The sequence below is a fragment of the Bos mutus genome, chromosome 18 (genome assembly GCF_027580195.1).
Source record: "Bos mutus isolate GX-2022 chromosome 18, NWIPB_WYAK_1.1, whole genome shotgun sequence".
NCBI lineage: Eukaryota > Metazoa > Chordata > Mammalia > Artiodactyla > Bovidae > Bos > Bos mutus.
This window is the reverse complement of record NC_091634.1, coordinates 46,064,783-46,208,961: the sequence shown is the minus strand read 5'-3', so window position 1 is coordinate 46,208,961 and position 144,179 is coordinate 46,064,783. Positions and strand designations below refer to the sequence as shown.

General features: G+C 45.3%; 2 protein-coding genes across 2 annotated transcripts; both read right to left on the bottom strand.

The window, feature by feature from the left end:
* Positions 1 to 62,570: 62,570 nt before the first annotated feature.
* On the bottom strand, positions 62,571 to 94,302 carry LOC102278760 (ATP-binding cassette sub-family C member 12). The gene is made up of 17 exons (XM_070386768.1): positions 94,238 to 94,302; positions 93,177 to 93,249; positions 91,297 to 91,500; positions 87,773 to 87,848; positions 87,618 to 87,677; positions 84,679 to 84,768; positions 83,878 to 83,981; positions 81,633 to 81,830; positions 80,767 to 80,993; positions 77,893 to 78,030; positions 74,233 to 74,419; positions 70,196 to 70,285; positions 68,366 to 68,555; positions 67,766 to 67,911; positions 65,366 to 65,479; positions 62,765 to 62,929; positions 62,571 to 62,663 (listed from the first exon to the last, which is right to left on the bottom strand). The coding sequence occupies exons 1-17, from the start codon at positions 94,300 to 94,302 to the stop codon at positions 62,571 to 62,573; spliced, it is 2,220 nt and encodes a 739-aa protein (XP_070242869.1).
* Positions 94,303 to 95,094: 792 nt separating this feature from the next.
* ABCC12 (ATP binding cassette subfamily C member 12) lies at positions 95,095 to 123,464 on the bottom strand. Its single transcript, XM_070386864.1, has 11 exons — positions 123,346 to 123,464; positions 119,797 to 119,952; positions 115,105 to 115,252; positions 114,592 to 114,825; positions 113,114 to 113,287; positions 112,550 to 112,697; positions 107,907 to 108,055; positions 105,183 to 105,290; positions 100,768 to 101,043; positions 96,854 to 96,925; positions 95,095 to 95,223 (listed from the first exon to the last, which is right to left on the bottom strand). Exons 1-11 carry the CDS (start codon positions 123,462 to 123,464, stop codon positions 95,095 to 95,097), a joined length of 1,713 nt encoding a protein of 570 aa, XP_070242965.1.
* Positions 123,465 to 144,179: the final 20,715 nt, after the last annotated feature.

The window sequence follows — 144,179 nt, the reverse complement described above, 5'->3', positions numbered from 1 at the left end:
GTATGACCTTTAGTTCTTCAATAACCCCCTGAGGATGTGCTGTTTTTTCCTGTACAGACCAGAAGCAGAGGCCATGCTAATCAGTACTATCTCTCTAGAGCCTGCATTCTCAATGGGGTGAAGTCACCCCCAGGGGGGTAAAAATTGGCCCCTGGGAGGACAGGGGTAAAAAAAAAAAATCTCTCTCTCTCTTTAGGCTTAAGCAGAGATGTATGTAGTATGTAAACAGACATACAGTGTATGTGTGGTACTAATATTTCATGGATGAGTGGAAGGCAAATAAGGAAAAATGTCTAAAAAGACTTTTGATAAAGGTGATAATGAAACAGGGTTGAGAAATTAGCACACAGGAAGATTTGGGAAGCTAAACTGAGGGAAATCCAATGCCAGCCCACACTCCCTACAGGCTGTCACGACCAGAATGTCCTGACCATCATCCTTTTATACCAGCTAGGTATTAAGGACAGGCAGGAGAAAGCACACCTTCCATAGTGACCTTGGAAGAAATGAGTCCAACACCCAAGAAATCGTTCTGAGCTTGTAAGAAGCAAGACCCCCATGTAAATATATAGGATCGTTGTGATTCCTGCACTGATGGTAAAGTTGAAGTTGCCTGGGAGTCAAGTCCCAAAGCTCCTCTCTGACCTGTGAAAGAACAGTAGAGCAAAGGCTGGGGTCGGGGAAGCTGGCAAGGGCCAAGGAGGAACCAGCAGACCCCTGCCTCAGTCTCCCCAGCTGCTGGGGTGGACGATTTACTGCCCTGACTAGCTCTCAGGTGTATGGAAAAAAACTGACAGGGCTAAATCTTCCTGGAAACATTTCCCAAAGGACTGGAAGCTTTTCTATCCCCATCAGCTAAGCAGATAACCTCTGGGCGTTGAGCTTCTGATTGGAAGAAACAGCACCGGAGGGCTGGCAGGTGGCAATGACCACAGGGCAGTGAAATGGGAGACTCGGAGCCCGTGATGACATCCCCGTGATACATACCACCCCCGCCCACACATCTGCCCCTGGATGTGTGAACAAAGCCACTCAGCAGAAATGAAAATCAACCTGGATACTGATGATATGCAACATTTCAGGATTTGCTCAGCAACTTCACATCCATCAGAGCAAGAAAAAAATCTCTGCCACTGATTACATAATTACAAGAAGTAGGAAAGAGAAGGAGCAGGACCCATTCAACATTTCCCCAGAGGGGCCCCATAGCCCAGAGAACTTCAGACTGTTTTTGGTTGTAACTAAACTTAGGAGGGACTCCTTACCCTGTAAACAGGGATGTGTACATACCTATGTGATAAGTGTAGAGAAATAATAAAAGTCCTTAAAATATGGACAGTGCTCTTTGATGTTCCCATTTGGAACCTGAAGTAGTCTATTTTTACAAGTGCATGATTCACTAAAACGACTTTGTGGGTCACAAGCCAAGATGTGAAGAAAGCTGTGGAAGATGACATGTGACTCTTTAGAACACCGATGCACAGATGTTAAGAACCTGAGCTCCGGAATCAGACTCCCTTGGTTCAAGATCACTGCTATAGAGAATTCAGCCAAGTTACTTACCTTCTCTAATCTTCATTTCCTTCCTGACAAGGTGGGAGTCATGTTTGTCATATCTAAGCCCCACGGGCTGCTCTGAAATTAACTGAAATAGTGCTCATAAGGCACTTAACACCATGCTTGACACGGTGTAGAAAATGACCTCTAAATAGTATCATCATTATTACTGTTGCTGTTGTGGTTGTTACTGGTTTTAAATCAGGCAGAAGGAGGAATGTGCACTGAAGTGTGGTCATTTGGGAGTTCAAGGCTGGATAAAGTAGTGGTGGAAATGAAGCCAAGACACAAAAGAGAATACTGAATAGTAAGAAGAAGGGGAGGGTGGGGAACACAGTGGGGAGAACCCAGGGTGGGTTGGAAGGGGTGCAGTTCCTTCAACAGGCTGCTATGTGTGTTGGGGTGGGGGGTCAGCCTTAGAAGTCTTCACTTACGGATTTTTTTTCTTGCAAAAATCTAGAACTGACTTGTTTTTGGATCACTGTCAGTTGCACCATTAATTCCAGAAGAGAGCATGGTGGCCTAGGTGAACCTGGAGGCTTGTGATGCGCTGATAGAAAATTATACCCTTGGTTTTCTGACTGCCAATCACGGCACAAGGATGATGTTAAATATGTGTCTGAGCACACAGTTTACCCTGCTCCTGACTCACAGGCTGTGTTTACTGAACAGCTGAAATTGCTGGTAAACCTGCAGAAATAGCCCAGTTTGGCTGAAAATCATGGCGTTCAGGCCAGAAGCTATATGCCAACTCCTTGCCCTTGCCCTCACCCCGCAGGACAGCCAGTCCAGGCACTCCCAGAGCCAGGTGGTCAAGGGAGAGGTGTTGGGGGGGTCAGGGGGTGGTGCGGGGGGTGGGCTGTGCACATGAGGAAGGCAGCAAAAATAGATGGCTCTCAGGAGTGATGAACAAGGCCACTGTTTCCCCAAACTGAGCACTGCTTGTCCCTGAGATGCAGCATTAGAAAGGAAGAGATAGTCATGATGATAATCACAGTAATATAAAAATGACTAACATCTGTTAAACATTTGAGCTCTTTAACTGGCACAGTCACATTTACTCTTCATAATAACTGTGTAGCATAGCTGTTACTATTACCCCACTTTACACAAGAGGAGTCTGGACTCAGAGATGTCAGGCAACCAGCTGGCCAGTGTCTGAGTGGGGACTTGGACAGTTTGACTTAAAGCAACATCCTAAGGGAGGCAGCCAGCGGAGTGCATCTTCTGTGGAGGGGGATAGTCTTCCAAACTGGGCTTGGAGCTGTCCCTCCTTTTCCAGGTTCAGATGTGGGGGAGGAGGGGTTGTTGACATCTTCAGACAAGTTGGGGTGTTGAGGAGGAGTGGGAAGAGCAGGAAGAAGAGCTGGAAAGCTTGGCTTGAATATTGTCTTTCCAAGAAGTATAGACTAAAATATGTGCTCTGGAATTGCCTTTTAGCTTTCATGATAGGGACATTGAGACTCAGAAAGGGGAAGTGACTTGCTGAAGGCTACACAACCAGTTAGTGGCAGAGACAAGACGAGGACTTTCAGGCCAGAATGCGGCTTCCATAGTCCCAGTGACCACAGTGGAGGTAATAGCGATGTAATAAACATTTACTGAGTGTCTATTATCCACCAGACACCGTACCAGTTACGTGTATAAACTCGATTATGCCTCACAACAACCTGATGCATGTGTACGTGCTAAGTCACCTCAGTCGTGTCCTACTCTTTGCGACCCTATGGACTGTAGCCCACTACGCTCCTCTGTCCAAGGGACTCTCCAGGCAAGAATACTGGAGTAGGTTGCCATGCCCTCCTCCAGGGGATTTTCTCCACCCAGGGATCGAACCCAGGTCTCTTGCATTGCAGGCAGACTCTTTACTGCTAAGCCACCAGGGAAGCCTCCCAAGCCTGATCATGTCAGTTTTATTATTATCCACATGAGGAAACAGCAGCACAGAGAAGTTAAGCCACTTGCTCAAGATCACACAGCCAGGGAATGCTCTGGGTCCATCAAAGCAGACAAGGGATTTACTGTCCTTCCCTGTTTCCTTTGCTCAGTTTATTTGGCCCAAATTCCTCCCGATTCCAGTTGCCCACAGCTGCCTCCCCACTCCCCTTGCAGAGAACTCCAGGGATCCTTTCTCTCTGATTTCAAGAAGTCTAGGCTGATGGGTATGGGAAGGTGTGGCAGGAAGCCAAGCCGGCAGGACAAGGAGCAGGGCTCCTGCTCTTCCAAACTGAGAGCTTTCTAACAGCTGCAGCCTTGCCGGCTCCTAGGTGGCTGATGGCCGAAAGGAGGGTGTGGGCTGGGCTGTCAGGCTCATGCATTGTAAGTCTAATAGCTTTGCACCGTCCCCTCAGATTCCACTTTGAATCAGGTGTCATCTTAGATGGAAAGGCTTTTGTTTAATTTGGGTTATCTGGGTGGCAGTTGTTTTTTTCAGCTTCACCCTACCCTTTTTATAGCCGTAGATAATCTTTCTTTCCACAGACAGGCCCAGAAATGTAACTGTATTTATGGGTCAGGCTTCGCAGACGATCATCACTCAGAGGATGAAGACAGGGCAGTAACTCACCGCGGCAGCCAAGGCACCTTCACACACTCGGCTCTCTCTTCCCAAGCTGGCTCACGTGGGAGGGGGTTGTGAAGGTGACCCCCCACCACAGTGGAATCGGAGATGAGATCTCAGCCCGGTCAGGGAAGGAGCAGCTGGGAGGCCCAGAGGGGCCTGAGTGAGGTGGTTAATGACCTGCTTCCAGCGCCGTGTGACCTGCGCCAGGTTCTTGGGCCTCCAGCTCTGGAGTCAGACCCTCAAGTTCGAATTCTGACTGATTCACTGACTGGCAATGCGATCTGAGCAAGTTACTCAAACTCCGCAAGCCTTAGTGTCCTCTGCAAAATGCGGATGATAACCACACGCCATGAGATTATTGCGAGGACGTAAGGAATGGAAAGCACTGAACAGTTCCTGGCACACCAGGAGGGTTGGAATATGTTAGGTGTTATTTGAAAGAATGTAGATGAATCTTAAAACATCATGTTGAGTGAGAGAAGCCAGACACAAAAGAGCACATACTGCCTGGTTTCCTTGAGAGGAAGTTCTAAAACAGGCAGGAGAAATCTATGGTAAAAGACATTAAAACAGCAGTTCTCCTTGAGGTGGGAGGTGGGGACAGATGGACCACGAAGAGATGCAAGGGGTCTTCCAAAGGTAATGGAATTGTCCTGTGTCTTAATAGGGGTGTTCATACATTTGTCATCAAAACTCATTGAACTGAAGATCTAACACCTGAAGTTTACTGTATATAAACTATATTCTCATTAAAAATTACAAGTAAAATCATTACCATTAATTATTATTCTACTTGTGTTTAACACTTTGTGTCCTAGGATCACTCTTAATGAGGAGTCCTTCAGTGATGGAGACCAAACTAGATTAAACAAAAAAGGGGAATTTATTGACTCTCTTCCTTGAAAAGTCCAAAAGAGTTTGGCTTCAGGAGCAGCTGTGTTCAACGGCTATGTCATTCACCTCTCCAGTAAATGCAGATGGCATTAGCTGTCCAGCCTGCATTGTGGTGGTCAGAAGATTCAGAGAAGCCCATCCAGTGAAGTAGTTTGACAGTTACAAGCACTGACAGTCAGAGTTCCAAGGAGTCATCAGCACCCAGGTAGAGAGATCCTCGTCTGTCCCCTCAGCCACCTGCAGGTTCACTGTCCAGAGTCCTGAAGGAGGCTCCTTATAAGCCTCAACCCAAGCCTGAACAGGAGATGCTGAATTAACCCCATCGGGAAGTACTTGCACCCTCCCCCACAAGCCCCTGTCCTCTGTCCAGCTGCCGTGGTGTCCTTTAACATCTTTAGGGCAGAATTTAAGCATATTCTTCGATGCACTTCCATGTCAGAGAATCACCCTTATGACGTGGTCATCCACACATACTAAGACCTCCAGAAAGGAGGGCTCGTTGCACCGTATTTGTGATAAAAACACTTCAGAAATACCCGAGTGTTTATTATCAAGGAGATGGATAAATATATTAAGGTACATTTAGATTATGGAATGCTTGGTGGTCTCTAAAAAAAGTGAAGTAGGTCAATAGATCTGCTTCTTGGGGGAAAAAAAAAGAGTACGTTGATGAACAAACCATTTATTCATCTAGCATTCAACGCACATGATTGGCCACCTACCCAGGACTACTTCTGGGAACTGTAAAAAAAAAAAAAAAGAATAAATGGAAATTTCATTTAAATAGAGTTGGGAGACTAAAAAGGGGAGTTCTCACACCCTGTGACCACAGCAGAGCCCAACAGGAAGAAGAAAGACCTTTCTTATTTCCTGTCTAGGATTTGGTCAGTGGAAAGCCATGGACTCTGTTTACTAGAGCCCTCCTGCCTTCCTTTCCCCTCTCTAAAAGCCCTTGCCCTGTAGGGACTTGTGTGCAGCTCACCACAGTTGCAGACCCCAAATTGCAGTTCTCTGTTGATCCTGAATAAACTCATCTTTACTGGAGAAATATCTGGCTGTCTTTTTGTTTTAGGTCAACAGAACAACAAGGAGCAAGATAGACACAGTCCTGGTTCTCATGGGCCTGTTTTTGGTATAGAAACAGTTGGTGTCACATCCTCAGAAAATGCCTGCTAATGGCCACTGTCCCCAGAGTGTGGGATTTGGGGAAGGCCACAGAAGCTGGGGGTGGTGGGGAAGAAGGAGGGTGGTGTTCTCACTTCTTCCGTTGTAGATGTCTATGCTATTTGTTATTTGAATATTTTCACATTGAGTATTTATCACTTTGTAATTTCTGTAAAACCAACAGAGGAAGCAAAATAAATGAACTGCATGTACCCGTGAGCCCACATCATCCACAAAGAGCCAGGCTGGAAGGAGATAGAGCAGGGATAGGGAGAATCCGAATGAGAGAGTGGTCTTCCCCTGTTTCCAGGGGGGCAGCTGAAAGGAAATTGCTTTCAGAGTCAGCAAGTCACTGTGTTTCCTTGCCCCAGTACTCCCGATCCAGAGTCCAGGCCTGGCCTAAGAATGTGGCCCCTTGTGGTCCTACGCGTAGAATGGGCAGACACCAGCCAGGATGCACTGTTCCCTCTTTGGGAGAGGAGGTAGGCTCTGTCCCTGGCTTCACTGGGACTTCATCATCTTCTCCAGGGCCCCCATCCTGTGCCTTCCTGCACAGAACAATCCAGAACCCTGGTATAATCCTGCAGAGTTCAAGTGCTAACTGTACTGCTCCTGAGCAATGTAACCCCGGGCACCTCCCTCCAGCTCTCTCTGACTCAGCTTTCTCATCGCTAAAGGGGAGACGATCATAATGATAATGTTCTGAGGTTCTGATAATGAATGTGCTGAGGGTTTAGTAAGCTGATACGTGTCAAGTCTTAGAATAGTGTCCAGCACACAGCAAGAGTTCAGTGTGTGTTAGCTTTATAGTTGTTGTTATGATTGCCTCTTACCGTGGTGATCTTACTATGCAAGAAGTAGAACAAGTTTTTACTTGGCTGCAGTGGCTTGAGCTATTATTATCATCCAGTAAATCTGCCCTCAGAGTTGAATGTCTCAAACCCAGAAGGCCTTAGAAATATACAACCCAACTTCCCACTTTACAGATAGAACCACTCAGGCCCAGACAGGCCAGATCTCAGGTCCTGAAACTCACTGGGAGTATGGATTCACCCCTCTGCCCCTGTGTTAAAGAGTGTGTAGGCACAAAGGCGAGCTCTGAGGGTGTGCTAACTTGATTTGTACTAAAATTTCCCTGCTTTTCTCCTGTGGGTATGACTGGATGTAAATTTCTTGCTGTCACGTGTACCTTCATCTTGGACCACTGTCGCAGTTAATTTTCTGTGCCAGCTTGGGCGGATCACAGGGAACCCAGATATTTGGCTAAACGTTATTTCTGGATATGTTTGAGTGTTTCCAGATTAGATTGGCATTTGAATTGGTAGAGTCAGTAAAGTAGATGGCCCTCCCCAACGTGGGTGGGTGGCATCCCATCCACGGAGGGCATGAGTAGAACAAAAGGAAGAGGAAAGGAGGATTTTTCCTTCCCTGCCTGACTGCTTGAACTGAGACTTCGGTCTTCTCCTGACTTTAAAATGAGAATTATACCATCAGGTCCCCTGGTTTTCAGCCCTTCCAACTCAATCTGAATTACACCAACAACTTTCCTAGGTTTCTGGTTTATAGACAGCAGGTCATAGGATGGTTCAACCTCATAATTATGTGAGCCATATATAGCCAATCTACATATGTGTGTATATGTAGATATTTATATAACCATGTATTTTTTTTAAACTTTTATTTTGAAATAATTTTAGACATAGAATTGCAATGATAGCATAATGTTTCCATATATATACCTTTCATCCAATCTCCCCCAATTTTAGTGTCTTATATAACCATATACAGTTGTCAAAACTAGGAAATTAATATTGATGTAATCAGTTCAGTTCAGTTCAGTTGCTCAGTCGTGTCCGACTCTTTGCGACCCCATGAATCGCAGCACACCAGGCCTCCCTGTCCATCACCAACTCCCGGAGTTCACTCAGACTCACATCCATCGAGTCAGTGATGCCATCCAGCCATCTCATCCTCTGTCGTCCCCTTCTCCTCCTGCCCCCAATCCCTCCCAGCATCAGAGTCTTTTCCAATGAGTCAACTCTTCGCATGAGGTGGCCAAAGTACTGGAGTTTCAGCTTCAGCATCATTCCTTCCAAAGAACACCCAGGACTGATCTCCTTCAGAATGGACTGGTTGGATCTCCTTGCAGTCCAAGGAACTCTCAAGTCTTCTCCAACACCACAGTTCAAAAGCATCAATTCTTTGGTGCTCAGCCTTCTTCACAGTCCAACTCTCACATCCATACATGACCACAGGAAAAACCATAGCCTTGACTAGATGGACCTTTGTTGGCAAAGTAATGTCTCTGCTTTTCAATATGCTATCTAGGTTGGTCATAACTTTCCTTCCAAGGAGTAAGTGTCTTTTAATTTCATGGCTGCAGTCACCATCTGCTGTTAACTAAACTATAGGCTCTATTTGGATGCCCTTTTTCTGTTCCAGAATCCAATCCAGGCCATCACATAGCATTCAGTCATCATCTGCTTAGTCTTTTCTAATCTGTGACAGTTCCTCAGTCTTTTCTTTTCCTGCATGACCTTGACTTTTGAAGAATACCACAGGCTATTTGAATTTGGCTGAAGATCTCTTGTGATTAGATGAGGCTGTAGATTTGGGGACATATACCACAAAGACGAGGAGTTCTTCTCATCCCATCATGTCAGGGGAGACCAACATGTCTTATTGCTGGTAATGTTAACTTTCATCGGTTGGTGAAATTGGTGTCAATTGTGTTTCTCCCTATAAAGTTACTGTTTTCCCCTTTCCATACTCTGTGAATTAGATGTGACTCACGGAACCCAGCTCACACTCAAGGATACAGGAGATAAGCTCACCCTCCTGGAGCAAAGCCTATCAAAGAGCTTGTATTCAGTTCAGTTCAGTTCAGTCCCTCAGTCGTGTCCAACTCTTTGCGACCCCATGGACTTCAGCACACCAGGCCTCCCTGTCCATCACCAACTCCCGGAGTTTACTCAAACTCATGTCCATTGAGTTGGTGATGCCATCCAACCATCTCATCCTCTGTCGTCCCCTTCTCCTCCCGCCTTCAATCTTTCCCAGCATCAGGGGCTTCGGCTCTTCACATCAGGTAGCCAAAGTATTAGAGTTTCAGCTTCAACATCAGTCCTTCCAATGAATATTCAGGACTGATTTCCTTTAGGATGGACTGGTTGGATCTCCTTGCAGTCCAAGGGATTCTCAAGAGTCTTCTCCAACACCACAGTTCAAAAGCATCAGTTCTTCAGTGCTCAGCTTTATAGTCCAACTCTCACATCCATACATGACCACAGGAAAAACCATAGCCTTGACTAGACGGACCTTTGTTGGCAAAGTAATGTCTCTGCTTTTCAATGTGCTGTCTAGGTTGGTTATAACTTTTCTTTCAATGATCAAGTGTCTTTTAATTTCATGGTTGCAGTCACCATGTGCAGTGAAAGCTTGTATTAATAGGCATATATTAAATCCACCACAGTAATTAATTAATATTTGAAATGAGATACTTTAAGGCAAATATCCTATTTCTTCTTAAATTTTCCCCATGAATTTTAGCATATATTGGTGGATTTTGCCTGCAGCAATGAGTACTGCAGTGCCCTAATAGTGATTTTCTATTCCCCTCACTCCTTCTCCAATTATTAATTGGAATTCTTCTTAAGGGAGAGTCAGCCTTTCCCCTCCATTCATTTATTTATTCAATCATTTTTATACAGGATGGGCTCATGACTATGTATTTTCCTTTTTGGGTTAAAATGCAAGACCATTATTATTTATTTTGTTGCTGAAAGTGTTTTAGTTCGTTCACTGGGAGCTATTTCAGGTTGATGTCTGTGGCTTTTTAATATGATCCCAGCCTTTAGGGGTTTGGTTTTGGTTTGGTTTTGTTGTTTTGTTTTTCTTTCTTCCTGCGAACAGAAATATCTTGACTATTAATCCTACTGTTATTATTATTATTGAGCCATATATTTAAAAAAATTTTTTTTCCTTGCAATGAGAACTTTTTAAGGGTTTACTCTCTGTTTTTTAAAAAACTGTATTTATTTTTGGCTGTGCTGGGTCTTCATTGCTGCACATGGGCTTTTTTTGTGGTGGGCGAGGGCTACTCTTCAGCGCACAGGTTCAGTAGCTGTGGTGCACCAGCTTAGTTGCAGGTGGCACATGGAATCTTCCCAGACCAGGAATTGAACATGTGTCCCCTTCATTGACAGTGAACTCCTATCCACTGTACCACCAGGGAAGTCCTGAGCCATGTATTTTCAAAGCATCAATTAGACATGTTAGTCTTCAGCTCCAAACCTTCTAGTGGTTCCCATTGTACTCAGACTAAACCCAGAGATTTCCCTCAGCACATGCTGCTGCTGCTAAGTCACTTCAGTCGTGTTCGACTCTGTGAGACCCCATAGACGGCAGCCCACCAGGCTCCCCCATCCCTGGGATTCTCCAGGCAAGAATACTGGAGTGGGTTGCCATTTCCTTCTCCAATGCATGAAAGTGAAAAGTGAAAGTGAAGTCGCTCAGTCGTGTCCGACCCTCAGCGACCCCATGGACTGCAGCCTACCAGGCTCCTCCATCCATGGGATTTTCCAGGCAAGAGTACTGGAGTGGGGTGCCATCGCCTTCTCCCTCAGCACATGAGCCCCTGTGTAATCTGACCTCACTTTTCTTGCTCTCGTTTCTTGCTGAACTTAGCTCCCTCTGGGTTTCTTCTTACACCTGTGACATACCTAGTTTGTTATCTGCAAGTCCTTTGCTCCTGGGGCCCCTCTGCCTGGAGTATCCTTGTCACCTTGGCTAGCTCCTTGTCATTCAAGCCGAAGCCCAAGGAGGCCTCCCTGACCATGAGTGAAGTGATAGGAATACCTAGAGGAGTGACTGAAGAAAATTTAATGAAGGCTTATTTTACAGAGGTACGGATGGACTTATGGGAACCAAGAAAGAAAAGTGAAGCATCAGGGATGAGCCAGATGGGGGACATTACTGGTCCCTGGCTTGAAGGGGCAAGAGGAGGAAAGAATGCCAACAGTGCTTGGCAAGAGTTGGGACCACAGGTTCAGGAACTCAACCACTGCCCAACCCATGGTCCGGCTGGGTCAGAGGTGGGTCCTGGAATGAACTGACCTTTGCCTCCCACTCTTTAATCTCCTGTGAGTGTCCTCCATTGGCCAGACCCAACAGGGAGAACAAAGAGAGGACATGTCTGCTACTGTACCCCACAGAGTTCAGCCTCCTGTTATACAGGGCAGGGGAGAGAACGGATCTGCAGGGGACGATGGAGAATACCACCATTCTGACCACCCAACCAGACCATGCCCATCATTTCACCTGGTTCGTTCCCCACCCTTCCGTGTATTTATCGCTATCAGAAATTGTTCCATTTATTTACTGCTTGTTTCCTCTATCCCCACCTCCAACATAATGTGATTTCTGTGGAGAAGAGGCCATCTTGTTCACCACCATATTCACAATCTCTGGCACGTTGTAGGTGTTCCAAAAAGAAAGGAAAGTGAAAGTCACTCAGTCGTGTCCGATTCTTTAGGATCCCATGAACTATACAGTCCATGAAATTCTCCAGGCCAGAATTCTGGAGTGGGTAGTCTTTCCCTTCTCCAGGGGATCTTCCCAACCCAGGGATCAAACTCAGGTCAACCACATTGCGGGTGGATTCTTTACCAGCTGAACCACAAAGGAAGCCCAAGAATACTGGAGTGGGTAGCCTATCCCTTCTCCAGGGGATCTTCCCAACCCAGGAATCAAATCGGGGTCTCCTGCACTGCAGGTGGATTCTTTACCAACTGAGCTATCAGGGAAGCCCATAAATAAATTCCATAAATAGTTGTTCGTAAATAAAAAGTGAACCCATGTTCAAAGGCCAAACCTCACGTTTGGGCCCATGGTACTACCAGCTGGCTCTTCTCCCTTCAGAATGCTTCTGTGGTAGGAATGATCTGTGTTGGAATTCCTCCAACACGTCTGCTCCACCCTCTCCTCACACAGTCCTCATCAGCACACAGAGCTGACTTTTGGTGCAGCATTGACATGCCATCTCTCTCCCCCTTCTTTCTCTGAGTCCCAGCTCCACTTTCCTCCTAACCTCACCATTCCTGTTTGAATGCAAGTGCCCTTCACCTTCCACTGCTAGCCAGTTTCTGTAGGCCTGTGCTGTCCTCTGAAGCAGCCACTAGCCATGTTTACCCAGCACTTGAACCGTGGCAGCCAAACTGAGATGTGCTAAGTGTAAAGCCAGATTCCAAAGAGTTAGCATGAATAAGAGAATGTGGATATCTCAGTTACATGTAAATGATAACATATTGCACATATTGGGTTAGATAAAATACATTATGAAAATTAATTTCACCTAATTTCACTTTTTAAATCTAGCTACTAGGAAATTTGAAATTACATATGCAGCTCACAGGGCTTTCCTGGTGGCTCAGTGGTAAAGAATCTGCCTGCAATGCAGGAGACCAGGGTTCGAGCCCTAGGTTGGGAAGATCCCCTGCAGGAGGGCATGGCAACCCACTCCAGTATTCTTGCCCAGAGAATCTCCATGGACAGAGGAACCTGGTGGGCTACAGTTCATAGGGTCACAAAGAGTCGGACACGACTGAAGTGACTGAGCACGCATGCATGTGGCTCATATTCTATTTCTATTGGACAGAGCTGCCCCAGATGAAATGTTTCCAAGAGGCATCGTTTCATTTGCTGCAGCATTCCTGGCACGGAGCATGGCGTCTTAATAGAGATAATAAATACCTGTTGGGACATAGAAATAAAATTTGTGATTACCAAAGAAGACTCCAGGCAATTGTCCCGATCCAGAGATCAAACCCAAGACTTGTCTGCTGCATTGGCAGATGGACTCTTTACCACTGTGCCACCTGGGAGCCTCAAACAGAGGGACCTATATTCAATATCTTGTAATAACCTATAGTGGAAAAGAATCTGAAAAATAATATATATATACATACATATGATAGATAGAGATAGATAGATAGATAGAGTGCCTGATGAACTATGGATGGAGGTTCATGACATTGTACAGGAGACAGGGATCAAGACCATCCCCATGGAAAAGAAATGCAAAAAAGCAAAATGGCTGTCTGGGGAGGCCTTACAAATAGCTTTGAAAAGAAGAGACGTGAAAAGCAAAGGAGAAAAGGAAAGATATAAGCATCTGAATGCAGAGTTCCAAAGAATAGCAAGAAGAGATAAGAAAGCCTTCCTCGGGGATCAATGCAAAGAAATAGAGGAAAACAACAGAATGGGAAAGACTAGAGATCTCTTCAAGAAAATTAGAGATACCAAGGAAACATTTCATGCAAAGATGGGCTCGATAAAGGACAGAAATGGTATGGACCTAATAGAAGCAGAAGATATTAAGAGGTGGCAAGAATACACAGAAGAACTGTACAAAAAGATCTTCACCACCCAGATAATAACAATGGTGTGATCACTCACCTAGAGCCAGACATCCTGGAATGTGAAGTCAAGTGGGCCTTAGAAAGCATCACTACGAACAAAGCTAGTGGAGGTGATGGAATTCCAGTTGAGCTATTTCAAATCCTGAAAGATGATGCTGTGAAAGTGCTGCACTCAATATGCCAGCAAATTTGGAAAACTCAGCAGTGGCCACAGGACTGGAAAAGGTCAGTTTTCATTCCAATCCCAAAGAAAGGCAATGCCAAAGAATGCTCAAAGTATCGCACAATGGCACTCATCTCACACGCTAGTAAAGTAATGCTCAAAATTCTCCAAGCCAGGCTTCAGAAGTATGTGAACCGTGAACTTCCAGATGTTCAAGCTGGTTTTAGAAAAGGCAGAGGAACCGAGATCAAATTGCCAACAGCCGCTGGACCATGGAAAAAGCAAGAGAGTTCCAGAAAAACATTTATTTCTGCTTTATTGACTATGCCAAAGCCTTTGACTGTGTGGATCACAATAAACTGTGGAAAATTCTGAAAGAGATGGGAATACCAGACCACCTGACCTGCCTCTTGAGAAACCTATATGCAGGTCAGGAAGCAACAGTTAGAACTGGACATGGAACAACAGACTGGTTCCAAATAGGAAAAGGAGTGTGTCAGTCAAGGCTGTATATTGTCACCCTGCGTATTTAACTTCTATGCAGAGTACATCATGAGAAATGCTGGGCTGGAGAAAGCACAAGCTGGAATCAAGATCGCCGGGAGAAATATCAATAACCTCAGATATGTAGATGAAACCACCCTTATGGCAGAAAGTGAAGAGGAACTAAAAAGCCTCTTGATGAAAGTGAAGGAGGAGAGTGAAAAGGCTGGCTTAAAGCTCAACATTCAGAAAACGAAGAACATGGCATCTGGTCCCATCACTTCATGGGAAATAGATGGGGAAATAGTGGAAACAGTGTCAGACTTTATTTTGGGGGGCTCCAAAATCACTGCAGATGGTGACTGCAGCCATGAAATTAAAAGACCCTTAACTCCTTGGAAGGAAAGTTATGACCAACCTAGATAGCATATTAAAAAGTAGAGACAGTACTTTGCCAACAAAGGTCCATCTAGTCAAGGCTATGATTTTTCCAGTGGTCATGTATGGATGTGAGAGTTGGACTGTGAAGAAAGCTGAGCACAAAGAATTGATGCTTTTGAACTGTGGTGTTGGAGAAGACTCTTGAGAGTCCCTTGGACTGCAAGGAGATCCAACCAGTCCATCTTGAAGGAAATCAGTCCTGAATATTCATTGGAAGGACTGATGTTGAAGCTGAAACTCCGATACTTTGGCCACCTGATGCGAAGAGCTGACTCACTGGAAAAGACCCTGATGCTGGGAGGGATTGGGGGCAGGAGGAAAAGGGGACGACAGAGGATGAGATGGCTGGATGGCATCACCGACTCAATGGACGTGAGTTTGTGTGAACTCCGGGAGTTGGTGATGGACAGGGAGGCCTGGTGTGCTGTGATTCATGGGGTCACAAAGAGTCAGACACGACTGAGAGACTGAACTGAACATACATATGATTGTGTGTGTGTGTGTGTGTAACTGAAACTAACTGTACTTCACTATATACCTGAAACTAACACAACATTGTAAATCAACTATATTTCAATTTTAAAGATAGAAAAAAAAAAAAACTTGGATACAGGAACATTCCCCACTAGAAGTCTTCTTCAAAGGGATTATGAACTTTTGGAGGAGGAATCAGGGCCAAATGCCTGGGAGATAGGGAGGGTATCCAAATCTCAAATAGACTGAGAGTGGCATGCATTTGCTGATTGAAGTTTATTGGGGCGAGATTGAAAGCTGACTGCAGCTCCAGTAACCGAACCTGGTAGGGACTGATGTGTGAAACAGGAAGTAAAGTCAAAAGACCAGATTGGAGTATATGAGGTGTTACCTTTCTACTAAGAATGGCCCACTCAGGGATTCCAGGAAACACATGGCTCTTACAGAAAGAGCTCAAGACCCTAGAGACCTGTTTTGCTCTGCAGGAAGGCTGCCACGTGCCAGTTTTGTTGACAGGAAGATACTTGTGGGTGCTGGCTCTGCACATGTTTACCTGACAGACGGGGAAAATATGTAACCTTTTCTGCTGCAGGAGGTTGTAAAAGGAAGAGCTATCGGCCTCTCCCCAGAGGCAGAGCTTGAGCCAGACGTTGTCGTGAACACTTTAGAATTGTTATTTCATAAATCCCTTCAATGCCTCTGTGAGGCAGGTCGTATTACCAGCTCTGCTTTACTGATGAGGAAAATGAAGCTCCAAGAAGTGAAGTAACTTAGCCCAAGTCTCAGAGAGGCAGTGGCAGAGTCAGCAGCAGAATGAAGTTTCTTGCTTCTTTATCCAGTGTACTGTCAGCTGCTCCATACTGCATCCATCCCTAAATTGAAAGAGAGGGAGAGAGAAAGAGAAGGAGAGAGGTAGACAGAGAGTTTGAGGAGTCTGTAATTCATTGGTTTCTTCCTTCAATGATAGAATTTTTCAATGATTAAGTTTTTCCATTTTTCGATTTCTTCAATTTTTCAATTCCTTCCATGATAAGTCTTCAATGATAGAATTTTTCAAAGCAATACAGGTGAGCTTTCTTTCAGAGCACAGCTATGTGACAAGAGCCCAGCTCTAGAATTCTAGAAACAGCCAAAGTTACCTCTTTCTCCATCCAACCACTGGTGTTCTGAATCCTCAAAAACAGTATTTCCCAGTTGCCCATGCCCCTCCTTCCCCTGAGATGCTGTGAATCTCCAAGTTTCCTGTACATACACATACAAGAGGCCTTGGGCAGGCAGGGCCCTTGTATCAGTCAGTTACTGCTGTGTTACAGAATACTCCCAAGTGGACGTGTGTGTGGATCTCTGGCGGCATCTTTGCTTCACAGATCTCAGCTCAGGGCCCAGACCGAAGGGGCAATGACTATTCAAGGAACGTTCTTCTCAAGTCAAGGGCAGAAGCACAAGTGGGTAACAGCAATCCTCTAGCACACTTTGAGCCTCGGTTTATATGCCCATCTGCTAACATCTAATTGGTCAAAGCAAGTCACATGGCCCAGCTCAAAGTCAAGGCAGGGAAATTCACTTCTCCCACGGAGACTGGATGAGATCGGTGGGAGGAAATTTTGTTTGTTTGAGGATAATCCAATCTACTATGTCCCTTCATTGATCTGAGCCATATGACTATTGGTGTCAATGACTATTTGTCCAAGGAATAGAAACACACATCATAGTTCAAAGATAATAGTGGGTGTATTCTTGGTTTGTAAAATAATCCTACAAGAGATTTCTATTACATTCTGGTTCATTATTTCCTAGATTTCAATATTTCACAGGTTAAATCCCATCTCTTAAACTGAACTACATCTGATTTGATGTAATTTGCCAATATATAAATCTCATTTTTCATTACCAAGGTGGTGACATTTCCATTGCAATAACATAGAAATTTACCATAGCATTGGAAGAGAGCACTATTCTCCAATAGTAGTTTTCTCCCTCCATGAATTATTAATGACAAAGACTCCCCTCATAAATCTACTCACTTTTCCATGGCCTTTCCAGACTTTAGAGCTTGCTACTTTTCTAAGAGCTTTCTGTGAAGATTTGCTGTGTGTAAAGGCAAATAGGTTGGGTGTGTTTATTAGCAAGTAATCATAGATATGTGGGTACCAGTTACACTCAGGGCACTGCATAGGAAAGTAAAGAGACTGAGTGGAAAGGAGACAGTGCCTACCCTCAAGGAGCTTAGAATCTGGTTGGGAAGATGATATGCTCCCTGTGCTAACACAGGCCAGCCACGTTAGTACTGCAGTGTATGTGTGGTCCAGGTCAAATCGTCACTGGAAATATCACCTTAAATTCCAGAGTTGAGGCCATGGAATAGCATGTTTTTCCACATGTTCTCAAATCTGACCTTTGTAACTTGAATCTCAGAAGCAAATATGAAACTTAAAAAAATAATTCAGTTTCCTGAAATGATGATTTCAAATCTCTTATCAGCAGTGCTTAGGCTTCTCCAGCATTCCTTTCAGCTAAATTTCTCATCTCATCAAGAATGCTTTTATGAACTGATGGAAAAAAACTAATTTTATTTGATAAAAGAAAAATAGAGACACTAGATGGTAGGCATTCATCTTGCTTTTGGTTCATGTTTTGTTATGCATGTCCATTGCATCTGACACTCTTGTGTTAACAAATCCTTGGATGCATCATGTTGGAGTTAAGACAGTAATTTGCCTGCAAATTTGACCAAAAATTCAGTAATGCTGGAGATCCATCATACAGATATAATTTGTTACTGCTGTGATCATTTTCAGTAAAATGATCCAATTACACTCCACATAACTTATTATTAGTTTCTCTCCCTCAACCAGCTGGAAAAGGGAAAAGAGTGTCATGCCATTAGTAAATGGATAAGGTTTGTTCTGTGCAACTCAAAGTCTGATTTTAGTAGTGAATTTTGAGGATGTTAAGCTCCAAGCCTTGTGATCACTTATTTGCTTAATACATACCTTGCTAGACACTGTGCTGGGTATAAAGAGGAAGAAGAGGAGTAATACAAAAAAGTAAGACAGGAGGGCCCCAGATTCAGGGTTTGCAGTTGCCAGGGTGATGACATAAATGACCCATGTGGGCACAAGGCACTCAGCAAACGGGAGACCACACATCCCTGACTTCTCAGCTCTATCACTTCATGCAAATGTGAAAGGGAGAGGTGTGGCCAGATCATCTACATTTTTAAAAGAAGCCATGAACTCGGGTATTTGGTAAAATGTTCTAATTTGAAAACTGTCTGTTGGCCTATGGCTGCTAATTGGGATGCCCCACTGGAGACAGGACTCCTGTCCTCAAGAACAAGAGGCAGCAGTGGATACAGGTCACTTGCTACAGAGTAGAGTGAGGTTAGTGGTGGGATAGATGTATCCACAAAGTGCTGGCAAAGCAATAAGGAGAGGGAGAGCCTTCCAAGCATGAGGTTCAGCAGGGGTCTTCCCAGTGAGACATCTGTAAAACCTCACATACTTTTTCCTTTGAAGTTCCCGCCCAAGATATGGTAATCATACTAAAACGCACCCAGTTCTCATGTTAAATTTAATATTTTTTTGTCAACATTTATCTTGAAAATACTTGAATTTTGCAGTATTCATATTTTGGAACTCATGCTTTCTTTCTGAGAGGAACCTCCACTGTGGGTCTCAAAGCTTGTCACAGGCTCATGAATGCCCTATGGGTCCTGATGGATAAATCCTCTTGGGGTCAGGAATGATGGCATAGATCTTGAAAGAGGAGAGTGTTCCAGCAGTAGACAGGGAGCTGAAGAGCTTTCTAGAAAGAGGAAAATGGTGGGATAATGTTCAGGAACATTCTGGAAGGGATGAAGTGTTCAGCCTTTGCCAGAGGCAGTATAGAGAGAAGTCTGAAAAGATAAGGAGGAAAAAAAATTTTGGAGACTAGATGTGGATTTCAGTTAATTAGTTAGTTCAGTTGCTCAGTCATGTCCGACTCTTTGTGACCCCATGAATTCCCGGAGTTCACTCAAACTCACATCCATTGAGTCGGTGATGCCATCCAGCCATCTCATCCTCTGTCGTCCCCTTTTTCTCCTGCTCCCAATCCCTCCCAGCATCAGAGTCTTTTCCATAGAGTCAACTCTTCACATGAGGTGGCCAAAGTACTGGAGTTTCAGCTTCAGCATCATTCCTTCCAAAGAACACCCAGGACTGATCTCCTTTACAGTGGATTTTAGACTCCACTTTTTAGGCTGTGAAGGACCACTGATGGTCCTGAGAGAAGTCTGTCCCTTCATTGCCTCAAATTTATAGTATGGAAAACTGGCTTAGGCAGGAAAAAATGATTTGCCTAAAGTCACCAGAATGAGAACCAGAGTTGGGACAAGAATCTGTGTCATTTGGTTCAGATAAGCTTTCTTCTCTGTACCTGGTCACCTCCTGGGGGTATAACTTGGAGATTAAATTGACAAAGTGTGAGACATAACACTGTCTGAATTGAAATTAGTATCCTCTCTGAGACAAGCTAGAAATACTTTTGGTCCTGGGTCGCTGGGATTTGTAACCAGACCATGTTACCTTGCAGTTGATTAGACTGAACCCGGGAGGCACTGAACCTGGATGCACATGGATTCTTCAAGTCAGTCTCTGATTTATTCCTTTTTTTACCTGTTCAAATTAGAGTAAACTAAATGTTGGGACTGATCAGCCACCCTTTTCCTGATCCTCCATTTTTTAAGGCTGCTGTCTACCCTTGGAAAAATAGTGATTTCAAAAATAACCATGAGTTGCCTTAGTCATTTAACCCACCTTCTCCAACCATTTCAACAGAGAGGGCTTCCCAGGTATCATGAACTCATGAAATCTTCATTTGTCTATAAAGAAGATTTAGTGTTGAAACTTTCCACAACAGTCTGTAAATGTCAGTATTACTCATGGTGTTGCGGAGGAAGTGAAAGTGGGCAAAATAGCTGTGAAATCACCCTCAACTATTAAGAACCTATGTTATAACTCAGAGAACTCTACTCAATGGTCTGTGATACCATAAATAGGAAGGAAATCCAACAAAAGAGGGGATATATGTGTATGAATAGCTGATTCACTTTGCTGGACAGCAGAAACTAGCACAACATTGCAAAGCAACTCTACTCCAGTAAAAATTAACAGAAAATAAAGAACCTGTCCCACTCCCTCTCCTGGAGCTGTCTTCAGGGAGCTATCACATCGTTCCCTAAAAATCTCCAAGAAGGGACATGCTGTGCCCTGACTCCACAGCGTCTACCTGGTGTATTATCATTAGACTTGCACAAAGCTGATTCTCTGATCAAAACTGCAACCCCTTCAACATCCTTTTAACTTCTTCCTTTCTCAGTGGTGTTTGAAACACAGAAATTGACACTCAACTTGTTCTTCCCCTTCTTATTCTTCACGTGACATCATTTCTGATGAGACTGGCACCAAGGGCTCTCGGGGGTACAAGCAGTTCACAGGGAGGCTTCCTTGGACTCATGACCCCACGTTCTCACTCTGGGCTGCATTTCAGATAGGCTGTCTTGGAGAAGTTGGTAGCTCACTTCTCCGCTGTCTCTTCATTTCTTTAGGATCCAGCAAACATACTGCCTGCAAAATGAGAGTTCTTCCCTTGTCTGAATCTGTGCTCACAGCTCCTAATTAAATAATAACTTTCACAGCACTCTGCTGCTCTAATCCTGAACAGAATTTTCATTCCCTCTACAACTGAAATCAAAATTACAGGCCTGTCATTTCCTGGATTCTCTCATAAAAGCAAGCATTAAATTATACCTACACTCACCCATTAGTAACTTCTCTTTGTGGTGGGTGTTTAAATGTCTTACAGCGACTCTACTCCCTCTTCAACTTTCCATCCCTCCCAGAAAAGCAATAAATTCCGCCTTGTTCTAGAGTTCCTGTCTAGTTTGTCTTCTAATTTCTTGATGTAACATGAATTTGATTTCATAAAGTTCTTTTTTCCTTCTCTTTGGGAGAGGAAAAGAGAAATGTCTTTCTTATGTAGCTACCATTCTTTAAAGAGTGAGAAGCTGCTTGGAAGAAGAATCATCTTTCAACTTCCAAATTATTCTTGGAGAACTACCGCTTGGGTCCTTTTGAAGACAGATTGGGTTCTTCCCTCTGGGGTTTTTTGCCACTTCATCATACTTCAATGACAACACATGTTCTGGGTGCTTTATGGGGACTGACTGTTTTAATCTTTCCAATCACCCCATGTTCCCATTTTACAGATGAGGAAACTGAGGCGATGAGGTTAATAAACTTTCTCAAGCCCACACAGCTAGCAAGTGTCAGATGAGACTGAATGGAACTCTAGTTCAGAGTTTTTTGAGTGACAAGTGACAGAAGCTTCACTCAAATTAGCTAGGCAAAAGGAGGGCTTGTTTCCTCACAAAACCGGTCCTTGAAAAGAACAGGAAGGGAGTGGCTTTCTGAGACGATGGAGACTGAGAATTTGACTGCTGTCAGGACTCTCTACTTCTGATCTCCAGGTGTTCCTTCAAACTGGCTTCTTTCGCAAGGCTGGAGTCTTTTTTCTTAACTGACACTCTCCTAGTTTCACAATGAAAAGAAGGCTCTTTGCCCAAATCTCCAATTGTTTAAAAAAGAGAGAGAGAGAAGAAGAAACAGGAAGGGATACTGATTGACCAAGTTGGGCCCCAGGCCCATGACCTGGACCAATCACGGTGGCCGTGGCCAGCAGCCCAAGGTACCAGGATCATTCAGGCTGAGTTAGTTGCCTATCCTTGGAGAGGTTATTGCAGAGAGAGAGAGAAAGTAGCTTCTGGTAAATCACATTTTTGTGTTATTTTTTTTATTTTAAATAACAAAAAGTGTTTTTATCTTTTTTTTAAAAGAGTACAGAATAGGAGAAAAACAAAACAATTCCCTGAAAGATGGAGAAAGCAGATTTGCCAGTGGAAAAATTACTGCAAGCTGAACAGCTTCAGGAAAAACAGTTTGTGTTAACCTTTATGTTTCTCTGGGTTTTACTGTTGTTCCTGAAGTGGATGGGACAGATCAGGAGGTCTGGCAACAGTAGCCTTGCAGGTCAACAGTCAGCTGGAGTGGAGGACCAGGTCCTCAGGTGGGAAGGGGACAGTCCACTTTGTCAAAGCTGCCATCAGTTCTGCTTGCTCATTTATGTGGCCTGGCTGGCTCCTGTAGGCATTAGAGTTTGAAGCAAGTGGTTTAATGTATCACCAAATAGTCCATTCAATCATCGGGATGACCAAGGAGAGCATCCGTCTCCTCCATCATCTTTGGCCAACAGCCCATGAAGAAGGTTAATGCTCTGAAGAAGAAAGAGGCAAGGCAAAGGATCTGGCAGTTAAAAACAAGAGTTTTCTTGACAGAATGGCTTATGGCATTTGACAGAATTTTTCAAGGTGCAGAAAAACAAGTTTGACAGCATGGGTTTTAAGTAGAGATTCGTTCATGGCACTTCCAAAGTCAGTCACTGCCAGCCAGTGAGGAGGGGGGAAGATGGGAGGGAGGGGGACTTTATTTCTCTCTCCTTTCTTCTTTCCACCCAGAGCCTCAGTCTGCCCTCTTTAGACGGTTGTGTAAATAGGCAAAACCACTTTCCTCTCATTCCCACTAATTTCCAAGTCACTCTCTGCTTTGGTATTCCCTTTGTGATGATACTTAGAAGCTCCTGGAGAACCATGGACCCCAGGGCATCATATAATACTGAGCTTTTCAAACTGTCGTCTAGGAGATGCTTTGCTGCATAAACCAGGAGATGTTTTCTGGCAAGATGCCTGCCAAAAGCCCTCTAGAGCTTAGAGGAAAGATTTTGTTTGCCCTGATGGGCTGGGACAGAGAGGGCTGATAGTGGAACCAAGATGAAAGTTTCATGCTACGCATTCAGTCTTCATATTTTCCACATCTTGCAGCTGTAACGATGTCGGGAGGGGAGGGCAGGGACCCTGTGGTGGGAAGTGAAAAGAGAGGAAGAAGGTGCTCATTTAGGAAAAGACATGGCATCACTCTGGTCAAGCAGCCTTCCCTGAGTGCCTGTGAGAAGACGCGTCTCTTGCTTCCTTTGATGCGACTATTGGTTCCATTGTATTTGTGGTGGAGCAGACACGCGGCTGCCAGTGACTGTCTGTCCCTTTCTATTGTCCCTTTTGGAATACAACCCATATTTGTGCAGTGGATTCGGTTTTCCTGACTGCTTTGCAGCACCTCTGGGCACTGTTGTCCTCTCTCGTAACTTGTGTAATCACCCTGCCACATTTCTAAATGGTTTTGGTGTTCATTTGTATGTTTTCCTCTCATTTCACAGAGAGAGGAGAAACAGTTTACTGCTCCCTGGTTGCACACCAGAAGTCTCAGCTTCAGCTTTACTATTAGATTTAGAACATCTTGTCCAACCACTCATTTTGCTGATTTTTTTAAGTTAAGAAACACTGTCTTTATCAAATTCAGCTCTTAACCGAAGTAAATGAGAATGTGTTTTAACCACATTTTTTGTTTCAAATTTATAAACTGTGCTCAAGGTCATCTTTACTCTAACAAATGATTATCTTTCACACCACATGAGTCATTTATTCATCCAGCCAGTAATCCATCCACTCATCCAGCCAGCCAGACAACTAGCCATTTTAACAAGCATTTTGTTGAGTGAATACTGTGTTCCATTCACGAACAAGTTCATGAATTTGCACATGAATTTTGCAACTTCCCAGTTGCAAATAATATTTATTCATGTATAAACACCAGATAACAAACATCTTTTTATATTTTAATTCATCCCAGTGATGTTATGGAATCAACTGTATCAAAAAACATAGGTACCATGCAGATATCAGTTTTTTTTTTCAATTTGTTTATGTTTTAATCGGAGGATAATTGCTTTACAATATCGTGTTGGTTTCTGCCATGCATCAGTATGAATTAACCATAGGTATACACCAAACAACTAGTAAGAAGGAACATAGTCCCACCCGTCAAAAAAAGAAAAAATTAAACAACAGATATCAGTTTTTAAAACAAAGACTCACTTTGACTAGGCAGTAATTAAGTTTATAACTGAACTTCCTGGAGAGTTGTTTTTCATTTTTGTTCAGTCACTCAATCATGTCCGACTCTTTGTTACCCCATGAACTGCAGCATGCCAGGCTTCCCTGTCCTTCACCATCTCCTGGAGCTTGCTCAAACTCATGTCCATCAAGTCAGTGATGCCATCCAACCATCTCATCCTCTGTCACCTCATTCTCCTCCTGCCTTCAGTCTTTTCTAGCATTAGGGTCTTTTCCAGTGAGTTGGCTCTTCGCATCAGGTGACCAAAGTATTGGAGCGTCAGCTTCAGCATTAGTCCTTCCAGTGAATATTCAGGGTTGATTTCCTTTAGGATTGACTGGTTTGCTCTCCTTGCAGTCCAAGGAACTCTCAGAAATCTTCTCCAACACCGCAGTTCAAAAGCATCAACTCTTCCTTCGGTGCCCAGCCTTTTTTATGGCCCAACTTTCACATCTGTACATGACTACTGGAAAAACCATAGTTTCAACTGTATGGACCTTTCTGGGCAAAGTGATATCTGCTTTTGAATACACTATCTAGGTTTGTCATAGCTTTTCTTCCAAGGAGCAAGCATCTTTCAGTCACACAGTCACACTCTGCAGTGATTTTGAAGAGTATTACTCCTAAATTCTTAAAAGTAATTTTCAGTTGTGGAAGTAAAGTATGTTCCTATTTCTTAAAAAAAGAAAAAAGAGAGAAAAGGGAGAAAAGGAGAGAATGTTACACATGTCCCTTAGTTCAGGTCTCTTTCCTCCCTATGGCCCACCTTGGTCCCCTCCCTTGTCCCTAAAGGCCACCTTTGTTATGAGATTTGCAGAACTTTTTAGATGCATTTATAGAACTATTATATCATACTGTGTATTTAATATATATTTTATTTCATTATATTTTACATATGTTATATTTATATCAAAATGCACACAAAATAATGCCACATATTTCTCCATGTTTAAATAAAAATGCATATACTCCCTTATTTCTTTATGGCAAATGATTTCAAAGATTTCCCATAGTTTCAGTAGAAATAGACTTCAATCATTTATTTCTTGTTTTGGGGCATAAATCTGGAAGGCCCTAGTTAAACATCAGTGCTTTGCAGGGCAGCAATGTCTGGGCTTGGGTCAGAAGACTGGTGTAAATTTGGAGAAATGTAATTTGCCTAGGTCAGTTGAAAAATTGGTGGCTCAGAGGTTAAAGCATCTGCCTCCAATGTGGGAGACCTGGGTTCGATCCCTGGGTCGGGAAGATCCCCTGGAGAAGGAAATGGTAACCCACTCCAGTATTCTTGCCTGGAGAATCCCATAGACAGAGAAGCCTGGTAGGCCACAGTCCACGGGGTCGCAAAGAGTCAGACACGACTGAGCAACCTCACTTTCAATTGAAAAATGAACCCACCCACTTTTACAGAGGGCACTATGTGATCAACTTCACCTAGGGCATCTCCTCAATAGGTGCTGGGGATTGGAATAGGTGCTGGGGATTGGAAGAGCAGCTTGCAGCGCCCTGTTTTCCCAGGCTAGCCCTCTCCCACCAACCCATGTGCTCTCAGTTTACTCTCCCTGAACTGAGAGCAGAAAAGATGCCACCCAACAAAAATTAACTCGAAGAAGAGAAAGTCTAAAAGCATGGGGCTGTCATGATAATCAAGCCCAAACTGGAGGTGGTAGAAACGCAAAACAGGGCTTTAGGTCTTAAAGGCTAAGCTTGCTGTCATTGACAGGAGTCTTCCAGCTCTTCCTTCACATCATAACTCTGCTGTACATTCACTTTTTGCTTCACTCTGGTAGGACTGATCAAAATAAATTCATTTGCCTTTACCACAAGAGCTCATTCCTCACCCTCTGCCCCAAACTTATCACCAGCTCTGAACATGGATAAAGAAAGCACGGTGTCATGCTTCAACAGCACCATTGCTGTTAACATACAGAGAAATTTCTAAACTGGAAGTCTTCTTAGAATTTCTTTTAAAATATGTATTTATTTATTTAGCTGCCTAGGGTCTTGGCTGTGGCACACGGGCTCTAGAACGTACGGGCTCAGCAGTTGCATCACAAGCTTAGTTGCCCCGGCACGTGGGATCTTAGTTCCCCAACCAGGGATTGAACTTGTATTCCTTACGTTGCAAAGCGGATTCTTTTGTTTGTCTGTTTTTTTAATTGGCAGAAGTCTTTATGCTTAAAAAGCAGGTATCTTAAGTTATAAATCACCAGGATTTATAGACATAGTCAAATAGTCTGGGTATGAAAAATCACATATGTTATCCTAAGAATCCACTTTAAATTATTTATCTCTACAGCGGATTTTCCAATTAACCCAGGGTTCTTTTCCTCAAGATGCTTTTTTTTGAGAGTAATTTTTATACAGGGCTTTTTGTTTTTAACAGTTTGTGTTCATTATAAATAATTTAGGCAATGCCAAATCTATACAGAATGAAGTTAAAGATTTATCCCAAATCTAACCCCTAGAAATAGATACCAGTAAAATAGTGTGAATATTTTTAAATTATAAAAATATTATTCCTAATACCTCTTTCTCTTTTACATATATATGAATTGAAAGCCACATAAATCATGTAAACTATATTTCTGTGAAGTGGATGATACTATACATGCTGTGTTTTAAATTTAATTTTACTTAAACTTAGTAGGAAAAGTGACGTTAACCTAAAAGAATTTATAAATTTGAAGTAAAAATTATAGTACCACTAGAGGTATTAATTCCTTTAAAAAGCCTTCTTAGATTAAGATAATAATAATAATTAAAACGTGAAAATGTCATTTTTAACTTTATATATCAATTTTAAATAATATTTATTTACTCCATTCTGTGGAAGATATGAAAATCAGCATTACCCTCCCTTCTTTTGCTAGTTGTTAACAAAAATTTTTAAGGTTTATGACACTCATAGGCTAGTCTATAATTATGATTCCCAATTTATTTCGTCTTGATTTCTATTGAGGCGACTCTTGCTCGGAATCTGCCCTTTCCCTGGTGCTTCTTTACTATGCTGGTGGGTGTTCTTTTCAAGAGGACTCAATATTGTTTTTCCATGGTTCTTTCCAGTGAAAGTTTGGGTCTGCTACTGTTACAGCCAAATGACACCTCATTGGAGTAGAATAGATTAGAAAACTGCTACATTCAGAGCCTCTGACAGAGATGCCGGCAACTTGGCACTCAGTCTGTTGGGTTTCAGTGGTCCAAACATCATCATGCTTAGAAGAAGAACGAACTGGGGAAAGAGGAGGAGGCCGAGGAAAACGTGCAAGAGCGGCAGGGGCTGGAATGACTAGATTCTGCTTCAGCCCAGATGAGGGGAGGGCACCCTGGTCTTCTGCGGGTGCCAAGGAAGGGGCCCCCCCATCACAGGGTGACTCCCACACTTGTTCCAGCTCTCCCACCAGCTGACATGGAATCCAATGGGAGGGCAGAAGCACCATAAAATCCCAGAGGACTGGATACGAGCCTGCCAGGGAACGAAGGAGGAGTTCTGCCACCTGAGAGCTGAACCCTCTGAGGCAAAAGCAGAGTGAAACTAACTCAATCAGAGCAAAGGCAAATGAAAGGGGAGTGAGACTAGGAGGGAATGAAAAGCTGGTGATCAGGCACAGCTGGCCCATTCACAGCAAGCTGAATACCTCTCAATTACAGGATGAGCTCTGCTCTTCGAGAATGTTCACACTCATTTCCTCATTCACAGCCACCCTGCAAAGTTGACAGAACTCGCCCCATTTTATCGCAAGGATGCCAAGCCTGGAGATGTGGGGCTGGGCCTAGGGCCCCACGTGCTAATACAGGTCAAGGTCCTCATGTGCTGCCTCCAGTATATTCAAAAGACAATAAAAAGCAAAGACTTTGCATTGTAATTTTTTTCATTGCCTTTTGCAAGATGGAGGTTGGGCCAGCTACCTAGTGGACACTCATCAGCTTTGACTACCCACCATAGTCCCTTCCCTGATGGCCCACCACTTTCCTACTGCAGAATCATCTTCAGCCCCTCTCCACTGGTGATGGTCTTGGTGAAAAATAATTCTAGGTGATCACCTTTCGCTACAAAAACTGAGTCAATCCCACCCCAGGATAATGAGAGCACATGTTCTCTCCCCAGACCTTCAGTCTTGAAAAATGCTGAAAAGAAAAGGGTTAATGGTCAGAGGTCAATCATTGTGGCCATGGCAGATGGAGCAGCTCCTGCCTGTTATATCTTTCCATAAATCTCCATTTGTACAAGGAAGCCAAAGTTGCTTGCTGTTGCAGGCAACCCAGAACCCTAACCAATACGAAGTGCTGGCAGGATGAAAAATCTTTCCTAAACTACAGCCCCCTCCTTGGTCACTGGGGCCCTCACGGAACAACCAAGAAAATGGGAAGGGAGCAGAGAGGACTAAGTCCTCACTGGGCCAAGCAGCTACACATAAGCAGGTCCGGAGTTTGGTGGATGGTCAGCAGCATCACTGGGCCATAGTGAGGAGCTCCTGGAGCCTCCACGATGGTGGATTCCTGGCCAACCAGAGGAGTTCCTGTCTCAAGGGGGACTCTGGGACCAAAGGCTGCATTAAGCTGGGGTTGCCTGTACACAGGCTTTGCAAGGAACATCTCAGAAGTGCCTCTCCATCACAAAGCCTTTTCAAAGTGTTATTTCCTCCTACAACTGATTCCCTGCACCAGTAGAATGGCAGGCATCCTATACAAAGGCTTTTCTGGATTCTGACTGCTGTTTGCAGTAGAGATGCTTGAGAGAGCTTGACCAGGAAATGTCAGTGAGTCATCTGGAGTGCTCCACTCTGGATCTGCACTGAGGCAGCATCCACCCCCTTGGCTGCCCCTGAATATACATTTTGCATTTTATAGCAGACCTGTGTTTCCAGAGCACTTACTTGGGGAGTGGATGGGCATAAGACCCTCTGTAAATCATACCCCGGAGCCCACTTCCTTCAGGCTCTTTCTTGCTGCCCTTGGGGTGGAAAATGCTGCTTACTTGGTGCTATGGGACCTCTGCTTCTCCCGTTTCCTCCTCTTGCTGCCCAGGAAAAGCGATGTAGTTGCTCCTTGTGGGAGTCAGTGTTGAATGAAAGAGTGGGTTTAGGCCCAAACAAAAAGCTTTTCTTTTGCTTTATTCATTCTCTCATTCTTAAGAGGGCTGCTGACAAAACAGAGATAAGGAATAACTGATGGGCCTACAGTTATAGCAGCAAATCCTGCTCTCTGGCTTCCCCCATCTGAGTTGCAGAGTGTGGGCTGGAGAGCCACTAGATGGGTGCCGCTCTCCTGGCTCCTCGGTTCTGTCGTTCCTTCTTAGAAAGGAAGCTCCGTGAAGGCTGAGGTGCTGTGCTCTGCATCTCCAGGGCCTAGTAACACGCCTGGAGGGTGGGCTGAAAAGAAGTAGGGTGCCCCAATGGTGCCATGTGGTGGCGGGGAGTCTTTTTCCTTCCAGTCAGAGCCCAGAATAATAATATAGAACACGCAGGGAACTGGTGATGTGTCCCAAAGACCTCACTTTATCTAAAAAAAAAGAAAAATACTTTTAATTAACAGCTTTACTGAGATATAATTCAAATACCACACAGTTCACCCATTTAAACATGTACAATTCAATGGTTTTAATGTATTTACAGAGTTGTGCAACCATCACCACCATCAATTTTAGAATATTTTCATCAAGGCCAAAGAGAAACCCCATATGCCTTGAGTCACTCCACATTCCCCCAAATTCATTTAACTCTAAAACACTTTATTTTTAAAGACTTTTTTAAAGCGATGCGTTAAAGCAATTACTGCCTAAATACAATTCAGTGCCTTTCTTATTAGCACCACTCTTATCTAAACGCATCTATGCCAACGGCCTGATTTTAGACGAAGATGCCCAAAGAAGTGAAAGGATTTACCCCCTCCCCCACAGGACTCCCTGACACTTCTGTCCAGACCACAAAAGTGTAAGTCCCTCTAAACCACTATTTCTTCAGGCTACATTGGAAATACATGATTTTTTAAATATACTTGTATTGTGGTAAGGACATTGAACATGAGATCTACCCTCTTAAATTTTTAAGTTTGGTTAGTGATAGGTACAATGTTCCACACAGATTTCTATAACTTCTTCACCTTGCCTAACTGAAATTTTATGCCTTTCGATTTGTAACTTCCCAGTTCTCTCTTTCACCAGCCCCTGAAAACTGCCATTTCACTCTTTGATTCTATGAATTTGACTGTTTAAATACTTCATGTAAGTTGTATCATGCAGTATTTGACCGAGACTAGTTTATTTCATTCATGTAATGCACTCAAGGTTCATCCATGTCTTTGCATGTTGTAGAACTTCCCTTCTTTCTAAAATTGAGTAATATTCTGTTATGTGTATATGTTATGTTATGTATATGTTATGTGTGTATACTACAGTTTCCTTATCCATTCACCCACTATGCTATGCTATGCTAAGTCGCTTCAGTCGTGTCTGACTCTGTGTGACCCCATAGACGGCAGCCCACCAGGCTTCCCTGTCCCTGGGATTCTCCAGGCAAGAACACTGGAGTTGGTTGCCATTTCCTTCTCCAATGCAGGAAAGTGAAAAGTGAAAGTGAAGTCGCTCAGTCGTGTCCGACTCTTCTCGACCCCATGGACTGCAGCCTACCAGGCTCCTCTGTCCATGGGATTTTCCAGGCAAGAGTACTGGAGTGGGGTGCCATTGCCTTCTCTGATTCACCCACTCATGGAAATTTAAGTTCCTTCCACATCCTGGCTGTTGTGAACAGTGCTGAAATGAACATTACAGTGATAGTACCTCTTCAAGATCCTGATTTCAGTTCTTTTGGGTAAATAAACTTTTTTTGGAAATATTTACACTTTGTATCTGCTTCCACTTGTGGTAAATATACTTCTCTGAGCCTAAATATGGGCCTCCCAGTTGGCACTAGAGGTAAAGAACCTGCCTGCCAATGCAGGAGACATGAGACTTGGATTGGATCCCTGGGTTGGGAAGATCCCCTAGAGGAGGAAACGGCAACCTACTGCAGTATTTTTGCCTGGAGAATCCCAGGGAGAGAGGAGCCTGGCGGGCTACAGTCCATAGGGTCACAAAGAGGCAAACACATCAGAAGTGACTTAGCATGCATGAGCCCAAATACAGAATATTCTATTGAATTAGTAAGATAGAAACTACCAGGTGTCATCTTCATTTCATCTTAACAAGTGGTTAGTCCATGAATACCCCAAATCGAGATTACTGGATCATATGATTTAAAAGGAAAAAAAAAAAATATGGTTTTAGTTGGTGGTTTAGTTGCTAAGTCGTGTCCAACTCTTACAACCCTGTAGACTGTAGCCTTCAGGGCTCCTCTGTCCATGGGATTTTCCAGGCAAGAATACTGGAGTGAATTGCCATTTCCTTCTCCAGAGGATCTTCCCGACCCAGGAATCGAACCCAAGTCTCCTGCATTGCAGGCAAATTCTTTACCAACTGAGCTATGAGGGTCTTGGTTAAGTGCCAATTTTTAAGAGGGATAATTCTTTGGAAAGAATTACTTTGACAACTTGGATGAACCAAAGAAGAATGGGAAAGGGGTCTGAGAGCCATATTGTTTGAATACATTGGGAGTCTGGAGAAGAGAAAGCCATGGGATGAAGACCTGTTATCTTCACATACACATCTTTCCTACTGTGCAAACACTTAGCACAGAGTGGGCTCACCAGAAATATTTGTTGGGTGAGTGATTTAATTGCTTTACTTGGAAAAGAAGGGGATGACGTACTGCATGCCGCTTCAGAAAGCCCGATGATAGCTAATAAGTAAAAAGTTTTGAAGAGCTGTCTGACTTTGGGGGAGGTGGGTGGCATCTGTCAGAGCTGAAGAACCGTGCTTCTCAAATTTCAGCATGCTCCAGAATCACCTGGAGCTCTTTCTAAAATGCAGATCCTGACTCTTTAGGTCTGGGGTGGAGCTGCGATTCTGCATTGTCAACAAGCTTCCAGGTGATGCTGCTAATTGTGGAGCATCCTTTGTGCAGGAAAGATATAGGTGAACTTCCTCAGCGACGTTAATGTTAATCATCACTTTAGATCACTTCCTTCTCTAAGAATCCCTGAGTGCTGAACCTTCTACAAAAAAAGACAAAGTTGAGAAATCTGGTATGGTGTGATTTCCAGACATACAAATGCATCTTTATATTTATGTAAATCCAGAGATCTCTATGCTGGGAACTGTGATCAAAGGATGGAGGAGGTATTTATTTGTCTTTGTGTTTTCACACCAGGAGAAAAGCAGTCCTGGTGGCTATGATTCTAAAATACTCAGCATATGTGTACCACTCTTCACAACGAATCTGCTTGGTTTGATGCATTTAAAACCTGTCAAATGCTTTACAAGCAGAAAATACATAACCCATGCAGAACCCATGAGACAGTTAAGGCCCTTTGCTGTTACTCTCAGCAAAATGGGGTCTCTCATACTCCCACAGCGTCTCCATTGAGTCTGTTTCTCTGGGTTACCAGCTTTGCATCCAGATTTTCACCCTTATGCTGTTCCTCCACTTGGCCCTGGAGAGCCCAGGAAATGGCCCTCCAGGCCCTTGAGCTGAGGACACCGGCCATTCCTAAACTGCTGGCCATTCCTTCCTCAGTAGAGATCACTGAATTGACAGCTTCCCTTTGGAGTGGGGGTAGCAAGTTGAGAGGAAAGGAAGAAGGGGAGGAGGAATCACATCACTGTGCACAAGTTGCATGCCAGACAATGGACCAGGCTTATTCACACATTTTTCCCTAATGCACATTGCACAATGTTTAGAGGGCAGTGAAGGATACAGATAGAACAAGAAGCTTCCTGACTATGCGTTAGTGTCAGGAGTGAGCTAACAGCTATCAGACTGCTCTCCTGTCCCGCCACACAGGTTCCAACTTTGACTATATCCAGAAACCTCCTACTGTCTCTGGGGGCCACAACAGACACCAGAGTGTGCCCAGATCAAGGCTGCCTGACTGCACAATGAGAATCGAACGAGGCTGGCTCCAAATTATTTCCTCCTTGGGCTGTCTGCTCCCAGGGGTGGCTGCAGATAGCAAATGCAGAAGTCCTGCCCAGATTCTACCCTCACCAAAATTACAGATCCTCTGCTGGAGCCTGAAATGCCAATCCATAGAGTGCCAGAGCCCAGACCAAAATGTTGTTGCCCAAACACCTTGCTATCAATGCTGCTGGTTTCAGATCTATTGTCAATAGGGGAGGAATGGGTTTGTCTTTTTTTTTTTTTTTCAAATTGAAAAGGGCTAAATTAATAAGCAACAATAGGTATTCTCTATGGACAATTGCTCACACTGGCAAAAAATGTTCCAGGTAAGAAGGACGATAATAATAAAAACAGCAATGACAATGCCACCATGCTTTTTTAGCACATGGAGGAAATCTCTCTTCAGCAGGGAACCATTTTCAAAACCACAGGAAATAAAGAAAGCAGTGCATGTTACTCTAATTCACTGTTTCTCCCGTCCAGTGTCTATTTCCTGATAAATAAATAGGTGCAGTTTACAGGCTTTTCTTACTTTCCTTGCTCCTGTGAGCTCTGTTTTCAAAAGCCTCTTAACTCTCCCCCATCCCTCCCTCCAAATTTCTAACATGGCTCTTCTGAATAGAGTTTATGTAAATATTGTTAAACTAGAGTAAGGTATCTTGCATGTAGTAGGTGCTTAATAAAGGCTACCCTGGATAACACTGAAGCACCAATAGTTCCTTATCTTGGCCTCAGCCTGATAGGGAACTACAGAATCTGGGGGAAAGATACCTTGCCTCCCTAATCTAGTTTGCCCTCTTCCATGTTTATTACTTGAGGTTTGTCACTGACAGTCCAGCTCTGCTCAGCCCCCTCGGAGAAGCTCTTCCTCCCTAAGCCGTGTGATACAGATGAAGCCTGAAGCCCAGCCCAGCCCATGTCAGCCACAGCAGCCTGCACCTGTCAACACAAGGCCCTGATCAGCCAGAGGAGACCTTCAGATGGGACTGCCCTGGCAGGGCCACGCTGTAAGAAAGGACCCACGTACTCGCTAAATGGGGGCAGAGGGCAATCACCCAGATCCTCGGAAATCACAAGGATATTCACAAGCTGAAATAACCTCGGCTTTGTCTTTCTTCTTTCTCCCTCTGAGTAAACAGCGCTCCGTTCTGTCTACTCCCTGCCCACAGCAGCCCCTAGTGGCGGCCAGCTGGGCCATGCACTCCTGCACAGGATCCCAGGCACCCAGACAGTTCCAAGCACGCCCTCCCTGCTCACCTTCATCCATCTGCTTTTTATTTCTTGCGGGCAGAGGTTAACCTTTTGGTTTTTCAATGCATGCAAATCCACACAAATAAATGTTCACTCACACTGACTCTGTGTAGGGTGGGGGCACCCAGATCAAGAAGCCTTGTGGGTAGAGGGGGTGCAGAGCTGGAGATCAGTGAGGAGGGAGGGTGTCTTAGCAAAACCCAGTGTTCACTGGTACAGCGTGGCCTGGGAAACTGGGGCCTGGCTCTGACTTGATCTTTTTCCAGCAGAATCTGCTGTTGAAGAGTGAGGGCTGGGCGGGGCAGGCCTCACCCAGAGGCTCATAATGTCTGCTTTTATCCTCACACCCCGACAGGCAGCTGCCAGCAGCCGAGGTGAGAAAGGCACAACGGCACCCCTGAGAGAGAGAGAGCCCCTCATTAAGCAACAGAATGCCTTCTCTTTTCCCAGGAAATGACTTCATAAAACCTCAAACTTCTACCTTGGATGACAGTTTAAACAACTTTTCTTAAAGAAAACCTAAACGCAGATGTTTATTCAAACAGCATCCCAGGGGAGTCTTTGGATCCCTAACTCGGGTGATGAATTGATGCAAAGACTACTTTTTCTTACGGGAATTTAAGTAGTCAATCCCTTCACAATCCCCCTTCCTGGAATCAGAGACTGTGGAAATACTAGGCTGCTCCCAGGCCCATTTTGGAGGGGCTGGGAAGGGAAGAGAAATGGATCTGTGGATGCCTACTGGGGGCTGAGGCTCTACTGAATGCTTCCTTCACTAAATTTAGCTCACTTCAGACTCTACACAGAGAGCCCAGCATGAGGAGAGTTCTTCTGGGAGGGAACTGATGCTTGGGGGAATGGAACTGTTGATCCTGCCTTTAATGGACCCTGAAGTTTAAATGGATTCAAATGCAACTGAAACTGAGTTGGTTGATTTTGACATCAATTAGTATACTCCAATGAAGTTAGCAGAAGGGGTCTCTGAATTAAGCTCAAAAAAAAAAAAAAAAAAGATAAGAATAAACAGCCCTTATACTTTCTGCTTGAAATTAAAACAGTGCACAGAGGGCAATTCCCCTAGGGCTTATTTCAAAGTCTCAGAAGATGTTTAACCCATGAGGAAAAGTCTGGAGCTCTGGATCTTGGAGAGAAATATGAGTTAGACAGTAAGTGGATGGCAGATCCTTCCAGCCATGTGTGGTCTTGGACTTGGTATGGCTTGCTTCTCAGTTGTTTGGAGGATGGATGTCAGAGCAGGAAGGCTGGGCATTCAGGGATTAACTTCTAAGCCAAGACCAGGAGAGAAGGAAACCTTCCCAAGGGATCCAGGCAGTTTAAGAACATGAGCCTCCTTCTCGAAAGGCCTGCTCTCAGCTTTCTGTGGGTGACTTGGGGTTATTGAATATTTCTAAGCTCCTCCCAAATCTCAAAATATGACACACACGAACTGTTTCCACCTGTCCATCTACCTTCAGCTGGCTGCCTCGCTAAAGCAGCTTTGGGGAAGGGCACCATGTGGAGAGGGCTTCCCTGGTGGCTCAGCGGTAAAGAATCTGCCTGCAAGGCAGGAGATGTGGGTTCAGTTCCTGGGTTGGCAAGATCCCCTGGAGAAGGAAAAGGCAACCCTCTCCAGTATTCTTGCCTGGGAAATCCCATGGACAGAGGAACCTGGCAGGTTACAGTCCATGGGGTCCCAAAGAGTCAGGCGCGATCTAGCCACGAAACAACAGCAACAGTACCTCATTGCGCACCCTCTCCCCATGCAGACCCAAGAATCTCCTCCAGCCCTTCCTGCAGCTCACCTGCCTCTCTGAGCCACGCTTCTCGTGGAGCTCCTGAGACATCCGCTGTTCTTCCTCATGCTCAGGTCACCCTTGGTGATGCTGTCTTGGCACGCATCATTTTGCTGATGCTATCTGTGGTTTGGTGGTGGGCATCCACTCTTTGTACAAAGCCAATCACCTCTCCCCTTTCATCCATTTATTCATTAAATGCCTACATGTTCATTAAATGCCTACACCGTCTGTCAGGCACTCTTCCAACCCTGAGGATGCAACAGTGAATACAACAGACAAAAGTCCCTGGACCTTAGATTCTCATGCAAGGATTGACCAACTTTTCAGCTCTGTTTTTATAGCTCAAAAGCAGCCATAGGCAATGCATAAGCACATATGGCTGTGTTCTAATAAAACTTTATTTACAAAATGGGTTGCAGGAGGGAGGGATTTGACCTGTGGACTTCAGTTTTAGTGGATTAACAGCATCTCCAATTTTTCTTTGGAAATACACTCTCCTCTTCTTTCATTTCATGTTTGGATAGGTCTGAGTCCACTCCTCAGGGCTAGGGGTGGTCACGTGACCCAGGCTCAGACAAAGTCTTAGCGATTGTCTCAGGAATGGGTCCAAAGCCAGCAAACAGATGAGAAGTAATCTTGGTCCTTTTTCTGTGAGTGAGGAAAAAGATATACTCCTCTTCTGTTGGTATTTCTAAGCAAATAGGGTAAGTCCTCAGGGTCATCTTTGTCACAACACAGGGAGAGCATGCATGAGAATGAAGCGATCTGGAAGGAAGGCAGAAGGAAGAATCCTCATGTGATCTCTGAGCACCCAGGATCAACCACGCAGCCATGAATGAGGCCATTTGGGCCTTCCCTTGCACCTTTGGTTACAGGAGTCAGTAAACATTCCTCCCTTCTCCATTTTTTTCTTAATCCAATTGAATTGGGGTTCTGTCTTTTGGAACCAGAGTCTTGACTGATACAAAACCCAAACCCATTCTTGAACACCCTTTCTCTCTATTCTGCGTACTTTCTCTGGTCAGTCTTATCTACGTCCCTGAGGTTCTGCTGTCACCTTTATGCAGATGACCTTCCTATATTTCAGGCCCTAACTTCACCACTGAATTCATACTATCTACTGCCCACTGAATGTTCCTACTGAGAAATCTTGCAAATATAACGTCTAAAACTCAACTCATTATATAGCCTCACTCCTCCAAACATTTTCTCCTGTTTCATAATACTACTAAAAACAATAGCACCAAATGAGCTATATCACTCTGTGCAAGGCCCTCTAGTAGCCAATATATAATCATTGGTAGTCTTCCCAACTAACATGCAAGGCAGATAGTATAAGCCCTACTATCAGATGAGGTAACTAAATCTCACAGAGTCTAAGCTCATTTGATTAGTAAGTGACTGAGTCACAATTTAACTTCAGGCCCAATCCTTGCTGCCTGCCTTCAACTCTTACTATGTCAGGCTTGATGTCTTCTTGTTTGGTTAAGAGCACCCACCATTCGATCAGTCACACAAGTCAGTAACTCATACCCCTTTGGTCATTAGGGCCCGCTGACTCTTCTAGGCACCTCTCTGTCTTTCTCTCTCTACACAGCCTTTATCTTGGTCCAGGTTTTTATTCCTGAGGAAACACAGTCTTCTAAATACTCCATCTCTCCATTCCACTCCAGTGTACATTTCATTACAGCATAAAGCCAAACCTAAAAGAACAAAAATAACAAGTCTCTACCTCTTGAGACTCCTCTGCTCAGAATAAAAACCAAGCACCTTAGCTTGAAGCCAAGTGCATTTTCTTTTCTTTTTGTTTTCTGTTAATAGCTTCATTGATATAAATTGTATACAAAAAGTTACACACAATCATTGTGTATAATTTTACACATAATCATATACATTTACACACACATATACACATACGCATATACATACACAACTTGGTAAGTTTGGACATAAGCATACACATATGAAACCATCACCACAATCAAGGTAGCAGACATACCTGTCACCTCCAAAAATTTTCTTGCGTCCTTTTGTATGTCTGAAGTAAAAATATTTAATGTGAGGTCTACCCTCTTACCCCGTGGCTCAGTGGTAAAGAATCTGACTGCAAGGCAGGAGATGTGGGCTTGATCCCTGGGTCTTGAAGATCCCCTGGAGGAGGAAATGGCAGCCCACTCCAGTATTCTTGCCTGGGAGATCCCATGGACAGAGCAGCCTGGTGGGCTACAGTCTGTGGGGTCCCAAAGAGTCAGACATGACTGAATACAGCAACAGCAACAAATAACTACCCTCTTAACAAATTTAAAAATTTTTAGCACAGTACAGTAGTGTTAACTATGATCAACTGGTAGAAAGTTTCAGTTAAACACAATGAATAAGTTCTAGAAATCTGTTGTGTAACATAATCAAGGCTGTGGTCTTTCCAGCAGTCATGTACGGACATGAGAGTTGGACCATAAAAGAAGGCAGAGGGCTGAAGAAATGATGCTTTTGAACTTCGGTGCTGGAGAAGGCTCTTGAGAGTCCCTTGGACTGCAAAGAAATAAAACCAGTCCATCCTAAAGGGAATCGATCTTGAATACGTATTGGAAGAACTGATGCTGAAGCTGAAGTGCCGATACTTTGGCCACCTGATGGGAAGAGCCAACTCACTGGCAAAGACTTTGATGCTGGGAAAGATTGAAGGCAGAAGGAGAAGAGAGCAACAGAGGAGGAGATGGTTGGGTGGCATCACCGATTCAATGGACGTGAACTTGGGCAGACTCCAGAAGATGGTGGGAGCCAGGGAGGCCTGGCGTGCCGCAGTCTGTGGGGTCATGAAGAGTCAGACACGACTTGGTGATTGAACAACAACAACACAAGGACATTTCAACCCAGCCCGTGCCCTACCTTTTTAATCTTCTTTCTGACCCACCACTGAATATATTCTTGAGCTAAAGACTACTTTCAGGAAATAACAAGTTCAATCTGCTTTTCTAGAACTATTGAGACCACTTCAACTTGGAATGATACTTCTGTTGTCTAATTCTCCTAAATCCCTTCTCAAGCTCCAATTCTCCTGCAAAGTCCTCCTGAACACTTAAACTTACTCTCATCTCCTGAACTTCATTTTTTCTTTCCTCTCATATGGAAAGTTCTCTCTCTCTCTCTCTACTTTGAAACATCTTTGGAGTCTTGTCTTAGGTCACTTGCTAATACGTACATCATTTTTTAACTACATCTTATTTCCCTAACTAGGCAGTAGGTAGCAAATATTTAGAGTCCAGGATTGTTTTTTTCCTTTAATCTGGACATGATTCCAAACACATTTCTTATTATAATTCTTCTCAATGTTGGCTTTACTTTAGAGTCTCCAACAGAGCTTTGCAAAAAAAATATAAACACCAGGTCCCATGACCAGAGATTTGAATTTAACTGATCTCAGGTTTTATTGTAAAGCTTTCCAGGTGATTCTACTATGCAGACAGGATCGAAGACTAATGGCTCAGCACATCACAGATACTCAGAAAACAGTCAATGGTTATTTGATTGATTGAATTGAGACCAGACGAGAACCCAAATTTAATAATTGATTACCCCACATTTACTTGGTTATCATCACAAGCTGCCTATCCTGCAGACTTAATAAACACTGTCTAAGGATGAGGATGATAATGTCATTGATGATGATAATGATAGTGATGGTGATAAAAACCTCCTGAAACATATTCACTCTTGTGTTTCTAGTCTCATCAGCGGGACAGTTCCCCCGTAAGAAATCAGGTCAGTCCCAGCTTGATCTCTGCAAATTCTTTTCTTCTCTAATAGGTACCTTGTGCCTTCCTGGTCACTCCATACAGGACTCTTTGCAAGACAACATCAGTGGAGCAGACTCACTGGGAATAACCCAGTTCCTTCTCATCTCCAAGGCCACATTTTATAAAAAGCTTAGTTAATTTGTCGTTTTGAGGAACTTTTGGGTACAACTAGTTCTTTTCTTAATAAGGTCTGGTTCCTAGGGAATGGAGAGGGACACAGACTTTTAGTCCAAGACCTAAAATGTGTTTGGAAGAAAAGGCATTTGCATCAGTTGTTGTCACCAGTTGTTCAGAGATGTTTGCTAATGAGGCTAGTGTCAGGGCTCCACCCCCATACAGAGTAACAAACTTTGCTCGTCCTGTTAGCGAAGTCCTCTCCTAACCTCACCCAGCACCTGACAACTGTCCTTGGAGCGTTCATACAGATGGTATGAGGGTGTAGAGGATGGCTCATTACTGCTGGATTGGAGGGAGCATCTTTTTTTTAATTGAAGGATAATTGCTTTACAATGTTGTGTTGGTTTCTGCCATACAACAACACGAATCAGCTGTAAGTATATATATGTCCCCTCCTTCTTGAGCCTCTCTCCCACCCCACCCCCACCCCACCCCTCTAGGTCGTCACCGAGCACAGGGCTGGGCTCCCTGTTTAATACAGCAGTTTCCCACTAGCTAGCTATTTTACACACGGTAGTGTATGTACATCAGGGCTACTCTCCCAACCCATCCAACCCTCTTCCCCTGCTGTGTCCACAGTTACATTCTCTACATCTGCATCTCTATTCCTGCCCTGCAAATAGCTTTGTCAGTACCATTTTTCTAGCTTCCATATATATGCAATGCTATGCTAAGTCACTTCAGTCGTGTCCGACTCTGTGAGACCCCATAGACGGCAGCCACCAGGCTCCCCCGTCCCTGGGATTCTCCAGGCAAGAACACTGGAGTGGGTTGCCATTTCCTTCTCAATGCATGAAAGTGAAAAGTGAAAGTGAAGTCGCTCAGTTGTGTCTGACTCTTAGTGACCCCATGGACTGCAGCCTACCAGGCTCCTCCATCCATGGGATTTTCCAGGCAAAAGTACTGGAGTGGGGTGCCATTGCCTTCTCCGATATATGCAATAATATGCAATATTTGCTTTTCTCTTTCTGACTTACTTCACTCTGTATTACAGGCTCTAGGTTCATAAACCTCAGTTCAACTAACTCACATTCATTCCCCTTTATGGCTGGGTAATATTTCATTGCATATGTGTACCACAACTTCTTTATCCATTCATCTGTCAGCAGACATCTAGGTTTCTTCCATGTCCTGGCTATTGTAAATAGTGCTGCAATGAACATTGGGGTACCTGTGTCATTTTGAATTATCGTTTTTCAGGGTATTTGCACAGCAATGAGGTTGTTGGATCATACGGTAGTTTTACTCTGAGTTTTTTAAGGAACCTCCATACTGTTCTCTATCTGTGAGGCAGCCCTGCAGTTACAGCTAAGCATTCAGGACCTGGGGGCTGCTTTGACTGTTTTATAGCATAATTGATTAAGGACTTTTATCTTTGTGAGAAGTCAAATAAGATTTAAGGGGCAAAAATCAGGCATATGCTTTCTTTTTGTTTAGTCCAATTTCCACTTATAGTCAAAAGAAACCAAAGCAGGTCTGAGCAGATCAGAAACAGGGGGCCTTGGGTAACACTTATTTGGGAGACCATGAGGACAAGAGGTCAGGGGATCAGTGTAGTATGGTGGTCAGGAACATGAACTCTGGAGTCAGCCTTCCTGTGTTCAAACCCCACACTGACCTTTGGCATTTAACTTCACTTCTCTAGGCTTCAATTTCCATATTTGTAAAATAGGACAGTAATAGTAATGGTAACAATCTTGGAATGTTCTAGGTCAGGTAGAGATGAATTGTGAGAACTAGAGCATTGAGGGAGCCTCTGTGACTGTTGTGTGCTAATGATGTTGACCCAGATCCTTGCTTCTTGCAGCCTGGCCTTTGTTCATCATAGTCCTCAATTAGGGGAATCAGCTTCCCACCTCATTGGCCAGTGGAGGTCTTACCAGTCCCCAACCCATAAGATAGACCATTTTAACCAGGATCCAGTCAAAAGTGTAGAAATCACACCAGGTCTTCCAAACAGAATCAGGTTTATTATGGAGAACTGGTGACACCGGTAATGCAAGAGCCAAGAAGCCAAACAAAGGACAGTGAGGTGAGCCAGAAATCAGCATCGGCAAGAAGTCACTATCGTCTGAGGACTGGAAGGACATGAGAAAATACAGCTCTACAGATCCCAGAGGCCAGGCTTCCAGGTAGGTGCTGAAACCATAAGGTGCTGCTAGGATGTACCTGGGACACTGGAGGGAGGGACAGTTTGGTGGAAGCCATGGATGCCTGCCAATGCAGGAGACGTGAGTTCAATCCCTAGGTCAGGAAGATCTCCTGGAGAAGGAAATGGCAACCCACTCTGATATTCTTGCCTGGGAAATCCCATGGACAGAGGAGTCTGGAGGACTATAGTCCATGGGATCACGAAAGAGCCAGACATGATTTTGAGACTGGAAAACAACAAAGCCTTGAAAGAGACAGAGCCACTGCTGTGTATGCTATAAAACAGCATAGTAAACAGAGGGAGACGGGGAAAAAACTGGATTTTCTCCCCATCTCTTTCCATCCAGTGATCAAGGGAGTCTGGGAAATGTAGTTTCTTATGACACCAATTTGGGATACAAAATGCAGGCAATGGTTGAGAGAGATGGGTAGTCGACAGGTGTAGCCTCCTCTCCGAGTTGCTAAGGCACTCATCTCCCCTGGAGCCAGCACTGAATTTTGTCTCTTGAGTGAATTAAAATGCAAAGGGGCATTTCTCACCTGAGAAGCATCAGAGAGTCCTGGAACCACACTCCACCCCCAGAGCAGTTCTGTTGGGATGGAATGTTGTAGACAGCAGGAAGGAAAATGAGGCTGGGATTGAGGGAATTAAGTTTCCTTGTTTTCTTTAAATTTTTTCTGACAAGTGCTTTCGTTCTTTTTATTATTAATTTGAAATTTTTCTTTCATGTTCTCCATACATCTTTGGAAGATTAATTTAAACCAAATCTGTCAGTTCCCAAAGGGCTAATCCATTTCTCTGACTGAACAAAGGACAATTATTATTTTCTTATCAACAGAAAAGCACAGCTGTTTGAGTGAAAACCCCAAGAAGCTCCCTGCCTCCTTGGCAATCTGAAGGCTTGAGACTTGGTTGAGGATCTCAGCACAGAATGTCTTGTGGGATTTTTAACATAGTTGGAAGGGAAGGAAGAAAGAGGATGGCTTTTGCCACACCAGGCAAAGACTTTAGGACCTTGGACACTGCTTTCCCTTCACTGCCCCCACTCCAGTTGTGTGAAAAGGGCAGTTTGCCCTCAACCCAAGGGTAAATGCCTATTGAGGGAGAGGATTCGACTGCAAGCAGAAGTGAGCCTTCCATCTTTGGTACAAAGTTCACAAGCTGGGGTTTCCGGCAGAAATGAAGCCATGGCAGAGACTGCCTAGGGGCACTGACAGACCCAGCTAGTGCTAGGCTACACCAGGATTTGTGCTCAGTCGTGCCTGAGTCTTTGCAACCTCATGGACTGCAGTCTGCCAAGCTCCTCTGTCCACGGAATTTTCCAGGCAGGAATACTGGAGTGGGTAGCCATTTCCTACTCCAGTGGATCTTCCAGACTTAAGGATCAAACCCGCGTCTCTTGCATCTCCTGCATTGGCATCTAGCTAGTGCTAGAGATGCCAAATAAGCAGAGAGACTGGGAAATAGTGCCCTGGCTTTCCCCTCTTCCTGCCCTCCAATCCTGGCTGGCTTGTGTCCATGTTCAGTCGTGCCTGACTCTTCGCAACCCCATAGACTGTGACCCACCAGTCTCCTCTGTCCATGGGATTTCCCAGACAGGAATACTGGAGTGGGTTGTCATTTCCTCCTCCAGGGGATCTTCCCAACGCAGGGATCCAGTCCATGTTCCCTGTGTCTCCTGAATTGGCAGGCAGATTCTTTACCACTGAGCTACCTGGGAAGCCTCCTCCAATTTTGGAGCTAGCATCAAAATGAAGATGTGAAAATGACACAGTCTCAGAGCTAGAATGTCAGCCTTCTGACAAATGTCTCCTCCCTTACACGTCCCGCCCCCGCCCCTCCCCTCTCACAGACCTAGATGCTGTTAGGATCTGCCCGGTGCCAGGAAGCTCGCAGTCCTTGAGTCCCCACCGTGTCTGGCCCGAGTGCACCACTTCTTCCTGCCTCTGAGCCAGATCTGTGCACTGACTCCCAGGGGAAGAAGGACTCAGTCTGCCTCCCTGAAAACCCCTCAGGCTTCCCCCATCTCTCAAGTGTTGCCTCTTCTGGATAGAGAGCCTGTTATTCTTATACCAAAGCACTACTTTCAGCTTTTGGCTTTATGTTTGCCTGCTAACTATCTGAGCCAGGTTTATCCAATATGTGTCACAGTGTAGGAACTGGTATTCCCTGAAGGGAAATAGAAGTCTGTGGTCAAATAAGCTTGAAAATGCTGGATTAATCAACTGTGGCGGTCACTGTTGGTGCCACGTCCCTGACTCTTCAGTGAACGTGGTCCAAGTTTCATGGTCGGAACCTGCATTTCTGTTCCTAAAGACTTTGTTTGACCCTGGGAGTCCACCCTGCTCACCCAAGACAAGCAAGAAGTGCCAAGGCCTGGGCACACCTGCGGCAGCCCTCCAGCCAAAGAGCCATGGAGGTGGTGTGTGCCCACCCAGATCTCCCACCCCGCCCTTTCATGGGGGCAGCAGACCCGTGCTCTCACTGCTGCAAAGCTCCCCAGTAGGACCAAGCTTCAGTCACAGGGTCGCTGGCCCTGAAACTCATCCTTAGCTGTCTCACTTCCCTGCCTTCATTCCCTATCTATTAGGAATCAGGAAACTTCTTTTTTTGAGCACTTTACAAAACAACAACAATAAAAAAAAAAAACTTGTTCTTTCCTCCCCCCTCTTTTTTTTTTTTTTGTGTTGGGTCTTTGTCGTGACGTGGAGGACCTTTGTTGCATCGTGTGGCATCTTCGTTGTGGTGAATGGGTTTCAGTAGTTGCAGCACGCCAGCTCTCTAGTTGTGGCACATGGGCTCCAGAGTGCACAGGCTCAGCAGCTGTGGCTCACAGGCTTAGCTGCCCGCGCCTCCCCCCAGCATGTGGGCTCTTAGTTCCCTGGCCAGAGATGGAACGCATGTACCCTGCATTGGAAGGCAGATTCTGAACACTGGATCACCAGGGAAGTCTCTGGAATCAGAAAACTTTATCTCAGTCAGTGCTCTTGGGAAATGGAGACGAAGACACACCCAAGACGCATGTTAAGTCTGCAACCAAGGCCCAGAGTCCGAGGCCTTCTTAAATATATTTGACTGAGGAACCCTTCTCTCACAGTTTATCTTGAAGAGCGAGGGTTCTAGAGAACAGTCTTTGGGAAGCCCTGTGGTAGCTCCTGGGCAGGATGTGCACTTGTCACAGAGTTGTGTCAAGGGAAGAAGTCAGGGATGGGTTGGATGATCAGTATGTGAGGCAGGAGAGATGTTGGTGAGGGAATATTCAGCCTCCCAGAAGTACCTGGGCTTAGGACTCCTCAGGGACAGAGCCCTCCCAAAGGCCCAGGCTGCCCAGAAGTTCTGATGTGGGTGTTAAACAGGTTCATCTGCTGTTACAGGGCCTGCTTTGAATTCCTGCTCTCCTATATCAAGGACAGGGTGTGGATTAGGCTAATTCCTAGAGGATTCACACTTCACAAACAAAGAATATTTTGCTGCCTGGGAGGGAACAAACCGTCCTGCCATGTTCCTACCTGTAAGGAAACGGTACCAATCTCCTTCCAGCTGTGAGATGGAGAGGCAGAGACACCCCGGACTGGGCAATTATGTCAGGAAACTCAACATTTGAGATGAATGGAAAATAGCTGGGGAGGAATTTTTCCAACTTGGCTTGAGCAGGATTGAGTCCGGGTCTGAGAGGCATTCAAGTGAAGCAGAACCTGCAGTGTTATAAAATAGGATCATTTTATAGTTGGAAAATCTAAGGTGTGCCCTACCAGGAAAGCACAGGCATTTAACAATGTTAGTGGAAGATGCGGAAGGTGGGAGGAGGGAAATCAACCATGAAACGCTGGGTCGAACCTATGTTTGGAGTCCAGAGCATCACCGAGGCACAGGGAGACCCTCCAAGTTTCCGCAAGGACTGGGAAATTTTACTTTGCCCTAGAAGGACATGGGATGTCCTCTCTGGGACACCCCACAGTACTGTCCCAGGAAATCCCTGTGATGATCCACAGCAGACAGGAAACTCTGTCTGAACCTGCACACAGATCCTTAGCCTTCCGCTTGGCAATTGCTTCACGTTTGGCATTTGGTGGTCTGTTATATATGTGATGGGATACAATTTTAGAAGAGAATGTTCCGAATCTTTCCTGATCCCCTACCCACTCCTGAACATTATGGCCGGGCCTGCTTCCCACCCTCCAAGAAGGGCATTGCTTAGCAGACCAGCTCTTCAGAATTGGAAGCACAGAATCTAGAGAAAGGAAAAGGGAGAGAAGCACAAGGGGTCTGGGAGGCAGAGTTGAGAGGGGGAGTTTTCCGCGTGGCTTGGGAAAAATAAGATCAGAGCTGCTGCAGCGCATGAGCAAAATGGATGAGAGAGAAAACAGGAAAGGGTTAAGAATGGCTGAAGATTTTTGTGCCCTCTTTGGTGTCTGAAATATATAAACTAAGCATAGGAGTGCTTACTTTGAAATTACTCTTGATTGTGGAGCCTCTTGAACTCTAAACCCACCTTGGGACAGGCACTGCATAGATGCACATCCAGACCCCGAGACTTTAAACAAATCCACTCACCCACAAAATGTATGGCTAACAATCAATAAAAAGAGGCATCGGGACTTCCAGCCCAGTTCTCAGCAGAGTGTCAGGAAATCTTTTCTTCCAATCCTGTTCCTCACCGTTTACCAGTTTTTTTTCTCGACTTCTGACTTTCCAGTAGTTCTCCCCTTTTTGGCCCGAGCATCCCCCTTGAACTTGAGCACAGAAGTTGACATCCCCGGTGTTGATCCTTGCTGTCCTTAGGAAACAGTTTTTTCTCTTTCTGGTTCTCTCCTGTCCTAAGCCTCCAGCCTGAGCACAGCCCAGCCTTCCTCAAGGCCCTAGACCACCCAGATGCCTGATGTTAACTGGGCTGGCTCTGCACCCCACCACCACTTGTGATCGTGTAGAACATGTCCATTTCCCCTTAAACGGTACCTTCGCATTTATGTCCTGTCTACATGCTGTGCTCCCCACTGCCAGGCCTCCAGCTCTTCCAGAGCAAGGGCTCAACAACTCCCCATCCCAGAACCAGCTTCAGTTCTCAGCCTGGGAGAAACATCAATAGGAACAGAGGTATTTGGAATTTACCATGGTGACACATGAGTTAACAGAAATCCCAGAACACCAGCGAGGCTCCTGGATAAATTAGAAATCATAGGAAACAGGGATGCTATTTTCTGGCCAATAGCCAAGCATTGATGATTTAACAAGAGCAGTTCACAGCGCCTCCATGACTTTCCCACACTGAGTCATGGTCCGTCTTTGCTCATAAAGATCAGACCTCTCCTGGCTCAGCTGATTTCTCCCAGGTGGACTGCATTTTTCCCAGGCCCCTAGAATCCTGCCTTGTGTAGCCCTCTCTGCCCCCTTCCTCCTCCTCATTAAACCTAGAATCTGGAATCTGATAGAACCCAAACTTCTGTAGGTCTGTGATGGAATCTTGAGTTGTTTTTTAATTAGACTGTGTTTTTTTCCTGTTTTTATTTACTTTTTTTTTTTTTTTTTTCGTATCTACTATGGGACAAGCCCTCTGCTGGGCTCTTGGGAATACAGGGACAGTCCTGACATTAAGCAGTCCCAAAGCAATCAGGAAGACAGTCAGGAAATTACAAAATGCTGTTGTGATGGGGCTGGTATATTGCACATGTAGAGGAGGGCTGCCCAACCTCACCTCTACAGGTAGAAGCTAAAATTCCCACTGCTTTTTCTTCATCAGAGGAGGGAGACGGGCACCACTGTGGGAAAGTCACCAACCTACACGGCACAGCCTGAGATCCCGTTGCCCAGCTCCCAGTAACACACAGGAAATTGTGAAGCCTGAAGCCTTAGAAACACTCCTGTTACATCCATCTTTCCTTGGAAAAGCTGCCCAAATCTGACTGGTCCCTGGCCTTCTTCCCCAGTGTGGTTACCAACACCTCCAAGAGAGCTCCATCTTCAGGCAGGTGCCAGGAGCCCATGGAGCAATGATTCTCCGCTGCACCCCTCAACACCCCTGCCTTCCTCTGGTGGAAGCCTGCCCCCAGGGACTCCACTCTGCCCACAGTTGCAAAATGTAATTTTATAGCATCATGCTCTTCACGTTCTTGACTTCCAACTTTTCCTCTGCTCTCACCCTCATCCTCCTTTCTGGTGCCAATCTCTTGAATCCTGCCATGCCTTCATGTTTCCGTTTAATCAGATAGCTCGTCTCTGGGGCTGCTGTCACCAAGGGCTTCCACCAAGGTGCTTTTGGTAATCATTTTCTGTGTCTTCCCACATCCCTGCCCCCCAGCACCTCTGACTGTGCTCTGCATCTTTTTGTTGTTGTTCCTCACTTGGACTCATTCATGAAAGCCATTTTAATTTGTTTTCTGCTTGAGTCTATTAATACAAGGCATTTCCATTCTATTGCCCTCATTAATTTTGTTTGTGCTGCTGACTTCGACCCAGTAGATATACATCAGTCCAGACGTGGTAGCTTTGCAGAAGGGAGAGTGGAAAGGCTCCGCTTAGCGGTTAGAGTTTGCATTGTTTCTGGTGATCTGCATTCTTCACGACCTCTCTAGTGTGGGTGATGGGTTTCTCTTCCCAACTATGAGCTCCTCCCAGCTGCAGCCTCCTTCTGTGTCTTCTCTGTATTAGTGACAGCCCACAGGCTTGCCTGCCTGGCTGGTCAAGCCCTCCACTCCCACCTTCTCCCTGTTCGCTTTCCCAGACATTCACAGTCTGGGCAGAGAAAGACCAGAGTCCTCAAAGCAACCCTGTTGCACACAGGAGCTCTGACCACTGCTCCCCACCCCCAGGATGGTGGTCCCTCCATCATGTACTTGCCTCCCCCTTCAGCTCAGAAAAAATCAGGGAAACCTTAAACTCCCTTGGACAATGAGGATATTTCCAGGGGCGGGGGGAATAAAGTCATCTGGGTTTGAGCTGAAATGCTACCTAGCTCATCAGAGGGGTGGTGGCTAGCACAGACCTTCTGCTCCTCCTAACGTCAGAGGGAGAGAGAAGGGGTTGGAGGGTGAGGGTGAGGATGAGCAGTTCTGAGAGGCTGGGCAGGTGCCATATGCGTTCATGTGTGCCTGTGTGTGTGTGAGACAGAGTTGCAGAGAGACAGAAACATACCCCTCCAGGGAGCATGGTAGAGTAAAAGAGCTGAGAAGATTAAGCCACCAGACCTCAAGTTGCTTTCAGGCAAACTTCTCTTTCTTCTGAGTCTCCATCTCCCCTGCAGTTAGATGAACAGCTGGAACTGTGTGGTTTCCAAAGACAGCAAAAGAGACACAGATGTATATAACAGTCTTTTGGACTCTGTGGGAGAGGGAGAGGGTGGGCTGATTTGGGAGAATGGCATTGAAACATGTATAATATCATATAAGAAACAAATCGCCGGTCCAGGTTCAATGGTACTTTTAAAATGTAGGATCCTTGAGCAAGTAACTTCATTTCCCTAGGCCCTAGTGAAGCATGGATCCCAAGGTTGGGATCACAACATCTCTTATGAGAAGTGTGTAGGGTCATCCCGAAAAAGTTGCAAAACAGGGTTTGGCACATGGCAGGCTCTAAACAAATCTGTTCTTAGTTCTGTGCTTCCAGATGCTTGTGGAACAGTGTAATAGTGCAGGGGACCCCCTGGGATTGGCTTGGAGGAGGAGGCTTTGTGCAGGGCAGGCTTGGGCCTGAAAGAACATCTGGCTCCCCACCTAGCCTTCTTGTGAGGGCCCTTCTCCCCATTCAAGGCACGACACAGTGTGGCTCTTCCAGAATAGGGAAATTTGGGTACTTTGGGGTCAACACCCCATCAACAGCAAAGCCCCAACAGGCACAGTCCTGTCTAAAAGAGATTAGAAACACCCAGGGTACATGGTAACATCTTCCCCATCTCTCAGTTCTTCTTTCTTCTGTATTGGCTTCATTCTCAGGCAGACGCTCTCCCTGGGATATTAAAATTGACATCTGGAAGCAGGAAGTTAAAGAGGTCTGTGGCTCCCTCACCTCCATTCAAGGAGAGTTCCCTGGTTCCCCCTCGAAAAAGTGAAAGTGTTAGTCATTCATTCATGTCCAACTCTCTTCGACCCCACGGATTGTAGCCTGCCAGGCTCCTCTGTCCATGGAATTCTCCAGGCAAGGATACTGGAATGGATTTGCCTTTCCTTTCTTCAGGGGATCTTCCCACCTCAGAGATCAAACCGGGTCTCCTGCATTGCAGGCAGATTCTTTATTGTCTGACCCACCTTAGTTCTAGCTCAAGCCCTGGGTTTGACTCTCACTGGCCTGGGGTCACATGTCCACCCTAGACCTCTCATAACACCACAGAGGTGAGACTCACTGGTTAGCCCACCCTGAGACACAGTTGGTGAGTCAGCATCATCTGAACTGCCTAGGACCTGGCTTAAGAATAAAGTGGGTAGTGGTCCCCCAAGAAGTGCTGAGATCTTGGAAATGATGGGTTTGGGTTTCAGTTGAGCTTTCCTTGATCTTCTGTCTCAGTTAGGCTTTCCCAGAAATAGACCCAGAGATAAGGATTTGTATGAGAGTCATTTATCAAGGAAGACTATACTGGCCTTCCCTGGTGGCTCAGTGATAAAGAACTCAGCTACCAAAGCAGGAGATGTGTGTTCAGTCCCTGGGTTGGGAAGATGCCCTGGAGAAGGAAATGGGTACCCACTCCAGTATTCTTGCCTGGAAAATCCCATGGACTGAGGAGCCTGGTGGGCTACAGTACATGGGGTCGTGAAGAGTCAGACACGACTTGGCGACTCAGCACACACACACACAGTTTATCAAGGAAGTGCCCCCAGGGAACATCTGTAAGGGCAGAGGGAAAGCAGGACAACGAAGAGGAGAGGTCAGATTCTGGCCATGTCCTGGGCAGACTCCCTGATCCCGCATGGGACCCTGCCAGTGTGAGTTTCACTTCCAAAGAGCCCCAGCCTGAGACTAGGGGGCTGGCCTCCTTTAACCTGGAAGACTGTAAACTTCCAGGTTCTTCTGCATTTCCTTTTGTGAACTCAGTGACTCCAGCAGCCCAGGGTAGTCCTCGGGAGAAGAGGAAATGGTAGAGCCCTGGGGAAGCAAGAGCTGGCTGGAGCATCCCCTGACCAGAGGGATCCAGGCAAGTCACCAACAGCGTTTCCTAGAAGGCCAGGGTCCAGGCTCATTTTTCTCCCTTCACACCATGTCCTCCACTTTGTCAGTCCAGATAGTAACATGTTGCCTTCGCTGAGAATGAGGACACTTGGCTCTAAAATCCCTACATCAGAGAACACTGAGGAATTTGATTAGTGTTGAAGCACCATGATGACCACTTCAGTTGCCAAGCCAAGTGTGCTCTCTGCACAGAGCAGTCTCATCATTTCCTAAATGATCCTGCTGTGCAGATCACCTCAGACTGACCCATTGCAGGAGCAAAGAGACATGCAGTGGAAACGGGTGTGCCAGAGGAAACTTGACTTCCCTTCTACCACGTGCCGGGGAGAGAGCTTCCGGTGGGCGGGCAGCCTGCTCGTTGCCGGCTGGTGAATGTGAGCCTTGCATGTCACTGGCAGTTTGTCCTCAGGACACGCCTCCTGCCCTGGGGAGGGGGTGATGTGGTGGAACCAAACCACTCTGTCCCCCATGGCTTGTTGGCTCCACAGCAGTGGGATTGTCCAAGGCCTGCTCTCCTTGGCCAGACTCCCTGGATTGCTAATGAGCTATTTCCAGCAGCTGCCCTAATTGTTCCCACAACAAACTGTTCTCCACCACCAATTATATCCCAGCCGTTGGTGGTCTCCAACTGTGTTTGGAGATACAGACAGTGAAGTACCTGACAATTTTTCAACCAGTCCTCAGCCCTAGTTAGGCAGTCACCTGCCATCATCCGACAAGGTGAATGCTCACCTCGTGTGTTTGAATGACTTTCCCAAACAGGAACACCCTTCCCAATCCCCCGCCTTCATGGACCCTACTTGTCCTGCCGGGCCTGTTAATCATCCTCACCTCTTCTGACATTCACTTAACTCCTCCTTTTTATATAGAAAGTGAAAGGGTTAGTCTCTCAGTCTTTTGCGACTCCTTGAAACCCCACGCACTGTAGCCCACCATGCTTCTGTCCATGGGATATTTTTTCAGGCAAGAATACTGGAGTGGGTTGCCACTTCCTCCTCCAGGGGATCTTGATCCAGGGATCAAACTCACTCCTACATCTCCTGCATTGCAGGTGGATTCTTTACCACTGAGCCCCTGGTACAAATTTCTCATTAAAAGAAATGCAAGGCCAATGTGTGTTACTTGCTCAGTCGTGTCTGACTCTTTGCAACCCCATGGGGTGTAGCCCACCAGGCTCCTCCGTCCGTGGGATTTTGAGTTGCCATTTCCTTCTCCAGGGGATGTTCCTGACCCACAGATTGAACTCGAGTCTCCTGCATTGCAGGCAGATTCTTTACCATCTGAGCCACCAGGGAAGCCTTCACACTTACTAGGTTGGCCTTTAGAAGGAATGAAATTCTGACACATGCCTTGGAGACATTATGCTAAAAGAAATGATCCAGTCACAAAAAGACAAACACTATATAAATCTGCTTACATGAGATGTCCAGAGTAGTGAAATTCATGGAGACAGAAAGTAGAATGGTGATTACCAGGGGCTAGGGTGGAATTGGGGGTATTATTAATGGGTATGGAGTTTCAGTTTGGAAGGATGAAAAAGATCTGAGGCTATGTGGGTGGTGATGGTTGCAGAACAATGTAAGTGTATTTAATGCTACTGAATTGTTCACTTGAAAATGGTTAAAGTGGTAGATTTTACATTATATATACTCTAACATAATAAAAATATTTAATGAAATATAAAACAATTGCCATAAACCAAATTTGCCAGAGGCTCCTGGAGCTGAGGGTAAAGATCAGCTTGGCTGCCTCCATGCTTCGTGCAGAAACCGTGGCAACAACCCGGGTCTGGCCCTTTAATGCCAGTCCCACAGAGGGCAAGCCTTTCAGCGGAAGCTGTGAACATGCACACTGGGAAGTCAGGCAGACCCTCTCTGTGGAAATCAGCATGTATTTGAAGGTTTTAGTGCCCGATTTAGCCTCATCCAGAGGTGACCTTCTACACAAGGCCAAAAGAAAAGTGATTTCTTTGATCGTCCATCTGACCACAAACTGACCTCCTGCGCTTTTCAATTCATTTTAAATCACACGGTTCTGGCCAAAGTGATTCCACCTCTTAGCAAAGAATATTTCACATTTTGACCAGTAATTCTGGGCCAATTTCAGACTTGTTCACTTGAATAGCAAGAATAAAATCTGTGAGTTCTTTCTGGGTCTTTCTGATCTCAGGCAGCAGGGAAGGAAATAGTCATAAGTGGCATGAGTCTAGGGCAGAAGATGAGAATTGGAAAGTCCTCCTTGCTTAGATGTGAACTAGGGTTCATTTGGGCCACATCCAAGGTTAGAGGAAGACTGGTGTGCCTCCAGGGCAGGGACCTGAATTCGCTTTCCTTGGGTCAGACTCAGCGTCTTCCCAGAAAGAAAGACCACATTTTCTTCTGCATCATTTATGATGTTTTTGGCGGCAAGTAACAGCAACTCATCTCTAGCTGGAGAGAATTCAGCCTCTCACATGACAAAGAGGAGGGAATGACTTTAGAGTCAGCAAACCATCTGCTCAGCGTCATAAGCAAAGACTTATTCTCTGTCCATCTCTCCACTTCCTCCACAGGCACGAGATGGCTGCTGCAGCTCCAGACGCCGTGCTCACACCAGGCCATGGGAAAGAATAATTTCCAGAACCCAGCCCCGCCCCAGCTGACTTTTCATTGGCCTGAATTGCATCACACACCAATGCGTAAACCAGGAGTCAGCAAAGTTTTTCTGTAAAAGGCCAAGAGAATAAATATTTCTGGCTTTGAAGACATGTGTTTGGTTGTACTCAGGTCTACCAAAAAGGAGCCATCAGTAATGCATTAACAAATGACAATGGCTCTGTTATGAAAAAAGTTTATTGATAAAAACAGACAGACTGGACTTTCCTGGTGGCCCAGTGGTTAAGCCTTCATGCTTCCACTGTGGGGTGCATGAGTTTGATCCCTAGTCAGGGAAACTAAGATCCTGTATGCCACATGGCAAGGCCGAAAAAAACAAAACCTTAAAACAAAAAACAGGCAAGTTGGATTTGGCCTATGGGCTGTAGTTTACCCATCCATGCTCTAGATCGACCATTCTGAAATATATCATAGGCAATTTGTTGTTATTTTATACTACTACTTGTAAGTGGCTTATTCTATTTTTTGCTGGCATCTAAAAAAGATATTGGAGAAGTTCTAATTCATAATATGGAATGTATGATCATCTAATAGGCATTTTAACAGAACACAGCAAAACTGGGACACCAAATGAAATAAAAATTTCCAAGAATTTCTTACGTTCTAATGAGCATCAAAGTAGACGCTAAGGGAAGACTCAGAATTCAGCTAAACCTTGTTCCGTACTTACTTTGTAGCTTTACAAATGAACATTTGCAAAACATCTAGGGCTCACTATAATCCCCCTGGAAGTCCAAATTCTATTCTCTAGAAGCTATTTTCATATCTCCTTTTTATTCTTCCTGTATTGAAAGTCAAAACTGAAAAGAACTCATTCCAAACCTCCAAATTTTATAGATGAAGGAATGGAGGCTCAAAAAGGACAAGCCACTTTCCCCAGATCACACAGCCACACAGAGCCAAAATTAAGACCCAAAGCCAGGCTGTGGTAGGTTGTAATATCGTTCAAAATATCTGCTGCCCCTCCCAAGAGGTGGAATCTACAAATTCCTGCAAGGAAAAATTTGACATTTGCCTTGGCACACCCCTCCCTGGAGCCAGAGTATATAACCCACCTCCTTGCTGAACTCCGGAGTGGCCAAGTGACTTGTTGTCCATGAAGTGTGGTGAAGTGGGCACGTGGCCCTTCTGATTACTCCTCCAGCCTGGGCTACAGGGTGAAGGAGATAAGCAGCACCGATACAGCTGACCTGTGATAGACACGTCATGTGAATGTGAAATAAACCCCTGAAATGTGAGGCTGTTTGTTACAACAGCTTGACTGAGCCTAATCCTGACCAATACACAGGCTTTACAACTCTGAACACTGGGCTCTTTCTCACCTGGAGAGTCTCAGGTTTCCCGTGGTGCTACTCAGAACTGTTGTTGTTCAGTCACTCAGTCATGTCCAACTCTGTGACCCCCATGGACTGCAGCACCTCAGGCTTCCTTGTCCTTCACTATCTCCCAGAGTTTGCTCAAACTCATGTCCATTGAGTCAGTGATGCCATCCTACCATCTAATCCTCTGTCACCTGCTTCTCCTCCTGTCTTCAATCTTTCCCAGCATCAGGGTCTTTTCAAATGAGTCAGTTCTTCATATCAGGCAGCCAATGTATTGGAGCTTCAGCTTCAGCATCAGTCCTTCCAATGAATATTCAGGGTTGATTTTGTCAAGGATTGACCGGTTTAATATCCTTGCAGTCCAAGGGACTCTCAAGAGTCTTCTCCAACACCACAATTCATAAGCATCAATTCTTTGGCACTCAGCCTTCTTTATGGTTCAACTCTCACATCCATACATGACTACTGGAAAAACCATAGTTTTGACTATACTGAACTTTGTTGGCAAAGTGATGCCTCTGCTTTTTGATATGCTAAGTTCGTCACAGCTTTCCTCCCAAGCAGCAAGCGTCTTTTAATTTCACGGCTGTAGTCACTATCTGCAGTGATTTTGGAGCCCAAGAAAAGAAAGTCTGTCACTGTTTCCATTGTTTCCACGTCTATTTGCCATGAAGATATAGGACCAGGTGCCATAATCTTGGTTTTTTGAAAGCTGAGTTTTAAGTCAACTTTTTCACTCTCCTTTTTCATCTTCATTAAGAAGATCTCTAGTTCCTCTTTGCTTTCTGCCATTACTGTGATACCATCTGCATATCAGAGGTTATTGATATTTCTCCTGGCAATCTTGATTCCAGCTTGAACTTCATCAAGCCAGGCATTTTGCAGATGTACTCTGCATAGAATTTAAACAAACAGGGTGACAATGTACAGCCCTGATGTATTCCTTTCCAAATTTTGAACCAGTCCATTTTTCTATGTCTGGTTCTAACTGTTGCTTCTTGACCTGCACACAGGTTTCTCAAGAGGCAGGTAAGGTGGTCTGGTATTCTGATTTCTTTAATATTTTTCACAATTTGTTGTGATCCATACAGTCATAGGCTTTAGCATAGTCAATGAGGCATAAGTAGAGGTTTTTCTGGAATTCCCTTGTTTTTTCTATGATCCAATGGATGTTGGTAATTTGGTCTCTGATTCCTCTACCTACAAGCTCTAAAATCCAGCTTGTATATCTGTAAGTTCTTGGTTCATGTACTGTTGAAGCCTGTTTTGAAGGATTTTGAGCATTACCTTGCTAGCATTTAGAATGAGTGCAACTGCGTGGTAGTTTGAACATTCTTTGGCATTTCCCTTCTTTGGAACTGGAAAGAAAACTAACCTTTTCTAGTCCTGTGGCCACTGCTGAGTTTTTCAAATTTGCTGCCATATTGAATACAGAACTTTTACAGCATCATCTTTTAGGATTTGACGTAGCTCAGCTGGAATTCCATCATCTCCACTAGCTTTGTTTGTAGTAATGCTTCTTAAGGCCCACTTAACTTGACATTCCAGGATGTCTGGCTCTAAGTGAGTGATCACACCATCGTGGTTATCAAGGCATTAAGACCTTTTTTGTACAGTTCTTCTGTGTATTCTTTCCACCTCTTCTTGATATTTTCTGCTTCTGTTAGGTCCATATCATTTCTGTCCTTTATTGTGCCCATCTTTGCATGAAATGTTCCCTTGATACCTCTAATTTTCTTGAAGGAATCTCTGTTCTTTTCCATTCTATTGTTTTACTCTATTTCTTTGCATTTTTCATTAAGAAGGCTTTCCTATCTCTTCTTGCTTTTCTTTGGAATTCTACATTCAGATAGGTATATCTTTCCTTTTCTTCTCTGACTTTCACTTCTTTTCTTTTCTCAGCTTTTTGTAAGCCTTCCACAGACAACTATTTTGCCTTGTTGCATTTCTTTTTCTTGGGGATGGTTTTGATCACCACTTCCTGTATAATGTTATGAACCTCTGTCCATAGTTCTTCAGACACTCTCGTCTATCAGATGTAACCCCTTGAATCTAATTGTCACTTCCACTGTATAATCATAAGGGATTTGATTTAGGTCTTACCTGAATGGCCTAGTGGTTTTCCCAACTTTCTTCAATTTAAGTCTGAATTTTGCAATAAGGAGTTCATGATCATGATCTGCGCCATAGTGAGCTTCCGGTCCTGTTTTTACTGACTGTATAGAGCTTCTTCTCCATCTTTGGCTGCAAAGAAAATAATCTGATTTCAGTATTGATCATTTGGTGATGTCCATGTGTAGAGTCATCTCTTGTGTTGTTGGAAGAAGGTGTTTGCTATGACCAGTTTCTTCTCTTGGCAAAACTCTGTTAGCCTTTGCCCTGCTTCATTTTGTAGTCCAAGGCCAAACTTGCCTGTTACTCCAGGTGTCTCTTGACTTCCTACTTTTGCAGTCCAGTCCCCTATGATGAAAAGGACATCTTTTGGGGGTGTTAGTTCTAGTAGTCTTGTAGGTCTTCACTGAACTCAACCTCATCTTCTTTGACATTACTGGTTGGGGCATAGACCTGGATTACTGTGATATTGAATGGTTTGACTTGGAAATGAACAGAGATCATTCAGTCGTTTTTGAGATTGCACCCAAGTACTGCATTTCAGACTCTTTTGTTGACTATGAGGGCTACTCCATTTCTCCTAAGGGATTCTTGCCCACAGTAGTAGACATAATGGTCATCTGAATTAAATTCACCCATTCCAGTCCATTTTAGTTCATTGATTCCTAAAATGTCGATGCTCACTCTTGCCATCTCCTGTTTGACCACTTTGAATTACCTTGATTCTTGAATCTAACATTCCAGGTTCCTATGCAATATTGTTCTTTAAGCATCGGGCTTTGCTTTCACCACCAGACACATCCATAACTGAGCATTGTTTCTGCTTTGGCTCAGCCTCTTCATTCCTTATGGAGCTATTTCTCCACTCTTTTCCAGCAGCATATCGAACACCTATTGACCTGGGGGGTTCATCTTTCAGTGTCATATCTTTTTGATTTTTCATTCTGTTCGTGGGGTTCTCAAGGCAAGAATACTGAAGTGGTTTGCCATTCCCTCCTCCAGTGGACCACGTTTTGTCAGGACTCTCCACCATGACCCATCCGTCTTGGGTGGCCCCACACCGTGTGGCTCATAGTTCCATTGAGTTACACAGAACTGTGATCCATGTGATCATTTTGCTTAGTTTTCTGTAACTGTGGTTTTCATTCTCTCTGTCCTCTGATGGATGAGGATAAGAAGCTTGTGTAAGCTTCCTGATGGGAGGGACTGGCTGTGGGGGAAACTGGGTCTTGCTCTGGTAGGCAAGACTATGTTCAGTAAATCTTTAATCCAATTTTCTGCTGATGGGTGGGGCTGTGCTCCCTCTCTATAGTTTGGCCTCAGGTCAGACTATCATAGGGGTAATAGAAACTGCTCCAAAAGGACTTATGCTGAGCCTCCCAGGACCGCTGCTCCCAGTGCCCCTGACCCCACAGCAATCTACCATGGACCCACACATCTGCCAGAGACTCCCAAACACTCACAGGCAAGTCTGGCTCAGTCTCTTGTGAGGTCACTGCTCTTTTCTCATGGATCCTGTGCACTGGATTTTGTTTGTGCCCTTCAAGAGTCTCTGTTTCCCCAGTCCTGTGGAATTTCTATGATCCCACTGAACTTCAATGTCAGATTCCCTGGGGATTCTCAGTCTCTTTGCTGGATCCCCAGGTTGGAAAGTCGGTTGTGGTGCCTAGAACTTTCAAAACAGTGCAAGACCTTCTTTGGTATAATTGTTCTCCAGTTTGTGGGTCACCCGCCTGGCAGCTCTGTGGTGGGGCTAGTGGCAATCTCTTCCAAGAGGATTTATGCCACAGGCTGTGTGTGAGGAGCACACATTCCAGCGTCCCATCTGCCTGGGTTCAGATTTCAGCTGTGTGATGGGCCAGGGGCTCTTTTGCCTCAGCATCCTCATCAGTAACATGAAGATCAGTACCTTCTCTACCGTGATCTGGTGAGGATTCAACAAACTAATCTGTGTTGTAAGGACTATAATCCACCTCACTTGATGGCTCTTTGCTTTGTTGCACTTTGTACATACTGAGTGTTTTACAAACCGAAGGTTTATGCCAACCCTGCATCGAGCAAGTCTATCGGTATCATTTATCCAACAGCATCTCCTCTCTTCTTGTATCTTTGTCACATTTTGGTAATTCTCACGATGTTTCAAATTTTTCATTATTGTTGTATTTCTTATGGTGATCTGTGATCAGTGATCTTTAATGCTAATAAAAGAATAATGATGATGCCAATAAGAAATAACTCACTGAAGGCTCAGATAACAGTTACCATTTTTTAGCAATATTTTTAATTAAGATATGTATGTTGCTTTTTAGACATAATACTCTTGCACGCTTAGTGGACTACAGTATAGTATAGCAAATATAAATTGAATGCACACTGGGAAACCCTCCCCAAATTGTCTGACTCACCTGTTTGCAATATTTGCTTTATTGCTGTGATCTGGAACCAAACACTATCTCTGGGAGGTCTGCCTGTACTGGCTAAACATTGGTTATTATTATTCCACATACTTTCCTCCTGGCGGACATTTCAACAACAGTAGGGGTTGAGAGGTGAGGGCTCTCTGAGACTGTTCCATGTCATTGCATATGCGAACAACAGTCTTCCCATCAGAAGTCAGTCTCTGCTGTGTGCCGTGCTGACAACCATCATTGTCCCTGCTCAGGACAAGGGGAAGGGACAGGAAGGGCTCTTGTGGAGGGATTACATGCAGGGTCCTAGAGTCAGACTGGCTAGGGTTCAAGTCCTGCCTCTGTTTTTCCCTTCTTACACATCTATAGCTCAGTTAGTAACCTGAATGAGCCTCAGTTTCCACCTCTGTAAAATGGGAATAATAAAAGTGTCCATTTCATGGACTGGAGTGAAGACTCAATGAAATTATTCACATAAAAATGCTTCCCACAGTGCCTGGCACATGGCGGGGCTCACTAGGTGTCAGGCAGGTATTCTATTGTAGATGGTACCAGCCAAGGGAAGCGGGGGCAGAAGCAAGTGGCAGGAGGTGATTCATCTTTCAATGCACCTGAACAAGCCGCAGGGATCTTTGTCGCCTTGGCTCCCCTCTGCCCTCCTGAGATCATAGCCTGATTGTCTGGCTAGTGCTAAGTTGGTAGAAAACAAAGCATCCTCCCCACATCACGCAGCTGGCATGGATCCCCATGACCAGCACAAACTGCCTGGTCTGCTTGCCACATGGGGGAGTCACTGGGCATCCATCAAGGTGGAGGCTACACTCAGCGTGAGGCAGCTGGCCAGTGCATGTGGGTTTAATGACCCCAGATCAAGGTCACATACCATGATGGAGGAAGAATCAGATTGGGGCAGTGGAGCATTCTAAGATGCACTGTGCCCTTTCACAGGGGGATCTGAACGGCATGGAGCTGCCCACGAAAGGAGCCCCCTCACTCCTGGACTTTTCAACCACATCCTTTTTGCTGTGTACCCTTTTGCTGTGGCAGAGTTGCTGCCCAGCTACCTTAGCCAGGACCCTGATGCTCACCAGATGGGGAGCTCTACCTGCAGCTGGTTGTACTTACTTCACCTCCTGTCCTGCAGATACCTGCCCAGGCCTGGTCAGAGAGCTGGAGAGTGACTTGGTGAAGACACATCCCGCAAGCCTAGCCTTTGAAATGCTTGCCCATAGCCTGTCTGCCCTAAACCTCAGTCTCTCCAGGTTAAACCCGCAACATGCAAATATACCCAAGGAGTAGGGAGATGCGGGGTACCTGCCAGGATGAACTTCCTCATGGTGTCAAGCACTCCTGTTACTCACTTTTGACCACCATGTGCCAGGCTTGTCTTCCTCATTGTTTGGAAGGGTAGGGTGAAGTACGGGACCAAGATTAAGAAGGGTTTGGGGTGGGGAGTTCATGGGCCATGGCTGCCCCATGCCACATCTAGAGCTCAGCCTGGGGACCGGGAGGAGAGTCCAAGAAACCTCACTGAAACACCGCCAGGGACTTCAGTCCTAAGGAAGAAGAAGCAGACAGACTATGGAAAATACTGCAGAAGAGCCCTTTGGATTTCCTTTTTTTTTTTTTTACCAAATGTTATTGTGAATTAGCAGCACTCACTCCTGAGCCACTGGGACTATGTCTTTACAGCCTCCGTCGTAGCAAACCTTAAGGCTGGAAAGAAAAGCCTTTTATTTGAGAAACGCTGTGGGGGTTTATTACTGAGTCAATGGAGAAAGCAAAAGGAGTCTGTGAGAGGAAATAGTACAAAGAATAGAATATCTTCAGCAAAATAATTGCAAGGCAACATTTCAGGGTAGTTTAATTTCCTACTGCATTTTAATGACCAATATAGAAGATATAAAAATGTCGTTTACAGACAAACTCCAACATTTTGTTTCTCTGGTTGTTCTAATAGATCAAATGGGATGTACAATATGATTTTTTTAAATTTTTTCACCAAACACTGTAATCAATCTTTCAAGCTACAGATCTGTGTAGTTACCTCTTGTCACACACTCAAAATAGATGTGCCTAGGAAGTGGGAAGAAAAGTCTTCTTTTTCCTTCTGATAACCAGGCAGGAAACCTTTACAAAGTACATCCTTAGGCATTCTCCCATTCTGTTCGTAACCTTTTTTGGAAGTTACAATGTTTTCATTCCCAGGCTCTGAGGTGTACTGATGAGAACACAGGAGGGATGATGAGGGATTTAGGAACTGAGGGTCAGTTTTCTAATCCATGAGCTTCTTCTGCCTCTGCTCATCACTGAGAGCCAGACCCAAGCCCTCCAGGAGGCATGTGCTGGGCAAAGCAGGGAAGCAACCTTCACCCTGGCTCTTCCTGTGTTCCAGGCTCTGGGACAGGGCAGGGCAGGGCGGAGTAGGGGGTGGGATGGTGGACCAGATCTAACCCCTGAGATGACAGTTCCTGACCCCATAGGCGCATCTGACTCATCTCACATAGCCTCCTCTTCCTCTAAAATCAGCTGATGGCATCCTTTGGAAGTCTTATATTCGGACTTTGTTTTCTGCGGCTAGTAACATCGAAAAGGCAGAACCTGGCTTCTCAGCAAGGACTTCAGGCTTATCAAACTCGACTACCTGGAAGTCAGAGAAGAAGAGCTGAAATTGTCAGAAAAAAGCTACCCACCATAGAGCCCAAACCACTGAAACCTCTGGAGAGGTGACACAAGTTTCTGTACCTTCCCGTTTTCCATGACCAGGACACGGTCACAGTTGAGGACTGTGTTGAGCCGGTGGGCAATGGTCAACACAGTGCAGTCTTTGAAGGCATCTTTGATGGTGTTCTGAACAAGAGTGTCAGTCTTAGAGTCCATGGAGGCAGTGGCTTCATCCAGGAGAATGATCTGTTGGGGAAGGAATGTTGTGAAAGTCACACCAAGCCAAAGCTGTACCTAGAGGGAAACTTACAGTCTTAGCTCAATTCATTAAAAAACAAAAGAAGAAGGGCTGAAAAATAAGGAGCTACGTATCCATGTCAGAAAGTTAGAAAAAGAGCAAGAGAAAAAAGTCATGTCACACAACCTTTATCTTTCTCAGAGGGAATTGACTTGCTGGAGTAACAAGACTGTACATTCTTTACTTACCTTTTTATAAATGGTTTATTCTAATCCCACAAACTAGTAGGAAGAAATGCCCCATGATCTTTATCTACTGCGCTTATGAGTCAGCATGAGGCATAATAACAGCTCTTGTATTCGTTTCCGGTTTCTGCTGTAACAGAGTCACACAAATCAGAGGCTCAAAACAACACACACTATCTTACACTTACTTCTAGAGGTCAGAAGTCCTAAAGCTAAGGTAGTGTCAGCACTGCATTCCTTCTGCAGGCTCAGAAGGAGAAACGTTTTTCTTGCCTTTTCCAGCTTCTAGAGGTTGTCTGCATTCCTTAGCTCGTGACCCCTTCCTGGTATCACTCTGACCTCTACTACTTCCATCGTCACTTTCTTTCTGACTCTCTTGCCTCTCTCTTACAAAGACTTGCGTAATTACACTGGGCCCACCAAGGTAACCCAGTGTAATCTCCCCATCTCAAGATCCTTGACCTAATCACATTTGCAAAGCCCTTTTCCCCAGATAAGGTAACACGTTCACAGATTCTGAGTATCAGGACACGAGCATCTTTGGTGGGAGGGGTGGGGGGGGCCTTATTATGCCTGCCATAGCTGCTGCTGTTGCTATGTCACTTCAGTTGTGTCCGACTCTGTGCGACCCCATAGACGGCAGCCCACCAGGCTCCCCCGTCCCTGGGATTCTCCAGGCAAGAACACTGGAGTGGGTTGCCATTTCCTTCTCCAATGCAGGAAAGTGAAAAAGTGAAAGTGAAGTCACTCAGTCGTGTCCGACTCTTAGCGACCCCATGGACTGCAGCCTACCAGGCTCCTCCATCCATGGGATTTTCCAGGCAAGAGTACTGGAGTGGGGTGCCATTGCCTTCTCCAGCCTTCCACAGTGCTGGTTTGCAAATCAGAGGACTTGATCAGCTCAGCTCTAACTCTTCTTGACTTTGGCTAAATTGTATAACTTTCCCAAACCTCTATTTCATTGTCTGTAAAAGGACACCTTATTATGTATGTAAAATGCAAGGACAACCCATCAACCACTCAGCACCCTGTAGGGCCACAGTCAGCAGTGAATGTATATTGGCCCCCTTCTCTGCCGTTAGCATGCTAGAGAGCCCATGTGATGGGTTACGCTTTGATCAGGGTTCAGAGGACATGATTTCTTTTTTTTTCCACTTCAAATTATTGATTTTACTATAAAGTTAAAATTTTACCAAAATATTCTTTAATATAGTAAATAAAAGCCATGTCAATTACCATGTCTAAGGCTGTTCACCTCTACCTATCACAGTTTTGTAGTATATCATAAGATACAATTTGGTGGTGATGCTTTAGTCACTTAAGTCGTGTCTGACTCTTCCAACCTCATGGACTGCAGCCCACCAGGCTCCTCTGTCCACGGGATTTCCCAGGCAAGAATACTGGAATGAGTTGCCATTTCCTTCTTCAGAGGACCTTCCAGACCCAGGGATCGAACCCAGGTCTTCTGCATTGCAGGCGGATTCTTTACCACTGAGCCACCAGGGAAGCTCAAATACAACTTAACATTATGGAATAGCCTGAATTTCTTATGGCAGAATTTTCTCTGGGTCACTGAATTTAATTGGAAGATTGTAACAAACTTACACTTAAACACACAGAATACGCTTACAATTATCTACCTAATGTTTAAATACCTTCTTAAGAGTGGACAAAATAGGCAACCACTTATTTGTTTTCATGGTATTTTTTAAAGTCTGGTTGATTGGAGAATGGGATTTCTAAAGCAGCAGCAATCCTTTCCTTGAAATCAGTAAGCAAAGATGAGTAAGTCACTAAGAAAAATGAGCATAATTTTATAGTCCTCATAGACTGGCATACTGAAGCCCTTTTTCAGTATCCTGGGTACTGTTTATCAGGCCTCAGACTTGTTCAGGGACAAAGGGGAAACGTTGAGAGGCTGATTTCTCAAACCCAAACCACTTAGGAGGACAGAAAGAATAGCTAAGCAAGCCCTCCGGGGAGAGGCCCAGGGGAGGCAGGTGTTATTGCTGTAAATAGCTGTTATTTTTCAATTTTTACCCTTCACAACTTTGTCTTAAGAAAAGTGATCGGTTTTTAAATGGACCAATTCCTCTCTCTTTGCTGAAAGACAAACACGTGGCTCTGTCCCCTGGATTGAGCGGCGCTGCAGGGAATATCAAAAATGTGACCGATCCATTTCCTGTGCTGCTTCCTTACTTTTGAATCACGGAGAAGCGCTCGGGCCATACAAAGCAGCTGACGTTCCCCTACTGAGAAGTTTTCTCCATTTTCTGTGACTTCTGCCTGTAATTTTTCCGGGAGTTTCATTATCTATAAAACACAGAGAATGCCATATCTGTACTGATGATCTATAAAATTGTCCTGCATCCGCTATATTGATGGCCCCCTTCTCTTGCATTTATCAGCTGGCTTTATTTTACTGCAGAAAAGAAAGCGCAAGACAACAATCATTTCAATATTGCAAACAGGCATCAGGGAGAGACCAAGGAGTAGGCAGACATTAATAATTTAAAATCACAGCGTGATTCATAGAACCCCGTAGACACCTTGCCAAAAGAGTACAAATGATGCACAGATGGCTCCAGAGAAACACAAACAACCGCAAATGGCTTTCAGCGTCCCTGTTTCCACGGATAAAACAGAGATGGGGTGGGTGTTTTCTGGTCATCAAGGAAAGGTAAGACAGGGTCTGACTTATTTAGCATTTTAAGTCAAAGCGGCTTTGGGAGATGCTCACCTTGGTCCCAAGTCCCAGGGAAAAATTCCCTCTGGGCTGCAGAAGTGCGCATGCTCACCTGCTGACCCAGCCGCAGCTCATACAGGACAGGGCCACGTCTCACAGATGGTTCATTCCATACCATACCCCTCACCTTCCCAGAGCTTATCTGTTTCAGTAAGCAAATGAGGCTACTGGCACTTCCTCTGCTCTGGAGTCAGATGGCCTTAAGTTCAAGTCTCCATTCTGCCACTCAGAGCTTACTACCCCGAGTCTTAAGTGCTGCATCTCTAAAAGTGAGGGTAAGAGTACCAAGCTCAGAGGGTTGTGATCAGGACCAACTGAGATACTGCAGGTAGAGCTCTTGACTCTATTTAGGCCATTGAACTGGCCTAATAAATAGTCTATTGCAACTCTTAACAAGGAGTGATAAGGATCAACATATGTGGTGCCAGCAAACAACTAGCCAAATTTAAACCCGGACCAGGTATTTGGGGCACTGGGGCTAGGAAATGGATGTGTCCTGGACAGCCCCAGTGACCTACTGTGTCTCTCATGAATGTTCTCTCCAGAACCTGCCAGAGCATCTCATCACTGTGACTCTCAAACGGGTCCAAGTTGTACCTGCAGTGAAGGAAAGGAGAGGAAACTGAGTTTCTGAGGATGAGCGGATGGAAGAGCATATTTTCCACAGCACGAGGGGAAGAGCAGAGGAGGTAAGTGATGACGCCGTGGCAACAAGGGCAGTGCTTAGCCTGGGACAGTGGTCCATGAAACACAAACCTCAGGCCGAGAGACCACAGACCCATGACTCTGGGAGGGAGCAGAGACCACACCAAGGTGGGCAGACCACCGCCAAGCGAGGCACCAAGGAGACACATTCAGTCCTCTCGGTGGCTGTGTGCAGAACAGCAGGTCTGACCTCGTGCAGAGTCTTGGCAGAGAGAGGGAGCAAGCAATTCCACTCACTGGTGCATTCACTCTGCCTTGAGAGGCAAAGCTTTGTCAGCAGCTTCAGGGCCTCGCAGAGGGTGAGCGCCTCACGTGCAGGGTGTGAGTCTGGTGTTTCAAGACACGGAATGTCCTTCTTTTCATACAACTCTCAATATGGCCCCCTACTTCAGCTGGAACCCAGTCGGCGAAAGGTCCCTCTTGTTAGAAGGGCAACCGCTGCACTGGGCTAAATGAGAAACCGTGGATTTCCCCCGTGCCTTGCCAACAGATCCTGAACCCTGTAGAGGTTGCGATGGCCCTACTTTTCTTGGACTTGAGCAGCTTCTGATTACTTCTCTCTCTCTTTTAATATTTATTTGTTCATTTGGCTGTGTCAGGTCTTCTCTCTAGTTGTGGCTCACAGGCCCCAGAGCAAGTGGGCTTAGTGGCTCTGCAGCCTGTGGGATCTTAGTTCCCCAACCGGGGATGTAACCTGAGTCCCCTGCATTGCAAGGCACAGTCTTAACCGCTGGACCACCAGGTGAGTGCCTCTGTTCACTTCTCAGTGGGAATGAATTGACGTGCTTCCAAAGGACGGCTGCATATGTAGAATAACCGTTTATTGTATTGTGCAAACTGGGGTGATTTAGGCCACAGCTAAACCTGATAGAATCCTGGACAGGCATCCCAGAGGCAACCGGGATGTCTGCTCACCCTGCACACAGCATCTTGCTTATTTGTAACGCAGTGTATGAAACACAGGTTTCAGGGCCTTGGTCCTCAGCTCCCCCAAAGCTTGTGAACATCTCAGGACATGACTTCCCTCAGATAGAACAACCCCAGGCCAGCCACCGTGTGATAACTTCTCAAAGCTCTTGTTACTCTGATTTCACTATCCAAAAATAGGGATGCACAGCGATCAAAAACAGCTACCTTACTGTACCTACAAACAGGACAGGATCCTGGGGGATCACAGTCAGCTTGGTTCTGAGGTCTTCCAAATCAACAGTGCAGATATCCACGCCATCAATGAGGATCGTGCCACCAGCGGGCTCCACCAGACGAAACAAAGCCATTCCTAAGGATGACTTGCCTGGGAACAATAAATGTAGAAGCAGCAAATCTCACATAAGTTTGCATTGTATCATATCTGAGTATCTGTCTAATCAAGTGAATTTTTAATGCAGTGAAAATGGCTCTGTGCGGATGAGTGTACAGACAGAAGTCCCACTCTGCAGGGGTGATTGGCTGCCCTAACACTATTACCCTCCCATCCCTGCAGGGCTGTTAGCGCGTGACTCATCCTCTGGGCCTCGTCTCACCAGAATGATTCTCACTTAATTAATTCAAAAACTGATGTGTGTTTACTTCCAACTGCATACACACCCATTCAACCTGAAATCCCAATTTACAATAAAGACATTTCAGGAAAAAAACAGCCAATCCGCCACACACACACATCACCCTCTGGTGTGATGTAACTAGCACACCCAGTGGAAATGCAAAGAAAACAACCTGCAAAAGACGCAATCAGAGCTGGTCCTCACCAGAACCTGTTCTTCCAACGATCCCAACTGTCTGCCCACTTTGGATGTTCAAGTTCAGCCCGTTGAGAACAAGGGGAGAATCGTCTCTGTATCTCATCTGATAGTCTCTGAATGTTATCTCCCCGTGGCTGGGCCAGTCGTGAGGACAGGTCCCCACCTTGAGGCGGTGAGTGCGTTCGGGAACACAGGTCTGAAAAGCAGAATGACAAACGGCAGGTTAGTAGTCATTTGCTTTCCCATTCATTTCACTCATTCGTTCATGCATCCATTCACACAGTTCTAGGTACTGGTATTCAAGATGGTGAACTAGACCAAAAAGGATACTGCACTGCAGAAACTCACATTGCAATGGGGAACTCAGATAACAAAACAAGAAAAGAAGTGAGAAATGAAGACACTTAAAGAGACTATTGCTGTAGAATACAGAGTATGTGTGGTGAAAAGGGTAGAAGAAGTGAAAGTAACGGTGTTGAGGAAGGCGTCTGTGAGGATGTGACATTCAAGCCAAGACCTGGAATGCTGAGACAATGCCAACTATGAGAAGATTCGTTCCAGACAGAGAGCTGCTAGTGCAAAGGCCCTGAGGCCAGAACAAGCTCGAGGACTTGGAGAAATAGAAAGAAAAGTTGTATGGCCAGGGCTTAGTGAATAGAGGGATGAATAAATATAAGGAGCAGTGCATACTGGTCCTTGTGAGCCTCAGCACGTGTCAGCATTATAAGCAATCCGGACCAAGCCTTGAGAGATTAGCAGAATTCAGTCAGACACAATTTCATTATCTGCTAGAGTCACTGCGGTGTTAGAAGTAGGAAGCACAGCATGTCAAGTTCAGAGTTACATGGAAAAGGAATTAAAGTTTCTTAAGAGCCCAAGAAATGCAAAGTCTAATTAAGCAGTGAAGCAACGTGACTGCATTACAAGACTAACCCCTCCTCTGAATTATAAAGTCCCTGTTAACCAGGGAGAAATAAGACTCCCATGATCCCCATTAGGGTGGCTGACCAGCTCAAATTGCTGGTCGATAGGCAACCACAATTAGCTGAGAAAATAATAGTATTCCTAGACAGTGAATATTTTTAACCCCTAGAAGATTTAGAATTAGTAATAATAGTATTTAAAAGAAGCAAAATTATAATGGTAATATTTTTAGTTTATGAACTCTGCATACTTGGTGTTTTAACTATTCATAATGTTAACAACATTCAGACTGTGATTCTAAATTAAAATGTATAATTGAATAACTTATTTTAACATGGTTTTAGGTTTAAAAACTTACTGTTTATATACTGCATTGGGATTGTTATGAGAACTTAAAGCTCTCCATATTTATAAGTTTAATTTATTAGATTTATATAACCTCAGGAAGGTTTGTTTGTTGAATCAGATTATCGAGGTACTTAAAAAGGAAACGGAATACATTAAATTTTAAAATGCAGTTTAAAATGTTTTAAAGTGTTTAATTAAGTTTGCAAATGGAGCCAAATGCTGTTCAAAGGCCCTTAAAAGTGATTGCTTGAATTGGTGAGACTGCTTTTCAAAGAACAGCAGGATTTGTAAGGGGAACAGAAAAAGCTTTTAAAGAAGTTAGACTAGATTTTTAAATTTAGTCAGCCAAATATTAATTTTTAGAAACTAAAGTAAGCCACTGAATTCTCTTTTCTGGGTACAGAAACCCCTTGAGGAAATATTTTTAAAAAGAACCTCTCCCTCAGCATTAAGGACTTTAGACTATATAAATACGGATTTTAAGAAAATCCACACGTGAAAAAGGAGCAAATGCCTAAATTCTGCCAGAGTTAACTGGCTCCTCCTCTGGCCCCAATTTCTTACCGAAATGTACTCCCTGAGCAGCTCCACGGAGGTGAACTTGGCCTGGGTCTCGGTCCCCGTTCGCACGCACACTTGGAGCAGCCCGCTTAGCTATGGAGGGGGAACAAGCGACCGCAGTCAGAGACCCTTTCTGCCTTCAGGGGCAGCTGTGAGTCACCCTCCGGTCTCACTCAGGACCACACAAAAATAGGCCTCCGCTCCCAGCCAAGGGTCCAGATGTAAAGACACTCCTGTTGGGGTGTTTTGCCTTAAACACTTCCTTTGTGTGTAGAAACAAATGGTAATTACATCCTCCCTGGCACTCCAGATGGTCAGAGTCAACCCACCACAGCATCGCTCCAGCACAGATCTCTTGGTTGGAGCGGTGGGGAATTCCTGTAAGCAGAAGTTCTCCAGGGGGCCTCTGCACTGCTGGGTGCCCACCCGTTGAAGCCACTTTGTGGGGTCCTGTACCTCTGTGCCCTCCCCGATTACCCCGCCTGCAGCCGGAAAGCCCCAATCACCACAGATGGCAGAAGAGGAAGAAAACCATCAAGCCCTCAGCCTGCTTCAAACATGAGAGAATCTAGCCTTAGACCATGGTCTGCTAAGGACACCCGCCTTAGGCCAGGATCCCCCAGAAGCCAACCTGAGATTTGAGGACAGGTGTGTACTGGGCAGGTTGGATGGTGGTTCCCCCACAGATATGCCCTAGCCAAATCCTTGGTCCTTCAGCCTGAAACTCTCTTCCCTCTGTCTTCCCTTGGCTCCTTCTTTGTCAAGTTCAGATATCAGCCCTCAAGTCACCTCCTGGCAGAGACCTTCCTTGACTCTATGGGGTCTCATGCAGCTTCCTCACTGACAGCCAGTTACCCTGCTTCATTATCTTCATAACAGTTCAACAGTTTCTGAAGTCTTATTTCTTTACTTGCACACTTATTTATCCCATCCCACTAGAATGTAAGCTCATGAGTGCATGGACTTGCCCAGCTTGTTCACGGCTGAACCCACAGCAGCCAGCATGGTCCCAGCTCCTGGCAGGTGCTCAGTGGACATCTGGTGAGTGAGTGAACGAATCCTGCTCCTGAGAAAGGCACGTACATTTTTGTTGTTGTTGTTGTTCAATTTAAGGGTATCAGCAAATGAACTTAGGTACAACAGAAAGAGACGAGCTCATGGTTGCCGAGGGCGAAGGAAGTGGGGAAGGGATAGTTAGAGAGCTGGAATGGACATGTACATACTGCTATATTCAAAATGGACAGTCAACAAGGATCCACTGTATAGCACATGGAACTCTGCTCAATGTTACGTGGCAACCTCGATGGGAGGCGAGTTTGGGGAAGAATGGATGCATGCATATATATGGCTAAGTCCCTTCGCTGTTCACCTGTAAAGATCTCAACATTGTTAATTGTCTATACTCCAATACAAAATAAAAAGTTAAAAAAAAAAAATCAAGGGTATCAGCTCTTCAAGGCCCCAGGCAGCCTTCCACAGGGTAAGAATCCCCTTGTCAGCACAGTGCTGGCCCCAGGAAGGGTTTGTTCTCTCCATGATGTTATGTGATATTACTTTGCATTTGCTTTCTGCTCTGTGGGACTTCACAACAAATTCTCATCCATCTAGGAGTCGCCTCTGTTCTCAAGGGAAGCTCTGTAAGCTGGATTTTCTGTATTCTCCAAAGGGGGCTAATGCTCAAGAAAACCAGTTGCAAGAAACATATCCCCTAGATCTTTTTGTGGGCAAGTTCTCCAGCCTTACAGGCATGTTTGAAAACAGTCTCACAGAAAGCTGGTGATATCTCTCAAGAGCATGACCTCAGTTGAGGAAAGCTGAGACAAGTACAGGAATCTAGTCGACATCATCTGTTTAATACTTTACTAGGCAACAACAAATAAGATCAGCCATCAATGAGGGAAACTGCCTACCCAAGGAAAATCCATTTTCCTCGCTTAACATAGTGTCCTGAGCATATGTTTTTGTTCCTCCTCTTTTCCAAAGTATTATTAAAATGATGGTAGAGAGACTTCAAAAAAGGAATGGACCGTGAACAGCAGGGGCTTGGGAAGAGGTATTGAATGAGAGTTACAAGTTTCTGGAAGATGGAAAAAGAATGAAAGCCTTTTGATAGGATAGAGGCAGAGTGTGCTGCAGGGGCTTCCAGAGTGTTCTCTGTAGCAGAATTCAGAGAGGGTCCAGGTATGAGGGGCCCTCAAAGACTGACTGAGCGATGGTGCCTTGACAAAACTCCTGTTGGACCCGTTTCTTCCCCTTCCTCATCTTCCTCCCAGCTGGACACTACCCCTAGGCCAACATACACACACACACACACACACACACACACACACACACAAAGGCTTCTTTAAAGAAACTGAATAAATTATTTTGGGATAAATGGGGCTCCTAGATAAAGCCCCTTTAAAACTAGCTTTTGTGTGCCTGGAGGCCTGCTCCCTGGCTGCTTTCCTGAAGTGAAGCAGCCTGTGGACAAGTCCAACTCACCTATCCACAGTCATAAAACCTCCTATCAGGAGAGACCTAGTGAAGCATACACAAAGACAGAGGAAACCCTGAAAACCCAACATAGATTCTCATACTTAAACACAAAAGGATGAAGGGACATATGAACAAAACCAATGCAGGGAAGAGCAAGAACCAGATAACAAACAGAACCAGATAAACAAACAAACAAAAAGCCTGACCCTGGAAAACAGCAGATATCAGTCAAAGAAGAGAGGAGAGTTTAAGAAAGGCAGAGTTTAATCTGATCAATATCCTCAGAGAGCTATAAAATACATGTTTAAAGATGATTCTTTTAAAAACTCAGAGGCTAAGAAAGAGTATGTGAAAATTAAGTATGCAAAGAATGGCTGAATGACAAAGCAAAGGAAAATTCCCAGAATAAAAATAAAAAGGCAAGAACAGGGAGACTTTGAGATGAAAGAAAGGAAACACGGAGTGCTGATGCAAGAAATCCAATATTCAAGCAATGTGAGTCACAGACGAGAAAACAAAGGGAAAGGAGACAAAGACAGTATCAACAGGAGGCAAAGAGTCAGGGAGGGAAAGGAGGAATTTTTCCACTTGAAGAGAGACTTGACTTTATTCTCTTCCCAGCCTGAACAGAATCAATGGAAATAGACCACCACTCAGATTCGTCGTCCTAGAATGCCAGAGCACTGGGGATAAGGACTGCATAGGAATGGCTTCCAAAGAGAGAAACGTGAAGCACGTAGCCTGCGTCTACTCTATGCAAACTCAGATGGGTATCAGACCCAGATGGGGGTTCAAATCCTGACTCTCACACATGCAGGTGTGTGATCCTGGCAAGTCTTCCTGGGCCTAGGTCTCCTCACCTGTAAAATGGGGATTATGGCATGCCTGCCTCATGGATTATTGTGAAGATAAATGAGTTAATTTATGCAAAGGATTTAAAACAGTGCCGAAAATAGCGTATGTTTCCCTATTATCATTATCATTCCTTATTACTATTATTTCCATATTGTTGTTATTTTTCAAAAGAAAAACACCAAAGCAACTTAAAAGAGAAGTCAGTAATTATTTGTCATGGACATCATGGCTGCCTCTCCAGTATTTCCTTCCCTCTTCCCATTGTGGGGCAGCTGTGTGACTTGGGGCAGGATGGAGTGTGACTCCCTCCCTTGGCCTAAGCCAATCATCTCAATCCCATCAGTTCACGAATTATCAGTAGTTCTGGGATGCCTAAATTAATCCAGTAAGAGTAGAGCAAGGGCTTTTGTTCAGTGGCTGGAGCAGGAAAGACTTTGCTCCCGCTTTCTTCCTGCTAGAGCCCCTAGAGGCTGCCAGCCACCATTGTACAACCATGAAGGAAGTCATTATGGGAGGATAAAGCCAGGGGCCATGACCCAACTGTGCCTGAAGCCCATACAGCGGCCAGACCTTTTAACCATGTGAGCTGCTGTGAGCCTTCTTTATTATTTAAGCCCATTCGAGTTAGGTTTTCTGTTATGTCCACCCTCCCTGATACACTCCATGCCAGAGCCTCCAGGCCAAGCCAGCCTTACATTAGGTGTTACCTGGATGATGTAAGACAATGACAAGCCTTTGGAAGAAGCACTGATTGAGGAGAAACTCAGGGTCACCAACAAGGCCACAATGAAGGTGACGATGTTCATGAGGACATCCATTCTTAGAGCAAACCACCTGAGAGCGCAGTTAAAGTACAGCAGATGGCTGCAGTTTTCATCATTCAGCATCTTGAACCTAACATTAAGAGATGAGACAAAGCAGGACGTCGGGTTGTAATTCCATAGACTTATGGTTAGGGCTACCAGAGAAGTAGGGCAAGAGGAATTTTTAATCAAAGGCCAACACATTAGTACATAGGAATCTCTTACAAAGATTAGTATAGATCCAGACTCTAAAATCTGCCACCGTAAGCATCTTTGATTTGCACGTATTTTGAGAAATCCCAGGTGGCAACAGAGTATGGTGCTGAGTGGGCTCTTCTGTCTTTCCCAGAACTGGCAGCTGGAACCCATAGCTGAGAACAAAAGGGGCTGGGAACCTCATGTTCAACCTTCAAAGGACCCTTGTCTTCAGGGTAGCCGTCCCCCAAAGGCCCAGTGGAAACGACTGTTGACCCCTTTGATCTATAAAGGGGGTGGGGGGAGGCAGAGGGAATCTCAGTGTTTGTGATGGTAGGGAAAGGAAGAGAGAGTGCTGGACTGGTTCTCCTCCCCATTTCAGGGAAAGAAGATTTGAGGCAATTGCTTATAAAGCTGGAGGGAAAAAGAGTAAGCTGACATCTTGCACTCCTGCTGCGTGTCTCCTGGGCCAAAGAGGAGAAGGGGCACCGGGCAGAGCGACAGAGCAATGACACAGCTAGGGGATGGGGAAGACCCATCCCTGGAGTTGCTCATTCCCCAGATGTGTGGAAGATGGTCCTGCCCATTCCTGCAGTACCTACAGTGGGGGTTCAGAGGGAAGGTGGCATGTGGGGCTACAATCTTGATGCCACACTAATTGACATGAAGCTAGAGGCCCCACATCAAAGGAAAGCAGTGAGGCTGCCAGGTGGAGCTCACAGAAGAACAAAGTAGAGCCCATGGGCAGTGTCCAGCAGAGTGGCTGGGGACCTGGGTCCTGGTGGGGGCTCTCCCGTGCTATGCCACATCTGCATGAGGAGCTGGATCAGCAGAAATGAGCAGCAGAAATAGACAGTGGTCACCTGAGAGTGTTCCTTCCCCTACTCCCCGACTCCATCTCCTTGCACCAGCCTCAGATAACCAGGCTCAGAGAAAAGGGAGGGGGTGTTTAATACAACAGACCAGGTGCTTCCTAACAGCTACCCTGCCCCCTTGCCCGAGACATATGGCAACACAGCACGACTGCTCCAATTCTCTGAGCAGATGCCCAGGGGGCGGGGGTGTGTGCTATGACTTGTGTACATTTAAGAGCGTAATTTTAACTGAACTGAGCTAAACAGACCAGAAGGGACATCAATCACAATTGCCACTAAAGGTTCCCCTGACCTCCTGGGAAAGGGGCTTCTTCAGAACAACTGGTAAAAGAAATTATTGGTAAAACTGAAAACCATTCGATGTTTAAACCCCTAAGAGTTGAGATTCCTCCACTGGCACAGTCATGACGTGCTCAGGCACTGCTGCTCCATCCTGTTCTAAACCTCCTCCAAGGATTCTGGCCTGAAACACCTCTGAGCACCCAGGCTGGCCCTCTCTGTTTCCACTCTAACTTACTTTCCTCAGTTAAAATAGTCTTCCAAACACCATGATGTTTTTAACCATGTCGCTGTAAAGCCTACAAATTCAACTGACTGCTTGAGTGACTTAGGAGTCATCTGTGGTCTTCTCTGTGTGCTTGGTTAGGTTGTGCAGAAACAGAACCACTGGCTGGGGTCAAATTGGAATTTGACCTCAAACCTTTTTTTAGTGCTGCAGCATTTTTGTCTGGTTGCAAAAGCAACTCAGGTCAGAAGCCCAAGCCCTCTGGGCAAGTCCATGACTGGAAAGAATGGATAAAGACGGCAGAGCCCATCAATACTGTGGGGGCTCAGCTCGCCTATAGGATCTTTCTGGAAACCTTGGAGGACAATCTGCTGGAAGACAAGGCTTGATTCTGTTGCTTGTTGAGAGTTGATGAATGGCCCATGACCAAGACACTGGAAGGAGGGTTGACAGATGATGTTCAGGTCAAACCAGTAGCAAGGCTAACTGCTGACTGAAGTAAAGACAAGCTGGACTGCCAGGTGTACACTGAGGTCGTGGGTGGCAGGGAGAAAGAGATGCAACCTTTGAAGTGTACATTAAACTTTTAAGAAAGAAAAGGATGGGGGTGGAATAAGAACATCTGTGCGGCAGAGACACTATGCTGCTGCTGCTACTGCTGCTAAGTCGCTTCAGTCGTGTCCGACTCTGTGCGACTCCATCGACGGCAGCCCACCAGGCTCCCCCGTCCCTGGGATTCTCCAGGCAAGAACACTGGAGTGGGTTGCCGTTTCCTTCTCCAATGCAGGAAAGTGAAGAGTGAAAGTGAAGTTGCTCAGTCGTAACCGACTCTTAGCGACCACATGGACTGCAGCCCACCAGGCTCCTCCGTCCATGGGATTTTCCAGGCGAGAGGACTGGAGTGGGGTGCCGTTGCCTTCTCCAGAGACACTGTGCCGCACCCATGTGACTGAAATCTGGCCAGTGAATGTACATAAATGATAAGCACCTTCATTGGGGTCCTCCACTCACATCTCTGCTCTTACCTTCCAATTAGACCAGAGGAGCTGTGAGATGGAGAGAGACTGTGTGCTTGAGTATGGAGCAGAATCGCCGACCCCTGCCCCATGGACCCTTGTTCACTTACGACTTGAGGAAGAATAAACATGTGTTGGGTTAGTCCCTAAAATTTAGAGCTGTTTGTTACCACAGTGAGCCTACTGTGACTGATAACACAGTGATAACATATGATTATATGATGTTTTAGAAGTTTGGAGCTGGACGACTCCAGAGAAATGTATTAACCTAGCCCTGGCATCTTCAAAAGAAGAAAACTGGTCCATCTATTAAATGAGATGTAATGTGGCCTTGTGGGCTTCCCTGGTGGCTCAGCTGGTAAAGAATCCACCTGCAATGTGGGAGACCTGGGTTCGATCCCTGGGTTGGGAAGATCCCCTGGAGAAGGGAAAGGCTACCCACTCCAGTATTCTGGCCTGGAGAATTCCATGGACTGTACAGTCCACGGGGTTGCAAAGAGTCAGACACAACTGAGCGACTTTCACTTTCAGAATGACCTTTACAAGGAATATGTAATAACATGAAAAAACTGCTATTTAAAAATAAAACAAGAAAAAATGACTCTAAATGCTTCAGAGATAGAAAAACAGAAAAGATTGGAAGGAAATACACAAAAATATGACCAGGATTTGGGTTGCAGGCCTATGGGTGATTCTTGTTGTCGTCATTATTTTCTCCTATTTTCCTGACCTAAAAACATTCTACTTTTAGAGAGGAAAAATAAAACACGTAAAGCACCATGGTAAGCTTGTCATTGGATGAGGTTGAGTGTTTGGGGGCCTCGGACACTGGGGGAAAAGGCTTAGTGCATGAGGGGCTCCCCCTCCATTCTACCGGCTCTCCATCTGGCCTGTCCACATCCCTCAGACTTCCCTCCTCAGAGCCGGGCCAGCGGGGAGCAGAAGCCCCGGGGCAGCCCAGCCCAGGACTCACTTGCTAACGCAGTCTTCCCTCCTGTTGTAGGCGTGGATGGTTCCCAGGCCCTGCATGGATGAGGTGATGTGGGAGAACCAGGGGGACCGGCTGATGTTCTCCACCTTCTTGAGCTCCTGGATTCCTCTGTGGAAGACGCTGCAGGGAGACCACGAGAGCCCCAGATAGGGTTTCCCAAGGCTCCCCTTGGCTCACTCAAACCCAACTGGGCGCTCAAGACAGATGTTCGGTGCCAGCGCAGCTGAACGAGGGAGGAGGGGCTGGCCCGCCTTTCTCCTCTGGGAGCAGCCATCCCTGTGTGCCAGGGAGGGAGGGAGGGTCTCGGAAAATCGAGCCACTCCTTCCTGCATTCTCAGTTCTGAAGGCTTCCTGTAGCAAGAGAGTCTCACTGCACACGCTGTGACTCTAGTCTTTTCAAAGACTAGAGATTTTCACACACTGCAACTCCTAAATACAATCCAACCAAACAAAAAGGGCTTCCCCGATGGCTCAGTGGGTAAAGAATTCTCCTACAACGCAGGACGAGACTCCTGGGTTGGGAAGATCCCCAGGAGAAGGGCATGGAAACCCACTCCAGTATTTTTGTCTGGGAAATCCCATGGACTGAGCAGCCTGGTCGGCTACAGTCCAAAGGGTCACAAAGAGTCGGACACACCTGAGTGCCTATACACACAACCAAATAAAAAGGGATCTCTTCCAATTCTGGAGGAAAATCTGAATCTGGCATATCAACTGCCAGCGTGAGGTCTTCTAAAGGCAGTTTCAAAGGTAATTTTGAGCAATATACAAACATCATCTCCTTAGGAACTGACTTTAAAACCAGACTCTTCACAGTATGTAACTCCCCCTGGGCCCCAGTGAGTGCGAGACCACTGCCCTCAGCATGCACAGTGGCAGCTGATCCATGACAGTGAATCTGACCCAGGGCAGAGGAAGGGAAACCTCATTTGTTCAGAGTTCAAGTGAGTTAGTTAGAAACATCGAATAATTCAGTCTGGATCAGCCTGATCTGGCCTGTCTTACAGCAAATAAGAATGCAGTGCAGAGAAAAACCTTTTGCAAAGTAAATAAAAAACACAGAGAGGAGAACAGACAGGAACGACCGTCAGACAAATACGTGGATTGTAAAAACTAACACTAGCCCAAGGAATCACTTTTCTTAATAAGACGTGGCACCCACCACGTGGGAGATTCTCCAGTGGCTCAGTGGTAAAGAAGCTGCCTGCCAATGTAGATGTGGGAGACATGGGTTTGATTCCTGGATTGGGAAGATCCCCTGGAGGAGGAAATGGCAATCCACTCCAGTACTCTTGCCTGGAATATCCCACGGACTGAGGAGCCTGGCAGGCTACAGTCCATGGGGTCACAGAGTCAGACACTGAGCAACTAAGCAGGCACGCACCGTTTATATTTGTAAAAAAGACCTGCAGACATCATTTTTATTAGATCATCACCATAAACCCTTGAGGCCAGACACGGAGGCCCACGTGTCCTCTCCCGGAGTCACCAAGGGGGCAGTGGGAGACGGAAGTGAGAGCCCAGCTCCCCCAACTCCCAGGGCGCACATGCTAGTTCCCACGGTGATGCCAGCTTCAGCCGAGGATGCAGAGACTACGTCTCCCCCCATGCGTCCCTGCACTCATAGTTCCCACTGTCGGCTGGCTCATCCGTGGACTTGATCCACAGCCTTGAACTATCCAAAAACAAACCCGTAATCTTGATCACCCTCAACTGCGTCTCCTCCTGTGTCACTCACATCTGTCTTCACATTGCTCCCCATCTTGGACGCATCCTTGGCCTCTCCCATCCCATAACCTCAGTGAACTATCCTGGAAATGGCTTTAGGATCTACCTGTTTTCTGCCCAGACTGCTGCTGCCTATGTCTCATCTCTCAGTCAGACTCTGCCCTGCAAGAGTCTCCAATCCTATAGCCCTTCTCCCATCTTTCTGAAGCTTCATCCACCCTCCACACTGTGGTCAAAGCAATATTTTGCAAGCTCAGCTCTGAGTGTGGTGTCCCTGTTTATGGGTGGATGTGGGTCCAGGATTTGTGGGCTGAATCCTTTGCAATCTGGGGGACCCTCTTCGAGATGCTGTGTGTCCAGTCCAAGGCAATTTTGTTGAGTTTTATTGAAACTCAAAGTTCGTATAACATTTAGGCAGCCTAGTCTCATCTGATCCTTGCGAGAACCCCTTTGGAAGAGGGCAGGCGCGTGTTTTGATGATTACCATTTTAGAGATGAGGAAACCGAGGCTTGCGGCATTCCTTTGACTTCTCCAAGTTCCTCCAGCTAGTTGTGAAGCAGAGCTGGGATTCTAGTGCAAATTTCATCTCATCTCCAATCCTTAGCCCTCACACAATACCACCAGCTGCCGGCTGAGAACTCCAGCTCATCCAGGACAGGGCGGAGCTGGGTTTCCTGGAAAGCTGGGACAGATGCTACCCTCCCGCTTTTCCCCAGGGTGGGTGAGAAGGTGGGCACAGGGACCCCCCTCCCAGTGCCAAACAGATGACCACATCAGTGGTCAGGTGGGGCTATTTCTCAAAGTTCAGAGAGATTGAGTACTGGTCTCCTCTCTCCTGCAGCAGCAGAAACCGCAGAGCCCCATGGTTAAGAACATAACATCAGTCAGAGAGCAACCACGGTTGCTACTTTCCTGACCTGGGACCAGTGACTTAATCTCCCAACCCTACCCACCTCTCAGCATGGCTCTGAGGATCAAATGCCTGATGTACGCCGAGCACTTAGCACAGCGCCCAAGTCAACATGCTCCGGCATTCAGAGAAGACAGCAAGGACTCAGCACCACCGGACACCACCCGGTCCCTGCTCAGGTTTTGCACGCTCTGCTTTAAACAGCGCATGGACCTACCGTAACAGAATGAAGAAGCCTACAGCCAGGATGGCCAGGACTAAAAGGACAGCAGGGAACACGGCGGCCAGTATCAGGAGAATAAACAGCACCATAAAAAACTGCTGCAGGAAGTTCTCGGCGTGAAACGGCAGCCTCACGTCCAGCTCGTCCATATCCTTGGAGAAGCGGTTCATTAGCCTGCCAGTGGGCGTCCTGTCAAAGAAGCTCATGGGGCTCTCCAGGATCTGCGGGTGACCATGGAGAGTCAGCATCGAGGTGCACGTTTGGTGGCCCCCACCCCCCCGCCGCCAACACCCCGGGAGGCCTGCCCGGTGCCTGGGATCGCGAACCAGGCCTGAGTTTCCCTCTGGGGCCCGACATCCTGGGAAAGGGAGGCTGCGGCCACCATGGAGGAGTGTGACAGGGGAGTGATTCAGCCTCCATGAAGGATGGGGGGATTTTGTGCCCCAGGGCAATAAAAAGTCAAATCCCACTGTCTCTATGTGGGCCTCCCTTGTGCGCTCCAGCCAGGGACCTCCCTGGCCGCCGGGGAATGAGGAGGGGATCCCAGGGACTCAAGAGATGCTCTCTGGGCCTGCGCTCACCGGCTCCATGGCAGTGTCCTCAGGAAGAAAACTTCCTGACCACCCTCACCTTCACCCCCAGCCCCGTCGGGCCCATGACACGCCTGCAGCTCCCCAGAGTTTACCTTTGTGGTTGATAATTAGATATGGGAGACTCAACGGTAAGCTCAGTGAACAACTGTGTCTACCCCAGAGCCCAGCACAGCGTCTGGCGCATCGCAGGTGATCTGTATAAACCCCACTGACTGATGTACCGGGATATGTATGCAGCCCCCAGGGCGAGGGGCAGGGGGACTGTACCTTGTCAAACACTCGGTCATGCAGGGAGGAGGAGGCCATCAGTGTGGTCTTGGTGAACATGAAGCCTTTGGTGATGCCAAACACCAGTATGGACACCATGCTCCCTGGGTACACCCACTGGTACACCCTCAGCCCGGAGTCTGCCAGCACCATGCCCACCTCGCACGTGCTCATGTTGCTGTGAGGCCCACACTTCATCTTGGGAGGAAAACAAGAAGCACCAAGAACTGATCAACTGTCGAAAGAATGGGAATTTTCCAGAGAATGTTCCCAGGGAAAAGAAACTAAACGGATGAGCATAAAAGTTAAGAATGAATCAGGCGGTAAAGTCAAGTCAGTTCCCTGCGGGGCTCTTGAACTTTGCATGGGTCCTCCTGCTGGGCTCTCTGGGATGCCAAGAGCCCCTGGCCGACGAGGCTCAGCACAGTCAGTGGAAAAGCACAACAGACAGACCAGACCTGTACAGGGCAGTCATCTTGGAAACCAACAGTGCCTCAGGGGACCAGAGGTGATGCCGGGCCAGGAAAGTTACAGAAGCAACAACATATGGATTCCACAGGCTGGCTGTGCAACCCTCAGGCGGCCCCGACAGGGACCTGAAGGCAGAAGCCACCGGGCCTTTGGGGAGACTCAGGAGCATCTCTGTAGGACAGGTCAGCCCCAGGGCCCTCTTTCTTTCCTTTTCTGGGGGCGCACCTAGGAGGGCACTGGTTCACTGCCCTGGAGTCCCCAGGGGTAGGAGGGAGTCTGATGAACCAAAGACTCTGGGAGGATCCAAAGTGACCCCACTTGGCTCCATCCTGCCCCAGGAGAACACGTTTTTGCCTCCATTTCTGGGGAGAGGCCATCTCCTCCTCCTGAGAAATTGGCAGTTTCATTCTTTTCTGGGCTGTGTGCTAAAAGTCAAGACTGCCTTTGGGGAGCAAACAAGCATCTTCCTTCTAAATGCCATTTTGCTGATTACAGCCCTAGAGGAAATGTAAACCAGAGGTGGTGGCTGATGGATGCACATCCATAAAAGCAAGAGCATCCCTGGGGAGCTAATCGACCAAAAGACCAGCTTGAAGAGGAGGCTTCACTGTGCTGTGGGCTGTGTCCACGGTGTCTGGGGGTGGAGCCAACACATGGGTAGGCCGTCATGGCTGCTGCCCAGCTAGCATAGCACTGACCTACTGGGGAGGCTTCAGTCTGGCTAACACCCTGGGTTCTCCAAGGAAAGGGCTCTTCAGGAGCAAGCAAGGATCTGGGGGAATGTTCCAGAGGTGCCTCTCTTTCTGCAAAGTGCAGGCCATCCCCCTGAGACTGGTCTCAGGGAGCTGTGCTGAACTCCAGGAGAGCAATCCCATCCTCTCCTCTGCCTGTGTCTTCCCAAGGCCTCCCCACTTTGGTTGTCATAGCAACAGAACTATACCAAAATGTAATCTTGGAGGATGGGGAGGCAACCTCACAGCATTTCCTGGGGGCTCCAGGAAAGCTTTGAAACCATGGGCCAAAAGCTGGGAGAGTTTCCAGCAGGCCTGAGGGAGAGTAGACTTATCAGTCCTCAAGAGGGGCCTGGCCTGGATGCAAGTTTGGGAGGCAGGGAGAGGCCTGCAGGGGCCCTGCAGCAGATCCAGGTTGACTTTCTTTTTTTTTTTTTAATTTTATTTTATTTTTAAACTTTACATAATTGTGTTAGTTTTGCCAAATATCAAAATGAATCCGCCACAGGTATACATGTGTTCCCCATCCTGAACCCTCCTCCCTCCTCCCTCCCCATACCATCCCTCTGGGTCGTCCCAGTGCACCAGCCCCAAGCATGTCCTCTTCCTTTAGAGGGACTTTGGGGAGCCAAGCCAAGTGGAACCCACTGACATCAGACACTGTCCGTGATGAGATGTCAGTTTCTCTTCAGAGGCAAGAAGATGGAAATCTGCCTTAGGCTTTGCCAGTCCCTCCCAGACTCTCCTCGGAGGTCCCTTACAACAGAGGCTGCAAAAAACTGACCCTATCCTGCCTGTGTGTGACTCCAGACAGGCTGCATTTGCCTGGCACAAGCTTTTTAGCCAATCCTTTAAAATTCGAAAGTGGCACATACAAATTCAGATGCCCTGCTTGTCTTGAAAGATCAAAGGGGATTGCGGGAGTCAAGTTGCGTAGTTGTAAGCCGCTGACCTCGGCCTTGTGGCGGGGGCTGTGGGAGGCTCATTGTGTTCAGACTCTTAGCAACTGACTCAACATTTGCCAGAGCCAAAGGGGAACTCACCTGTGAGCCCTTGTCTAACCAGACACCCAGCCACCAGCTGCTGAAGGCAGAGCTGCCGATCATCAAGAGGAAGAGGGACACCACGAAGAGAGAGAGCAAGTACCCTGCAGGGGAAGAGAGAGGGCCCGGGGTTACAGAGGCCGCGCGGCAGCGTGGGCTCCTCTTCCTCGGGGTCCAACCCTGGCGGGGAAAATCGAAGCCTACAGGGAAAGGGCTTCCACCCTGGGAACCACTTTCTAGGCTGACGTGACAACTCTGAGCATTAGGTCCCAGAAACCCCAATGGGGACATCTATTCCACCTGGTTGGAAAACGGACCCAAATGTCAACATATCTAAAAACAAAAAAACACCACTATTCACTGTAATAGAAGTGACTCAATGTTTTCAAAACAAACAAATTTTAAAAAACCCAGTCTTGCTAGAGAGTGGCAAGAAGTGGAACTATAGGTATCTTCGGCACATGGCAGTGATTCTTGCCCTGAAGGCAGGCAACGAGCGGATGGCACGGCACTCAGAGATTAGAGTGCAAGGTTACACATGCACCACAGCCAGGTCATGCTGCTACTCATTCAGTTTCAATAAATAGTGTCTGGCAGCTTTAATGGAGATAAAGGATGATTCCATTTAAAAGGCTGCTTTATCAGACTTTGGATTATAAGGGGAAAAAAATAAAAGCACTGATAAACGACCCTAGCATAAACAGAGCAATTGTTAGAGAAATCATAAAACATGAACCCAACAGTTTAAGAAAGAATTTTTAATGCAAATTAAACCAAGAAACCCGTTGTTTTCTACCAAACCTCCAGAAGCCTTAATGTACGTGTGATACGTTTTCCAGGTCACAGTTCCTTCCCGGGGGGACTCAGTCTGGATGAGCTGGTGCGGAGGAACTGTGGAGACAAACCCAAGTCCTGTGACACCCCCAGTGGTGCGGCCCCCTCCCGCCCATCTCCCCACCCCCCACCACTAAGGCGGGTTGTCATCCTTCCTTCCACTAGCCCTGTGCTTTGAAATTCCCAACACACTTTTGCTCATTTTATTCTGCTTGGTCCTCATGACAGCCTAGTAAGGCAGGGGGCTTTCAGTCTCCTGAGACATATTTATTAAGCAGCTACCATGTGCTCAGAGTGCTGCAGTCCATGAGGTCGCAAAGAGTCTGACACGACTGAGCGACTGAACTTGAACTGATGTGCTCAGCTCTGGGGAGACAAGGCTTGTCTTTGTCTAGCTCTACAGAAGCAGATCCTAAGATGTGAACACATGCAGTTTACTCTGGAGCTAAAGGGTACGGGGAAAGGAAGCCAACAGTAAAAGGTGTCTCATCAAGGCAGCGCTCCCTGCTCCCCCTCCCTACCCACTTCCATGGGCAATGGTAGCTTACCCCAGCACAGAGAACTCTCAGACTGGGGCACAACTACATCTCAGAGGTTTTTTGCATGATCAGTGAGACCTGGGATGTTTCTACACCAACTCCCATTGGCATCGGGTGAGGGCTCCCCCCAGGGGGTTAATTCCCCTACACTTCAGGCTTGACCTGTGTCTGGCAGCTCCCAGAGAGCTCCAGGCAAAGAGCTGCAGGTGTGAAATGCCAGCTGGGAGTTGGGCTGGGTGGTGCAGAAGTGCTGAGGGTACCCACGCCATCTACTACAGGGCCAACAAGGTCTTCACCACGGAGACCACACCATGAGAAGAAACCAGGGCATCCTCCCAGGTGTGTTCCTGGATCCCGCCACGTGGCTCCCCCACGTCCTTTCCATTTTCCAAGGTGTAAGGGCAAAGGACCACAAGCTCCCACTGGAGCAACGTCCAGAGGTGCAGGCATGAGCTCCCAGCAGCCAGGAGTGAATGCACATCTCTCCCTCTCCAGCATGAGAGGTACGAGAATGTTGGCTCCGAAGCAGCATTCTATGCTTATACCTGGCTCTTGTAAACAGAGATGACTGGAGCCCCCTGCGCAGGGCTCTTGGTACCCTGCCCTGGCAAGGAGAGCTTGCATCTCAAAGGTGCCTTTGTGAACAGAGCTGCCATTATCCCCTCTGCCTGGGAACGCTCGCTCGAGCTTCTTTAAAATGTTCAGCCTGACTTTCGCTCATCATCGTGTCTCCCTCTGGGGCTGCAGCATGCAGGGGTCACCTTGATGGGTCAGCAGAGCCTAATGAACAGCATCCTGGAACGTTAAAGGACCTGTCAGACCCCCTTGCAGTCCCAGCCCAGTCAGCTCTGCTGCTGACACTGCGGGCTGTACCATCTTCAACCCTTCCATTCCTACAGCTCTCGGAGAACTTAGCTTCACACCTTCCCTTTCCTCTCCAGAGAAGAGGGTGGGGTGAGGAGGAGAAGAGGAGCAGGGTTTACTCTCCCCATGAGACCCCAAATCCTTAGTAGCCTGGAGCTTTCCTAGGAAAGCACGGAAGAGACTACAAGGGCCCCACTTCAGCCTTGGCCGCCTCCAGAGCGATAAAAATATATTGTCCAAATGGGCATGCGTTTGTCACAAGCACCATTAATGGTGCCAACTTCCATCGATGTGAAGACTCACATTTTTTCCCACATTCTAACATCTCTGAAATCAGGATGTGCCCCGTTCGGTAGCATGCCATATCATTTAATTGGCAGAGACTTTTCTTAGTGGTACATAAAATGACGCTGCTCTTAAAATAGATGGCATCTTAAATGTGATGAAATATACTAAGGTTTTTTTTTTTCTCAGCCACATATTATTGAGGGGCCTCGCTGTGGGCATTTTTAGGAAGGTGCATTTTGATTCCTGTCTTCTCAGTGCCCATGGAGGGGCAGGGCATACAGCAGGTGCTCAACAAATGCTGAATGGATGAAGGGATGAAAGGCACCAGAGTCTAAGAAGGAGGAGGAGTTTGACCAGCCTGGTCCTTGCCAGGTTTCTCTCCCATATCTCTTCTCTCTGCATTCCTGGAATTACCTGTTACCCTCAACTCCCAAATCCCCCCGCTTTCCCCACCTTTTCACCAGAGTGTCCTGGGCAAACTCCTACATATGCTTAAAGGACCAATTCAAAGGTCGCCTCTTCTGTGACGCCCTTCCTGATTTCTTACTCCCACTTCAGCTCCTTATTACTCTTATCACAGCTGCCCATGATTATCCTTATACCTATGGCCACCACCAGACCAAAAGATTCTGAAGACAGGGGCAGTCTAGCTTAGTGACTGGCATATAGTAGAATGCTGAGTCCTTATTTGTGGGAAGAATGAATACCCTTATTCCACCTCGACCTCTTCTCTGCTGTACAATTCTTTTGCAACACTCAGCATAAAGAGTGGGAAGCATCTCATCTCCTGTGCGTGCACTGTTTTGATTATGCACATAATCTCTCTGCATTGTTTTGATCTTTCCAAATAACAATAACAACAACAATTAACAACAATAACAACTATATGTCAGGCACTGTGCTAGTCATTCTATGTAGAGTTTCTCTTGCAATCTTTGCAAGAATCTATGAAGTTGGTACTCTTATTTCCCCCGTTTTTTGGATTAAGAAACTAAGGTTCAGCATGGCCAAGTATCTTGCTTCAAAGTCCTAAAACTAATAAGTGGTTGAGCCAGGATTCAAACTCAGGGAGTTGAACCCCAAGGCTCACAGTGCAGTAAACCACACAATTCCAGCTGCCCACAAAGGACAGCATGCCTGTACTTCTCTATCCCAAATGGTAGATACCCAGCAAATACTTAAGAGTATGTAACTGAGGGAAGGAACAGTAAATACCTTTTATGTCTACAAATTCTGATTCTGTTTCAGATTCTTTTCCTTCACGTTTCTCATCTCCTGGAGCCAAAACTAGGGTGAGAAATAAAGAAAGATCTGTGTCCGCTCATGAGCCATGAGTGATAAGGGAGGTGTGATGGGAACTCTGATTGTACCAGCGTCTTCATTTCTCTCAAAAGGGCTCTCCTTAAGGGCTTCCACCGCTGCTGCATCGTACATGTGCTCAGGATCCTAGGGACAAAATGAAATTCCTCTGAAAACGAAATGACAGAACTTCTCCAGGCCAGAAATTATAAGGGAAGGCACCCAGTCTCTTGCACCCAAGTAGGGAGAGACTGACCTTGAATTGCAACCCACGGAGATTGTGAATCAGTTTTGCATAGCATCCCCTCTCCTCCATTAACTCTTTGTGGGTTCCCTTTTCACAAATCTCCCCGTCTTCCAACAAGATGACTTCATCACAAGACTCTAAGAACTGCAGGGATAGTAAAGCAATACAGTGAGCTTCTATCTTGGAAGAGATGGACTCCTATCCAGTAGCGTCCTGGGCTCATGTGATCCAGGGGTTCCCAATATTGGCAACACTGATATTGAGGGCCAGATAATTCTTAGTTGGGGGTGAGGTGGGGACTGACCTGTGCATTGCAGGATATTTTGCAGCCTCTCTGGCTTCTATCCACTAGATGTTAGGAACACCCCCAATCCCAGGTTGTGACAAGTAAAAGTGTTTCCAGACATTACCCGATGTCCCCTAGGAGATAAAGCGGCCCCCAGTTGAGAAACACTGACTCAGTGCCTATGTGTCTCATGAGAGCACATGAGGGGCCTTTGGTTGTTACTGTGAAGCACGTTGAAACGTCCTCTGCTATTGGTCCCTATATGAGCCTCCTTGCTAAGAAATCTGATCACGGGAACTTGGGAGTATGAAATTAACAAGGTCACTGAAGCCATGATTTGGTGGAGAAGGGAAGTATGATCTCAGCGATGGCTCCCCTCTGTTGTAACATTACAATCCCTCCTCACCATCCTTATCCAGCCCAGGAGATGCAGCCCATGGCACAGGCCCTGGCCTCCAGGCCACATTACCTGGCTTGAGGAGTTTACACCAGTCTTATCTGTACCTTTAATGATAGCATCCTACATTTGGTCCAAAGCACTTCTGTTTTTCTAATTTGAGTTCCTTTCATTTCTGTATCATGTCTGAGATCAAAGAGCTGCTAAGAGGACTTTCCTTTCATTTTGGAATGAGACTAAGCTCTCTCCATAGGATGAGCCCATCTAGAGGCAGGAAGACCCTCCTAGAGGTGGACAAGATGCTATGAGATCTAAGACAGTTCGGGCTGAACAGGGCTTTGCAATTCATGTGAGAGGTCTTCCCTTGTACTTTGGGGTTCACACAAGGGCTCACCTGATGCTCTTGATTGAAACCCTGAAAGAAGTAGCTGCACTTGGTAACTCTGCATCTTGGGTTTGTGGGAAAGAAGCCAAATGACAGCAGTTTCTCTTGGCTTTGGACAGCTCCAGCCTTTCTGGCTTCTTTGGACTAACTGCCTGGTTCCATGTCCACTTTCCCAAACGGCCCAAGGAGGAACAGCTGGGTCTTAATATCCAGTTGAGACACTTTCTGACAGAAAGTCTCTTCTCATCTTTGCACAGCATCTTCTAATTTTCAAAGCCTGATTTCATCTCCTCTCTGTCTCCCACAATCCAATCAAGAAAGCAAGCAGCATGATTATCAGCCCATTTCCCAGATGGGGAGACTAAGGCACAAGTGTGAGAGCACACATCCCAGCCCCTGACGCTCCTGGTGAAGCCCCTCTGGCCAGTGGGCTCCCAGTTCTCTCCAGTGAGACGGAGCGTGATCTGTGCAGCTTTGTTCTCCAAACACAAAATCTGGTCCTGGGTTGGATGTCAGCAGTCGGCCGCTGGCCTCATTTCATTTGTTTCCTCAAGTTTCAGAAGAGCAATTGTCCAGTCTGAGCACCCAAAAGCATCCAGATTGCCTGTGGACCCCCGAATGAAAGTAGCCGGAGAAACGTTCTGGAAAAGCCCAGGGGCTTCAGGTCCGCCTCTGAGCCCCTCCTTCCCATAATGGATGACCGGATTGAGACTCCAGCGCCATCTAGTGGCTGCCTGTATTTTCAACACGCAAAAAGTAAGATGAAATGACCTTGGTGAAAAATAGAGTCTCTGAGGAGGCTGAGCCTCCTGCGATCTAGTTTGAGGTCATTCTGCTGGTAAGCAAGGTTCAGAGACTGGGCCAGGGCCAAGGTCACGTTATGCCCCTTGAGGACTCCTGCAAAGACAGCTCTGATCCACATCCATCGGACCCTGCAGGAGGATAGCCCTTCCCACTGCCTGTGGTCTCCAGGGAGAGCTGGTCACCACATTTATCTCCTGGGCTGGGCAAGAGCCTGTTCTGAGTCACCTCACGGGGGCCCAGAAGAAACCCAGCCTTGTCCACACCCTGCCCCTGCCTAGCAGAGGAACAAGGAGCTCTTATCTCACCCGCCCAGCTAAAATGCTTCCTGGAGGTGATGGACACCACTCGGGTAAACCTCATACGCTAAATTCAGATGCTTGGTGCTTCTTCTGAGACCTCTAACCCTCAGCACAGAGAGGCAGAGGTTGGGGCAACACCACAGGTATAGGAAGGCCTAGTTTTCCTGATCCTTGAAAACCCGGCCTTCTTTTGGCCACTGACAGAGGAGCCTAAAGATGCTGGGTACTGCATCCTGTAACCATGGCAACTTCACATGCTGACATCTTGGAGCCCTCCCCCAGCTTGTCTTACCCTTGCAAAGGCCAGGAGTCCCATCTCTTACTCCTAGTTTAACTTTTCCCACTGGGTGGCCGAAGAGTCAGAAGATAGGACTTCTGCTGCCGCTGCTCCAACTGACTTCTCATTACAGTCCAACGCGGGGGCTCTCTCCTCCGGCAACACACACACACACAGATGCACAGAACACACCTCTGGGGACTCACTCACTTACTCACTGTGGATAAGTCAGGACCAACCTTATCTCGGGGTGGAGGGGGTCCTGAGCCCTTTCCGTGGGGCTGACACGGGAAGCACTGTCACCACTTTGCCAAATCCCAAGCTTATTCAGGGAGTTCAGTCAGTCCCTTTCCTGGGCGATATTCATGTTCCTAAGCCTGAGAGTGGCTCCGAGTGGGGAAAAGCGTCTTGCCTCAGCCCTGAAGTCCTAGTCTCCAGCCCCTTTCCCCTAGGGAGTAATACAGGGGCATCTGAACCCCAATCAAGCGTTCATCGTCTCCTGTCACCCCCTGCCCCTGGCCTTGGGCCTGCCCAGCCCCTGATGGAGAAGAAGGCTGTTCCTACCTGGCTTCCCACCTCCCCACCATCAGTGATCCAGAGCTGGAGGAGGTGCCCTGTGTCGACCCCACAGGTAGGAGTCAGGTGTTCCTGGAGAATTTCCCTCTGATGGTTGGTCTTGGCTCCACTGAGCCCAAAGCTAGGGTAATGGAGGCCGAGCCCAGAAAGGACTGGGCAGGGCTCCATGCAAGCCTGGATGGCTGGGGACCATCACAGCGTCCTCTGTCCCTTCCCTGACCTGGCCCAGGTGAGGACTGCAGGTTTAGGCAGAAGAGGAGTCTTTGTGAGCATCAGATGCCACACGCATTACATGACCTCATGGGTCCTGCTGGTCCCAGTCACCTGCAGCTGGTGGGTCACCAGGACAACGGTCTTCCCCCTGAGCGCCTTCTTAATGCACTCCTCAAAGACATGCTTCCCCACGTGGGCATCCACGGCCGACAGCGGGTCGTCCAGCAGGTAGATCTCATGATTCGAGTAGATGGCTCGGGCCAGGCTGATCCTCTGCCTCTGCCCCCCAGAGAGGTTGAGGCCCCGCTCCCCGATCTGTGGACAAGGGCAATGCTACGGTCCATCATCAGGCCCCATCTCCCACCCCGCAGTGCTTGGGGACCAGGAGCTTCCTGGAGACTCTTCAGCAGATGGCTCACCACCATGATCCATTCCTCCACCCCCTTCCAGGAACACCCTGGCCACACCAGGTACCGTGGGCAGTGGGAGGCTCCACTTCTGCAGGAAGCCTGGTAGGCAGTGGCAACTAGTGAAATGCTCCTTCCAGTGTTGAGTGAGGGGTACCTGGCTCACAATACCACCACCCCAGTGCAACCCCATAGGGAGGGCTTCATCTTGACCAGTAGCACCAGAGGGCATTGTTGAGCAGGAATCTCTCATTGTGGAGCAGGAAAGCCAGTGAACAAGTGAACAGGGGGGAGAAGTGACTGGGAGCAGAGGGTCAAGGAGGGGGTGTCTCTATTTGTCCACATGTGGATCAACTTTTCACTCCCACTAAGCAACTCTAAGCTCTATAAAGAAAAGAGACATGTTTGCTTTGTTCACCATCACATTCCTAAGGCCTGGCACCATGCCTGGACCAGAACAGGTGCTCAGCAAACATTTGTTGAAAAGGTGAAAAGCCTAGGTTGCCTGCTTGAGGTGATTCTATCCAACTGACCCCAACGCGAGCCTCCAGGACTTCAGCCAGGCGTTGACTGAGCACTAGGGCAGGACACATGAAGTCAGATAAGGAAAGTCCCCTCTCTACCGGGAGCTCACATCTTAGCAGGGGTGGGTAGTTTTAGTTTTACGCATAGTGATGGCACAAAGGAGATTTTAACAAGTGCCGACTGAGAAGCATAAACTAAGTACTTTGGGGCATATTACTTTAGACTCTGGGACTCAGGAAAGTCTTCCTCAAGGGGATGGATTTGGAGTGGGATCTCGAATGGTGGTAATTGGCAGAAGCAGAGGTCTAGACCCTGGAAAGCGAGGGCAGAGCTAGGTGAGCACGCAGGGGTGGGTGAACGCAGACACTGGCAGTGGCTAGGGCTTCAGCGGTTGTGGTGGCCATTCCCTTAATGCAGGCACATTGCGACACCAGCAGAGAATGACAGTGTGCTCTGAACTGGGCTTTCATCAGGATGCCTTCCTTCTCTGGGCTCCTGGCAGATTGGGAAGACTGCAGAGGGCCCACTGGGATGGGGAGACAGAAGGTGGCCTGGGGGCTCCCCTCAGCCACCTGAGTTGGCAGGCTCAGCCCCCGCCCTTTAAATGAACACCCTTCAGGGGAGATATTTGGAGATGACTCTTACACTCCTGGGCGGGTAGGGCCAGCAAAGCACGAAGGGGCCCGTGAGCATCAGCCACAGTGCTGTACCCCCAACCTCTGTCTTTGGAGGACAAGCCAGCCTGGGAGGTGGGGAAGCAGCTTTTGCCAGAAACCATCCCTGAGATGGCAGACAAACTGGAAGTGACCCCAGGAGTGACCAGGCGGCGCCCAACCCAGGTGGAGCTGGTGTCACATCCATTGTGATATCTCCCAGGAAAGGACCCAGGTGGAGAATACAGGATGGTAGAGCCTGACTTTCCCCACATTTCCTGGGACCCTTCGGTCTTCTGGGGCACCTGGATATGATGGAGCCAGAGCCTGCGGAGCTTCAGCCCAGTGGACCTGGCGTTTGGGCGGCTGTGTACTGCTATGGGGCTGAGCTCTGGGTTCTACTCACCTCGGTCAGGTCTCCATAAGGAAGGCTGCTCAGGTCCTCCTGGAGGGCACAGACGCGAACTGCATGCTGATACCTGTGGGAGCAAAGCTTGAGGTCAGCACAGTGAGAAAGACCCCATGTCCATGCAGCCCAGGGTGGCTCAAAAGGCACACTGGTGTAATAGGCAGGCAAGGAGATGGCTGGTTGTTTGATCTTTGATGTCCAAGGGCAACTCCCTCTTACTTCTTCCCACCTATCTGATGCAGAGTTGACTTGGGAGGGTCCCTCCCCTTACAGGCTTCCCAACATTTGAGACAGATGAAATCAGTGCACGCAAGACCTCTGAAGAGAAAATTACTCATGGGGGTCAGAGCAGGGAGTCACCAGTGAAGGCTGAGGTCGCTGGAGGAGATGTCCCAGAGGATGCAAGACCACTGATGGACAAGAAGATGCGTGTGGGTGGCACCAGCAGAGAGTGAGCAGGCAGATCACAGGTCTGCACCAGGTTCTGAAAGCACTTGATGCCCTGAGCATTGAGCCCATGTGTCAGCTTCAGGGCTGCTATGCCTGGTGGCTGAGACCATTAGCTTTGGAATCAGAACAACGTGGGTTTGAATCCAGCTGGGTAACCTTGAACAAATGACTATACCTCCCTGATTCTCACTCTCCACCCTGTACATTAGGTTAATAACTCATTGGGTTGGGAGAAGTGGGAACGCTGTCTGATGCTCAAATTCTCCATCAGCAGTAGTTACAACTAATGTTATCACCTTGGCCAATCTTTGACTATGAGACTCAGGCTGCTCGGGGCATCTTCATCTTGCCACCTCCATTCCCATCTTAAACTTCCTCCCACCCTCCTGCTTCCCTTGGTCCTGAAGAGTCTCAATATCCATCCCAAGAGCAAAACCTGTGCTAAAGATGCCACACACAAAGGGTGCTCAGTCCATCCTTCAAGGCCCAATTCAAGTGCCACTCTCTCTTCCCTCTTGTGGCCTCTGCTGCCTCTGAACAGTCCGGCACAGTCTCCTGCCCTTGGCATATTCCTTCTTGGCCCATTGTCATCTCTGTGCATCTCCTACCACGCATTCCAGACTTGAGCACTTGAAGGCCAAAGATACATCTGAGCCACCCCGGTGGCCCCCATGGTCATACACAGTCCTGTGTCTTGCAGGTATTTGGTAAATACTTGCATTCTGATGCCCTAAGAAATACAGACAAGAATCCCTTCCTTTAGTCTGCCTCTGCAGAGAGAAGCCGTTCCAGACAGGGCTGGGAGGAGGCAGGTCAGCTCTCCTCTCTGGGCCTTAGTCTCTTCTTCTGTAAAATGGGGATATGATGCCAGAGTCCCCCTAAATGGTTGGTTATGGGACTCTAATAAGAGAATGTACATGGCAACAGATCAAACTTGGCAAAGAACCTTAAGAATGTGTTTCCAGAGCTTAAATATAATGGCCCTATATGTGGATTCAAAAATTATGAATTTTGTTTTCATTCCTTTCATGTTGAGGACATCAACAGCAACATACCCTGACAGCTCTGGTGTCAGTTCATAGTTTCAGGGTTGATTAATTGCATACCTGCTGCACACAGTTTCAAGGAAAGTTCCTGTTACTGGGCCTAAAGCAAAATTGTCAGATTCCTCTTGCTGCAGTCAGACACCATATGCACTGTTACAGAAAACCTCAGAACATATGCTACTCTGCATTGGGAAGGAGTGCTGATTCCATTCATTTCTGGGAGTGTGATCTCAGGTCTGCAGAAGGCACCTCTCCTGAACTCTGGGATCAGGAAGAGAAAAACCAACACCTTTCCATGTATGATGAATGTTTAATCAGAACTCATTAAAGAAACCCACTTAGCAATCATCACCAATGACATCAGCCTCTGTAGCAGAGTGTACCAAACACAGAAGTACTTCACACTTTTAAAATTAATATTACCTTTGGTGATCATACTTTTCTCCAAATAGTATGTTTTCTCTCACATTTCCATGAAAGATCCATGCTTGCTGGGAAACATAGGCCAGAGTCCCATTGACGGCCACGATCCCTTGTTGTAACTGCATCTGAAGCAACAACACCAGAGAACCCTCAGGAGCCAGGCCTCCCTGTCTTCTCCTCTGGGCCCAACAGGGCACGTCTGTGTGTGTGCATGAGTGTATGCTAAGTCGTTTCAGTCATGTCCGAGTCTTTGCAACCCTATGGACTGTAACCCACCAGGCTCCTCTGTCCATGGGATTCTCCAGGCCAGAATACTGGAATGGGTCACCATGCCCATCTCAATCCCTGGGTAGGATCTTCCCTACCCAGGGATCGAACCCACATCTCCTGTGGCTCCTGCGTTACAAGTGGATTCTTTACCACTGGGCCACCAGGGAAGCCCCGCTGGACCTTTGCCACATGCTTATTCCATGAGCACAAATTCTGAAGGCATGGAGGGTGACATGATGTCTCGCCACACACAAAGCCCAGCTTTGCTGACCAAGGCACTCAAACACGTTTGAGAGGCCAGGTGGGAATGTTCCAGAAGGGGCAGAGGTAGCCCTGCATGCTGGAGAACACAGGCTGTGGGGCTGCTGTGGATACCATGCACCTGTCACGCGGCAGCTGGATTCTGTTTTCTCTGGGACGTTCCAAAGGAGCAGGCCAAGAGTAGAAGTTAGAAGGAGGTAAATTTCACTCCCAATACAGCTCAAAATTCCCCAAAGAGGGATCAGGGTGAGGTCATGAGTCCCCCATCACTGGAGGTATCTGAGTAGAGGCTGGCTCGTCTCTTACAGGATTTCGTGGAAAGGATTCCAGGTGGAGAATTAGGTTGGGTCACCTGTCATGCACCTGCCGACTCCAGGGTTGTCACAGAGACACATGCCAAATCCCAGAGCACAAGGGGCTGAGCAGCTCACCTGCCTCAGTCCCCACCTCTGCCTTCAAGCAGGGAAGGAGCTGTCACTCTTCCTACAAACGAGCCAGCTGAGGCCAGCAGAAGTCACCCCGTTTGGAGAGGCTCTTTTGAGCCTGGCATTCCCCTGTCTCCACTGCAGGCAAAGGCAGTCACAGGTCTCAAGCTCTTTTGGAGCGCAGAGTGAGGGGGAAAGGGACTTAATATTTTTCCCTGAATGTTTCTCTTTCACTTGGGAAGTCTTGGTAACTGTGAACGGTTCATTGACTGTGGATACAGTGGACGGCTTGGCCATCTCCCTGGGGTCACGCAGCTAGAAATGGCAGGCAAGGGACAAGAGCCCCCCATTCCTACCACGAGGTGTGCTTTGGTTCGTGCATTCATTCAGCCCCTCCTCCAAGGACCAGCACCTCCTCTGGGCAGACGGGGAAATGGAGGTGGATCTAAAGTTCCCGTGATTTGCAGGTTCTCAGGTGCTTCCCTGCCAAGCCACCTGGCTGGCCTTTCTAATCGGCGCAGGCCAAGCATGTCATGAGAAAACCGTGGGTTTAATGACCCGTCTCTCCCTTTGACCAAGATGGAGCTCCAGGCAAGAAAGCTCTCACTGCTTAACTCAGTGGGCAAAGCAGAGAGAGTGTGGAAGGTCCGGCCCCTCAGGCCTGGAGCTGCCAAACGCATGGACTGCCTGGGACTCACTGTTCACTCTGAGGACAGCATCCCGTGCGGCTGAGGCCAGGACCCTGGACAAGGCGGGCAGGGAACCACTGCACCGTCACCGCGCTGCGCACGCAGCTCACCTGTCCTAGCAGAGCTGCGATAAGGGAGCTCTTCCCACTCCCGACATTCCCGCAGATGCCCAAGATCTTCCCCTATCAGAAAAACAGAAAAAAGACCGTCAGTCTCCCAGCTCTTAGAGGGTCATCCGCAAATTGTGCTGGCCAGGCCAGGCAGGGGCCAATGGGTCACTGCTGGCTCTGTGAGGTGACAGCCGCAGCTACACACCCCAACCCTGATACACAGCCTGGGAGGATGCTGGAACCTCAGCCCTAATTGGGTGCCTCCCCTGCACAGCCCAGCAGAGTGCCCGGAGGACTTCTAGAAATCACGTATAAGCACTGATGCGAAACAGCCTGTGCTGGTCTGGGACACACAGGCCCTGAATATGAGAGTTGTCCTGTGCCCAGACTCCAGGAAAGCAAATTCAATGGATGCTAAAGGCTGCACAGCCCAGAGGGACGGGGCAGCCTTGAAGTGCAGAGGCCTGGGAGCTTTCTAAAAGTCCTCTTAAAGCACCCTCCCACCATAACATCTCAGTCTGAAATTACTGAGCAGTTATGTTGTTCCAGCATGTTGGGTTCATGGATTTTTCTATGGCTGCAGATATATTAATTCAACTAGTAAATCATTGTTAAAGCCTGCTTTGTGCCAGGTGCTGTTCTGAATCCCAGCAACAGCACAGTACAGCAAAGAACACAACAGTCCAGTCTGGGTCTACCCTAATGGAGCTTATGCTTTAGCTGGGCAGACAGTAAATAAGATAGTTAAATAAAATATGAAGTGTGACAGATGCATGCTGTGGAAACAAATAAAGCAGGCAGGAAATGGGGGTGGAGGCCTTACCGGGAAGGTGGACATCTTAGCTTGAGTTCTCCCAGAAAGAGGACCCAAAGCAAGGAGTTGAGTGACGGAAGCTTGTTGGGGAGGTGCAGGAAATACCAACTGGGAGGAGGGGGATGGGACAGGAGAAGGAGGGTGGCCCATCAAGGGTGTGCTGTTGGGTCAGCTCCCACAGCAGGCAAATGAAGCTCAGTGCTGCTGGGAAACTCAAGGAATCGCAGAAACTGAGTCTTTCTCCTCCCAGTGGTTGAAGGAATCGGGATAAATATCCCACAGCCAGTGTCTGAGAGCTGCTCCCTCGACTGTTGATGTCTTGGCTCATTGAGCGTGGTGGGGAGGGCACCAGGCACACAAATGCTGATCTGGCCACTGGAAGGTGGCCAGGACACACGGATGGGTCAGTGGTAGTACCTGCTACTGGTGATGTCTGAGCAAGACCCAGGGGAGGTGAGGGGGTGAGCTGTGTAGCAATCAGCAGGGAGCCACCACTGGCAGAGGAGGAGTCCATGTGGAGACTCTGAGGTTGGCACAGACCCACTCGAGTTCAAGCAGCTATTGCAATGCTGTGGTTGCAACATCTGGAACATTCTCATTAAGACCTGCTCCCAGGGCTTCCCTGGTGGCTCAGTGGTAAAGAATCTGCCTGCCAATGCAGGAGACACGGGTTCGACCCCTGATCTGGGAAGATCCCACATGCACAACAAAGCCCATGTGCCACAACTGTTGAGCCTGCGCTCGAGAGCCCAGGAACCGCAAGTACTGAGACACCATGCTGCAGCGACCAAAGCCTGCACAGCCAACACCCATGCTCTGCAACAAGACAAGCCACTGCAGTGAGAAGCCTTCGCATGCCAACGAAGAGTGGCCCCTGCTCTCCTGAACTAGAGAAAAGCCTGCACAGCATCAAAGACCCAGCACAGCCATAAAAATGAATAAATAAAAAAATTTTTTTAAAAAAAGACCTGCAGCAATCCCTCGGAGCAAAGATGCCCAGCATGGGACCAAATATGACTCCTTTTCCACCGGAGCTAGATCAGAAGGGCCTCGTGCTGGCCTGCTACCCCAGCACATGAGGGTTGCTGCCTGTCCTCACTCATCCCTTGGGTAAGTCTTCACAGAACACCAGGCACAGCAGTAGGCACTAGCAATAAAACAGTGATTGAGGCAGATGCCTTGTAGTCATCGGAGCTGCACATAAATAAAACTGATCATTTTAATTCCACTAAAAGAACTACAAGGAAAGGGGTCATTATGGAGACTTTGAGACAAAGAAACACAAGGATGGATCCAACCAGCCTAGGCATTTGGCTTTTCATTGAGTCCTGTCTGCTACTCGCAGCCAGGTCTGAGCCTTGTTTCAGCCTAGATTTATCCTTGTTTTCAGCAAGAAATCCATGAGGCCTCACCCCTGAGTTTCTGATCATTCATTTGTTCATTCAGAAAACATTACTGGGAATCTATTCTGTGCCAGGCACTGGGCCCAGTGTGAGGTCACAGCTGTGTAGAAGATATGGGCCCTGACCTTGAAGAAGTTACAGTCTAATAGAATCTTGGAACTAAATTTGGGAAAACATGGATGTCTTGAATTTAGGACACTTAAGGGCAGCACTTAAGCTGGATATGATTATTGGAGGAAAAAGGCAACAACCATAGCTCATGTCCACAGGGACTTAGCATTTGTGTGAGGTCTTTCTGTCCTCACACCCACCTTGGAAAGTCAGTACTATTGTTAAAATACCCATGGAGCAGGTAAAGAAGCTGACTTCAAGAGGTTAGAGAGTATATTCAGGTACACAGCTGACCAGTGGCAGGGACCGGAGCCCAGGTCCACTAGGCTGGAGAGGAAGAGCCCGAACCCCCAGGACAGTGTGCTGCCGCTTTGACTTCACCTTACTTCACAAAACATTGACCATGTTGTTGATGACAAGTCAGGAGCAACCAGTGTACTGAAAAGGAGGAAAGCAAGTGCAGAGATCAGAGGCAGCTTCTTTACAACCCAAAAGCAGTTCACTGAGGCCTCTTGGGAGCAACTCTGAAGGCATGGTTGAAGTAATCTGGGTGCTGCACGTCATAGGTGGGTAAAGCGATGAGCAAGCAAGTGCACACAGCAGGACTTAACTGAGAGCCAAGCTCGACTGCACTCAGCCAACCAAATAGCATTTCCAGTGAATGCGTGCAGACAGCCTTGTTAACTACAAGAAGTACCACTCTACACCAGCTATTGAGTTTAGCGTCACATAATACATAAGAACCTCTCCCTCTATAGTGCTCACATGGGGAAAAGGTGAGTCAACAAGATGGGAGATTAAAATATTAGGCACAAGATTAATGCTGAGCCCTTTGCAACAAAATCAACACTGCCATCCAGGGAGCACGGCTGCTGAGTTCCCAGGGCAAGAAAACCACACGCAGGAGAAGGTCAGACATTCCCCAAATGCAGAGCTTCTCTAAACACTCTACCCCACCCGCAATCCCGAGGGGGGCAGGCAGCAGACTCTGGCTGGCTTCTGTTGCTGGGCCGCTTATTGCTCTCATTTCGTTTTTTCACAAGAGCAGCGTCTCATAATGGTTAAGTGCAGACTGTGGGGCCAGGCGCCCAGGGTGTGAAGCCCTCTTCTGTCACTTTCGAGCTGCGTGGGTTGAACAAGGTATTTAACCTGCTGTGCCTCTGGTTCCTCAGTCATCAAGTGGGGTGGCTATAGACCCATCTCATAGGGCCACTGGGGTGGTTAAATGAGTTCATTTAGTACCTGGTAAATAGAAATTGCTCGTAATTGTCAGCTATTACAATCTATCATAGGACTCCAATGTGAAATTAACAACAAATCCAAAAAGATTTATGAAGGCTAGTCAGTTTGAGTCTAGCCACCTGAAATGGAGTGTCCGTTCAACCCTGGAACTGGTTGCCAACTCCTCTGAAATTTGAAGATCAGCACAAAGAACCACTAAGACCACGGTATTCTCTCAGCTTGGAGCGATAACTCCATGGCTGATTTACTAGCTTTAAAATTTAGGGAGAAATGGAGACATCCCACCACCACCTCCTGCTCAAACTGAACCATATTCAGGCCACACCTTTGGAACACATACCCACCTTTCTCACCACAAAGCTTATATTGTGTAGAACTGATTTGGGGCTGTCATATCGCTCCTCCTCGTCAGGGGCTCCCTGAGCTGATGGACTCAAGTTGTACGCCTCTGGCCTCTGTTTCTTGAGAAAATGCTTTTTCTGGTTCTGCATCTTCTTTAGGCCACTTTTCCTGCTGGTTTCTTGCTCCCATGTCAGGGTGGCATTTGCTAAAAGCAAGACAGTATCTGGGTCTTCTGGTTGGGTGATGTAAGATGGGGGGCTTTTAGCTATGAGAATTTTCTAAGATTAAAGAAACAAAATTAACTTGGCAGATGTCATCCATTTGCAAGAATCATCCCAATATATCCTCTAATGACCCCAAATCACAATCTTGGCAATTCTACCTGGGACATCCAGGAAAGGTATTCTGAAAATATTCCCCCCAGGAAAAGCTGAAACAAAAATAGTCCACTAGCTCATACTATCCAGGACAGACAACTCTTTAACCACAAGGCCTATCTGGGTCACCCACATTGGAGAATGCTGATTCCAACTACATTTTTACCCTCACGCCCACGAGGGCCAGTTTATGCCATTCTGGGCAGTGGGCTTTATTGCTTGGCACTGATGCTTATGAAACTAAGGTCACATGTTCAGCCTCTGCTGTGTCGCCTTCCTAAGTCCCCACTCAGCTCAGTTCAACAAAACACCTGCCAAGTGCTTATTCTATGCTAGATTCTGGAGTAAGCAACAGAAATGCAAGTATCAATAAAGCACTCTTCCTGTCCTTGAAGAGACTGCAGTCTCGTAGGAGACAGGAACACCCATGGGTCATTTCCGTGAAATGTAATAGGGACTGCACCCTATAACTGTCAGAGGTGGGATCCTTGATCCCCATCCTGGAGACCCATGTAACATGCCCGAGCTGAGTCCTTAGAGTGTTGTATAGGCCGTGATGAGGGAGGGGAGGGGAGGAGAGCTTTATCTTATAGTAGAGGGCACAGCGCAAGCAAATGCAAGGAAACATGCAATAGTGTGGTTTTCAGCAAGAAGGGTTATGAAGCAAGAAATTCAGGATCACCAGGCCCAGAGCCCAAGGTAGAAAGGAAATGAGGTGGAGATATAACTGAGGACCCGCTGATCAAGGGCTCAGCCCTGGAGGGTGAAGGACAAGGATTTCAAGCAGGTTAATATCAGTGATCAGACAAATCATTTAACAGCTCAATTAACAGTGCAGCATGGATTTGAAAAGGACAACTGTGGAAAAAGATGATTGGTTCTTAAGTCACTGTGGTACTTCAGGTGAGAGACTATGAGGCCTTAAATGAAGGTGATCCCCATGCCTAGTGGGTGATTCCCACTAGGGACAGAGTGGAGGTTGAGGAGTCAAGACATAGAGTTTTTCCTCTAGCCTAAGACAAATAATGTGATGAGATCGACTTGGGTCTTATTCAAAAAGTAATAATGATGCAATCTTCCAATTGAGTCTTACAAATGGTACCTCTTAAACTTGAAGGAATTCAGTAATCACGAGGTGAGTCAGCAAGATTCATGACTGGTTGGATATGGATGGAAGGGGAGAAGAGGGATGCAGGCACCCACGTGCACGCACTCAGTTGCGTCCGACTCTTTTTGACCCCACAGACTGTAGCCCACCAGGCTGCTCTGTCCATGGGATTTCCCAAGCAAGAATACTGGAGTGGGTTGCCAGGCCCTCCTCCAGGGGATCTTCCCGACCCAGGGATTGAACCCATGTGTCTTACATCTCCTGCATTGGCAGGCAGGTTCTTTACCCCTAGCGCCACCCTAAGACATTTAAAACAACCTCTACATTTCAGGCCTGAGTGAATAAGATCTTTCCATCAATTCACAGACATCTGAACATGTTGCTGTCTTGACTGAAATCCTCTCCTTCTTTCCTTTTCTTGCCTCAACTTCAAAGCCACTTAATCTGTCTTTCCTGCACATCACATCCTTACTGCATATAGCAGTTACTGGGGTACCTGGTCCTATACTAGATTGGAGGCTTTTCAGAGTAAAAACCCTCTTCTTTGTATTTGCATTTTCCACAATGCTGTGTATATGGAAGCACACAGGAAATCTTTTTTTAAAATCAGAGTATAATTGATTTACAATATTATATTAGTCTCACATGTACAATATAGAGATTGCAAATTTTTATAGATTATATGCCATTTAAATTTATTATAAAATATTGGCTATATTCCCTGTTCCCTGTGCTGTATAATATATCCTTGTACCTTATCTATTTTATACACAGTAGTTTGTAGCTCTTAATTCCCTTACCCCTATCTTGCCCCTTCCCCTTTCCATCTTCCCACTGATGACCACTAATTTTTTCTCTGTATCTGTGAATCTGTTTCTTTTTTGTTATAGTCAGGGTTTTATGTGGTTTTCTTTAGATTCCACATATAAGTGATATTGTTCAGTATTTGTATTTCTTTGACTTATTTCACTTAGCGTAATGCCCTCCAAATCTATCCATGTTGATGCAAATGTCAAAATTCCATTCTTTTTATGGCTGAGTGGTATTCCACTGTATATATGTACCACAATCTTATTTATTCATTCATCTATAAATGGACACTTAGGTTCCTTCCATATTTTGGCTTTTATAAACAACACTGCTATGAACAATGGGGTACACGTGCATGTATCTTTTCAAATTAATGTTTTTGTTTTCTTCACATATTTACTCCAGACTTCCTGGTCATATGGCAGTTCTGTTTTTAATTTTTTGAGAAAAAAAACTTCCTCTCTTCTTTTGTTCTCTTCCTTTGTGATTTGACAACTATCTTTAGTGTTATGTTTGGGTTCCTTTCTCTTGTGTGTGTATCTCTTATAGATGTTTGATTTGTGATTACTATGAGGTTTATATCTAGCAATCTATATATGAACACATGATTATTTTAATCATTTCATTTCAAATGCATTTTAAGAACCCTGTGTTTTTATTCTCCTCCCCTCATAAGTGCTGTTTTGTGTATTTTACATCTTTTTGTTTTGTTATCCCTTAACTGTTTATTGTGCATTTAGATTAGTTTAATACTTTTGTCTTTCAACCTTCCTCCTAACTTTGTACCTCTTTGACTTACTACCTTTACTGTATATTTGCCTTTATTGATGAGCTTGTTTTGTTTGTAATTTTCATGTTTCTAGTTGTAGCCTTTTCTTTCCAGCTTAGAAAAGTCCCTTTAACATTTCTTATAAAACGTTTTATGGTTCTGAACTCTTTTAGTTTTGCTTATCTGTAAAGCTTTTGATCTCTCCAACAAATCTGAATGAGAACCTTGCTGTGTAGATTATTCTTGGTTGTAGACTTTTCCCTTTCATCGCTTTAAATATACTGTGCCACTCCCTTCTGGCCTGCAGAGTTTCTGTGGAAGTCAGCTGTTAGCCTTATGGGAGTTCCCTTGTATATAACTTGTTGCTTTCCCCTTGCTGCTTTTAATGTGCATGCTGAGTCCCTCAGTTGTGTCTGACTCGTTGCGACCCTGTGGACTGTAGTCCGCCAGGCTCCTCTCTCCATGTAAATTCTCCAAGCAAGAATACTAAAGTTGGTTGCCATTTCCTACTCCAGAGGATCTTCCCAACCCAGGGACTGAATCTGCATCTCTTGCATATCCTGCATTGGCAAGTGAATTCTCTACCACTGCTCCACTTGGGAAGTCCCTGCTGCCTTTTACCACTTTAACTGCAAAGTGTCTTGGTGCGGTCCTCTTTTGGTTTATCCTGTTTGGCACTCATAAATCTTTGGTGAATGGGTAAGTTAAAAAAAAATAGAGTGGCTAAATGGGTGTATAAATATGGTGCCCCCAGGCTATCATCACTCTGTCACCATCATAGGACAAACTAGATAGGCAAGGGGGGATGGCTCAGTGCAGACTGAACTCCACTCCTGGAACAACTCAAGATTTATAGCTTGGAAAAAGAGTAGAGGGTCAGGAACATCATCTCCCTGAGCGGAGACTCCATCTTACTTTTACTAAAAGAACAGGCCACCTATAATATTCTGCCTCTATCCTGCTTGATGCATATTTATGTATCCAACACTAAATGGAGGGTCTTCTCCCAGTATCCACCAAACCAATGACCCAGCCTTCCAAAGGGTTGACACGTGCATGCATGCTAAGTTGCTCCAGTTGTGTCCGACTCTTTGAGACCCCCTGGACTGTAGCCCACCAGAGTCCTCTGTCCATGGGATTCTCCAGGCAAGAATACTGGAGTAGGTTGCCATGTCCTCCTCCAGGGACTCTTCCTGACCCAAGGATCGAACCAGCCTCTCCTGTCTCTCCTGCATTGGCAGGCGGGTTCTTTACCACTAGCGCCACCTGGGAAGCCCCAGCCTCCCCTTCCCTGAGAATTTTCCCACCCAAAAATGAGATCTCTCTTCCCTACTCACCCAGTGTTAGTTATACCTTCATTCTCCTTAGAGAGACATTGGCTTCAGCCGCTGCTTTGACCGAGAAAGGTAAGATTGCAATTGAAAACTTCATTACGTTAAACATGGCAATCACACTAAATGCCTGAAGAACAAGAGAGGTATAGAGTTTAAGATGGGATGCTGCCTTGCCTTTGAACCATTAAGTCCATGGGGATTAAACTTGCTGGAATGAGAAACAGTAGCACAGTTGGGATTCTCAGAGGAACAATTTTCTCATTTCATGGCTCAGAAATCATGGGTTGGCAAATTAAAGATATCAACATCTTAATCTATTTTGGTTTTGGATTTTCATCAACATGGTGGGAAACTTATCCCCTTATCTCTGTCAGTCCAGAGGATAAAGTCCGAGAAGGGCCTCTAATTGAGTGCACTTGGAAAGCCCCATCCATCCCACATGCTTATTTGGCCTAGACAATTCACTGAAACCTTATGCAGATTTTCCTAAATCGTCCCCTTCTCTCAGAGACATCTGACCCTTCAGAGATAGAGCATCCTTTTATACACCACACAGGCCAGTGTTGAAGGTGGAAGCTCCCTGCAATGATGTGCCTGGCCTAGGCTGGTTGCTCGTTCTCCTGCCCTCAGGGGCTGGCCTCCATGTTCTACCTCCACACACTCATAAGGGACTGATTTGAGGGCCTTTGTTCCACCGCCATTTCCAAAAAAATCCTCCTCTTCACTAGGGCCTTCCCCACTGAGCCCTGCCTAGTGGGTGGCTAATATCATACGGCTTCAGTGAAGACAAGTTTCCTTGCTCTGTGAGTGCCCCAGGGGGGACATGATCTCATCTCTCAGATTTCATCTTCTCATCTGCCCGACTTGTAATTAGCAGCCTCTCCCTAACCACCCATCTAAGAAATTAAAAACACAACTTCCTTCAACAAATCTGGAGTAATCCTTCCTGCTGCTGAATGGGCCCTGTGGACAGGGCTCCCAGGTGTCAACTAATCCCACTTAGTTCATTAAGAGCATGATGAAGGATGCTCCCTTCATCACGAGCGAGTTCAGTCGCTTCAGTCATGTCAGACGTTTTGCGACCCCATGGACTATAGCCCACCAGGCTCCTCTGTCCATGGGATTCTCCAGGCAAGAATACTGGAGTGGGTTGCCATGCCCTCCTCTAGGGGATCTTCCCGACTCAGGGATCAAACATGCATCTCCTGTGGCTCCTGCCTTTCAGGCAGATTCTTTACCACTGAGCCCCTGGGGAAGCCTGCCCTCCGCCACCTTCATCACATCTGATCCTAAATACATCCCCAAAGAGAACTCAGCTCTTCCAGGTTCCAAAGCACCTCTTGGCTAAGGAAACCCGGAGCCCCCAGGCTGCCTGATGTGACAGCACCTCAGGGCTGACCTCCTACTGATGTGACTCTGGCAGAGAAGCAGACTGCAAGGATTATTAGTCTAAAGAAATACAAGCCTAGCATTCAGGCAAATTGCTCTGGATCTAGATTTCTTCTAAATCATTGTTTTAGAAAATACTAACTACATGCACTCAATTTGGCTTCAAATTAATTTGCTTGGTGTGTTCTGGGGGAAAAAAAAGATTTTGGCTTGGGATCATAGACAGCAGTTACAAGAACCAGGTAGCATTCATTCAGGCTCCAGTACAATCATCATTGACATTCATACCGGCTTTGGGTTTGTGGCTAGGTTCAAGCTCCCAGAGTGTGTGTGTGTGTGTGTGTGTGTGTGTGTGTGTGTGACAGAAAACTGTGCAAAAAAGTACCTTCTAAAGAAACATGGGCAGTAATGGGACTGACAGCCTTACAACGGATGCACCAGAAGAGATCCTGCTTTCTCAAATGTCCCCCCCACCTTCCCTCCAGATCCCTGATTTTGGTGCAATTCTTCCCCTGTGAGCATACTTCTCCTAGTTTATTTACTTTTCTCTCTCTCTTTTTCTTGCCTCTGTGTTTTTTCCTCCAACCACTTGCCCTTCAGACACTTGTTCAATATCTGTTTGTTTATTTCAGTTCGGAGCCATTCCCCCTCTAGCTCAGGTTTACCTTTGAATGCACAACCCCCTTGTAATTCAAGACCCCCCGCAACTTCAATCCAATTCTCCCTCTGAGGCTTTCAACTCAGTTATGCCTGGCCTGGGTGAGCATCAGGGTAATAAGAAGAGCAAACATGTCTGCAGAATTTGCTGCATTCCAGGCGCTGGCCCATGTGCTTTGTGTAAAAGAACTTCTGTCTTCACAGCCATAGAGAGTGTCATCACCCCATTTACAGATGATAAAGCTGAAGCAAGAGAGTCTCCATGAACTGCTGTAGGTCACAGCAAAGAGGGATTCAAACAAGGGGAACTCTGATCTAGACACCATACTGCTTCTTCCAACACCAACACCTCCTCCCACCCAGAGAACTTCCACAAACTCTGCTCCTGTCATATGTATGTATACATATGAACAAAGGGCTCCTTTGGCTTCAGTTTTGTTTTCCAAATGTAAAACTGTGTTCCAACATTAACTACTATCCCTATCCTGTAGACTAAACAAGAATTGCTACTAAGCTCTCCTCTTCTCCCTGTTAGCCCAAGTACTGGTTTTAGAAGTTGGGATGGAATTCTGGTGTCACCTGGCTCACCGTGATAAGGTGTTCTGGTGCCAGGGCTGGGCAAAGGTGGGGAGGAGCTACCCATCTGGCACTTGGCAGAGTTTGGTTCAGAAGAGGCCAGTTCTAGAGAGGCACTTACCACAGGGGCGGTGAGCTTGCGTCTCAGGAGGATGTGGCAGGTGAATGTCAGCACAATGGCAATGGTCGATGCAATGGGGGCCAATGCTGAGTTTCCACTCTGGACAAATCCAGCTTTTTCCAGTAACTTCCTTTCCTTCTTCCTTATACCTAGTAAATAGAAATGGTCCATAGTGGTCTTAATTTGCATGTCAAGCACCAGCATTAAGAAACATATTACTCAATGGAATATTGAAAGTGTTAATCACTCAGTAGTGTCCAACTTTTTGCAGTCCCATAGACTGTTGCCTGCCAGGCTCCTCTGTCCATTGAATTCTCCAGGCAAGCATACTGGAGAGGGTAACCACTCCCTTTTCTGAGGGATCTTCCTAACCCAGGGATCAAATCCGATCTACTGCATTGCAGGCAGATTCTTTATCATCTGAGCCACCAGGGAAATCCAATGGAATATTACTCAGTCATAAAAAAGAATGAAACATTGCCATTTGCAACAACATGGATGATTATCATAATATAAAATTTTAAGTAAAGTCAGAAACGACAAATATATGACATCACTTATATGTGGAATCTTAAAAAATAATACAAGTGAATTTATTTATGAAGTAGAAACAGACTTACAGACATATAAAACAAAGTTACGGTTACCAAAGAGGAAGAGGTAGGGAGATGGATAAATTGTGAGTTTGGTCTTAACAGATACTTGGGCTTCCCAGGTGGCTCACTGGCAAAGGATCCACCCAGTTCCTTTAGGTGATGGTTGGATCCCTGAGTTGGGAAGATCCCCTGGAGAAAGGCACAGGAACCCACTTCAGTATTCTTATCTGGGAAATCAGACACGACTTGGTCAGACATGACTCGGTCAGACACGACTCGGTCAGACACGACTTAGCAACTAAACACAAGAGTCGGACATGACTTAGCCACTAAACTACCATAAACCATACTGGAAAAGAAGCTGAAAAATATCAGATTCTTTTCCATGTCATCCACACATGAATATATACATATACATGTGTGCTGAGTCACTTCAGTCATGTCCGACTCTTTGTCACCCTATGGACCGTAGTAGCCCACTTAGGCTCCTCTTTCCATGGAATTCTCCAAGCATGAATACTGGAGTGGATTGCCATGCCCTCCTCCAGGGGATCTTCCCAACTCAGGGATCGAACCCACATCTCTTGTGTCCTGCATTGGCAGGTAGGTTCTTTACCACTGAGCCCCCTGGGAAACCTATATGTATATATATACATAACTGAATCACTTTGCTGTATACCCCAAACTAACACACCGCTGTAAATCAAATCAACTGTGTGTGAGCATGCTGAGTCACTTCAGTCATGCCCGACTCTTCGCAACCCTAGGGACTGTAGCCCACCAGGCTTCTCTGTCCATGAGATTCCCCAGGCAAGAATACTGGAATGGGTTGCCGTGCCCTTCTCCCAACCCAGTGATTCAACTTGCATCTCTTACAGCTCTTGCCTTGGCAGGCATGTTCTTTACCACTAGCGCCACCTGCTTCAATTTAAAAAAAAAAAAAAAAAAAGGCATAACTTCTGCTGGATCCTCCTGCAAATTAGTGTTAAGGGCTCCTGCTGAGAACTTTAAATGAGAGGAAACACAGACAGCCCTGAGTACAATGCCGGCATGCACTGGGGCTCAGTGCTTGTCAGCTGCCATTGCTGGATGACTTCCAAGGTCCTTTCCGATCTGATTCCCTGTGTGTCAGGAATCATACGCTCAGATGCCCACAGGTACGTGATGTAAATGAAGGGAGTGGGCAGAGAGCAAGACCAGAGCAAGGGTGTCCCAGGCTCGCTAGGCTGTTCTGAAGTCTGAGATCTGGAATTTTGTAAGACATGGCCCTACGTTTAAATCTTGGGAACTAATAGAAAAAGTTAAAGTACTGTAGGAGCCAAACAAAACACATATGCCAGCCTGAAGACTGCCAGATTGAGGCCCCTGCCCTGTGTCTCAGGAACAGCTACAAAACCCGAAGAACGTGTCTGCCTTCCATAGTCCAGATGATACCAAGACTCTGTACTGCTTTCGGATAGAATTCAAGCGCTCCTCCCCTGGTGTTTAAAGTCCTCAACAGCAACACTAGCCTCCTCCACAAAAACCCTTCCACGTTAGCAGCATGCTGCCACAGCCCTGCTCGGGGAGTGTGGCCTATGGACCAGGTGCTGGGCTGAGCCCTGCACAGGCAGGCTTTCATTAACCCGCTCTCCCCACCACGTGACACAGGAGAAGCCATCACTATGCCCCCCTGACAGTAGAGGAAAGTCTTCCTGGGCTAAGGGACTTGCTCCTTAAGAGGTCAGGGCAGAATTAGAATCCAGTTCTCCTGGGATTCAACACTTGCTGTCCACACACCCTTCCCCTCGAGAACAGCAGCCACCTCCTCTCCAAGCACAGCCTCTAGGCCTTTGCTCCTGCCCAGTGGGGCTTCCCCAGCTCCTGCGGTGTCCACATCCGTCCTGTCCTTCAGGGCCTCTGCCAGGAGGCTTTTCCTCATCTCTCATGCCCATGGATCTCCTCTCAGTTTCTTTTGTGGCCTTTTACCCATTTCATTCTATAATTAATTCACGTTTGCCTATTATTTTTAATAAATTTTAACCTGATGTCTACTATATGCCAGGGGCTGTGCCTGGTTCCAGGGAATATAGGGGTAAAGAGGGTCTAAGCTTTTCCAGGAGGAGCAATAGACAAGAAACAAACAAGTAAATAAGATCATTACAAACTGTGTTGCTGCTGCTGCTGCTGCTAAGTCACTTCAGTCATGTCTGACTCTGTGTGACCCCATAGACGGCAGCCCACCAGGCTTCCCCGTCCCTGGGATTCTCCAGGCAAGAACACTGGAGTGGGTTTCCATTTCCTTCTCCAGTGCATGAAAGTGAAAAGTGAAAGTGAAGTCACTCAGTCGTGTCTGACCCTCAGCAACCCCATGGATTGCAGCCTACCAGGCTCCTCCATCCATGGGATTTTCCAGGCAGGAGTACTGGAGTGGGGTGCCATTGCCTTCTCTGACAAACTGTGTTGGGTGATATGAAAGAAATGAACAGGGTGACAAGACCAAGAGTTAAAGACGGAGTGGACCTGCTTGGGACTGTGGTGAAGAAGGCCTCGTGCATCACTGTCATTACTTTAGGAGACCCACAGTTAAGATAAAGTCAGCACGAACATCTAGCAGAAGACATTCGAGGCAGAGGGAACAGCAACTGCAGAGCTCCTGAGCCATGAATGGATGTGGATGCTGTTTTAAAAACAGAAGATTCGAGTGGCTCGTGCAGAGTTATCAAGGCCTGGGATAAGATGTGATGAGGTCAGGAGGTCAGCAGGGGTCAGATGGTGCTGGATCCAATAGGCAGTTGGAAGGAATCTGGACTTCATTCAGAAGTCCTAAATTTGAAAACATTTAAGTGTGAAAAGAAGTCACTAAAGATTTTTCAGCAGGGGAGAGACAGGATCTGACTGACATTTTTAAAAGGTCATTCTGGCTGTTGAGTGCATCATGGATTTTACGGGGCAGGCAGAAAGCAGAGGTTGCATCTAGAAGTTCTTTCCATAAATGGGAAGGGAGAGGATATTGGCTTGGACTGCGGTGGCTATGGAATGAAGAGAAGTAGACAGATTCTGGATATATTCTAGAAGTAGAGCCAACAAACTGATAGCTATTTTTGAACTTAGCTCATCCTTCCTCCATTTTAAAAATAGAGATCCTTTCTAATTATTTTGTGTGACTCCCATGGCCTTGTACATAGTAGAAACTTGGTACATATTTATTGAATTAAATTGAGTTACACTGAATTACATAAAATGGAATCAAATATAATCACATCAAATAAACTGTATTAAAGTGAGTTCAATGTGCACGGAAGTATTTCTGGCTCTTGAAAGATGGTACATAAGGCTGCCAGTGTCCCAACCTGGGACACTTCCTTCGGCAAGCTCAAAAGCAGATTTTCTAAAGCCACTTTCAAAACTGTGGATACACAACTTTGGGTCCAATTACAGGCTGGTCTACAAGTGTAATTGTAGATCCAGAGAGTCGGCTGTAACAGTGGTTCGGATCATTAACCGGTCAACCACCTGAGTCTATGTCAGCAATTATGTAAATGTTCCTGCAATTAGATTTGCATTTTTATTTGATTGAGAGTTTTAAATATCATCTTTAAAACAAAACAGCTATATATGCATTCTCCTATCTGCCTAAAGCACGTCAAGTCAGTGGGACATCCAATCCTGATGAGGCTGCTGCCAGCAAGGAGGGGACACGTGTATAAGTGTGAGTGCGTGCATGTGCCCATATGGATAGCTTCCAAGTCAACGAAGTAGCCTGAGCCAGCTCTTCTACTCATAACGCTTTAGTGGATTATTTTTGTGAAGGGTAGCTGGCCAGTATAAGCACTCACCAGCCTCAGTATGGCTAAACCATATGCCATTCACCTACTAAGCTTTGGTTTCCCTAGAAGAGATGCCTGGGTCTATTCCAAAATCTCTATACTCTTTTGAAAAGCCTGTAGACCAGCTTGGAGGTCCCCTCAGTCCATTTCCAGAATTCCCAAACCCAGAATCTTAAGAATCCATTGGAAAAGCACACTCTACGGGTCAAGTGGTTCCTTCAGCAGTTGCTCATCCTACCTCGGATGGTGTTGGTAAAAGATTTCTCCCAGGCATACATTTTAATCAGCTTGATGCAGGTCAGAAACTCATTCATTGTCTGAACTCGCTTGTCTGTCACTGAAATTGCTGATCGTCGGAAAGCTGAATTGAGCTTAGCCAGAAACATCTGAAATCAAGGTACAGTGTTCAGAGAGAATTGTTGAGTTGCTGTTGGCCTAAAAATCCAGGGATCGGAGTGTAAGTGCCAGGAAAAGTTCTAAGGGAGAGATTCTCAGCTGAATCCTTCCACTGAGTTGTGGTCAATGTTCTCTGGGGACACAACCTGAGTCTGGCCAGGTGATACAAATGCAGGAATCACCAGGATACGAGGGAAGCACTGGGGATTTTGACAAATTGAAGAAGCATGCCCCCTTCCCCAGGGCATTCAAATTCAAGTTCTTTAAATTCAAGTTCTTTAAAAATTATGCTGTCCATGAGCCCAAAGTAAGGGCTCAGGTTTCAGGGCCAGGCCCTGGAAGCAAAGCCTTCTACCCACTTAAGTGAGAGTGTGCGTGAAATACAACTGCAAAGACTTGCTATTACCTGGATGGGGATGAATAGCAAATACACGGATATCCCGATGAGAGCTGTGGGCCCCAGAATGAAAAAGGCGTACACTGCACAGACAGCCATTAGGATAGGGATGGTGGCTGGCAAGGGACAAAACAAGGCAGCTTCAAACAAGGAATAGCTATCACTCGATAGTATATTGAGCACCTGGAAAGAAAGCACACAGGTTCAGGCTTTGGAAGGGCCACCCGAGCATTTCCCCAACTGACGACTTTTGGAAGGGCTGGGGCATCTGCGGAAGGAAAGGGAAAACTGCCTTAAAGGGGCTGGAGGTCATCAGAGAACCAACACAGTGAGTCTTGTGAGTTTCATTCTATGACTCTGGAGAAGCCAGTCTTTTAGGACTGAGAATCCCAGTGAAGAAAGGCGTAAATACCACCTGGGAGTACATCGGCAAAGCCCACTGTCTTCCTGACAGCTCTCTCTCCTTCTTCCTTGTTAGCACAACCCTGCTGAATCAGGGCATCTGTGGGCCCAGGAAAAAGACCACATTTCCAAGCCTGTTTTGTGGAAGTGTTGTGACCATACAGCTATGCTCAGGGCAATGAGATACAAGCCAAGGTATCCAGTGGAGCTTTGGGGGTGCATTCTGACAGGGAGCCAACTCAACCTGGAAGACATACCCCTTTCTCTTCTCTGCTTCCTCCTACCAGTTCTCTGAAACATGACCAGGATGTCTGGACCTGCAGTTTCCATCCTGAACAATTATGGAAACCATGTACTAAGGTAGTGATAAAGAAAGATAGAAGAGCCTGGAAGCCCCCATTCCAGCCCTCCATCACCCTCTTTCAGACTCAGGTAGACTGAAATAAATTCATCCTGTTTAACCCACTGTTATTTGGGGGTTTTGGTTTTACACAAGTGAATCTAATCATAATTGATACCGGATGCTTTAAACAAAGTGAAAGAGCAACTGAAAGAAACAGTCTCTTCCCTTACCTCCCTTACCTGGGGTTCCCTTGGCCAGGGAAATATTCTCAAGTAAAAGGTGAAGATTTTATTGCTAAGGATTAAGGGCTTAAGGAAATGTCAACTCTAAAGTCCAACAGGCATGGTCTTTGTTGTGACTTGACATCCAAAATATTACACGGTTGGAATCATCAGATCCGTTAGTCAGTCGATTTTATTAAATGCCATAGCATGCTCTGTATTGCTTTGATGTCCTCCCTGACAATCAGAGGGACTGAATGAGGTCACCCCTAAGCCCTGTTCCAACTGGAACAGGGAAGCTTTTCCAAATTCTCCAGCTCGAATGGAGTCCTCCTTTCTCTGAATTCTTCTGGTGTTTTGAGTGTCCACCACTTCACTTAGCAGGAAGAAGGGAAATGATGGACAGGACACAGACAACCAACAGAGGGGGCAGATATTCCATCCAGGAAGCACAGCTCACACATATTCAGAAAACTCAGAATGCAGTTTCCTAAAGTTAGACTCCATCTGGACCAGCTTACCTCACCAACAGAGATGTGTGTCAGCATCTTGAAGGACACCAGGTTTTCAAAAACCAAGGTGGAGACGGCCACCTTCAACCGGATTGCCGTGCGGTAATTTATGGCCCAGGCGAGGGCCCAAAAGAGGACTTTGGTAATCTCCGTGGTGAAAAGGGCTGCGCACAGGCCAACGCCAATCCAGACCTTCCTGGAGACGCTTTCGGTCTGCTGCAGGATTTGGTGAATGATAACTGTCTGTAAAACAGTGCAGTGGGGAGAGGAGAGTGCCGCTGGGGTTCGAGGGAGGTACAGAAGGCTTCAGATAATGTCAGCAAGCAGACTTTATGAGGCAAACCTTTTAATTAATTTCAGTGGTAGCTGCCATGCTTGACAAGGATTAGCTTTATGAAAATTCTCCCCCAAGGAGTGCAACAATGTACTAAACCCACCAGCTCGTAGAGAAAGTAACTAATAACATTCTTTGCCAGTCTGGGGACCTGGGAGACAAGGCCAGAGAAGGGCCACTGCACTCACCGGCCCTATGGCTGCCATGATAATGCACAGGATGTTGACCACGATATCCATCAAAACACGCGTCCTCTGGAATTTCCAGACCACTCGGCCCAGAGAGGCTTTCTCGGGACCCATCCTTTCTACCTCTTCATCCCAAAGGATTCGAAATCTGTGACAAAAGAACAGGAAGAAGGAAAGGGACTTATACTCCCACTTGCTGTTGAAAGCTATGCTGATGGATAAAACATTGCAAGAATCCACAACCCACATCCCTGGCAGTGGCAGCTTCAGAACAGCATTAGTTCTCTCTTCTTTTACAGCAGGGGTCCCCAACCCCTGGGCCATGAACTGATAACAGTCTGTGGCCCGCTAGGAACTGGGCTGCACAGCAGGAGGTGAGCAGCAGGTTTCATCTGTATTTACAACTGTTCCCCATCACTCACGTTACTGCCTGAACTTTGCCTCCTGTCACACCAGTGATGGCAGTGGATTCTCATAGGAGCATGAACCCTACTGCGAACTGGGCATGCAAGGGATCTAGGCTACACGCTCCTTATGAGAACCTAATGCCTGATGATCTGAGGTGGAGCTGAGGTGGCGATGCTAGTGCTGGGGAGTGCCTGCAAACACAGATTATCATTAGCAGAGAGATTTGACTGCAGAGACCACAATAAATCAATTGCTTCCAGACTCATATCAAAACCCTATCAGTGAGTGGCAAGGGACAATTAAGCTGCATCTGGTGGGCTCCTGGGGTTGCAAAGAGTTGGACACAACTGAGAGACTGAACTGAACTGAACTGGTGGGCTCCTACTGATTCTGCATTAAGGTGAGTTCTATAAGTATCTAATTATATACCACAATGTAATAATAATACAAATAAAGTTCACAATAAATGTGACATGCTTATTATATGTAATATGAAACCAATCCCTCACCCCTGATCCGTGGAAAAACTGTCTTCCACAAAACTGGTCCTTGATGCCAAAATAACTGGGGACCATTGTTTTACAGGGTGGATGGGACATGGGAGTGGCAGGGGCCAGAGCCCTGACACAGAACAAGCTGGGATCTGGCATTTGGGCTCTTTCCAGGCCCTAATTTCCTTCTCCTGCCTGTCCCTGGCACAATACCAGTTGTGACAGAAACACGGAGGTGACAGAGAAATCAAGAAGAAAATATCCAGGGCAAGAAGGAGTTTGTCCATGTCAAAAATCAGAACGGAGGCCAGTGTGCCAGGCATGTAGGGGCACAGGGAGGCAAAGCAGGGCCAGATCTCATGGGACCTCATAGTCCTCAGGAAGGAGATTAGATTTCATTCCAAGTGCAAAGGAAGGCATTGCAGGTTTTTAAGCTGATGTGACAAGATCACTTTACATATCTAAAAGAACATCTGGCTGCTGTGAGAATAGTGGGTTATGAGGGTCGGGAGCAGGGAGACCACCGTGGAAGACCATGGGCATCCAGGTGGGAGGTGGCTGAGAATTTACAGAAAGGTAGACAGTGGAGACATTAGGACTTACAGATGAATTAGATACGGGAGAAAAGGAGAACTGTGGGAATGGAGTTAACAGAGATGGATATCATCAGGTAGGGCTGAGGATCAAGAACTTGGCTTTTGATGTAGGATACTTGTGAATCACCCAAGTCCTGTTGGATGGTGGGTGTATGAACTCAGAGTCCAAAAGAGAGGCATGGACTGAAGATCACATGTTATTAAGGTTGTTAAGCATGTGTTTGGAAAACGATCTGAGCTGATGTTGGGTAGATGGAAGGCAACGTTAAAAACAGAGAGAGAGGTAGAAGGAAAACCTGGTACTCCACAGACACTGGTCCAGCCCATTTCTCTCTGTGTCCCTGGACTGTAGGAAACCACCACTGACTGAGATTCCTTCAGGACATGGATAAGGGGACGCGAAGGCACAATTGCAGGAGCACGATTGGAACTCACAGCCCTTCAAGCATATAGACCAAAAAGAAGGAGAATTCCAGAAGAAACAAATGCAGAGAGACGACTTTGAGAGCTTCCCCACTGCTTAAAACAATGCAGCCATTAGAAACATGAAGGAGCTGGGCTACACAGCAGGAGGTTTTTGTGCTGTGGAAAAATATAAACTCTTAACTGAAAATAGCAAAATGGCTAACCATGAAATACTATGCTTCATTTTTCCTTCAAAGGAAAAAAGATGACCTGTGAGTAGGAAAGAAGAAGAGGTATTGATCTGCAGAAGATGGTAGCACCGGGTATGTTTAATCAGAGTAGAAAACATTCCAGACGGATGCAAACCAGCATTTAACAGTGTTGACCTCTGGGGAGTGGGGTGGGCGTATGGTGGGGGTACTTCCACTGCTTAAACTTCTGTTGCTTTAACATTTCTGTAATGAATCTGAATTAGGTTGAACCACTGAAATGTATGTTTTGGCAAGTCAAAATTATCAAATATTTCATTCGGTTCAACCGAAACATATTTTGTAATATGAAAGTCTGTACAATGTTCTGTAATAACCTAAATGGGAAAAGAATTTGAAAAACAATGATACATGTGTGTGTATATCTGAATCACTTTGCTGTAACACCTGGAACTAATACAACATTGTTAACCAAGTGTGCTGCTGCTGCTAAGTCACTTCAGTCATGTCTGACTCTGTGCAACCCCACAGACGGCAGCCCACCAGGCTCGCCCGTCCCTGGGATTCTCCAGGCAAGAACACTGGAGTGGGTTGCCATTTCCTTCTCCAATGCATGAAAGTGAAAGGTGAAAGTGAAGTCGCTCAGTCGTGTCGGACCCTCAGCGACCCCATGGACTGCAGCCTACCAGGCTCCTCCGTCCATGGGATTTTCCAGGGAAGAGTACTGCAGTGGGGTGCCATTACCTTCTCTGTAACCAAGTATACTCCAATATAAAATAAAAAACTTTCTAACACCATACACAAAAATAAACTCAAAATGGATTAAAGATCTAAACGTAAGACCAGAAACTATAAAACTTTTAGAGGAGAACATAGGCAAAACACTCTCCGACATAAATCACAGCAGGATCCTCTATGACCCACCTCCTAGAATATTGGAAACAAAAGCAAAAGTAAACAAATGGGATCTAATTAAAATTAAAAGCTTCTGCACAACAAAAGAAACTATAAGCAAGGTGAAAAGACAACCTTCAGAATGGTAGAAAATAATAGCAAATGAAGCAACTGACAAACAACTAATCTCAAAAATATACAAGCAACTCCTGCAGCTCAATTCCAGAAAAATAAATGACCCAATCAATAAATGGGCCAAAGAACTAAATAGACATTTCTCCAAAGACATACAGATGGCTAACAAACACATGAAAAGATGCTCGACGTCACTCATTATCAGAGAAATGCAAATCAAAACCACAATGAGGTACTATCTCACGCCAGTCAGAATGGCTGTGATCCAAAAGTCTACAAGCAATAAATGCTGGAGAGGGTGTGGAGAAAAGGGAATCCTCTTACACTGTTGGTGGGAATGGAAACTAGTACAGCCACTATGGAGAACAGTGTGGAGATTCCTTAAAAAACTGGAAATAAAACTGCCATACGACCCAGCAATCCCACTGCTGGGCATACATACCGAGGAAACCAGAATTGAAAGAGACACGTGTACCCCAATGTTCATTGCAGCACTGTTTATAATAGCCAGGACATGGAAGCAAACTAGATATCCATCAACAGACGAATGGATAAGAAAGCTGTGGTACATATACACAATGGAGTATTACTCAGCCATTAAAAAGAACACATCTGAATCAGTTCTAATGAGGTGGACGAAACTGGAGCCAATTATACAGAGTGAAGTAAGCCAGAAAGAAAAACACCAATACAGTATACTAACGCATATATATGGAATTTAAAAAGATGGTAATGATAACCCTGTATGCGAGACAGCAAAAGAGACACAGATGTATAGAACAGTCTTTTGGATTCTGTGGGAGAGGCGGGGGGGATGATTTGGGAGAATGGCATTGAAACATGTATAATATCATATAAGAAACAAATCGCCAGTCCAGATTCGATGCAGGATACAGGATGCTTGGGGCTGGTGCACTGGGATGACCCAGAGGGATGGTATGGGGAGGGAGGTGGGAGGGGGGTTCAGAATTGGGAACACGTGTACACCCGTGGCGGATTCATGTTGATGTATGGCAAAACCAATACAATATTGTAAAGTAACTAGCCTCTAATTAAAATACATAAATTTTAAAAAAATAAATAAAATAAAAAAACTTTTAAGTCCAATGACAACTTTTAAAGTGAAATAAAACACCATGCCTGGCATAGCAGACAGCAGCCCAGGTGGAGTCCAGCCAGCACAGAGCGAAGTGAGATTCCAGCCACTCCTGTCCTGATGCGGTGATCCTACAAACCAGCTGACAGCTGCACCCGAGTGGTCCTGAATCCTCAAGCTCTCAAGAAGCTCTTTCTCCCCACCAATTCTGCCCAGTATTCACCTCCCCAGAGACTAGGCCAGGAACCAATGAAAAGTATGATTTTGCCAGTCAAAATTGTGAAATATTAGCCCAGTCAGCCCAGCCCACATCTCAGAGAGAAGCCGGGGGGAGTGGCCACCGAGACCGGTGGATGTAGATTTCCCGGTGGGGAAACGGGAGCACGTAAAAGGGCTCTCAGGTCCCTTCCCAAGGTGGGCTCCTCTCTAGATGAAACAGACCAAACAGACCCTCGTACCTTTTGGCATTGGTGTCGGATGAGTCGTACAGCGACAGCGGGGGCAGGGTGTCCACAGTCAGCGTGTGCTGGTAGCCTCGCACCATCACGGGTGTGAGCCAGGAGAATGTAGCAAACGAGAGGAGCCCTGCATCATCCACAGGGTTGGGCGCCAACCTGAAAGGGCAAAACGCTCGGTGTCCCAGGGTGTTGGGGTCCTTGCCTTGAGTCCCTGGCTAGAATTCTTAACTACAGGGATAACCACAGCCTCTCTCAGGTGGTGACTCACATCACAGCCCTGTGAGCAGTGGTGTGCTGGGCCAGCTCCTTCTAGCTTGTAAGAGCTGATTGTTCAATTTTTAGGAATTCTGCAAGGCAGTTCTTAAACATAGCCAGTATTAAAAATTAAATTACATAAAAGTAAGTAAATTGTCTTAGAGACAAATGCAGTCAATATGCAAAACTCATAGCTTCCTAGATTATTTTACTGGATTTTACTCATATCTGTTCTTTCGATTATGTAAGTCTATGACCTCTGTGGTGGAAATAGCGCAGATAATAGGACTGTTACCATGCACCCCTTCTCAACTTTGCTATCAGTGACAACATGTTGAAATCAGCCATGGTGGGAGAATTTACACCATAAAAAACGAGAAGTGCTACAAACAAGGGAATTCTTTTAGTGAGCCAGTTGTTAAACATTTAGCAATGACCACCCCATGGGAAAGAAGGTACCTGCTTCATTTGGCATGAAGAAATGGAGACCAGGTAGCTGATCATCAGAGGAGTTGGGCGCCTGGCTTTTGCTCTTGGGAGGACGGGGAGGGTCAGAGCAGGGTGTGGGGGTGAGCCTGCCCAAGGAGGCAAGAGCTAAAGTCAAACTCATGGTTTATCGTGTGGATGGAATGGATTAATGTACGTAAGCTAGTACACAATACTGGGCTACCCTGGTGGCGCTAGTGGCAAAGAACCTGCCTGCCAGTGCAGGAGACGTCGAGAAGATCCCTGGAGGAGGAAATGGCAATCCACTCCAGCATTCTTGCCTGGGAAATCCCATGGACAGAGGAGCCTACAGAGCCTACAGAGCCTACAGAGGTGGGCTATGGTCCATGAGTCGCAAGAGCTGGACACAACTTAGCTACTAAACAACTATGATATAAATATTAGCTAGCAGATAAAGGAGGACAGGGGAGGTAGAGGAAGTGGAAAAGAAAAGCAATAAGGGAGGAGGAAGAGATGTGTTTCTGCCCTTGAGGAATTAACCATATAAGATGGAATAAGAGTCTACTTGCTGAGTGTTCACTATATTCCAGGCCCTGGAAGAGCTTTGTACTTGTAGCAGATGCTGTCAAGATGCTCTGAGTCACAGACTTTGTGTAGACTTGGTCACATTTACCTCCAATCTCAGCCGTGGAGGACAATGCTGTGCAGCTTGGGCTCTGCTGACAGTGTCCCATCTCACAGGTGTGTTGTGCCTCTTTTCACTACCTTCGGGGTCTTCTCAGAGCATAAGTGTAGCCCAGAATTGCAGGGGGCTAATGATGGCTCAGACGGTAAAGCGTCTGCCTACAATGCAGGAGACCCAGGTTCAATCCCTGGGTCAGGAAGATCCTCTGGAGAAGGAAATGGCAACCCACTCCAGTACTCTTGCCTGGAAAACCCCATGGATGGAGGAGCGTGATAGGCTACAGTCCATGGGGTTGCAGAGTCAGTCACGACTTCACTTTCATTTTCCATGCCCCCAAAAAGAAAACCTAACTAATGGAATATAAGAGCCCACAGACAAATGCCCCCACCTCCCATCCTATGGGTAGAAAATTGTATACTTCTGGAGAGGGCCTAGTAGAATCCAGTCCCCATGTCTACAAGCAGTGACACTGACAACACACACGTTCTCCTTCCCTGCCTCACTCTCCCTAAATCTTTCCTCCTGCTCCTTGATGTCACCTCCCAAATGAGCTACCTGCATCCAAGTTTTTGACTCATGCTCTGCTTTTGGGAGAACCCAAGCTAAAATAATACTAATAAGGTATTAATGCTATGTGCCTGGTACATAGTAAACATTTCCTAAAGGGTAACTTTAATGCATTATATCATATAATCCTAACAACAGCCCAAGTATTTGGGTGACATTATGATCCCATTTCATAGACAAGAACATCAAGGCAAAAAGAGGTTATAGTACTTACCCAAGTCTTATAGCTAGTGAGTGGTGAAGCAAGAAATCAAGACCAACACTTGCTGACTCCCATCTTTCTCTTAAGCACTATATCACACTGCCTTTCCACAAAATTGTGAGCAGAGCCAAAACAGTGGGTACTTAGAGCTCTCCTGCCTGGAACTAAAGATGGTAGCCCATGCCATGACCCTTCAACCTTCACCTCTCACCTTAGAGGGCTCACAGGTTTATCTTTGGTCTACGTATTCTGGAAGGACAGCAGGGCTATATCATCTCACCATGGAGATGTCACTTGGCCTTCTGCTGCTCAGAGGACAGGTTATAGGGCACTTCTCATGTAGAAAAGGTGTGTGTGTTTGCATGCATGTGCATTCAGCTGCCCAGTCATGTCCGACTCTTTGTGACCCCATAGACTTTAGCCCCCCGGGCTCCTCTGTCCATGGGATTCAAACTCTCATCTCCTGTGCTCCTGCATTGGCAGGCAGATTCTTTACCACTGAGAAAAAGCAGCTTTTTAAAATATTATAGTTAATGTAATGTTAAGAATACACATATAGTAATATAATATCACATTATAGTTAAGCATGTGAGCTTGGAAATCAGACTTCCCGAGTTCCTATTCTGCAGTTCAACCCAATTCTCTCTCTCCATCTGTGTTCCAGACCCTTGCAGCTTCTTCCTTCAAGACGTCAGATCTGTTTCTCCACACCTTGAATCTGGGCTTACATGTGACTTGATTTGGCCAAGAGAAGGCAGTGAAAGAAATGGTGAACCTAATGCAGGCTAGCCTGCTGGAAGTTCATAGTCCATGGGGCCCGCCTTCCCCCAGCCCATCACCCCCAGAAGCACAGCCATCTTGCTGACCAGCAATGCATAAGAAAATCTGGTCATGCCTAAAACAATCACCGTTTATTTAGCTCAAGTTGCTGAACCACTTATAAAATTTCAAGCTAAAGAAATGGTAATTGTTTTAGGCTACTAAGCACAGAGGCAGTTTGTTACCAAGTAATATCTACGTGATTAACTTTGTGCATGTTATTTATTTATTTGTGCCTCACTTATTCACACATCAGATAAATATAATCACAACACCTCCAGGGTGGTTGTGAGGAATGAATGAGAAGATATTTGTAAAGCACCCAAACAGGTCCTGGCACATGGCAAGCTCTCCTTAAACATTGGCTGTTGCCTCCTTTCCACCAAAGGAAAGGAGGATTCTTGAAGTGAATGGTCAATAAATTTTAAAAATGGATGGGTGGATGGAAGGCCAAAACTACAAGCTTACAGAGCAGCAATGTGGGAAGCAGGGGCAGTGTTCACTGTCCTGATGGGCTGGAAATGATTCCTGGACGTTCTGCCCAGACCTCCCTTCAATCCTCCTCCTGACTTACCTTGCATAGGGTCTCACGGGGATCATGGTCTTCAGGCTGGGGTCATATCTCTCTGTGAATGATCTCCGCTGGCCTCGCCGGTCCAGGTCAGAGATAAGGTAGGGGCCATCACCCACCATCTTGATGGCAGTCTAGAGCCCTGGGCTCTTGGTCTAGCGACCTTCACTCTGCAGCAGAAAGATGAGGAGATGAGGACACTCTGAAATGGGGTTAGGCAGCCCCTACTCCACCCAGATCAGTGCCAATATGGTTTCACCAATTAACCTTTCACACCATGGGTGAGAGTGGTCAGACGCCCCATAATTCCCTCCACTCCCCTAAGAGCCTTCCTTATTAGCAGACATTCTGTCCCTCTTTTTTCCCATTTTGGGCTGACCAGGAGAAAAGCCTATTGCAGGTTTTCTACCAGGAGCCAGCCGATAACAAAGCCTAAGTACCAGCCCAGCAAAAGAACCCAAGAAGATGTGTCTGCTGCCTTAATGTGACCCAGATTGAAGTTTGTTACACATACAAACCCCCTTTTCTCCCTAATTCTTTCAGATACACACATTCCTATGCCTCCATACTTAAGGATCAGAGAACTTCAAAGAGACCACCTCTCAGGACCAGGCACATCTGATCAAGTCTGCATCCTTCCCCCCACTTCTGTGACAACTGTCCCAAAGAGAAATCAAAAATTTAGGTTGAGAGGACACTTTTGGGAGTGCCTGTCCAGTCCACAAACCAACCACACCATTCACCAATCACCTAATCCTAAGTAATAGAGAACAATTCCTGAAGGTTTTCTATGCCCAGTTCAAACTCTTTCCTGGTACATAGCTCTATTCTGGCCCTAAAGTTCCATGACATTCTGCTCCTCATATTCTATCAATAAACTCTCTTTTTTAACCTAAACTATCCCAAGTTAGTTTCTGTCACTAGCAACCAGAAGCCTTGCCATTATAAATACACAAATCCTATGAGTTCACTATGGAATTTTTCACGACTAGAAACATAAAATTAATCAATCCCTATTGAGGTTTTAACGGCTGATTAACCTATGGCATTTCAGAGTTGGAAGTAACTTCAAATACGATCTTTACAAGCTCCTCATTGTTCAGAAAAGAAAACAGAGGTCCAGAGAAGAGAAAGGATTTACTCAAGAGTATATGTAGTTGTGACATCAGATTCATGGCTAATATATACCTCATTTATGCTTCTCTGCCTCCTGTCCAACAAAAGCAATTTGTAGGTGAATCCACAGAACATCTGAGAAAACCTCAGAGTCCCTAGAAGGACTAACAGAAGGTGTTTCTCTCTCAAAGGCAGTTAGTAAAGACTAGAAGACATGACTAGTACTTTAAATGCAAATGAGAAATTTATCAAAGAGATGGAATCATTAAAAAGAACCCAAAAAAGCATGCTGGATCTGAAAAATGCAACAAATAAAATGAAAATTGTAATAAAGAGTATCAACAGCAAGAAAAACATAAAAGTTGGAAGATAGGAACTTCGAAATTATCCAGACAGAGAACAACAAAGGAAAAGAAGTGAAGAAAGCCTACATTATCTATCGAACACAACCAAAGGAAACAATGTGCAAATTATTAGAGTTTCAGAAAAAGAGAGGAAGAAGGGGATAGAAATCTAATTTAAAGGAATAATGACTGAGAACTTCTCAAATTTGGGTAGAGATTTTCATATCCCATTTCATGAAGTTAATAGGTCACCAAACAAACTGAACTTAATGAGATCCTCTCCAAGACACATTTTAAGAAAACTGTCAAAAATCAAACTAAACCAGAATCTAAAAAGCAGCAAGAGAGAAGAAGCTCATTACTTACAAAGGAATCCCCGTAAAGGTATTGGTAGATTTCTCAGCAGAAATCTCACAGGTCAGGAGAGAGTGGGCTGGTATATTCAAAAGAAAAAACTGCCAACCAAGAATGCTGTATCTGACAAAGATACTATTCAGAAATAAAGGAGAGATAAATATTTTCCAGATAAAAGTGGAAGGCTTCATTACCTCTAAACCTACATGAAAGAAATGCTAAAATGAGTTATTCAGGCTGAAATTTAGATCTGTGATCTGAAAACATATGAAAATATACAGCATATTGGTAAAGTAAGTACATAATCAAATTCAGAATGCCCTACTACTATAATATGTAGTGTGTTAGCCATGATGGGTGAAGCTGTGTTTCCTCCCTGCTGTTTACCTGGGACCAAACTATGGTGGAGGTAATGAAGATAATGGCGACCTCCTTCAAAAGGTCCCCTTGCATGTATTGCTACACTCAGTGCCCCCAACCCTGCAGCAGGCCACCATGGACCCACGCCTCCGCTGGAGACTCCTGGACACCCACAGGCAAGTCTGGGTCAGTCTCTTGCGGGTTCACTGCTCCTTTCTCCTAGGTCCTGGTGCACAAGGTTCTGCTTCTGCCCTCCAAGAGTCTGTTTCCCAGTCCTGTGTAAGTTCTGGCAGCTCTATGGTAGGGTTAATGGTGACCTCCTCAAAGAAGGCTTATGCCATACCCAAGTCTGCTGCATCCAGAGACCCTGTCCCTGGGGCAGTCCACTGCTGACCTGTACCTCCACAGGAGACACTCAAACGCAGTTCTGCCTCAGTCTCTGAGAGGTACTTGGGTCCTGGTACACACAAAGTTTGTTTGAGCCCCCTGAGCATCTCTGGTGGGAATGGGGTTTGATTCTAAATGTGAATTAACCCCTCCTACCATCTTGCTGGGGCTTCTTCTTTGCCCTTGGATGTGGGGTATCTCCTCACAGCCACTCCAGCGCCTACCCTCTTACTGGGGTTTCTCTGACCTTGGACGTGGGGTATCTCTTCACGGCTGCTCCAGCAAAGCACAGAATCCCTTAGAAGAAATGGAATAACCGTCATAGTCAACAAAAGAGTCTGAAATGCAGTACTTGGATGCAATCTCAAAAATGACAGAATAATCTCTGTTTGTTTCCAAGGCAAATCATTCAATATCATGGTAATCCAAGTCTATGCCCCGACCAGTAATGCTGAAGAAGTTGAAGCTGAATGGTTCTATGAAGACCTACAAGACCTTCTAGAACTAACACCCAAAAAAGATGTTGTTTTCATTATAGGGGACTGTAATACAAAAGTAGGAAGTCAAGAAACACCTGGAGTAACAGGCAAATTTGATCTTTGAGTATAGAATGAAGTGGGGCAAAGGCTAATAGAGTTTTGCTAAGAGAACACACTAGTCATAGCAAACACCCTCTTCCAACAACACAAAAGAAGACTCTACACATGGACATCACCAGATGGTCAACACTGAAATCAGATTGATTATATTCTTTGCAGCCAAAGATAGAGAAGCTCTATACAGTCAGCAAAAACAAGACCAGGAGCTGACTCTGGCTCAGATCATGAACTCCTTATTGCCAAATTCAGACTTAAATTGAAGAAAGTAGGGAAAACCACTAGACCACTCAGGTATGACCTAAATCAAATCCCTTATGATTATACAGTAGAAGTGAGAAATAGATTTAAGGGACTAGCTCTGATAGATAGAGTGCCTGATGAACTATGGACAGAGGTTTGTGACATTGTACAGGAGAGAGAGATCAAGATCATCTCCAGGAAAAAGAAATGCAAAAAGGCAAAATGACTATCTGAGGAGGCCTTACAAATAGCAGTGAAAATGAAGAGAAGTGAAAAGCATAGGAGAAAAGGAAAGATATACCCATTTGAATGCAGAGTTCCAAAGAATAGCAAGGAGAGATAAGAAAGCCTACCTCAGTGATCAGTGCAAAGGAATAGAGGAAAGCTCTATTCCTGTATCTATTACATTTAACCTTTCTGTGCCTCACTTATTCACACATCCAATAAATATAATCACACCCAGGGTGGTTGTGAGGAGTGAATGAGAAGATGTCTGTAAAGCACCCAAACAGGTCCTCGCACATGGCAAATTCTCCTTAAACATTTGCTGTTACCTCACCATTTGGCCCCAAGTAAACAGCAGGGAGGGAACACAGCTTCACCCATCATGGCTAACACACTACATATTACAGTAGTAGGGCATTCTGAATTTGATTATATACTTACTTTACCAATATGCTGTATATTTTCATATGTTTTCAGATCAGAGATCTAAATTTCAGCCCAAAGAACTCATTTTAGCATTTCTGTAATGTATGTTTAGAGGTAATGAAGCTTTCTGCTTTTATCTGGAAAATATTTATCTCTCCATTATTTCTGAATAGTATCTTTGTCAGATACAGGAAAGAATGGGAAAGACTAGAGATCGCTTCAAGAAAATTAGAGATACCAAGGGAACATTTCATGCAAAGATGGGCTTGATAAAGGACAGAAATTGTATGGACCTAACAGAAGCAGAAGATATTAAGAGGTGGCAAGAATACACAGAAGAACTGTACAAAAAAGATCTTCACAACCCAGGTAATCATGATGGTATGATCACTCACCTAGAGCCAGACATCCTGGAATGTGAAGTCAAATGAGCCTTAGAGAGCATCACTATGAACAAAGCTAGTGGAGGTGATGGAATTCCAATTGAACTATTTCAAATCCTGAAAGATGATGCTGTGAAAGTGCTGCACTCAATATGCCAGCAAATTTGGAAAACTCAGCAGTGGCCACAGGACTGGAAAAGGTCAGTTTTCATTCCAATCCCAAAGAAAGGCAATGCCAAAGAATGCTCAAACTACTGCAATTTGCACTCATCTCACACGCTAGTAAAGTGATACTCAAAATTCTCCAAGCCAGGCTTCAGCAATACGTGAACTGTGAACTTCCAGATGTTCAAGCTGGTTTTAGAAAAAGCAGAGGAACCAGAGATCAAATTTCCAACAGCCACTGGATCATGGAAAAAGCAAGAGAGTTCCAGAAAAACATCTATTTCTGCTTTATTGACTATGCCAAAGCCTTTGACTGTATGGATCACAATAACCTGTGAAAAATTCTGAAAGAGATGGGAATACCAGACCACCTGACCTGCCTCTTGAGAAACTATACAGAAACTATGCAGGTCAGAAAACAACACTTAGAACTGGACATGGAACAACAGACTGGTTTCAGATAGGAAAAGGAATACATCAAGGCTGTATATTGTCACCATGCTTATTTAATTTATATGCAGAGTACATCCTGAGAAATGCTGGGCTGGATGCACAAGCTGGAATCAAGACTGCTGGGAGAAATATCAATAACCTCAGATGTGAAGATGACACCACCCTTATGGCAGAAAGTGAAGAAGAACTAAAGAGCCTCTTGATGAAAGTGAAAGAAGAGAGTGAAAAAGTTGGCTTAAACCTCAACATTCAGAAAACTAAGATCATGGCATCCAGTCCCATCACTTCATGTCAAATAGATGGGGAAACAGTGGAAACAGTGGCAGATTTTACTTTTTTTGGCTCCAAAATCACTGCAGATGGTGATTGCTGCCATGAAATAAAAAGATGCTTACTCCTTGGAAGGAAAGTTATAACCAACCTAGACAGCATATAAAAAGCAGAGACATTACTTTGCCAACAAAGGTCCATCTAGTCAAGTCTATGGTTTTTCTAGTGGTCATGTATGGATGTGAGAGTTGGACTGTGAAGAAAGCTGAGCACCGAAGAACTGGTGCTTTTGAACTGTGGTGTTGGAGAAGACTCTTGAGAGTCCCTTGGACATCAAGGAGATCCAACCAGTCCATCCTAAAGGAAATCAGTCCTGAGTGTTCATTCAGAGGACTGATATTGAAGCTGAACCTCCAATACTTTGGCCACCTGATGCGAAGAGCTGACTCATTGGAAAAGACCCTGATGCTGGGAAAGATTGAAGACAGGAGGAGAAGGGGACGACAGAGGATGAGACGGTTGGATGGCATCACTGACTCAATGGACATGAGTTTGAGTAAACTCCGGGAGTTGGTGATGGACAGGGAGGCCTGGCATGTTGCAATCCATGGGCTCACAAAGAGTCACACATGACTCAGCAACTGAACTGAACTGAACTGATATCTATAAAATGTTTTGTGTAAGCTCATGGTAACCACAAAGCAAAATTCTACAAAAGATTTGCAAAAGATAAAGAAAAGGGAATCAAATCATAATACTACAGAGAATCATCAATTCACAAAGGAAGGCAGAAAGAGAGGAAAAAAGAAACAAGGGAACTACAAAACAGTCAGAAGACAATAAGATGGCACTAGAAAGTCCATATGTATTAGCAACTACTCGTGTAAATGCATTAAGTTCTCCAATCAAAAAGCATAGAGTGTCTGAATGGATTTGAAAAAACAAGACACAACTCTATGTACCTAAAAGAGATTCATTTCAGCTCTAAGAATATACAAAGGTTCAAAGTGAAGGGATGTAAAATGATATTCCATGACAGTGGAGACCAAAAGAGCAGGGTAGTTACACTTATATCAGAGAAAACATCAGTTCAGTTCAGTTCAGTCGCTCAGTCGTATCTGACTCTTTGCGACCCTATCGCAGCATGCCAGTCCTCCTTGTCCATCACCAACTCACAGAGTTCACTGAGACTCACATCCATCGAGTCAGTGATGCCATCCAGCCATCTCATCCTCTGTCGTCCCCTTCTCCTCTTGCCCCCAATCCCTCCCAGCATCAGAGTCTTTTCCAATGAGTCAACTCTTTCCATGAGGTAGCCAAAGTACTGGAGTTTCAGCTTTAGCATCAGTCCTTCCAAAGAACACCCAGGACTGATATCCTTTAGGATGGACTGGTTGGATCTCCTTGTAGTCCAAGGGACTCTCAAGAGTCTTCTCCAACACCACAGTTCAAAAGCATCAATTCTTTGGCACTCAGCTTTCTTCACAGTCCAATTCTCACATCCGTACATGACCACAGGAAAAACCATAGCCTTGACTAGACGGACCTTTGTTGGCAAAGTAATGTCTCTGCTTTTCAATATTCTATCTAGGTTGGTCATAATTTTCCTTCTAAGGAGTAAGCATCTTTTAATTTCATGGCTGCAGTCACCATCTGCAGTGATTTTGGAGCCCAAAAAAATAAAGTCTGACACTGTTTTCACTGTTTCCCCATTTATTTCCCATGAAGTGATGGGACCAGATGCCATGATCTTCGTTTTCTGAATGTTGAGCTTTAAGCCAACTTTTTCACTCTCCTCTTTCACTTGCATCAAGAGGCTTTTGAGTTCCTCTTCACTTTCTGCCATAAGGGTGGTGTCATCTGCATATCTGAGGTTATTGATATTTCTCCCAGCAATCTTGATTCCAGCTTGTGCTTCTTCAGGCCCAGAGAAAACATACCTTTAGCCAAAAACTGTATGAAGAGACAAAAGTTATTACATAATAGTAAAGGTGTCATTTTATTAAGAAGATATGATAATTTTATTGGTGATATATATATATATATCCCTAATATTAGAGCATCTAAATATATTAAGTTAATACTAACAGATTAGGAAGAGAGAAATAGATAATAATATAATATTATAAGGAACTTCAGTACTTCACTTTCAACATTAAATAGATCATCCAGATAAATAGATCATACAGATCATCAATAAGGAAACATTGGGCTTGAAATATCCTTTAGATCAAATGGACCTAACAAACATATATAGAACATTCCATCCAACTGAATAGAATACACATTCTTCTCAAGTGCACATGGAATACTCTCCAGGATAGAGGATATGTCACAAAACAAGACTTAGCAATCTGAGAAGGTTAACATAATATCAAGTATCTTTTCTTACCACGATGGTATGAAACTAGAAATCAATAGCAGAAGGAAAGCTGAAAAAAATCACAAGTATGTGGAAATAAACAGCACACTTCTGAGCAACCAAGGGGTCAAAGAAAAAATCAAAAGGGAAATAAAATAATCTTGAAACAAATGAAAACAAAACATACCCACACCTATTGGATGCAGCAAAAATAGTTCCAAGATAAAAGTTTATACTGATAAATGCTCATTAAGAAAAAAGAGAGATCTCAAGCAATAACTTTATACTTCAAGGAACAAACTAAGTCTACCAAAGCAGAATGAAGGAAATAAGTATCAGAGAAGAAATACGTGAAATACAATATTTAAAAACAATTGAAAGGACCAATGAAACAAAAAGCTGGGAGGGGGATGTTAAAGATAAAATTGACAAGCATTTAACTAGTCTAAGGGAAAAAAAAGAAATGAAAGAAAGAGTAGGCAGAAATTCAAAAAATCTTAAGAGACTATGAACAATTATATACCAACAAATTCTGTAACAGAGAACATGGAGAAATTCATTGAAATATACAGTTTATTAAGATTGAATTATGAAGGAACAGAAAATCTTAACAAACCAGTTATGAGTAAGGAGATTTAATCATTAATTGTAAATCTCTTAACAAAGAAAAGCCCAGAACCAGATGGTTTCAGTAGTAAATTCTAGCAAATAAGTAAAGAAGAGTTAAATGACAGTCTTTCTCAAACTCTTCCAAAAAATTAAAGAGTAGGAAATATTCCCAAATTCATTTTATGAGGCCAGCATTACCTGATACCAATGCCAGATAAGGATGCTACAAGGAAAAAAAAGAGAAAACTACAGGCCAATTTCCCTAATAAATATCAATGTAATAATATTAACAAAATATTAGCAAGTTTAATTCAATGACACATTAAAAGGATTATATGCCATGATCAAGTGGGACTTATCCCTGGGATGCAAGGATGGTTCAACAACACTAAATAAATACTCCATACTTACAGAATAAAAGACAAAATCATGCAATCATCTCAACAGATACAGAAAAACATTTTTTAAAAAAATACAACATCCATTCATGATAATAAAAAGAAAAATCTTAGGTATAGAAGAAAAGTACCCGAAAATAATAAAGGCCATATTTGACAAACCCATACATAATATCACACTCAGTGGTGAAAGGTTGAAAGCTTTTCATCTAAGATCAGAAAGACAATGATGCCTACTCTCACTGCTTCTATTCAACACAGTATTGGAAGTCAAAACCATAACAATTGACAAGAAAAGGAAATAAAAGGCATCCAGATTGGAAAGAAATAAGTAAAATTATCTGTATAGATGATATGACCTTATATATAGAAAAATTTTAAGGCTCCACCAAAAGAACCATTATCACTAATCAACAAATTTAATAATGTTGTAGGATAAAATATCAGCACATATAAACCAGTTGTATTTCCATACACTAAAATAAAATATCTGAAAAAGAAATAATCCCACTCACAGTAGCATCAAAAACAAATACTTGTGAATAAATTTAACCAAGGAAGTAAAAGATCTGTACACTGAAAACTACAAGGCTTGGAGGAAAGAAATTGAAGAGATGCAAACAAATGGAAAGATATCTTGTGTTCATGGATCAGAAAAATCAATACTGTTAAAATGTCCATGCTACCCAAAACTACCTATAGATTCAATGCAATGCTTATCAAAATTCCAATGGCATTTTTCACAGAAATAGAAAAAACAATCCTAAAATTTGTATGAAACTGCAGAAGACCCTGAATAACCAAAGCGATCCTGAGAAAGAATAAGAAAATTAGAGGCATAATACTTCCTAATTTCAAAGTATGCTGCAAAGCTTTATTAATCAAAACAGTATGATATTGGCATAAGAAAAGATTCATAGACCAATAAAACATAGTTAAGAGCCAGAACTAAACCCTCACATACACAGTCACCCAATATTTGACAATAGAGTCAAGAACACTCAATGAAGAAAGGATAAACTCTTCCATAAAAGGTATTGGGAAAAACCATATAATCACATACAGAATAAAATTGCACTCCTATCACACACAACCCACACTTTTAAATCAAAGACTTAAAACATGGGACATGAAACCATAAAAATCCTAGAAGAAAACATAGGGAAACAGTCTCAGCAGGTATTTTTTTAATATGATGTCAAAAGCACAAGCAAAATAAAAAGTAAAAACAATTAAGTAGGGCTACATCAAACTAAAAAACATCTACACAGCAAATAAACAATCAATAAAATGAAAAGGTAACCTATGGAAGAGGAGAAAAAATTGAAAATTGTGTGTCTGATAGGTGGTTAATATCCAAAATATATAAGCAACTCAGTAACAAAACAAAAAAAAAAATTCAATTTAAAAATGGATAGAGGAACTGAATACAAGACACAGAAATAGTCATAAAGTACATGAAAAGGTGCTTACCATAAAAATTAAAATCAAAATCATAAGGACATAACACCTCTCACCTATGAGAACGGTGATCATCAAAAAGAGAAGACATAACCAAGTGTTGAAAGTGAAGTGAAAGTGTTAGTCACTCAGTCAAGTCCATTTCTTCGCGACCTCATGAACTGTAGCCCACCAGGCTCCCCTGTCCATGGGATTCTCCAGGGAAGAATACTGGAGTGGATAGCCATTCCCGTCTCCAGGGGATCTTCCTGACCCAAGGGTCAAACCCAGGTCTCCTGCATTGCAGGCAGATTCTTTACCATCTGATTCACTGGGAACCAAGTGTTGACAAAGATACATAAAACATAGTAGAAATATAAAGTGGTACAGCCACTATAGAAACAGTCTGAAGGTTCCTCAATAAATTAAAAATAGAACTACCATATGATCCAACCATCCCATTTCTGGGTATATGTCCTAGGGAAATGAAATCAGTATCTCAAAGAAATATCTGCACCCCCATGTACATGGCAGCTTTATTTACAATAACCAAGAACGGAAGAGCTTCCCTTGTGGCTGAAAGTGGTGAAAGAAAAAGATCAAGAATTCACTGTTCAGTAAAATTATCCTTTGAGAATGAAAGTAAAATACAGCATGATAAAGCAATCTTGGGTTTCCCAGGTGGCGCTAGTGGTAAAGAACCTGCCTGCCAATGCAGGAGACCTAAGAGATGCAGATTCGATCCCTGGGTCAGGAAGATCCCCTGGAGAAGGAAAAGGCTATCCACTCCAGTATTCTTGCCTGGAGAATCCCATGGACAGAGGAGCCTAGTGGGCCACAGTCCATAGGGTCACAAAGACTCAGACACGACTGAGTGATTAACACTGTCAAGATATGGAAACAATCTAAGTAATGGATAAAGAAGATGAAGTGTATATATAATTTACCATTGAATAAAACCAGTTTGAACTGTGTGGGTCTATTTATATACAGTTCTTTTCAATAACTGCAGTACTATATGATCCAGGGTTGTTGAATCCATTGATGCAGAACCACAAATGCAGAAGGCTGACCATGGGACTTGGGCATCTTCAGATTTGAATATCTGTGCCAGGTCCTGGAACCAGCTCTCCTTGGATCCCATTGGTATCCAAGTTTACAGTTGTCCATTGGTATCTGTACATGAGTTTACACTGCACTGGGGGGTCAGCAGAAATAACCTCTGCTTTGTTCAAGGGTCAGTTGTATAGACAGTAGAATATTATCCAACCATGAGAAAGAAGGAAACCCTGCCATTTGTGATAACATGGGCAGACCTTGGGGACATTATGCCAAGTGAAACAAGTCAGACAGAGAAAGACAAATACTGTATGATATCACTTATGTGTGAAAGCTAAAAATACCTAACTCGGGACTCCCATAGCGGTCCAATGGTTAAGAATCCACCTTGCAATGCAGAGGATAGAGGTTCTATCCCTGGTCAGGGAACTAAGACCTACATGCTGTGAAGCAACAGAGCCTGTGCACAGCAACAACTGAATGTGCGTATTCCAGAGCCCACGTGCCACAACTGCTGACGCCCGTGCCCTTGGCGCCGTCACACCACAACTATAAAGTCCAATGCACCGCAACGGAAGACCTCGCATGATGTGATACAGATCCCGCGGGCTGCAGCTAAGACCTGATGCAGCCAAGTAAATATACATGTTTAATGCCCAACTCACAGAAACTCATAGGAACAGAGAGTACGATAGCGATCGTCAGGGGTTAGGGTTTTGATGTCAGGAGAAATAGGGAGCTATTGGTCAAAATATGAAAAACCTCCAGTGATAAGATGAATAAGTTTTGGGGATCTAATGTACATTATGGTGATTATAGTTTACAATACTGTATTATACACTTGAAAGTTGCTAACAGTGGACTTGTTAAGTGTTCTCACCATAAAAAAGAACTGGTAATTATGTGAAAAATAGAGGACTTAACTAATGCTACTGTGGTAATCACTTTGTAATATATACATGTGTCAAACTGACACATTGCTTGATGCTCTCTGACAACCTAGAGGGGTGGTATGGAGGGGAGGTGGAAGGGGGGTTGAAGAGGGAAGGGACATATGTATACCTTGGCTGATTTACATTGATGTATGGCAGAAACTAACACAATATTGCAAAGCAATTATCGTCCAATTAAAAATAAATTAAAAAAACAGAAAAATAACACATTGTACACCTAAAAATTACACAATGTTATAGAGCGATTATATCCCAATAAAGCTGGGCAGGGGAAGGATATATGTAAAATGAGGAACGCTTTCTCATCTGAGGCAATCTAGGTGTAGGTAAACGGATGCACACTCTCTTCTGCAATAACCTTGGAAAATCCCTTGCTTATGTTATGTTACAGAAAGCACTCCTCTGGAATAATATATTCTTCTTTTATAATAGGATTTGAAAATCAAAATGTCTTCACCTCCAAAAGACAAATCTCCCAAAGTGAAAACAGGCGTTATAGACAACTGGATGAGGCACATGGTTTATAGGCAACAATTCTGTGCAAAATCTCTTCAGTCATTCAATTAGTGAACATTAATAACATGAATATCATGGATATAGCTCTAGATTCCTGAAAAAACTAAAAGTTATCATAGGGACTCCTTAAACTTCTTGCCAACCTATTCCATACTCCACATTCCACCCCATTTGCTCCAACACTGAGCTCCAGCCATGCTGCATGTCTTACCACTCCCTGAGCAAATCACCAGTTGCTCCTGTTTCTGGGTCTTTGAAATCACTATTGCCACAACCTGAAACAATCTAATATTATTCCCTTCACTTGAAGAAAATTGAACTTCACCGTTGAGGCTTCAAGGCTTAGTTCAGATGTTTCCTCCTTTGGGCAAACTTTCCTACTTACTTATCTATTTCCAAGCAGACTGTTGGCTTCATATCTGTGTGGATCACAATTGTATTTCTAACACTTAGAAGTCCTTGGTACACAGTATATGTTTGATAACAATATGTTGAATGAATAAATGAATTGAATGAATGAATAATGATGATATGAGAGAAGTCTAAGACAAAATCCCTTTCCTTAAAAAGGGAAAAATGATCACACAATGACACACATGAAAATATAAAACCATAGCGTAGTCTCGTGTGTGCTTAGTCGCTCAGTTGTGTCCGACTCTTTACAACTCCATGGACTATAGCCTACCAGGCTCCTCTATCCATGGGGATTCTCGAGGGAAGATTACTGGAATGGGTTGCCATTTCCTTCTCCAGGGGATCTTCCTGACCCAGGAATCAAACCCAGGTCTCCCACATTGCAGGCGGATTCTTTACTTTCTGAGCTGCCAGGGAAGCATAGTGTTAGCCCTAGAAAACACACACACACACACATGCACACACAAATAAGGGCTTAGAGCTAAGAAGTCAATCAAGGAAATAAAATGGAGCACTGAGTTGCAGATTAACCCCAAAAAAATACCGGCAAGGAGGAACAGAGGAAAAGCAAATAGAAGATAATATCAAGCTGACAGACACAAAGCTAAATCAATAATTACATTAAATATAAATGGAGTTAATACTTCAATTAAAAAGCAGAGATTGTCAGATTGCATATAAAAGTAATACCCAGTGATATGCTGCTTATGAGAGATCCATTCAATATAAAGACACAAATGGGCTGAAAAATAAAAGGATGCAAAAAACCATGCTAACAGTATCAGAATTGTCAACCCAAAAGCACTGTGATAAACAGCTTAATCAAGTGGAATAAAGTGCTTTCAAGAGTACAGTAAATATGAAAAGGGAAAATATGTCATTAATCAAAAGATACTTTTTAAAAAATGTAAATTAAAAATAAATTAAGATTCCAGCTAGGCCCACCCAAGCCCCACTCCTGTCACCCTAGGATCTTTCTAACCAACCAGCAGGCCAGCACCAGCCTTGGGACCTTCTGGGCCCCACCCATCAGTGGGCCAGCACCAGCCTTAGGACCTTCTGGGACCCACAGCCAGCTGCTTTGAGACCTGAATGTGCCCACAATGAGATCACATATGAGGCAGAGCCTAGGAACCAACAGGGCTGGAGGCACGCCCAGCCACCAACACACCCACAGTAGTTGGCCCTACCACAACGGGAGCATGCAGTCTGCATAGGGTGTACCCTTAGAACACATAGATGTGGTGGCCAGAAGACAGTGTCCTGCTGGCCCCACAGGACATCTCCTACACAAGCCTACTTCTTCAAGATCAAAAAACTAACCCGTCTACCTAATATGTAAAAATAAAAACAAAATCAGACAAAAAAAAGCGACAGAGGAATATGTTCCAAATGAAGGAACAAGATAAATCCCCCGAAAAAGACAAAATGAAGTGGAGGTAATTTACCCCAATAAAGAGTTCAAAGTAATGATTATAGATATGAACTCAGGAGAAGAATGGATGAACACAGTGGTAAGTTTAACAAACAGAATATAGAAATAAGAACCAAACAGAGCTGAAGAGCACAATAACTGAAATTAAAGAGTCTAGAAAAATCAGTGAAGTGGCTGCTGCTGCTGCTAAGTCGCTTCAGTCGTGTCCGACCCTGTGCGACCCCATCAGGCTCTCCTGTCCCTGGGATTCTCCAGGCAAGAACACTGGAGTGGGTTGCCATTTCCTTCTCCAATGCATGAAAGTGAAAAGTGAAAGTGAAGTCGCTCAGCCGTGTCCGACTCTTCACAACCCCATGGACTGCAGCCCACCAGGCTCCTCCGTCCATGGGATTTTCCAGGCAAGAGTGCTGGAGTGGGGTGCCATTGCCTTCTCCAAGTGAAGTGGCAGAGTAGTGAAAACACCCAAACTGAAACAAAAAAAAAAAAAGAGAGAGAGAATTTTTTAAAAACAAGGACAATTTTCAAGACTTCTGGAATGACATAAAAAATAATAGCATTCACATTATAGAGGTCCCAGAAGGAGAGCAAGAGAAATTGCAAAGAACATATCTAAAGACCTCCTAGCTGAAACTTCCCTAACCTGGGAAAGGAAACAGACATCCAGATCTAGGTACCACAGAGTCCTAAACAAGATCAAACCAAAGAGATCCACCATGTAATTAAAATGGCAAAAAAAAAAAAAATATGATAAAGAGACAATCTTAATAGCAGCATGGAAAAAGTAACCAGTTACATTCAAGAGAGCTTCCATAAGACTGTCAGATTACTTTTTAGCAAAAGCTTTGCAGGCTCAAGTCACAATATATTTAGAGCAATGGAAGGAAAAAGCCCAAAGCCAAGAATATTCTACTAAACAGAGCTATTATTCAGGTTATATGTAGAGGTAGAGTTTTACAGACAAACAAAAGCTAAAAGAGTTCAGCACCACTAAACTAGCATTACAAGAAATGTTAAAGGGACTTTTCTAAATGGAGAAAAAGACTATAACTAGAAATATAAGAATTACTAAAAAAAAATTATTGGTAAAGCAAATATACAGTAAAGGTAATATTTTAATCACAAGGATAAAAGGAAGATTAAAAGACATAAATGGTAAAATCATCTATATCCACAATAAGCAGTTAAGAGATAAGAAAAAAAAAAGATGTAAAATGTAATATCAAAAGCATTAAACAGGAGAGATGGGGGCAGTAAAAGATGCAGGGTCAAAATGTGATCAAACTTAAGAGATCATCAACTTAAAATAATTCCCTATATACACAGGCTATCCCTGGAGGCTCATTCAGTAAAGATTCCACCTGTAATGTAGGAGACCTGGGTCCAATCCCTAGGTCAGGAAGATCCTCTAGAGAAGAAAAGAGCAACACACTCCAGTATTCTTGGCTTGGAAATCTCATGGACAGAGGAATCTGGCAGGCTACAGTCCATGGGGTTCCCAGAATTGGGCACAGCTTAGTGACTAAACCACCAGCCAACCATATACAGCCTGTTAATATGTAAACCTTATGGGAACACAGACCAAAAGCTTGTGATAGATATACACACAAAAAACAGAAAGGAATTCAAAGATAATGCTAAAATAGACATCAAGTCACAAGAAAGAGCAAAGAAAAAAGGTACAAAAATGAACTACAAAATAACCTCCAAAACAGTTAACAAAATGGCAGTAAGTACATCAGTTCAGTTCAGTTCAGTTCAGTCTCTCAGTCGTGTCTGACTCTTTGCGACCCCATGAATTGCAGCACGCCAGGCCTCCCTGTCCATCACAAACTCCCAGAGCTCACTCAAACTCATGTCCATCGAGTCGGTGATGCCATCCAGCCATCTTATCCTCTGCTGTCCCCTTCTCCTCCTGCCCCTAATCCCTCCCAGCATCAGAGTCTTTTCCAATGAGTCAACTCTTCGCATGAGGTGGCCAAACTACTGGAGTTTCAAGTTCAGCATCATTCCTTTCAAAGAACAACCAGGGCTGATCTCCTTTAGGATGGACTGGTTGGATCTCCTTGCAGTCCAAGGGACTCTCAAGAGTCTTCTCCAACACCACAGTTCAAAAGCATCAATTCTTCCCCACTTAGCTTTCTTCACAGTCCAACTCTCACATCCATACGTGACCACTGGAAAAACCATAGCCTTGACTAGATGGACCTTTATTGGCAAAGTAATATCTCTGCCTTTCAATATACTATCTACCTTGGTCATAACTTTCCTTCCAAGGAGTAAGCATCTTTTAATTTCATGGCTGCAGTCACCATCTGTAGTGATTTTGGAGCCCAAAAAAATAAAGTCATCCACTGTTTCCACTGTTTCCCCATCTATTTCCCATGAAGTGCTGGGACCAGATGCCATGATCTTCGTTTTCTGAATGTTGTGCTTTAAGCCAACTTTTTCACTCTCCTCTTTCACTTTCATCAAGAGGCTTTTTAGTTCCTCTTCACTTTCTGCCATAAGGGTGGTGTCATCTGCATATCTGAGGTTATTGATATTTCTCCCAGCAATCTTGATTCCAGCTTATGTTTCCTCCAGCCCAGTGTTTCTCATAATGTACTCTGTATATAAGTTAAATAAGCAGGGTGACAAGATACAGGCTTGATGTACTCCTTTTTCCATTTGGAACCAGTCTGTTGTTCCATGTCCAGTTCTAACTGTTGCTTCCTGACCTGCATACAGGTTTCTCAAGAGGCAGGTCAGGTGGTCTGGTATTCCCATCTCTTTCAGAATTTTCCAGTTTGTTGTGATCCACACAATCAAAGGCTTTGGCATAATCAATAAAGCAGAAAGAGATGTTTTTCTGGAACTTTCTTGCTTTTTCCATGATCCAGTGGCTGTTGGCAATTTGATCTCTGGTTCCTCTGCCTTTTCTAAAACCAGCTTGAACATCTGGAAGTTCACGGTTCACATATTGCTGAAGCCTGCCTTGGAGAATTTTAAGCATTACTTTACTAGTGTGTGAGATGAGTGCAGTAGTTTGAGCATTCTTTGGCATTGCTTTTCTTTGGGATTGGAATGAAAACTGACCTTTTCCAGTCCTGTGGCCACTGCTGAGTTTTCCAAATTTGCTGGCATATTGAGTGCAGCACTTTCACAGCATCATCTTTCAGGATTTGAAATAGCTCAACTGGAATTCCATCACCTCCACTAGCTTTGTTCATAGTGATGCTTTCTAAGGCCCATTTGACTTCACATTTCCAGGATGTCTGGCTCTAGGTGAGTGATCACACCATCATGATTATCTGGGTTGTGAATGTTTTTGTTTTTCTGTGTATTCTGTCTTCTGCAGTTCTTTTCTGTCCTTTATCAAGTCTTTTGCATTCTTTTCCAAGAGATCTCTGCTTCTTAATATCTTCATGTCCCACTCTGTTAGGTCCATACCATTTCTGTCCTTTATCAATGCAGGATCTTTGAAGTCACTCAGTCGTGTCCGATGTTGGACTGCAGCCTGGCTATCTTTTCAATTTTCCCTTCTCTGGAGTCTTTTTCCCATTCTGTTGTTTTCCTCTATTTCTTTGTGTTGATAGCTGAGGAAGGCTTTCTTATCTCTCCTTGCTATTCTTTGAAACTACCTATCCATAATTACATGACATATAAATGGGCTAAATTTTCCAGTCAAAAGACATAGAGTGTGGATACATAAATAAGACCTATGTAGATACTGCCTACAAGAGATTTACTTCAGATCTGAACACAAGAGAGAGACCAAAGGTAAGTGGGAGAAATGTATTCCACATAGCTGGAAATAAAAAAAAAACTGGAGTAGCAATCAGTTCAGTTCAGTTCAGTCAGTCGTGTCCGACTCTTTGTGACCCCATGAACCACAGCACCCCAGGCCTCCCAGTCCATCACCAACTCCCGGAGTTTACCCAAACCCATGTCCATTGAGTCAGTGATGCCATCCAACAATCTCATCCTCTGTCATCCCCTTCTCCTCCTGCCCTCAATCTTTTCCAGCATCAGGGTGTTTTCCAGTGAGTCAGCTCTTTGCATCAGGTGGCCAAAGTATTGGAGTTTCAGCTTCAACATCAGTCCTTCCAATGAACACCCAGGACTGATCTCCTTCAGAATGGACTGGTTGGATCTCCTTGCAGTCCAGGAACTCTCAAGAGTCTTCTCCAACACCACAGTTCAAAAGCATCAATTCTTCTGTGCTCAGCTTTCTTTATAGTCCAACTCTCACATCCATACATGACCACTGGAAAAACCATAGCCTTGACTAGATGGACCTTTGTTGGCTAAGTAATGTCTCTGCTTTTGAATATGCTATCTGCTGCTGCTGCTAAGTCACTTCAGTCATGTCTGACTCTGTGTGACCCCATAGACGGCAGCCACCAGACTCCCCCATCCCTGGGATTCTCCAGGCAAGAACACTGGAGTGGGTTGCCATTTCCTTCTCCAATGCAGGAAAGTGAGAAGTGAAAGTGAAGTCTCTCAGTTGTGTCTGACTCTTAGCGACCCCATGGACTGCAGCCTACCAGGCTCCTCCATCCATGGGATTTTCCAGGCAAAGTACTGGAGTGGGGTGCCATTGCCTTCTCCGATGCTATCTAGGTTGGTCATAACCTTCCTTCCAAGAAGTCAGCGCCTTTTAATTTCATGGCCGCAGTCACCATCTGCAGTGATTTTTGGAGCCTAGAAAAATAAAGTCTGACACTGTTTCCATTGTTTCCCCATCTATTTCCCATGAAGTGATGGGACCAGATGCCATGATCTTCGTTTTCTGAATGTTAAGCTTTAAGCCAACTTTTTCACTCTCCTCTTTCACTTGCATCAAAAGGCTCTTTAGTTCTTCACTTTCTGCCATAAGGGTGATTTATCTGCATATCTGAGGTTACTGATATTTCTCCCAGGAATCTTGATTCCAGCTTGTGCTTCCTCCAGCCCAACATTTCTCATGATGTACTCTGCATATAAGTTAAATAAGCAGGGTGACAATATATAGCCTTGACGTATTCCTTTTCCTATTTGGAACCAGTCTGTTGTTCCATGTCCAGTTCTAACTGTTGCTTCCTGACCTGCATACAGGTTTCTCAAGTGGTGGGTCAGGAGGTCTGGTATTCCCATCTCTTTCGGAATTTTCCAGTTTGTTGTGATCCACACAATCAAAGGCTTTGGCATAGTCAATAAAGCAGAAAGAGATGTTTTTCTGGAACTCTCTTGCTTTTTCCATGATCCAGTGGCTGTTGGCAATTTGATCTCTGGTTCCTCTGCCTTTTCTAAAACCAGCTTGAACATCTAGAAGTTCATAGTTCATGTACTGCTGAAGTCTGGCTTGGAGAATTTAAGCATCACTTTACTAGCATGTGAGATGAGTGCAATTGTGCGATAGTTTGAGCATTCTTTGGCATTGCTTTTCTTTGGGATTGGAATGAAAACTGACCTTTTCTGGTCGTGTGGCCACTGCTGAGTTTTCCAAATTTGCTGGCATATTGAGTGCAGCACTTTCACAGCATCATCTTTCAGGATTTGAAATAGCTCAACTGGAATAGCAATACACACATCAGAAAAACAGACTTTAAAACAAAGACTGTAACAAGATATAAAGACATTACATGAGATCAAAAGATCCATCCAACAAGGATATATAAAAATTGAAGGTATATATGCACACAACATGAGAGTAGCTAAATACTTAATGTAAATATTAACAAACATAAAAGGGAAAATTGACAATATTAGAGGACTTTAACACTCCACCTAAAACAATGGACAGATCATACATAAAATCAACAAGGAAACACAAGGCTTAAACAGTACATTACAGCAGAGGGACTTAATAGGTATACATACAGAACATTTCATTCAAAAGCAGCAGAATACACATTCTTCAGGCTTCTCTAGTAGTTCAGCTAGTAAAGAATCTGCCTGGAAAACAGGAGACCCCAGTTCGATTCCTGGGTCAGGAAGATCTGCTAGAGAAGGGATAGGCTACTCATTCCTGTATTCTTGGGCTTCCCTGGTGGCTCAGCTGGTAAAGAATCCACCTGCAGTGAAGGAGACCTGGGTTCAATCCCTCAGTTGGGAAGATCTCCTGGAGAAGGGAATGGCTACCCACTCCAGTATTCTGACTTGAAAATTTTTCAAGTGCATGTAGAAAATTCTCTGAGTGAATGCTAAGTCACTTCAGTCATGTCCACTCTTTGCACGCCTAGGAACTGTAGTCCACCAGGCTCCTCTGTCCATGAGATTCTCCAGGCAAGAATACTATAGTGGGTTGTCATGCCCTCCTTCAGGGGATATTCCCAACCCAGGGATTGACCCCTCATCTCCTGGGGCTC

Excerpts from the sequence above, each read along its gene's own strand:
- LOC102278760 (XM_070386768.1), bottom strand. The coding sequence starts at position 94,302 with ATGGGGGCCACCGGGGTGGCTCAGATGTATCTTTGGCCTTCAAGTGCT. Across the intron at positions 87,849-91,296 it reads TGGTGACCCACCAGCTGCAG|GATCCTGAGCACATGTACGA; the intron begins GTGACTGGGACC and ends TTTTGTCCCTAG. Across the intron at positions 84,769-87,617 it reads AGAATTTGTAGACATAAAAG|TTCCTCCGCACCAGCTCATC; the intron begins GTATTTACTGTT and ends TTGTCTCCACAG.
- ABCC12 (XM_070386864.1), bottom strand. The coding sequence starts at position 123,464 with ATGGTGGGTGATGGCCCCTACCTTATCTCTGACCTGGACCGGCGAGGC. Across the intron at positions 113,288-114,591 it reads CACACATCTCTGTTGGTGAG|GTGCTCAATATACTATCGAG; the intron begins GTAAGCTGGTCC and ends CTTTCTTTCCAG. Across the intron at positions 112,698-113,113 it reads TGCTATTCATCCCCATCCAG|ATGTTTCTGGCTAAGCTCAA; the intron begins GTAATAGCAAGT and ends CCTTGATTTCAG.